General features: G+C 41.3%; 1 protein-coding gene across 1 annotated transcript; it reads right to left on the bottom strand.

The window, feature by feature from the left end:
• Positions 1-67,596: 67,596 nt before the first annotated feature.
• On the bottom strand, positions 67,597-135,611 carry LOC124788053 (probable peptidyl-tRNA hydrolase 2). Its single transcript, XM_047255127.1, has 4 exons — positions 135,103-135,611; positions 126,393-126,566; positions 79,359-79,444; positions 67,597-69,155 (listed from the first exon to the last, which is right to left on the bottom strand). Exons 1-4 carry the CDS (start codon positions 135,181-135,183, stop codon positions 68,951-68,953), a joined length of 546 nt encoding a protein of 181 aa, XP_047111083.1. The 5' UTR covers positions 135,184-135,611; the 3' UTR covers positions 67,597-68,950.
• Between the last annotated feature and the right edge of the window lie 8,568 nt (positions 135,612-144,179).

Below are 144,179 nucleotides of genomic sequence, written 5' to 3'. Positions count from 1 at the left end.
ACAACGTAAGATTGCTGCTCAGATTGTCTCCTAAATAGTTTATATAGATAAGGAACAGCAGAGGGCCAGTAACACTACCCGGGGGAACGCAAGAAATCACTTTTTTGTTTTTTGGATTATGGTTTTAGGGCGCGAAACAGCTATGGTCATAAGCGCCCATTCTGTGGCTTAGTGAAGGGTAAAAACAGTAATTTAAATCAGCAGCAATGGGAGTGAAACTCAAGAAAGAGAGAACTAAAAACGGAAGGAAATCTTACAAAAGTGCTATTGAAGGGGGTTGTTTTCCCTGAAAACTTCGAATGACCGATGTCATCTCACTAACACTTATAAACTCAAGGACACGATCGGCTGAACGTGCCTCATCTGCTAAAAGGGAAGATATATCAGGCGACAGTTGTAAAGTCCGAAGTCTAGTTAAACTTATCTCCTCCCGACGACGAGGCCGGGAGGAAGAGGTCCAAGCACAGGGAAGAGGTTTTATGTCCCGTAATTTATCATCCTGAAGTGCAGACCACTGTGTGTTCCATAAAAGAGCACCACGACGACATAAAACGCTCTGTAGATTGGCAAAGGGACCCATGCGAATAACGGGCCGAGGAAGAGAGACAGCAGCCTTTGCCGTTATATCGGCAGCCTCGTTTCCGCGTATACCAACATGCCCTGGGATCCAGAGGAATGCAACAGTGATGTCCCCAAGTGGAGCATGTGGAGGCAGTCCTGAATCCGGTGGACCAGAGGGTGGACGGGATTAAGAGCTTAGAGGTTGAGAAGAGCGCTGAGCGAATTCGAGCATGTAATATACTGTAACCGCTGATGGCGACGGATGTAATGGACAGCCTGGAGAACAGCATAAAGCTCCGCAGTAAAAACCGAGCACTGATCGGGAAGACGAAATTTAATAGGGGTGTCGTCAATAATATAGACACTCCCGACACCAAAGGTGGTCTTGGAGCCGCCAGCGTAAATAAACGTGGCATCCTCCATTTGTGTTCAAATAGCAGCAAATGTCCGACGATAAGCTATAGGGGGGGAGGGGGGTACTATCCTTGGGAAGCTGACGAAGATCACGGAGAACGTAGGTCCGGGGGTGAAGGCAAGGTGTCATCGTGCCCCAGTTGTCAAGAAAATTTTAGGAAAGTGAAATGAAAGGTACTGTAGCAGCTGACGGTAGCGGACTCCCAGTAGTAGTAGAGAGAGAGGGCTGCCTGCATACCCTAAATCCAAGGAGGCGTCAAAAAAGGGCATGGGTCGGGTAAGCAGGTATGGAAGACATGTTTAGCTTAACGACTCAAGGACAGCTCGCCGATTGGACAGCGGAGGTTCAGCAGTCTCAGTGTACAGGCTCTCCACATGGCTAATGTGTAAGTAAAAAGCTCCAGACGCTAAACGCAATCCACAGTGGTGGACAGAGTCTAGACGCCGAAAAATAGATGGACATGCAGAGGAGTAAGGAACGCTTCCGTAGTCCAATTTCAAGCACACTAAGGCGCGATAAAAGCGGAAAACGACCACTCAGTCCGCTCTCCAGGAGGTACCACTCAGAACACGGGGGGTGTTGAGGGATCGCAGACAGCGGGCCGAAAGATATTAAACATGGGAAGGCCAGCACAGTCTTCTGTCGAACCCAAATCCCAAGAATTTGGCGACGTCCGCGAACGGAAGGTCAACAGGGTCTAGATGTAGGGAAGACGGATAAAATTACTTACAACGCCAAAAATTTACACAGACGGTCTCACTGGGAGAAAAGTGGAAACCGGTTTCAATGATCCATGAGTGGAGGCCATCGAGACAACCTTGAATACGCCATTCAAGAAGGCTGGCCCGTTGAGAGCTGTAGTAGACTGCATAATCGTCGACAAAGAGGGAACGCGAGACATCGGGAAGGAGACAACCCATAACTGGATTTATGGCGATGGTAAATAATACAATGTTTAGCACGAAGCCCTGGGGCATCCCGTTTTCTTGGATGAAAGTACGGGATAGACTTGTTTCACCCGCACATTAAATGTGCACGCTGTCAAGTTCACGGATGAAAAGGGGCAGCCGACCTCAAAAGCCCCAAGAGAACAATGTGTGGACGGTGCTTGTCTTCCAACGGGTGTCGTATGCCCTCTCCAGATCAAAAAAAAAAAAATATATATAGCTACCGATTGGTGTTTCCTGAGAAAATTTTTCACGATACAAGTGAAGAGAGCAACAAGATGGTCAAGTGTCGAACGATGCTTTCAGAAACAGCATTGGGCAGTTGTTAAAAGGTTACAGGAATCCAGCCACCAGCCTGAACTGCAATTTACCATACGCTCCACGACCTTACAATCACTAATCGTGAGAGATATTGGGCGATAGCTAGAGGGGAGATGTTCGTCCTTTTCAGGTTTCGGAACAGGAATGACAATAGCTTCCCTCCTCTTCTGGGAAAGTACTGTCGACCCAAACTTGATTATGAAGGCGAAGGATGTAGCACAGACTAGGGTATGACAGATGCAGCAACATTTGGACGTGGATACCATCTGGCCCCAGAGCCCAACAGCGAGAGGAGAAGAGTGCGTGTTGGCGTGGAGGCAGACAAAAATGTAGATTTCCCAGTGTTGAGGCAAACAAGATCCGCTTGGTGGAACATATCAGTCAATAGGGAGCCTCTCGGAAAAGGGCACGAAGATCCCCATAGCGGGTGATGGGCGCTGAAGTCCGCAACCAGCAAATAGGGGGGAGGGGGGTGAGAGCTGACCAAGGAGATTAAGGAGATCTGCTCTTGCCATTGGTGTGGGCGATGGAATGTATATCGTACAAAGAGAGAAGGTGAATCCAGAAAGCGAAAGACGTACAGTGACAGCTTGGAAGGAAATGTCTAAGAGAAATTTTGTGAGAATGGATAGTATCATGGAGAATAATCGTAAGTCCCCCATGAGCCGTAACGCCAGCAACAGAAGGGAGATGGAACAGGACTGATTGGAAATGAGGGAAGACAAAGCGATCATGTGGCTGTAGCTTTGTTTCCTGAAGACAGAAGATGTCTGGGGAGTAGGCTCGTACGAGGATCGACAGTTTATCCCGATTGGAGTGAATTCCGCGGTTATTCCAATGAATAATTGACATAGTGTGGACGAAAAATGGAAAAACATCACCACAGTTGCCGTTAGCTCAGCAACCGCTGAGAGCCGGTGGCCGATGCCGTGGAATGGCGTTCAGCCAGCAGCAGAAGGTCCTGATCCATAGGTTGTTCGGAGGCAGCTCCTGCCGCCAGTGATCGGCTGGTCGATCGGCCGCCAGCATTACGTCTTTGTGACACGGAAGATAGCCGAGGACGGCTACTGCTGGGTGGCGCTGTAGAAGAGACATGCAGCGGCGGAGAAGACGACGAACTGTTTTTCTTATGAGCCTTCTTGGAAGCGGAACGTTGAGATGGAGGAGGAGTTGATGGCTGTGATGTCTGGGTGCGTAAAAAACCTCCACGAGTAGGCTCTTTTTTTGGAAGTCTGGGTGTCCAATTTTAGGGCCTGTGACTTAGCAAGAGCTTATGAAAGTTGAGCCTTAGAGTGAGCGGGTGATAGCGGGGAGGTTGAACAGGCGATCTTTGGGCTGGCCGATCTGACAATCGTGACGCTGAAGATGAGATCCCAAGTCTATGGCTATCTGCTTAGTAGGTCGAGGACAGGCGAGGACAGTGATGTATTTACCTGCTGGAAGCACAGTAGGCTTTCTACTGGCGAATAACTTACAAGCAACAAAGGTAGACGGACACCCTTTTACTTCACTCGTATTTCCTGAATAATTCGTCCATCTTTAAAAATAGGGCAATCTCTACAGGGAGCAGCGTGGTCGCCCATACAGTTGATGCAAAGAGGGAATAGGAGTGGACAATCCCCCCTCATGTGCATTCCTGCCACAGGTAACGCATTTGGCCATATTGGAACACGACTAGCTGGTATGATTAAAACTCCGACACATAGCAACGCGTACGGTTGGGGATGTAACGGCGAAATGAAATCATCTCATAGCCCGCTTTAATGTTCGATGGAAGTTGAATTCTTTCAAATGTCGAGAGAGAGAGAGAGAGAGAGAGAGAGAGAGAGAGAGAGAGAGAGAGTCAGTACCAATTCTTTTTCAACCCTTTTCATTACTCTACGTACGGCCGTTACACCCTTGTCGACAGGTGATTTTTAATATCCTTATTAGATAATGTGTAGAGTGATCTTTTATAAACCACCCCGCGCGATGAGTGAAGTACGATGCGCTTTCACCTGGACAGGGAAGGTGTGTAGCATTGTAGTTCGAAGGAATTTTGTGCCCAGAGGGCACTGTTTCTAACAACAAGGTTCCATTTAGTAATCGGGAACAATACTTTACAGGACCCGCAAATGCGTCAACATCTTTCTGAATAATGAAAGGGTTTACTGTTGATAAGTCTAGACCTTCGTCAGACCGAGAAACAACTAGGAACTTGGGCACAAATGGAAGAATTTTCTGTGGCTGAGACTCCCCTAGCTTTCTCTTGTGGGCAGAAGTGGTAGAAGTAGAAGAAACATTGCGAAAGTATCCCCCACCATTACCGGCGTCTCCGATGGCGCGCTCCTCTCTAGCGGGGGCTTTCTCTGAGGACACTCCCAACTTAGGTGATTGTTCACATCTCAGGTCACACCTCCTGAGAAACGGACAGATGGCACAATCTGAGTGTTCCGAAGGTACCAGCTCGGTTAATCAACCCTCCCTGGGCCTAGGCTTTACAGGGGGGCCCGTACGTGCCCTTCTTGTCTACCAGGGGCGAGGAATTACGCGTTACCCCGTCACAGACTACGCGTGGGTCGTCAGCTTTCAGACACGCACAGGGAGGAGATTGGTTGGTTTAAAAGAGGGGGGAGGGACAAAACTAATAGGTCATCGGTCCCTCGTTCCGATTAAAATAATTCCTCAAGGGTGGGAGTAAAATAATCGAGACATAAAAAACAGCTAGAAGAAAGGAGATAATCATAAGAGTGACGGAAGGGCAACAAACACTAAAATGGACAAAATCGCACAAGAAAATCACAGACACACATGAAACATGTTTCAAAGATCAAAACAAGACAGCAGATTACCATGGCTGGCTGACCATGAGAATACAAAGGAGAAGTCAGCCACTCTGCAACACATTAAAATCTCCACCCTAAAAGCACTAGGCTGGAGAACACACAGGGACAAAGGAGATGCGCTAAAACTTAGATCAAATTATATAACCCACCCTCACGAATAAAACTTAAAACTAAAGCTGCTGTCGAGGCATTGTCGCCCAACACCGAAGGTAGGATGCTGGGAAAGTTAGAAGTCCGCTGCAGAGCAGCTAAAAGTGGCCAGTCCAGCAAGAGGTGGACAAGAGTCAGTCGTGAGCCACAGCGACACCGAGCTGGGTCCTCGCAACGGAGTAGGTGACAATACGTTAGCCATGTATGGCCAATGCAGGGCCAGCAGAGGACAAGTGATTCCCTGCGAGAGGACTGCATGGAAGACTTCCACACATTCGTAGTCTCCTTAAGACACGCAGATTGTTGTGCATACTGTTATGCCATTCTGTCTCCCGAAGCCGAAAAACCCTGCGGCGGGAGACAGAACTTATGTCAGTTTCAGAGATGCTAATCTCCAGAAGCGGTTTCTGCGTAGCCTGTTTGGCCAGCCTGTCGGCAAGCTCGTTGCCTGGGATTCCAAAGTGTCCTGGGGTCCACATGAACACCACTGAACGACGGGACCATTCCAGGGCATAGATGGACTCCTGTATGGACACTAGGAAAGGATGGCAACGGTAGCACTGGCCGATAGCTTGTAGGCTGCTCAAGGAGTCACTGCACAGGAGAATGACTCGCCAGGGCATGAGTCGATGTGCTCAAGAGCCCAAGATGTGGCCGCCAGCTCTGTAGCGGAAACACTGCTGCCATCTGGCATGAAGTGCTGTCCTCCATGAAGATACGCAAAGCCTATGTGACCATCAGCCATCGAGCTGTCGGTGTAAACCACTTCATGGCTCTAGTACATGTCGAGAATCGAGAAGAAGTGATAGCGGAGAGCCGCAGGGTTAACAGAGTCCTTAGGGCCGTTCGAAAGGTCTAAAAGAATCTGCGGCCTAGCTGTACACCATGGAGGTGTACGTTAATGGACCTGGAGGAGAGGTGGTAACGGGAAGGACTTCAGTTCAGACAGAAGACACTGGACGTAAATCGCTATCCTAAATCCTGACCTGGGATGCCAATGCGGGAGATGAACTGCCATGGTTGGGAAAAAGGAGACCTAATTCGGATACGCAGAAGAACAACAAACATGTGCAACGTAACTGGCGAGCAGCACCCCAGTTGGTGTTGCTCAGGTAGCAGAGGACATTGAGGTGCTGCCAGGACTTCCGCTTAAGCTGACGAAGGTGAGGTAGCCAAGTCAATCAGGCATCGAAAACCAGTCCTAAGAATCGATATGTCTCCACTACAGTGAGTGGATCATCATTAAGGTGAAGCTCTGGTTCTGGATGAACGGTACGACGCCGACAGAAGTGCATGACACAGGACTTTGCAGCTGAAAAATTGGAAGCCGTGGGCTAGGACCCATGATTGTACCTTGTGAATGGCTCCCTGTAGGCGCTTCTCATTGACACCATAATGGAGGAGCAGTACGAAATCCAGAAGTCATCCTCATACAGAGACGGCGAGATCGACGGCCCTACAGCTGCTACTGGAGTATTTATGGCCACTTCAGAATACCTTCTCCTGAATACAGGGGAACTATGGGAGGCATCAATGGGAAAGAATGGAGTGACAGGAAGTTTTGGATAAAAATCGGGACTGGGCCCTGGAGACCCCACTGATACAATGTGGAAAGGATGTGGTGTTGCCAGGTCGTGTCATATGCTTTACGTAAGTCAAAAAAGATGGGAATCAGATATTGGCGTCTGGAAAAGGCTGTTTGGATAGCACACTCGAGGGACACAAGATTATCAGAGGTAGAGTGACCCTGGCGGAAGCCGCCCTGACATGGCGCCAGCAGGCCACATTATTCCAAAACCCAACCAAACCGCCGACACACCATACATTCAAGCAGCTTACAAAAAAAAGTTGCTGAGGCTGATGTGCTGATAGCTACCAACATCAAGCGGTTTTTGACAGGATTTGAGCACCAGAATGATGGTGCTCTCCCGCCATTGCGATGGAAAGACGCCATTGCACCAGATCCGGTTGAAGATCGCGAGGAGATGTCGCTTGTAGTCAGACGACAGGTGTTTAATCATCCGACTGGATCCCACCTGGCCCAGGAGCTGTATCAGGGCAATGTGCTAGGGCGCTGAGGAGCTCAAACTCTGTAAATGGGGCGATATAGGGTTCACTGTGGCGTGTAGTGAACGAGAGGGCTTTCCTTTCCATCCACCGTTTGAGGGTGCGAAAGGCTGGGGGGTAATTCTCTGACACAAAGGCTCGAGCGCAGTGCTCGGCAATCGCGTTTGCGTCGGTAGATAACACGCCATTTATTTTAATGCCAGGGGCATCTGTTGGGGTTGGTATCCAGAAATACAGCTGATCTTCGTCCATACTTGGGAAGCTGACGTACCTATACCACCAAACCTTTTTTTGTCGTTTTATAACGAACGCGGACACAGAGCCGCTTAAAGGCTATCAGATGCTCTAGGGAAGGGTGTCGCTAATGTCGCTGTAGAGCTCGCCCACGCTCAGTAATTGCCTCAGCGACTTCTGGCGACCACCAACGGACTGTCGCCGGGGGCACCCTAAAGAGCGAGGATCGCCTTTTCTGCCGCAGGAACGATTGTGCTAGTCACCTGCTCAACCTGCTCAACCTGCTCGTCATGTGCTCTCCAGTGGATAGATGGGAGAAGTCCTGGGCTGCAACTTGATAAATCAATGGTCTAGTAACTACCTCGAGCGACAATGAAATGCGAGGCAGCCCCAATATTTAAGAGGCAGAGGTTGAACTGAGACAGTTAAGTTTCGACATATTTGCCTTGGCCAGTAAGCACAGTGTCACCCCACAAGGGGTTATTGGAGTTAAAATCTCCCAAAAATAGGAAATGTTTAGGGATTTGATCAATCAGTGCAGCTAATACATTCAGGGGTTCTGCACCATCTGGAGGAAGATATATATTGCAGGGAGTTATTTCTTCTGTCGTCCTTATTCTGACAGCCACAGCTTCAAGAGGGGTTTGAAGGCGCACTGGTTCGCTACAAACTGAATTCAGGACATAGACGCGAACTTCAACTGACACTATTATAGTCTCTACAGTTCCTGTAATATCCCTTATAGCCATGGACGGAAGGGGTCCGCATTGCCAGGAACTAGGTTTCCTGGAGAGCAATGCAGAAAACAGGTGTAAAGCTTAACAGTTTCCGCAGCTCCGCCAGGCGGTGGAAAAAACCGTCGCAATTCCACTGGAGGATGACACCATCGTGAGACTGGGAAGGCATGGAACATTCAATGAGGCAGTTTAGCCTCAGGGTCACCTGCTGCCACCGACTTTTTGCCTGAGCAGTTTATATCCATTGTGTGAGAGTCTGGCGAGATCCAGGTCCTCATGGACGCCAGAATCTCCATCCCATCCTCAGACGCAGAGCTTACAGGTAGTGGTTGTGAGGATGTCACCCCTCGTTTCTTATTCTTAGGGGGTCTTCTTTTTCGATTTCTCGCGCTGTTCCTTGGGTTTCTCTGGCTGGGAAGACTTCACTGAATTAGTCTCCGGGACTGAGGATGAGCGTGAAGCCCTACAATCAGTTGCTTTTGGACTCTTCAGCCACTGGCGGGTGCCATCTTTCCCACTATCAGAAACCAGCAAAGGGAGTGACACAAGGGACCCCTGGACCATATTTAAGCTCTTATGAGGTGTGATGGTGACAGAAACATCCCCCAACTAGCCCCAAGTGAGTAATGCCCCTGACTGGGCAGATGTTGCTGGTTTTATCGAAACTGACCCAAACTTGTCCTAAAAAAACTAAGATTTCATGGACATGAAAGATTCCCCGTCAACTCTCGTACATAGGAGGTACCAGGACGAATAAGCTTCACTGCCATTCTTAGTCTGGCGTTCCTTCCATGGTGTGGCCACAGAGGGGAACAGCTTGGGTTCATATTCCTTGGCATTAAAGTTAAACCTTGCCAGTTTAGAGACTGCTGGCGGTGGACCACCTGCAAGAGATGACGTACTACACTTCATGGCATGTCATCTGCCTTGATGCCACCCACTCTGACCAAGGGCCCTCCACACGGGCGCCACCCAGCCACAGCAAACGCCACCTGGTATCCACTCCTTGGTATATGTGGGGAGTTAGCGGTGCAGGCATCAGCAGAGCGATCTGTGTGTGGTCAGGGGGCTACAACCAACAGGGTACATGGCGGCTGCACCGCAACGGACTGGTTACCACGCTGGATATGAGGTACAAGGAAGTCCATGGTCATCTGCGCAGAAAGTGACACTGCGTAGTTCGTGGTGGAAAACGCACCCAGGTATGTGTCCTCGCCCAAGAGATGGAGAATAGGTGGGACTGTAATGCGACGACGACAAATTGAGCTAAAGATCTCAATGCACAATGGACACGATGCACCATGTAAGGCGCCCTTACCGAATTGGCCCGCTCTTCGGGAAAATTTTGAAAAATGCAGGTCAAACCCTACAGGGGACTATCACATAAAGGCCGAAACATGTGAAACTCCTTTTAGTCGCCTCTTACGACAGGCAGGAATACCTCGGGCCTAATCCCGAGACCCACAGGGGGTACGCACAGAGAGGAAAGAATGAAGGAGGACCAAAGAAAAGGAAGGGAGAGAAGAGTTCTCGAACACCGTAGTGAATAAGAAGGTAAAGAGAAGAATCAAGGAATGATAAGGACAAAGGACAGATAATTTACATTGTAGAGATAAAAGAGAAACCACTTCACTCTTTAATAAATGTCCGTATCCGGACGTAGGCACAAAACATACCCCCAAAGAGAGGGAGAAGGGAAAGGGAAGGGGGACGGGGGGTAGGGATCGGGGACAGGGAGGGATGTGGAAAGGGAAAGTATGCAGCGCGGAAAGGGAAGAGCTGCACGAATTCCGGGTCCCATGTTCGCCACACACATATCCACGAAAGAGTTGTGGGGCCCCCTGGAAGGGCGGGGAGGGGGGGGGGGCGGCAGGGGAAAGGAATCACTTCTGTCTTATTCGACGACTTTCCGTCAGTTACTCAGTTATTACGAACTGTGTCCTCTGACAGGAAATCACGAATCCAGTCGCATAACAGACAGTATTCCATAAGCTCACAGTTTGATTACAAGCCACTTGTGAATGTATGGTGTCAAAAGCATTCTGATAATCTGAAACATGAAATCAATCTGAGGCCTTTGTCGATAACACTCGAAACTTCGTGAGTGTAAAGAGCTAGCTGTGTTTCACAAGAACGATGTTTTCTAAATCCATGCTGACCGTGTGTCACCAGACCGTTCTCTTCGAACACGCTGTACGTTCCAAAATCCTGCTGCATATCGACGTTAATGATACGAGTCTGTAATTTAGTGGATTGCTCCTACTGCAACTGTGGAACTTTGCGTCTTACTCGGAAGGCCGGCTACAAATTGCTGCTACAGGTGGCTGGCACGAGCAGCTTTGCAGCCAGCGTTTAGTCATCGCAGTTGCGTTGGCGAGGTACGAGGCAGTCTTGTGGGTCATCTATGTAGCCACAGCTTTCTCATGCAGGTGGGTAGGTAGTTGAGAGATTCCTGGAAATTACATTCAGACATCATCCAGTAAAAGGAGTAGACGATACATGCGGGATGTAGTCTTGGAGTTTTAGCTATCACCTCGAAAAAAAAAAATGAAGTTATCTAATTAATGATTTTGCTTATTTGCGGGTACACGTTTACAGTTTGGTACACAATGATATCCCCACGCCACCGTACTTTATCAGGCCATAACAAACAAAATGCCGCAGTCCATCGATAAGGTGGATTACCATGCGGTAATTTGTTCACTGCAGCGTCAGGACAATCCAGTCGGCTCTTGCGGCATGATACAGTACCGTGAATATATATACGTGTGTGTGTGTGTTTTATATTTATATATATATATATATATATATATATATATATATATATATATATATATATATATATATATATTTCGAGGTGGCTGTTAGAACTTCATGACTGTTGTTCCGATGTGACAACTGTAATTTCATACAACATACACGATTTACATATAAATTATGTGGAGCGAGTGTCGTGGAGATATACTTTTGAGTGATTAAACTAGGTTCCAAGTACCTTTATCAGCGTCTTTCGCGGGCTAACTAAATACGATGTGCATTCGTTTGTCCACTTGCAGTAAGCCTCTATATTCAGAAAGCCAAGACTCCATACAATTGTTTCCAGATTTTATCAGAATAATTTCAGTAATACTTCGAGGGCACGGGGGCCTTTGTTCGATCGCCCCCTCCCGCCGGTGTCACCAAGACCAGCTGGCGTAAGATGTGCATTACCTATGAGGAATAGCACCTAACGAGATGCGTGCGCCTTGGAGTTATGGGCGCTATTTTACTGGCCATGGGTCACTATGGCTTCCAAGGGTCTCCTATTCCTCGTCGAATCCGTAAAATGAATCGTCACCATCACCAGGGCAAAAGAGGCGCCTACACACTACTCGATACGTATGTCTAAACCAATGCTTCACTGCTAACGTGCTCCGCAAGCACACGGTGAGCCGAGTGCTGCGAACAACAAGTGCTGTACGCTTCTACCGCCAAAGGAGAATTTTAGGTCTGCACAGTTTTCGCCATATGAACATCGCGCGCGATGATCGTGGTCTGAGCACCTAGATTTTTACTTCTGTTTTAGAGAGTAAATCACGCAGTCACATAGAGAAGATGTGGAACGAAGCGGAAAGTGGGGATTGTCCATTATAAAGGAGTTTCCACCAGTTGTTTGCTGCTGTAAATGCTGCCCTATCATACGCCGACATTTTTGTTGACAGACATTTAATGATCCATGCAGTGAAAGTACATTGCAGGTAGGCTATTTGTTAATGGAGCTTTGCATTGGAATCGCTTCTGTGGCTAAGCCTCTAGCTGAAGGTTTACTTCGAGGAAAGATACTGAATCCGGTTTCAAAAGCTAACGTTTATGTTCGACAAACAGACATGCTGACCACATGCCCCTTGAACACCGTCATACAGAGACACCCTTATCCAGTCAAAGATAACACACGGAAGAAACGACGACTGTCAGAAACGCATGCGGATTGTGTAAGTACTATGCTAAAAAGACTGTTGCGACTTTACGATTTAAATGCCAGATATCTTAAGATTGTGAAAGTCTTGACACTCGCACACTCTTTCGGGCACAGGATGGCACGTGTCTGGGAACGTATACTCCTTCCCTAGATCTTTTATTTTGTTTGTTTTCGCAGACGCAATGCAGTACTAAAAACCTTTTACAATTTGATATCGCAGAACAGACTGTTTTATGTTCTTCCATTTTTTAAATTTCTTTTCCTTGTAACCAAGAAAAATTGAACAGACGTGTTTCCCTATGTTTTTCTTTACAAAACAGTGAGATACTTAAAGATAACAAAGGGATGGATCCTCAGAGGAAATCAAGTTGAGGCACAGTAGGTAACCAACTGCTAGCAGTATCTTCTGTAGCGCTAACCTGAGTCATTGTGAAAACTGGTGTAAGAAGTATTCACATTACCGCAGCTAGCGTACCACCTTCAGTCGGTTTCACTAGTTTTTCCATCAAAATACACGATGTGCTTCGGTGGCGGTACATGCAATTTATGGATATGTAACACAGGTCTGAGGATGACTAAGTCGGATCATATAAGCGACAACGACAAAATTTCAAATTTTCCAGTGGTCTGTAGACGATGATAAAATGAGTGTAGATATTTTTGCAATCGCTTTATATGCGCAACTTGCATACTGTGCTGCACACACACACACACACCCCAACCGTTCCTATGCTGACATGACATCACAAAAATTTATTCAGTCCAGTTCGAACAGTGTCACATGCACCGAGAATTCTTGCTAGAATATCCACTTCACTCTCGACAATTTTTTATGACAAAAACCTTTTCATACTATCTCACAAGAAAAAAATCAAGGGTGTAAGATCATTTGAATTAATTGCCCACAAAAATTAACCTCCGTTTCCTATCCACCTCCCGGCCTATGTAAACTACAGATGTTTACGAACAAAATGCGCAAAATGAGTTAGGGCGTCATCTTGGAACCACATGCGCAAACGAAGATCAATTGTAAAGCGACGGAGCGAAGCATTGCTTTTGACAGGAAAGAAGCGCAGGTCATTCCCGTTGTCAGGAAGAGACGTCAAACAGACTGACAAAACCACAGGCGTATATCGCTGACGTCATTAGGTTTTAGAATTTTGGAACATTTTTTACGCTCGTGGATCTTGATATTTCTGAAGACCGAAAACCACGTCTGTCAGAATCAACGTGGATTCCGCTAACAACCCTCGCATGAAACCCGGCTCACTCTGTTCGTTCACGAAACCCAGAAAACAGTGGATGCCAACAGCCAGGTTTCCGTCGCGTTCCGTAACTTCCAGATGGCGCATTATGCAGTTCCGCACTACTGCGTAATGAACAAACTACGAGGGTACATTATATCAGAACAAATGTGTAAGCATATTGAAGAGTTCTTGTTAAACAGAACACAGGATGTCCTTCTCAACTTAGAAAATTCTTCAAGAGTAAAGGTAACTCCGGGTACAGCCAAGTGAATGTTATACGACCGTTACTTTCCACACTGTACACTGCTGGCAAGAAAGTTAAGCACCCAAAGCGGAGGAGGAAGCGAAACCAAACTCCACTGTTTGAGAGGGTATACGATTTTTTTTACTGAATAAAAATCTGCCTGCTCAGCAGAGTGGTAACGTGTTTGCCTACCATGCAGCGGGCCCTGGTTCGATTCCCGGCCGGGTTGGAGACTTTCACCGCTTGTGGACTGGGCGTTGTGTTTTCACCACCACCACCACCACCACCACCACCACCACCACCACCACCACCACCACCACCGCGCTAGTCGTCCAATGTGGCCTTACCTAAAATAAGACTTGCACTCGGCGGCCGAACTTCCCCGGAAGGGGACTCCCAGCCATCAATGCCACACGATCATTTCATTTTTTTATCCATCACAAAATGAGAACAAATGCACAAAGAAGTTGGCTGTATAAGCTCTTATCAGTATGACGTTGCAACCCCTCTGGCCAAGATGCATGCAATGATTCGGTTAGGAAAGGTGTCACTTGGCTGTTGTGCTCTATTGAGGCAAGCTGTCCCGCAACTATCGTAACTGGTCCTTGAAAACCTGGATATTTACACTAGGAGGAAGTTTACGTCCTAACTGGTCCCACACGACTTCTATTAGGCACATATCTGGGGAGCTTGTTGGCCATGGAAGTAAATCGACATCACGCAGACAGTTCATGGAGCCACGTTCATTACGCAGATGAGCATTGTCCTGTGGAAAAATGGCGCCACTTGACTGTCGCATGGGAGGGAACACATGAGGACGCACAAACTCCGTGACGTACTACTGCGCCTTCAGAGTTCCCTACTAGAAGTGACTAAGTCATACACGAAGCCAGGAGTAACACTTCTGTGCCTTTCCAATACGTTGGAAGAAAATGGGACCTATCGCCAGGTCGCCATGATGCTCGCCGACAATGGACGTCCGAGATAGTGCAGAATCGTGATTCATTACTGAAACAATGCGACACCACTCGTCAGCAGTCCATGCTTGCCGGTCGCGGCACCACTCTGAACGAGCCGTTTGTGTTGTGTTAACTGCCGGCTACACGCGCGACGTTAATTTCCTAGTCTGGTTGCTGCTGCTAACGCTGTCTCAGAGGAGTATGCCGTATCTCCGTGTCCTTCACAATGATCGCTCATCATCTGACGCCGTTCATGTCCCTGTTGTATGCTACCAAACCCGGTAACAACACTAAACACGAACGATATTAATGCATTCTGGTGACCGTTCTACCAGTCTCAGAACATTTTGACTCCAATCATTTACATACCTGCAGATGGTGAGTTCGTGTATGAAGTTACAATGACATTCTTTCGTTCGTGCCTTCTGAATGTTTCACTTTTTTGCCACGCCATTTATGTAAGTGACCTAGTGGTAGCGTGATGTTCCACGCAGGTTTTCGCGGATGATTTTGTTATTGTTTAAAGTTGCAACGTTGGGAAACTGTAGCGAACTACAGGAAAATCGCAGAGGATCGACGATTGGTGCAACGAATGGCAGATGATCGTCTGCATACGCATAGACGGGAAAAATCATTACTTGAAGCAATAACATCAAATATTCATCGAAATGAATACGAAGCAATTTTAAGTGAAACTACCACATGAAACTGAGCGCAGTTAACACAGATGCCACATTCATTACAAAAATCCTCAAGAACTGTAATCCATTCGAAAAGGAGGTAGTTTACAAAATACTCGTTCGAGCAATACTGAATATTGCTCATCAGTCAGAGATCCGTGCCAGATAGGAATGAGGAAGGAAATACAGAAGCTCGAAAGAAGGAGGCCCTACAGCGTGTTTCGTTACAGATTTAATTTAGTATGCGCAAAAGCGTCACGAAGATTCTCAGCGAGCTGCAGTGGCGGACGCTACGAGAGAGGCGTTCTGCATCGCCGTGTAGTTTACTGTTAAAATTTCGAGGGCGTGCGTTCCTAGAAGAGTCATCCATTGCATTGGTCCCTCCTACGTAAATTTCGCGATAAGGACATGAAAGTAAAATTAAACAGGGTCGAGCTCAGATGCAGGCTTACCAACAGTTATTCTCCCTATGGATCATTTGCAATTGGAGCACGAATACGGTAAGTGACAGTGGTACACGAAGTACCCTCCACCACACATAATACGCTATCTAATCTGAAGTGTCCGGACACCTGTTAGTGGCTATGAATATGTGGTGTGTCCGCCCTTCGCCTTTTTGACAACTTGAAGTCTGCTGGGGACACTTTCAATGATGGGTTAATGTATGTGGAGGAATTACATCCCATTCTTACTCACGAGCCGAAAAGAGAAGGTGGCGATGTTAGACGTTTTACTTGTCCCAAAAGTGTTCGTCTGTGTTCAAGTCGGCACTCTGGGCAGGCCAGTCTATTTCAGGAACATCACTGTCCACAGAGCATTGCCTCACAGATTTTGCTTTATACACGGTGCATCGTCTGAACTGTTCCTCCACCGCATGCAATACACAATGCTGTAAACTACGTTCATATTCATCGGTAGTTGGTGTTTTATTAAGCAGACCACACCTTAACTACGAAGATCACCTTCACACCGTAACGCCACTCCTCAGACTGTCATGTTGGCAATACACGTGATAACTGACGTTCTTCAGGCATTCGTCAACCCAACCTCTCCACTGGAATTCAGTAGGTTGTATCTTGATTCATCACTCCACATTACTCTTTTCCAGTCATCCACCATCCATTGCTATCGCTTAGCACTGACTACAGAAATGTGTAGCTCCTGAGAAGCTGCTTGACTGTTGTATCCCATTCCTGTTAACACTCTACGCACAGTCACTGTGCTAGCTGGCCTGCTGCTACCACTTTGGAACTCACGCGATTCCTTCCGCTAATTTCATGCCATCTCTTACCACTACCCTCCGCGATGTTCTACAGTCCCTATCTGTCGGTGCGTGAGTTCTGTTGTCTGGTCTTTGTTTAGCTACTGCTGTTCCTTCCCGTTTCCATTTCACGATCACATCGCAAGGATTCGATTTAGAAGGGTTGAAATGTCCCTGAAAGATCTTTTTAGTCAGGTAACATCCGAAGACTAACTCACGTTCGGAGTCCTAGAGCTTTCACAACAGAATACCCCCGCCTCCTTTTATACTAGCGTGTCCGCCTTTCATGGCGTCTAGTGTTCAGTTCCGCATTACACAGTTATGTCCGGATACTTTCATCAAATAGTGTATTTCACAGGCGGTATTGGCAACTAGATGAATGTTGTAGATTTCGAAATTCGTGAGAATTTAGTCATTCCTAATTAAGTATCACATCGGACGGCCCCGATGTCGGCAAAAAATTTTGATGTCTATTTCTCCGTAAGACTGGTCATTTGACTTTCTTCTAGTGCCTTTTTCCCGCATCCGCGTAGGGTCAGCATTGTTATTAACAGATTTGGTGTAGTTGGATTAAGGGTTGGCCGGAAGTCCGTCCTGCCACCACCACACCACACCACCAACACCCCCCCCCCCCCCACCCCCCAAGGACGAAATACGTGTCACTTAACTGTCTGCGTGTAGTGTTATTCATGTGAAAGTGAGCGATTGTTATTTAACTGTGTGCCCGTCGTGTAACTAAGGAACTAGGGTGGGACTTGATACCATACCGGTATTCACTAGTGAGACTAGGGAAACCGCCTAAAATCCACATCAAGACTGGCCAGCACATCAGCCCTTGTCGGTAACACGCCAAGCGGATTCGATCCTGCGTCGGCGCACATCCCCGTCTCAGAAGCGGCGCTTTAACACACACGACTGTCAGGGCAGGAAAGACGGATCATTTGTGGTTCCTTTTTCTTGATGCGGTTGCCAAGGGCTGTTCTAGTTATGTCATGTATCATCCTATTCAAAAGCTGTTTTGTTGCTGACACGGTTATTCACACGAATCTTAATTCAAGAGATTACTTTGGACTGCGCGGATATGCAGGGGGAAAACATGCGAAATGGACAGGGGCCCTTGAGAATTGGTTCCGTACTGGCTATTACATTTGGAAGAAGACGGGGACTTGGTCGTTGAATTTCCTTTCTCGATCGATTAAACAAGAGCATCGCTTATTAATGACTAAGACAGGCGTGAACGGGGCAACAAAGCGAGGGAGGCAACCTGAGTGCACTGAAACTTAAATTAAAAACGTGCCCTCGAAGTATGAACCAGCCACGGATACTGGAACTAGCTAAACGTACGCTGAATGTTTGCCGCCAAAGGCTAAGGCACAGGAAGAATTTGTGCAGATTAATACATCTTGCTGACAATCGAAATCCGGGTGGTTTGAATTTTCTGGAGTAAATTCAGTTATTTCGCTAAGTGCAGATGCAACGTAGCTCTGATTTTGTTTAGATGACTACTCCACTTCCGGTAATTATATGTTCAGGACTTGTCTTCCAGTGTATTCCGTAAGCCTAATGCAATTTCTGGCACTGACCTCAATTCACTCCACCGAGTAGAAGTAAGGTTGTATTTCTCCTATTCAGTTCCGTTCCCTACGCCCTCACGTAGATATTCACTTCTCCTTCCAGATAAAGTGAATCTTGGGAGACGATACAGCAAAAGATAAACCATCAACAGATACTGTGCGACAAATCCTTGTATCCAGTACCGATTTGCCTTGCGTTCAGAGTTCTGTAAGACGCAACAGTAGCTCAACAGTTATGGAGTTGGGCCCATGGAAAGTGTCCAGACCTTGGCCAATCCAAAATGATAAAGATTTTGTCACGTGTCCATTAACTGAAATTCCGGAGGATGCTCCTGTTCTAAGACCACGAACAATAGTAGCGAGGTGGTCCCCGTATCTCAAACTTGAGCACTCCTATCACAACCTCGTGGCTGATGAGATCGAATGCATTTGAAAATTCTAGGAATACCAGTGCTCGTATCGTGCCAGGTGCTACTGAGGAACAGACTATTTCGGCAAGGAACAGCACTGTATTGTTAAGTTCCCACTGTCTTTTCCAGGACGGTTTCCGAACACTTTTTAGTTGCTCGCGTAACTATTTAACATCTGTATTGAGCAGCATGACGGAACCTTCTTTGAGAGAACTGTGACGTCATCTTTCAACGTGTTGGGAGCTGTAGCACCTCGCTGTATATCATTAGCAGAAGCATGCAAGGCATCTTAAAGAATGTTCCAGTACAACTGATAAAATTTTGCCCCACCCCCAACCAAGCCCTGGCGATTTCCCTCTAGCTACACGGAAAGGGCGTCGCAAATTTCTTGTACGTCTTCTAGGACGTCCCTGTCCGCATCCTGCAAACGACCTTGCAGAGTGCCGAAGAATGTGTTACAGTCCTGACCGTTCATGTCGTGACAGGCATGTAGATCGCTACAGTGGGCATAGTCGTGGTTGCGGTCCAGAATCTCTCGCTGGGAGTTCGTTCGCTGACCGGTAGCGCTCAAGATTTCAGTGATTTGCTGTCCTTTGCGATGATGCGTGAGGTGCATCGCATGGAGACGGAACGCACGTTCTTCTGTTGTTAAGTCTTTGGGCTGGGACCGCGGGGGGATTTCACAGAGGTGTTGTCACCAGAGCTCAGCAAATCTGACCTTGAAAAAAATTTAATTTTTGATTACGCGACAGCACCGATGAAAGTAGCCTTTCGGTTTAAGTCTTTGATATTTTGATGGTAAAATTAAATGCTGTGCTTGAGTCAGAATCATTTCTGTCAGGCATGCCGTTTGACAACAGATTGAAGCCTGGGTTTTGAGTAACTTAGCCACCAAGTCAAGACGCCAGTGCGAAAGTATTTGCTCCCATCCGTGCGTTATTTCCGTTTTGAGCTGAGAGTCCTCTGGCAGACTGGTGTTTAGTTTGCAGTAGCCGAAGCCGCTGGAAACTGACAGATTGTGCGTTGGTCGAACATAAACACAATGATCGGAGAAATTGACAGAGCCTATGTCATCTTTCAATATGTGTGGCTGAAGAACAGCGTGCTGGCCGCGCAGTGAGAGAAGTAGGTGAATTGGACGCTGTTACCATGTAGGATTACCCAGCTATTAAGCAGTCGAAGACCCGTGACGTGGGTTTCAAGCTCATGACCTATACCAGATGTGAAAGCCGTTGATATACAACGCGCGGGTGACCAGTGGTCCGACGGACATCACTAGCCCTCTGATGGCGACGAAGAAGGGTAAGCCAGTGTGTTAATGATGAACGAAGGTCTGGAGGGTCCTCGAAAGCCCCAGTCAGGGAGGCTAAGTAAAATGTGATGATTAGAAGCAGTTTAGTACGCCTTATGAAGGTCAAAAATACTGCAATGAGCTGCTGGCGTCTGAAAAAGCCTGAGCGATTGCCGATTCCTATGTAGCCAGATAGTCGATTGTGGAGGGTCCCTCCCAGAAACAACACTGATAGGGGGACAAAAAACATACCGATTCGAGTGCTCATAATAATCGTCCGGTTACCATCATTTCCAGCAGTTCGCAGATCACTTTGGTGTGGCCAATCGGTTGGTAGCTCTCGAGTTTTTCTCTGGTTTATGGACTGAGACGATGATATTGTGAAGGAAAAACAGCCTCTAGGCAAACACAGTTGAAGACGCTGAGAAGATGGAGTTTTTCAGTAGCTTCAGACGTTGGATCATCTGAGTATGAATCTAATCAAGGCTTTGGTGTTCTTGTCGTAAGAGACAAATTTAACCATTATTACTATAAAATAATAAAAAAAGATTTACTAGGAAGTTTAAGCTAAAATCGCAATGCCAACGAAGTAAGCAGCAACACTAATGTTTCCAGGAATCGCCATCAGGTTTCCATACTGCAGAATGTGTCCAACGAGGCGCGGAGCGATATCAACAGGTAGTGGGAGCACTACAGGTATTACCGACGAGCCGTTAACCCAAGTTCTGCTGGTGGCTTTCAGGACCAGACGGCCACCGTGCACACTTCCAGGACTTCTAGCTCTCCGAACAACGGTTTTCACCGCACTGGTTTGTCGTTTAACATCTGCACAATTTCCTCTTTAATCATTCGTGATTTTGTTTCAATTTACACTTGGAGAGAAACAAGCGGCGAAAGAGAAGTATAGCCAGAGATGCACTACTAACACAGTTGAATGGTAGAATGAATACATAGAAGGAAAGATTCTGCATTCGTCCGAGGTCTTAAGACCATGATAGAGGAAGACTTCAAGCCAGGATGGCGGACGGTATCGTGATAACGAAGTAAAAGCTCAATTCGTTATTGGCAATGAAAAGCAGATTCTATACGCTACATCACTGTACCACTCTTATTTACCGTCATCACTTCAATACCCTCCGACACTACCACAATACCATCAGAAGACTATTTTTTACTTTTTGCTGTATGGGATAACGCCCACTGCGAACTTATGCGACTTGGCCACGTACTCAGTTCAACTACTACTCCCATCAACCAGAAACTATTAAGAATTATAGAGCTTCTGTTTTTATAGTACAGCCGTCTTTTTGTTTACGGTGTTTCTACGGTTAGTCTATCAAAGCTGGAAAAGCATCAACAGTTGGTTAGAAAACACTAATGAATCTTCATGTTCTCCGCGCGTTATGTAGTCGAAACAGACGTTCCATTCGTTAAATAATCATCGGTGTAGGACAGTGCATAGGTCAGCACCATGTTGATTTAATGCATTGGTTTACCTGCCACTGATATCTGTAACAATGGAGTCCCCTGCCTGCCACAATGGTTGACATTAGCTGCTGTAGTTGAATAGGACACCTCCGACTTTCCAAGGAAATGTTTTCGTAATGATGATCAGTGTTTTAAATAAGTGTCAAATGGGATGTGACCAGCGATCTTTACTTCTACTGAAATATAATTCCAGTATTAATTTCATCCTGTGTAACCCAGTACTTTAACGAATTATCTATTCGAAGTGAATTATCAACTATCAACCAGAATATCCTAAAGGATAGTCCGGGGGAGGGGGGGGGGGGGGGAGACACACACACACACACACACACACACACACACACACACACACACCCTGTCATATCCCTCGCGCCCCTTGTGCTGTTACGAACAGCAACCAGCAGCATTCGCTACACAGAACTGACAGCACGGAAGTACGAACTTCGGCCGTAATGGAGACAAAATCTGCTTGCTTCTTTCATTTCTGTGTACCGCACAAATAAACTGAGCGGTATTTTGATTTTCCAGTCCTCACGGTAGCTAGACAGCTACATAGTATATTTATTAACAGTATCCCCGAGACGTACGATAATTTGATTTCCAGCTCTCGCGTGAAGAAATATGAACAAAGAAAAGCAGTTCTTTCGACGAGACTTCACAATTGAGATTCGAACACTGCGACGCCTCAGTATTTCGATGCCCAGAGAGAGTTGTCTTCTACGTCAAACCAGTGTAACGTCAGTCTTCGTGATTCTTCATTACGTATGTACACAGGTCAGCCAGAACATTGTGACCACCTATCTAATAGCCAGTATATCCATTTTTGGCACGGGTAACAGCGACTACGCCTCGTGGCATGGAAGCAACGAGGCCTTGTTACGTCGCTGAAGGGATTTGGCATCACATCTGCACACGCAGGTCACCTAATTCCCGTAAATTCCAGGGAGGTGGGCGATGAGCTCTGACGCCACGTCCACTCACATACCAGACGTGTTCGATTGGGTTCAGATCTGGCGAGTTGGGGGACAGCACATCATAATTTTTTGAACTGGCCACCGTGTTCCTCGAACCACTCACACTCCTGGCCTAGTAACATAGCGCGTTATCTTGTTGAAAAATGCCACTGCCGTCGGGAAACATGATCGTCATGATGGCGTGTGCGTGGTCTGCAACCAGTGTACGATACTCCCTTGGCCGTCATGGTGCCTTGCACGATCTCCACTGAACCCCTGGATGCTCACGTTAACACTCCCCAGAGCATACTGGAGTCGTCGTCAGCTTGTATCCATCCCGCAGTACGGGTGTCAAGGAGCTGTTCCACTGGAAGACGACGGATTCGCGCCCTCCCATCGGCATGATGGAGAAGGTATCGGGATTCATCAGACTATGCAACGTTTTGCCACTGCGCCAATATTCAGTGCCGATGGTCACGTGCCCATTTCAGTCGTAGTTGCCGATGTCGTCGTGTTGACATTGGCACATGCATCGGTCTTCGTCTGCGGAGGCCCATCGTTGGGAGTGTTCGGTGCACTGTGTCTTCAGACATATGTGCGCTCTGCCCAGCATTAAAATCTGATGTTAGTTCCGCACAGCACGCTGCCTGTGCTGTTTTATCAGTGTGCCCAGCCTACGACGTCTGGTCGTGGTGTCACCTTGGTTTCGCCACGTGCTGAAGTCACCCCAACACTCCTGGAACACGAAATGCTCGTACCGAGCCCCCGGGGCCATCACAATCTGCCCTCGTTCAAACTCAGTGACTAACAGTCATTCCTCTCCACGTCACGCTGCTATCGCCTATACGAGTTTATATCAATTGTAGGTCGCTGGTCATGATGTTCTGGCTAATTAGTGTATACACAGCGCACATGAAATGTTACGAGACAATTTTCTACACTGAAGTGTGTTCAATGGGCTATGCTCAGCTTCCTCACACCGAAAATCAAACGCATGATGTGTAGGGTTTTTCTCAACTGGTATGTCCCAACACATGCATGCGAAACAGTCCGGTAGTTATGGATAGTAGTAACGAAATCTGACTTCTTGGTCTTCAGTGTATCTAGAATATCAGATACCCTGAAACTTTACACTAAGAAATGTACGCATTGCGCTCCATGGTTTCCGGACTAACACAAAAAGGAAGATGACAGAGAGAGAGGGGGGGGGGGGTTGAGTTATGACTGCTTATTTACTCAAACTGACAGTTTTATCAGGCGATACACTGCTAAAAACGAGGTTTCAATCTCTTCATAAAATCTACAATGTCTTCTTTCAAAACCGTCGCGAGTTTTCCGAGGCAGCCTTCTGAATTTCCTCAGTTGATTCGATCTTTAAGCTTCAAAATGCATTTTCAGTTTTTGCGAGAGCATATAATGCTGAGGTGATAAATGTAGTGATCAAGAATGGTCCAACTTTAAGACATGCTTTATCATCGAGCAATGATTCACCGCTTCCGAATGACCTGTGACATTCTCAGACAATATGAATAAAGACAATATGAATAAAGTCCGGCCGACATCATCTGATTCTTTCTAGCAAGCGTCTCAGAATTAAAAAAAGAGAAGAACCCTTACTCTTCTACCAGGAGGGGAAAAGTTTTAATAACAGATACCTTGCTATCAAAAATCACTTTACACATCGTCTCCATCCTTAATTTTTTTAAGGAGGAGTTTACTTTGTCTTGGAGATTTTCATCGAACCAGTCGGAAACCTGACATTCTGTTTTAACATCTCAGGGAAAACAGTGAGCCTTATCAACGGTAACAGTTTTCGCCAAAAATATTTCGTCACAAATCATCATGCTTTCAGAGGACTTAGTTCGATCGTGCCTTCTTCAAATCTCATAGAAGATCGGCAGTACTATTGGTTTTGGTTTTAGTGTTTCTTCTATCGCCAGAGAAGTTACTTCACGGCCCTCTTTCATCATTTAAACGAAACCTACCAAGTTTTCGTTTGCCCAAGTACCAATCGCCCAACCACTACTTTCGTCGTCCATCACTGTCTTCTGGACTTCACGGAAACAGTTCGTGCTACTCAACAACTATTGTCCAGTTCAATGATAACTCACGTACGTTAAACCATCCCCATCAGTTAAAAGTCTTTGTCACTGAAAAATTGCTACAGTTGAACCTCGTGTTACTCTCCTCCCGAATCTGAAACGCGAACTCTTCATGTTATATCAGGCGTCCACAAAATTAAACAACAGGATACTTCTTACGATGTTCGACATGGTTCATTTCAAGTAATTCAACTGTCATTCTACATACATGTTGAATCAGAACATCACCGGGAAACTTTCTGAGGCTGTTCAGTACTGAAAATGCAGAGATAAAATGCAAGATAAAATAGAAGCCGCATCACGAAGGAATTCTCAGAATGGGGCGGAAATCGGTAGGGACAGGGTGACAATTCTTTAACTATATGAAAAGAAACTTAAAGTAGTTACAAACCTTGGCGCGCGCACACACACTTTATTCAACATGTAAACGTCATTACCGATATTCGGATTTAGGTTATAGCATGTTAGATGTGTGTGCCATCGTTGGCGATAATGTGACACAGACGAATAGCGAAATTCTGCATGAGCCGCTGAACTGTCGGAACGTCGATAGCCTCCTGAATGGCTGTTTGAAGCTCAGCATCGGTTTTGGGGTTATTGCTGTACGCCTTCTCTTTAATACAGCTCCACAAAAAGTGGCCGCATGTGTTCAGATCCGGAGAATATGGTGGCCAATGCCAGTGGCCTCTGGGTACCCCAGAGCCAGAACGCGGTCTCCAAAGTGCTCCTCTAGGACATCAAACACTCTCCTGCTTCTATGGGGTCGAGCTCAGTCTTACATGAACCACTTCCTGTCGAAATTAGGGTCATTTTGGATAATGAGGATGACATCTTCCAAAACCTTCACGTATTGCTCGCTAGTCAATGTGCCATCAAGGAATATCGCATCGATTATTCCACGACCGGACATTGTACACCACACAGTCACCCGTTGAGGGTGAAGAGACTTCTCGATTGCGAAATGTGGGTTCTCAGTCCCCCAAATGCGCCAATTTTGCTTATTGACTAACACATCCAAGTGAAAGTGGGCTTTGTAACTAAACCGAATCACACTAATTCCTGTCATGTCCCGCCGTCAGCAGTGCAGTGAGTCACTGAAGACCACTAGTCCTCGTACCAAAGTGGTCAGAAAATATTCTGAACAAACTCCGAAATTTTATCGGTGCAATTCTGATTCACCCAGTTTACGGTAAATAGTAAGCCTGGGAAAGATGAAAGCAGAAATCGAAAATAATATCTTTTTAATGTATGTTTCTGAACATTGACAGCTTTTTTCATTTTTCCTGCACGACGTAACTGTTCTTTCTGACCTGAAAGTTTCAAGCTGATTGACTGATTGACAGGGGTTATGGGACCAAACGGCGAGGTCATTAGTCCCGCGATTCCAAAGTTAGTCACAGAAGAGTGTCCGCTAAAAGTGGGCGGATCTAGTCAGGGGAGTTTAAAAATGGTTCAAATGGCTCTGAGCACTATGGGACTTAACATCTGAGGTCATTAGACCCCTAGAACTTAGAACTACTTAAACCTAACTAACCTAAGGACGTCACACACATCCATGCCCGAGGCAGGATTCGAACCTGCGACCGTAGCAGCAGCGCGGGTCCGGACTGAAGCACCTAGAACCGCTAGGCCACAGCGGCTGGCAGGGGAGTCAAATTATAAAATAATGAACATGAAACACATAAAGTAAAGGCATAGAAGGTGAGACCAAATCCAAAAACTGGAAAAGAAGGAGGGGGTCGCGGGGTCACAGACCAAGAAGACTGTAAAAGAAGTCCCAACCACGATCAACCTACCCCTGCTCCAAGACTGAAGTAGAATCTTATACCTGGAAATAAAAACCACTTTCACCGAGGAAACTGAGGACCAGTTCAACCATCCGTGGATCGTCTGCTAATATTGAATTTAAGGAATGGGGAAGACCCTACTTAACACGAAGGGGCGAAAGAAGGGGACATTCCACCAATGTGTAGGATTGGAACATTCACAGTTACTTGGATGCTTGTGTGGCATGAGTAAACACCCATGTCAGCTTCTAGTATAAAATCTCTGCAGTATCAGTTTTGATAAAGCGAAGCGTGTAGTTTACGATCCAGAAAAGGGGGCTCTGACCACTGAAATGCTTTTATTTCTGCCTTCTGTTTCCAGTCCATGTCATGTCACCCACTAAAACATACACGAAAGAACAAAGTCAATGTTCCCTTCATATTAACTTAATCGGTCTGATGGCGATATTATTTTCTGAAGCGCATAGCAGAAACATACAGTAAAAGTGACTGGTTACAAACATTTACGTATCTCGAAACACAAGTAATTAAACGCACGAAGAGGTAACATACTTCGCAATATTAGCAGACAGATGTAGACGCAATATTATTCCCCTGTAATTACGACGATTATGTAGGAATAAGAAAACACAAGAGAGTTGACAACTATCAAGTACCAATCGCGTAAAGCGAGATTACGCAAGAATAAGAAAAGTGGCGAAGGGGAGGTAGACCATGTAAACCTGAGAGTTTCTCGAGGCGAATCAAAAGCAGCGTACCAACGACGCTCAAATGCCATTCTAACTTACAGCTTAATTCACAATTTAAAAAAAAAATTTCTATCGTTCACAGTGATCAAATAGTGTCTTCTTTGTCACGCCATGTTTCACTAACTTAACGTAGCGACGAGCCATACATGAGGAGCCACTCGAACCAAATCTCAGCAAAACAACTAACCAAAACAGGCTGGCAAAAAATACCTGTCTATTGCTAATAACCATCGACACGAAACAAGCTGACGGGCCATTCTGTGACCAGAGACCTGGCACACGGCGCACTTGCTGTCAGAGTAGGCGCACGTACACCACTGAACGCTGCGAATAAATCACCAGCCGGCTCGAGATGCACGCCTCCGCTCCGTTCATCCGCCTTCCCGTAATTAGCCAAGTAGATCACCGAGCGCAGCTTGCAATTAAGCCGGCCAGAGCCTAATACTTCGGCCCAGGATTGTGGCGCGCACTGGCAGACCTCAACTCTCAGGTGGGTGTTCCTGCACAATCGTTACGTACAATTGCTAGATACCAACATTTCAGTTTATGTTATTTTCAGTTACGACTCACCCTGATTAAAGAAATAACTGAAGTAATTGTTACTCAAGAAAACATACTCGGGAAGTTTCTAACACAGTCTTATTTGAAACTTCCACGTAGGTTTCTAATCTGCCGAAGAAATTCAAAGCAATGCGCAAACAGTTTTGCAGTGAAAGCCTCATTCTACTTTTTTTTTCTACACTTAATATATCTATTCATCCTGTGAAATCGCTCAAGGAAGATTTTTCCCTCCCTTGTCATCAGTAGAGCCACTATTCGCAAAGCGGTATGACCAAAACACTAAGTTTCTTCGCGTTAATATGGAACTGCAGGATGTTATGAATCGAATTTACAGGTTGCCTAGAATGATTATGCTACATGGCCGTGTGAGGCACATCTACCTTCGTCCTTCGATATCCGCACTGCTGCAACATTCATGTCAGAGGCTGTGAAGAACGTAGATCTGGGAGCGAAGCGTCCTAGAGCCTTGTTCGCGATCCCTGTGTGTATAAGGGAATGTTATTTGTTCAGGCATCTTCAAGCACAAGAAATATTTCCGATATTAGTGATCCAAAACACCTGTGCTGCACCACTTATTCCACGCAATCGCTCTACGTTTAAGATGGGTAACAGCAATGAAAAACTGATGAATCGAGCTCCAACTACTGCCTACAGTACACATATGGAACTTTGAGGAATCTCGACACAGTAAGAATTTCGAAACAATATTGATGTTCCATTAAAGTATTCTCCCCTCTGTTCATCACTTTCACCAGTTTGTCCACGTAACGTAGTAGTCTGTGCTATTACTTGACTAAACTGTTTTTGGCTTATAAATTCTCTACACCTTTAATCTTCGACTGTAAGGTAATGTTATATTTATTTGTTCAGAACTACTTCCTGAGTTACATTATGGCTCCGCTTTTGTGTCAATGCATAGTCGTAAAATGTATCTTTGAAAAGCAATCTGTACATCTACGAATTCCTATTGATGTTGAATGGACTATCTGTTTAGTATTAAGTTATCTGACGATGGCCTAGGAAGGCGAAAGCTGGTTTATAATGAACTATTAAATAAATATTACTGTGGAACACCAATACTGTGGATTCAAGTTTTTAATTAGCATATGGAATTGTTTAAGTAGCAACAGAATCTTGTTGTCCGTTTGGAGTTTTCACGCTGAATAACTTTCCTACTAGTCACAGTACTTATTTATTGTGCCTAGTGTATTTTTGAACAGCTATACTTTAAGTTATTATCTGATGTTATATCTCTGTTGTTCTTGTCCTTATGATCTATGCAAGATCCACGTCTTATCCAAGAAAATCTCCTTTGAGTGTTTTGAAGCGATATTCTGTCAAAAATCTTCTCGTAGGACCTTATGATAAAAAGCACCATATGCATACGGATGGCTGACAAGTGAGCAGGGGCTATTTCTTCTCCATTCTTTGCGCAATTCGAACTAGTGTTCCGTTGCCTAGTGACCTCGATCTTGATTGGACACAAAAATTAATTTTCCGATTGCTTATCTTGCACACACGTTATTTTATCAATCAGGTCAATGTTTCTTCTTCAATTTAGTTCGAAGTGTGTACGTATTATACAGTGACACATTGATTTTTTTTTAGAAGTTTCGGCTTGACACTGCTCAAGCTCTCCATCAATCATACTAACATTGTAATTTGCTCATCCTTGAAGACACTCTCCTTATAAATATTGCGCTTGCTTATTATTACTATCATCATCATCAAGCTCATTTTAAGGTATCAGCCTTAACTCAGACGCTGCTCGAATCCGTAACCTCCGCTTTAAAAGATCAGGAACGCCGGCGAATTGAAACCTTAAGCGCCGATCTGCAGGCTTTCGTACGACTGGGTAAACGTTAGAAAAGAGCATCTGGTGAATGGAAATATTGCCTTTGAAAGTAACTAATGCTGTGGAAGAGACTACAGCAAAGATTATGCGCACGTTCACAATCCACTGCACTGATGGACTTTTAGTTGTTCGATTGAGATAGGCTTAGGTGGAGAGCAAGCGAAGCGGTATCTCTTAGTACGACATCTGTTAATTCTCACTGCATAGTCTGAAGTCCAGATTCGGTACCGTCCTGCTAACCCATTATCATCATTTCGATATTTTATGTTTATCCTATCTTAGAGATTTCCAAATATCTCCTCATTGCAGTAATACCTATTATTACATTGTTTAGTCATTCTTCAAACCAGCTTCCATCCTTCCAGGCATTCAAATGTTCATTTCCAAGATCAAAATCAGTTCGTCCTGGAAACATGTATCTTACAATGCAATCAACATTCAAGTGCATTCTTAATATTATTAAGTCAAGAAGGCATTAGGTCACTAACCATAATAATAACTGCGAAACCCTAGATATATCATTATCTGTCAGTAACAGATACTGGCACACGCGGAGCAAACTTCGAATGAAGACGAATCTACGCATTGCCACTATGCTCAGTGTTACTCAGCCCGTGTACAAATATTGTTTGCCAGCAAAACCAGTTTACACGTTCTAGGTACGACAGAAAGATTTGACTCTAGTTACAGACAGCAATATTTTCCATCCATCTCAACTTGATTGAGTAATCAGTACATATTTGTACAGCAAACGTCTTACATATGGAAGATTCACAGTTATGGTAGCTGAACAGAGAGATCTTCCTACTAAAGAAACCACATTCGCCCTCATGATAGTAGCGATACGTAGTGGCATAGATTCCACGAGAAACCAAAAGCTTGGGGAGCCAACGTCCTCAATTCACGGAGACTGGCCGAAGCGGGTCCAAGTGGCGTTCATTTCCCTCGACGGCTTTCCAGATGGACTCAATAAGGTTGAGGTCTAGCGACCTTGGGAAGGGAGCAGAGGATGCATGTAAGCCCTATCGTGTCCGTGGAGCATTCCTCAAACCATTCGGGAGTCATGGGGTGGCGCATCGTCTTGCTGTAATTACACTTCGCTTGAGAGGTGAAGTTAAAGAACAAACTGATGTCCATGATGACAATAGGTTCCTGTGTCGGTGCCCTGTGAGAAACGATGAAAGACGTAAATTGGACCTCATTTCACCCCATATAAACATACCTCCAGAACTTGCTGTGTTGGCACGTGGGATGCAATGCCTCACATTGTTTTTGTGGTTACGACTCCAGACATCAGAATGTACCAACGTACCACGACTCATCTATCCAGGTAATTTTTCTCCCTGTTTCTATATCGAGCGTGATGGCGCTATCATAGCAACACTGTACTTACATTTTGGTGAGGTTCAAACTACTGCCCAGCCATCAAATTTAGGTTTTCCTAAATCGCTTACGGCATATTCCAGGGCGGTTACTTTGGAAAACTACAAGAGCGCTTACCTCCTCCTTACCTACCAAAACCATAGCTGTGACTCATCTCCAATTACATGTCGTCGACGGTGCGTTAAATCCTAAGCTTCCTCTTTGCTTCTTTCCTTCCTTCACTATCTCAGTGTTGTTTCTGCGCTCGTGTTGAACATGCGATGAACACAGCCACAGATGTCGTACATTGGCCTCTACCCCACATTAAGGATGTGATAGTTCTGGATGGTACATTAGAACTTCATTTGTAGACCACCATTGATCTGATGAATGGTTTATCGTAGTGTAGCGCTTCTATCCGCTTTTACTATCGGCGAAAGTTGGCGATGATGAACAGTGTCGCCAGGCTGTTGCCGACAACATTTGTTCTGGTTCCCCATGAGTTCAGGTCTCACAGCACGTTCCTGACTCCAAGGCGCATCCGCACGACCCATACCTGGTAGCGATGAAATGTGCTGATGTCGCGCGTCTTGTCCTTCCTGTCACGTATTCGGCCAGTACAAAGGCTGAAACCTCAACTGTGCAACACCTTGAATTATTCCATTCGCCGTGGCGGGATAGCTGTTTCTCCGTTATAGCAACTATTTGTAGTTCAATTGCTCATGAGCTTAATAAACCTTACAGAAAGAACTGTGAACTACAGCTTGTTATACGCTCCTCGGAAAGTGCAAAGGAAATTCTCAGATGATTTGGTATAACCATTGTATGATTACATAATCATGTAACGTATTTTCAATGTGGGTGTGCGAGGCGTCTGAAACGTCTCATTTCGAAAGTTGTTCCGATTGTAAACGTTCTTTAAGCAACGGCGTCAGGAGTCTACCAAATGTGCATACCTAATGCATCATCTCCGGCTAGTGCAAGGATCTATCACATGTGATTAGTCACCATGATCCCAATGTTAGTGAATAGAAACCCAAGAGCGAAGAACCAAGTTACTTACACTTTCCAGTCACATTAATGTGACCATCTGTCAAAAGCCTGACTAACCACATTTTGCAGCGCGAACCGCAGCCAGACGTGCAGGAGTCAGTGACCTCCTGGAACGTACCGACATTCGAAGCCATGACTCCAGTGCCGTGCCACATGCACTAGGGTTCTCGGTTGAGGATCCACGGCGCAAGCAGCCCGATCGAGATGGCACCGCAGACTCTCGATTGGTTTCATCCGGAGAGTTTGGTGGCCAGGGGAGTACGGTCAACTCGTTTTTTTCTGATGCTTTTCGAAAACGCGCATACACTGCGCAGACGCCATCGTGCCGAGGAAATGCAAACTGCACGTAGCGGTGCTGATGGCCCCCAGGGATAGCTGCATACTTGCGTTGGTGTACTGTGCCTTCCAGAATGACGAGATCACCCAGGAATGCCACGAGAACATTTCCCAGACGATAACGCTTCCTCCTTGCTTGCTTTCAATAGTCTCACGAGTGCACGCCAATGGCCATCTGTCCGATAGAGCATAAAATGTGATTATATAGAAAGGCCACTTGTCATTCAGACAAATTCCAGTTGCGGTATTGGCGTTCAAATTCCGCCTTCGTCGCCGATGAACAGCGGTCTGCATGGTTCCGTGAACCAGGCGTCTGCTGCCGAGGCTCGTACGCAACAACTATTGGTAGCCCCTCGTTCATTTGGGCTGTCAGCTGCTCGACAGGTGCACCTGTATTTGCCCGTACCCACATCCCCAAACGTCGTTCACCCCTGTTATCTACGCCAGCTGCCTCGTTGCCGGTTTGGGATAGCGCCATTTTACCACGCGCGGTGAACTTTGACCACGGAGGCATGCGAACAATTTACAAACTTAGCCATTTCGGATATACTTTCATCCTTAGCCCGAAAGCAATGATCATGCCCTTCTGGACGTCAGACAAATCACTCCGTTGCCGGATTATGACAACGACTGCACTGTTGTCCGCCTCCGCCTCCCCCCCCCCCCCCCCCCCCCAAACAGGATTTATGTTACCCTCCACTGCTTGTGCTGCTACCTGGCGTCTGCGAGTGGTTATTGCACGTTGGCGTCGAACATAGGCTGTCACATTAATGTGATTGGTCTGTGTATCTTCAAATAAGTTGAGCGACGTATGAAGGATCTGTCGGCGTCATTAGCAGACATACATCTGACTAAAATGGAATTTTACATTTAGGATCCCACACTGAAACGGAATAACAGTGATTTTAATGTATAGATAGAAGGGACGGCACGAATGATTACAGATTTGACTCACGGGAGAGCGTCCCGGAAATGTCGAAAAACCTTAACTGGCTATCACTTAAAGATAGCCGCAGATAATCCCACGAAAACCTACCACCAAGTTCCAACAACCAGTTATGAGTTATGGATCGAGATATATTTGAAACCCCTTGCCTGTCGCTTCCGTAGCGACCTCTAAGACGATTGAACTATACTCACGTTCAGAGAGGAGGAAAAAAAGAGAGAGAGAGAGAGAGAGAGAGAGAGAGAGAGAGAGAGAGAGGGAGAGTTTAACGACTAGACACATGACGTATGTCCTGCAGAAATGATAAGCATTTGAACCATGTCGGCTAGCGGGTTCGAGGTCAACATCAATCAACATCTACATCCATACTCCGCAAGCCACCTGACGGTGTGTGGCGGAGGGTACCTTGAGTACTTCTATCGGTTCTCCCTTCTATTCCAGTCTCGTATTGTTCATGGAAAGAAGGATTGTCGGTATGCTTCTGTGTGGGCTCTAATCTCTGATTTTATCCTCATGGTCTCTTCGCGAGATATACGTAGGAGGGAGCAATATACTGCTTGACTCTTCGGTGAAGTTATGTTCTCGAAACTTTAACAAAAGCCCGTATCGAGCTACTGAGCGTCTCTACTGCAGTCTTCCACTGGAGTTTATCTATCATCTCCGTAGCGCTTTCGCGTTTACTAAATGATCCTGTAACGAAGCGCGCTGCTCTCCGTTGGATCTTCTCTATCTCTTCGATCAACCCTATCTGGTACGGATCCCACACTGCTGAGCAGTATTCAAGCAGTGGGCGAACAAGCGTACTGTAACCTACTTCCTTTGTTTTCGGATTACATTTCCTTAGGATTCTTCTAATGAATCTCAGTCTGGCATCTGCTTTACCAACGATCAACTTTATATGATCATTCCATTTTAAATCACTCCTAATGCGTACTCCCAGATAATTTATGGAATTAACTGCTTCCAGTTGCTGACCTGCAATTTTGTAGCTAAATGATAAGGGCTCTATCTTTCTATGTATTCGCAGCACATTACACTTGTCTACATTGAGATTCAATTGCCATTCCCTGCACCATGCCTCAATTCGTTGCAGATCCTCCTGCATTTCAGTACAATTTTCCATTGTTACAACCTCTCGATATACCACAGCATCATCCGCAAAATGCCTCAGTGAACTGCCGAGGTCATCCACAAGGTCATTTATGTATATTGTGAATAGCAACGGTCCTACGACACTCCCCTGCGGCACTCCTGAAGTCAGTCTTACTTCGGAAGACTTCTCTCCATTGAGAATGACATGCTGCGTTCTGTTATCTAGGAACTCTTCAATCCAATCACACAATTGGTCTGATAGTCCATATGCTCTTACTTTGTTCATTGAACGACTGCGGGGGACTGTATCGAACGCCTTGCGGAAGTGAAGAAACACGGCATCTACCTGGAAACCCGTGTCTATGCGTGTCTATGGCCCTCTGAGTCTCGTGGACGAATAGCGCGAGTTGGGTTTCACACGACCGTCTTTTTCGAAACCCATGCTGATTCCTGCAGAGTAGATTTCTAGTATCCAGAAAAGTCATTATACTGGAGCATAATACGTGTTCCAAAATTCTACAACTGATCGACGTTAGAGATATAGGTCTACAGTTCTGCACATTGTTCGACGTCCCCTCTTGAAAACGGGGATGACCTGTGCCCTTTTCCAATCCTTTGGAAAGCTACGCTCTTCTAGAGACCTACGGTACACCGCTGCTAGAAGGGGGGCAAGTTCCTTCGCGTACTCTGTGTAAAATCGAACTGGTATCCCATCAGGCCCAGCGGCCTTTCCTCTTATGAGTGATTTTAATTGCTTTTCTATCCCTCTGTCATCTATTTCGATATCTACCATTTTGTCATCTATGCGACAATCTAGAGAAGGAACTACAGTGCAGTCTTCCTCAGTGAAACAGCTTTGGAAAAAGACATTTGGTATTTCGGCCTTTGTCTGTCATCCTCTGTTTCAGTACCATTTTGGTCACAGAGTGTCTGGACATTTTGTTTTGATCCGCCTACCGCTTTGACATAAGACCAAAATTTCTTAGGATTTTCTGCCAAGTCAGTACATAGAACTTTACTTTCGAATTCATTGAACGCCTCTCGCATAGCCCTCCTCACACTACATTTCGCTTCGCGTAATTTTTGTTTGTCTGCAGGGCTTTGACTACGTTCATGTTTGCTGTGAAGTTTCCTTTGCTTCCGCAGCAGTTTTCTAACTCGGTTGTTGTACCACGGTGGCTCTTTTCCATCTCTTACGATCTTGCTTGGCACATACTCATCTAACGCATATTGTACGATGGTTTTGAAGTTTGTCCACTGATCCTCAACACTACCTGTACTTGAGACAAAACTGTTGAGCCGTCAGGTACTCTGTAATCTGCTTTTTGTCACTTTTGCTGAACAGAAAAATCTTCCTACCTTTTTTAATATTTCTATTTACGGCTGAAATCATCGATGCAGTAACCGCTTTATGATCGCTGATTCCCTGTTCTGCGTTAATATCACGGCGCAACACCACCTACCAGTAAAATGTGCTTGCGTCTCTCGTTGTCGCTATAAGCCGAATGTAATGGATCAGTGTGACTTGAACAGACGTGCAGGATGCCTCGCAGACGTATGCGCGAACCGTACCGTAAAATCATGGAGTCTTAAACATGGCGCATTATTGGCATTGGAGAAGGTGATTCATCCAGCCGGGAAATTGAAGCTCGTGCGGGACGAAGTGTTTCGGCAGTGCAACGTTTGTGTGCAGAATGGCTCATGGGAGGCCGTAGAACACGACGGGATGGGTCAGGTCGCACCACCCAGACCAACCCTCCGAGAAGATCGACACCTCACCCGAATGGCATTGCAGGACATATGTGCTTTCTCCTCGACTGTGGTGTGACAAGTCCGTCGCAGTTTATTAGGGCATTGGTTACGTGCGCGTCCTCCGCCTACTTTTGACGAGTGAGCGGAAACATGCTAGACGGCTGTTGTGTATGTAACGATGTTACTGGGGACAGGAAAGACATCAGATAGTGTTTTTGGACGAATCCAGGTTCTGTTTGTTTGAAAATGATGGCCGACTTTCGATCGCCGCAGGCAAGGGGAGCGTCATCACAGTGACTGCATTCGCACAGAAGATATACAGCGCCAACATAAGGCCTTATGGTGTGGGGTGCTATTTGGTATAACCGTGGATCACAGTTGATGCGTGTCTATGGCACTCTGACCTACGTGAACGAGATCCTGCAAACCGTAGTCATACCCTTTCTGCACAACATCCCATACACCATTTTTCAGGAAGACAATGCACCATCACATGTTGCTGCACGAACACGTGCCTTGTTCAGTTGATCGATGTTCATTTTACTACATGGACGAGGGACTTCAGCTGATATATATGAAAAGAAGAACCGCCACACCTGTATTTGACAATATCTTTATTGTATCATACGCCTAGTTTCGGCGGCACGTTACCGCCATCCTCAGTCCCGACCACTGTCTGAAGAGTTATTTCCTTGGGGCATTACCTTGGGATCCTTTCATCAGCCGTCTATCATCGACATCGTGTTGTTTGCAATTGGGGAGAATAAAGACATTCTCAAGATAAAGCTGTGGTTGTACTTTTTCTCATGGTACTTGCCTTGTTGGTGTCACAGGATGTCAGCCTTTTGCCCTGGCCCGCCAGATCACAAGCCTTTCACCAATCGAAAAATGCATACGATATGGTGAAACGACGGATCCAGCGCTGTGACCCAGTAGCAACCACCACAGATAAACTTTGAAACCAGGTGAATGCAGCATGGATGGCCATACTGCGAACGCCATTCACGCCAAACGCATCGATCCCATCACGTATGGAACAATTTAACAGGGCCCATGAAGGACCTTGTGCCTAACAGACAACAGGACACATTCTGAACCGCGGCGACTGAAATGCTAACTTTTCTGCAAAACAATGTACATGTCCTATGAATATTAACGGCCTGTCTCTAGTATTCAAGGTGTTCCGTCTTTTTTTCTGAACATGAGTGTATTTACACCGCATACAAAGGCATTTAAGCACCATACACGATTTGAAAGAGACGAAACTGTAAAATCTGGTGCTAAGTACCCTCTGCCATGCACTTCACAGGTCTTCACAGAATCTACAGGGTGTTTCAAAAATGACCGGTATATTTGAAATGGCAATAAAAACTAAATGAGCAGCGATAGAAATACACCGTTTGTTGCAATATGCTTGGGACAACAGTACATTTTCAGGCGGACAAACTTTCGAAATTACAGTAGTTACAATTTTCAACAACAGATGGCGCTGCAAGTGATGTGAAAGATATAGAAGACAACGCAGTCTGTGGGTGCGCCATTCTGTACGTCGTCTTTCTGCTGTAAGCGTGTGCTGTTCACAACGTGCAAGTGTGCTGTAGACAACATGGTTTATTCCTTAGAACAGAGGATTTTTCTGGTGTTGGAATTCCACCGCCTAGAACACAGTGTTATTGCAACAAGACGAAGTTTTCAACGGAGGTTTAATGTAACCAAAGGACCGAAAAGCGATACAATAAAGGATCTGTTTGAAAAATTTCAACGGACTGGGAACGTGACGGATGAACGTGCTGGAAAGGTAGGGCGACCGCGTACGGCAACCACAGAGGGCAACGCGCAGCTAGTGCAGCAGGTGATCCAACAGCGGCCTCGGGTTTCCGTTCGCCGTGTTGCAGCTGCGGTCCAAATGACGCCAACGTCCACGTATCGTCTCATGCGCCAGAGTTTACACCTCTATCCATACAAAATTCAAACGCGGCAACCCCTCAGCGCCGCTACCATTGCTGCACGAGAGACATTCGCTAACGATATAGTGCACAGGATTGATGACGGCGATATGCATGTGGGCAGCATTTGGTTTACTGACGAAGCTTATTTTTACCTGGACGGCTTCGTCAATAAACAGAACTGGCGCATATAGGGGAACCGAAAAGCCCCATGATGCAGTCCCATCGTCCCTGCATCCTCAAAAAGTACTGGTCTGGGCCGCCACTTCTTCCAAAGGAATCATTGGCCCATTTTTCAGATCCGAAACGATTATTGCATCACGCTATCTGGACATTCTTCGTGAATTTGTGGCGGTACAAACTGCCTTAGACGACACTGCGAACACCTCGTGGTTTATGCAAGATGGTGCCCGGCCACATCGCACGGCCAACGTCTTTAATTTCCTGAATGAATATTTCGATGATCGTGTGATTGCTTTGGGCTATCCGAAACATACAGGAGGCGGCGTGGATTGGCCTCCCTATTCGCCAGACATGAACCCCTGTGACTTCTTTCTGTGGGGACACTTGAAAGACCAGGTGTACCGCCAGAATCCAGAAACAATTGAACAGCTGAAGCAGTACATCTCATCTGCATGTGAAGCCATTCCGCCAGACACGTTGTCAAAGGTTTCGGGTAATTTCATTCAGAGACTACGCCATATTATTGCTACGCATGGTGGATATGTGGAAAATATCGTACTATAGAGTTTCCCAGACCGCAGCGCCACCTGTTGTTGAAAATTGTAACTACTGTAATTTCGAAAGTTTGTCCGCCTGAAAATGTACTGTTGTCCCTAGCATATTGCAACAAACGGTGTATTTCTATCGCTGCTCGTTTAGTTTTTATTGCCGTTTCAAATATACCGGTCATTTTTGAAACACCCTGTATGTACTCATAGATGTAGATTACGACGAGAGAACTCATGCTAAAAGCAGAACTACTGGTAGCCCAAGGTATCAGATGGATGTGTATCTCTTTCTGATTTACTCACTCTTACACTTTCAATTTGGACGTAGTGTAAACAGTTATTCTTGGCTTCTGCCTGACAGTGGCATCACATTTCACACTATTTTGAAACTTATATCAACGGCAAGCTGAACAATGAGCCTGAACGGGTCATGAAGTATAAACAAGACCACCGAACTGAATAACATATTAATTTCAAAATAAATATGTTAAGAAGCCAATCTGAGGAATCCTGTCCTTAGTTAAAATGATGAAGCATAAACGATTCGTGTAGCTTCGGACGAATAAGTACTATTAAGAATAAATTCTAAGATTATAATATATGTTTTGTGCCAACCGCCGTGAAATTATTGAACGATGCCCAACTTTAAAACTCTGGCCTAATGTAGGCCTGTGAAACTACTGTGAGAAGTAGGATTAAATTTACGGAGATAATCCCAAAAGTAATGTCTCCTATTTTTTTATAAGTACATTAACCTGTTTATTTCTACAATTGTTTACATCAGTTTACAGCTTTACCATTTAGCTATTTTTCGACAATCATTTCAGTCGATGCATTTTTGTAGACGCTGTGGCAATTTTTGTATGCCCATGTCATACCAGCTCGCCGCCATGCTGTTCAGAAAGTTATGAACCTCTTCTATCACCTCGTCGTCGGAGCTGAATCGCAGGGACCACAATCAACGCTGACAGGTACTGTGAGACTCTGAAAAAAAAAAAAAACTCGAACGGACAATTCAGAACCGGAGAAGAGGAATGTTGAGCAAGGGCGTACACATTCTCCATGACAACGCTCGCCCAAACATCGCTCGGCGAACCGTTGCTCTCCTGCAACAGTTTCAGTGGAACATAATCACCCACCCTATAGTCCTGACTTGGCGCAGAGTTCCCTAGATTAAAATAACATTTGGCCGGAAAGCGATTCAGCTCCGACGATGTTCATAACTTTCTGGACAGCATGTCGGCGAACCGGGGTGACATGGGCATACAAAAACTGTCACAGCGTCTACAAAAATGCATCGACAGAAATGGTGATTATGTCGAAGAATAGCTAAATGTTCAAGCTGTAAACTCACGTAAACCACTGTAGAAATAAACAGGTTTATGTACTTAAAAATAGGAAACCTTACTTTTGGACTTACCCTCGTATTCTTTGCTAAATTTTCAATGGCAGTGATCAACTATCGCCGTAACTGTTCTCTAAACGATGTGCTGCTCCTACATAAATTACGAAACATTTTTCTGGGCTGAGGTACAGTACTTTTATACGTACCTTGTGCGTCGTCCGATTTAATCGTAAGTTGCAAGATAGGGAAAAATCAGATTGATTCTAAAGCTGTTTCCATAATGTGAAGATAGTAACTGTTCTCGAAAGAACAGATACCATTGATGAGCGTGCAGCTTCTCTGGAATAAATGATAATTAATTGAAACCCTCAGATGCCGACAGGTGGTGGCGATATACCTCGATAGGGACAGCTGAAGATGTGGGCCCCGACCGAGACTCGAACCCGGGATGTCCTGCTTACATGGTAGACGCTCTATCTTCATATATAGTTAAAGGCTACCCGGCCACTGACCTTCGTCTGTGCGAATGCGCACAGGTTGCCCGAACTCTTACGGGAATCATCACCTTAATGTGCGCGACTAATGAGTGGATGGGCAGAATATCTATTAGGAACATTACGTATGTAGATTGTCGACAGCTGGGAACGTGGGTCTTCCGGGAGGCGTGCAAGGGTTAAGTCCCTGCTGTCGCGCTATTCCATCTGTGTTCTCGGTGACTCAGATGGTTCGCCGGCACGGTAGCTCAGCGTGTTCGGTCAGAGAGCCGGTTGGCCTCTGCAATAAAAAAAAGAAACTGAGTGGAAGGATCAACAAACGAACTTGAACGGTTGTCGTCGTGACGTCAGCAACGACCAAACAACAATCAACAACGAACAAAATGAAAAAAGGATTAAAAACGGCTAGAGTGTCTGCCAGGTAAGCAGGAGATCCCGGATTAGAGTCCCGGTCGGGGCACACATTTTCAGCTGTCCCCATCGAGGTATATCAACAACACCTGTCGGCAGCTGAGGGTTTCAATTAATTATAGTTTCCATAATGTCATAAAACTAAAAGTTGGAAAATGTCAAGAGCACATGGAGCTATACAAACATATCGATAAGTCTTATTTTGCAGCATATTTATTCTCATATTCTGCAGTTCGCAACAAGAACATGGTATTACATATTCCAATGTAATTAAACATCGCTACAAGTAATACCCATTAACAGTACTTTCAGCCTCCGAAATAGAGAAACAGATCCCATGTTTGATCTTATAGTTCCGAAGTGTGGCAGAAAGTTTAATTTCAAAGACATGTCTAGAATAAAAAATGGGGAACAATCCAATAGGAAAGCGTACGATTATGCGGCACTGTAAGTTTGTTCGTTCGTACAACCCAAAACTTTCGCTCTAACGGCCGGCCGCGGTGGTCTCGCGGTTAAGGCGCTCAGTCCGGAACCGCGCGACTGCTACGGTCGCAGGTTCGAATCCTGCCTCGGGCATGGATGTGTGTGATGTCCTTAGGTTAGTTAGGTTTAAGTAGTTCTAAGTTCTAGGGGACTGATGACCACAGAAGTTCAGTCCCATAGTGCTCAGAGCCATTTTTTTCGCTCTAACGGCTCTTTTATGCTCACCGCAAGGTTCACTCTTGGCTGTGCAGGTTCCTCTGGTCATTTCACCTATTTCTTTGCTGTTCATTGCGAAAGGGGGGGAAAGACAACGCACATCAGTGCGCAATGCGCTGAATGTCATTCTAGGCGAATACGCTGTTCACGTGGAAGTCTGCAGCGGCGCCTCTCCTTTTAAGCGACTCCGCGTGAAGCCAATAATTAGCGAACTGAGACTACGAAGAATGCAACATTATCTGCGCTCTTAGTTGCGTACCATCGACTCATTTAATGTCAGTACTAATAATGTCTGACATATGACAGTCGCCGACTTGTTTTGTCATATATGTAAGGTTTCTAACAATATATTTCAATACGTGAAAAACTCATGATATACAGTGTGCTCAGAGGTTCCTGTTACAAAATTCTGAGACTTGTAGAGGAGATTGAGTACATCATATTTTGAACATGAACCTATGCCCAGAAACGTCATCCAACGATGCTTGAAGAGCATCGAATTTTTGCGCCGGCGCCTGTAAATTTATATATATACAGGGTAATTCCGTGATGATTGTCACAAACCATCAAGGATGATAGGATGATATATATTAATATTAATTTGAGGTAAGTGTCCCGGTACCGGGAAGGAACGATCGAAAGTTATAAGCGAAAACTGTTCTGATACCTGTGACAGTCGAATGCATGTTGTTGCTAAGATTGTATTATAGGCAACTTTCAGAGGTGGTAGTGTGGACGTAAACAAGAAAAAATGTCCAGTGAACATGGACTCTAAAATGCATAGTTGAAAAGGGATGAGCACTTGTTCAAAAGAGATGTGTTTCACACTAGCGAAGATAAACAAGTGCTCATAGCTTCTCAGGTATGCATTTTAGAGCCCATGTTTAGTGGACACTTTCTTTTTATGGTCGATACTACCACCTCAAAGTTGCATAGTCAACATTTATGGCAACAACAGTACCGGTACATATATTCAACTGTCAGAGGTATCCATCATTATCGCTGGTTATTTTCAGTTTGGTCGTTTCCGAACCAGGGAATCTTCTACAATCTATTTGGAAATTTTACTTTGCTATCTGTCAGACATTTTATACCTCTGTGTATCTGATTTAAAAATTTTGTTGAGTGGATGATCATCAATTCCGTTGTAGAAAATACAGTATTGCAACCAGCAACAAGTTTTTTTAATAAAATCGTTTAAAAGAAACTAGCTGCTGGTTGCAGGATTTCGTACAGTGTAATTTCTGTAACAGCTGCGGTGTTTTCCAACGACAATGAATAAAATAAAACCAATTCTCTGAGATATATGTTTTTTGAGACATCTGTACCATTTAATTCTCGTGACATGTCTCTAAATTGCACAACTCATTTATATACAGAAAAAGGCAATTTTAAGAGTCTTGCCTCAGCCCCCCCTCTGGATAAATTTCTGACGACGCCCATGTTCATCACTACTGAAACCTGGCATATCGACAGGTTTTACTTCCTACAAATTTTGGACAGACAGACGTGACAGTGTGATGTGTCTTGCAAATGAACTGTTTGTTGTCAGTTCGTCTATCTTTCACTAAGGAGTCACGTTGTACTGAAGGACTTTTCTACACAACAACGAGCTTTGAGCAATCTGAAAATCACGGCGTGTTTGTAGCTTTTTGCGCTTATGTAGCAGGGTCGTTTGTAAACAAATTATTATTATTTCTTTCTTGTCTCAGACGTTTGTCTGGTTAAAAATGGAAGGTGACGCGGACCTTGATGAAGCGTGACTTCCTTTTAACTGTACGACATATGTTACATTGCATTTAGGAACTTTCGGGTAATTGAACAAGTGTCAATAATTACAGATTTCTGTAGTTATATATATAAGTTTGGATGTAGCTGTATTGCATTGATGTACTGGTGGATATTGTGTGGAATGACTCCTGTAGTTGATAGTATAATTGGTATAATGTCAACTTTATCTTGATGCCACATGTCCTTGACTTCCTCAGCCAGTTGGATGTATTTTTCAATCTTTTCTCCTGTTTTCTTCTGTATATTTGTTGTATTGGGTATGGATATTTCGATTAGTTGTGTTAATTTCTTCTTTTTATTGGTGAGTATGATGTCAGGTATGTTATGTGGTGGTGTTTTATCTGTTATAATGGTTCTCTTCCAGTATAATTTGTATTCATCGTTCTCCAGTACATTTTGTGGTGCATACTTGTATGTGGGAACATGTTTTATAAGTTTATTTTGTAAGGCAAGCTGTTGATGTATTATTTTTGCTACATTGTCATGTCTTCTGGGGTATTCTGTATTTGCTAGTATTGTGCATCCGCTTATGATGTGATCTACTGTTTCTATTTGTTGTTTGCAAAGTCTGCATTTATCTGTTGTGGTATTTGGATCTTTAATAATATGCTTGCTGTAATATCTGGTGTTTATTGTTTGATCCTGTATTGCAATCATGAATCCTTCCGTCTCACTGTATATATTGCATTTTCTTAGCCATGTGTTGGATGCGTCTTGATCGATGTGTGGCTGTGTTAGATGATACGGGTGCTTTCCATGTAGTGTTTTCTTTTTCCGATTTACTTTCTTCGTATCTGTTGATGTTATGTGATCTAAAGGGTTGTAGAAGTGGTTATGAAATTGCAGTGGTGTAGCCGATGTATTTATATGAGTGATTGCTTTGTGTATTTTGCTTGTTTCTGCTCGTTCTAGAAAGAATTTTCTTAAATTGTCTACCTGTCCATAATGTAGGTTTTTTATGTCGATAAATCCCCTTCCTCCTTGCTTTCTGCTTAATGTGAATCTTTCAGTTGCTGAATGTATGTGATGTATTCTATATTTGTGGCATTGTGATCGTGTAAGTGTATTGAGTGCTTCTAGGTCTGTGTTACTCCATTTCACTACTCCAAATGAGTAGGTCAATATTCGTATAGAATTAGTATTTATAGCTTTTGTCTTGTTTCTTGCTGTCAATTCTGTTTTCAGTATTTTTGTTAGTCTTTGTCTATATTTTTCTTTTAGTTCTTCTTTAATATTTGTATTATCTATTCCTATTTTTTGTCTGTATCCTAGATATTTATAGGCATCTGTTTTTTCCATCGCTTCTATGCAGTCGCTGTGGTTATCCAATGTGTAGTCTTCTTGTTTAGTGTGTTTTCCCGTGACTATGCTATTTTTCTTACATTGTCTGTTCCAAAAGCCATATTTATATCATTGCTGAATACTTCTGTTATCTTTAGTAATTGGTTGAGTTGTTGATTTGTTGCTGCCAGTAGTTTTAGATAATCCATGTATAGCACATGTGTGATTTTGTGTGGGTATGTTCCAGTAATATTGTATCCATAATTTGTATTATTTAGCATATTGGATAGTGGGTTCAGAGCAAGGCAGAACCAGAAAGGGCTTAATTAGTCTCCTTGGTATATTCCACGCTTAATCTGTATTGGCTGTGATGTGATTTATTATTATTATTATTATTATTATTATTATTATTATTATTATTATTATTATTATTATTATTAATGACAAAATCGGTAACACGGCATGCGCACCTTTTATTATTCTGATTAGTCCGCCGTCTTTACGCTCTGTTGGTAGCGGCAAGAAAGACTGGCTTTTATTGTCACGATGATTATTCTCTTAAATCAGTCTTTTAATCTGGTACATGGTAATCGTAAGCTGTCATTACACGCTGACGGACAAAATGTTTACACAAAATGCTTTATCGTTATTTTAGCTTGTCTCATAATCCTCTCCACTCTATAAAAACTATTCTTCGTGAGAGGCACAGCGGAACGTACTGAATTTTTCTTTTATTTCTGAAGACATCCTTATTGCAGGTGTTCCATGTCCCGCCAACAAGACCGCTACAAAAACTTTTTGGAATACAGGTAATGTGAATGAATGCGGTTTGGGCTTTGACAAGGAGCCATCTCAGCACCGGTCTGAAACAATTTACGGATGCTATAGTGACAGTGAACTGTGGTAAATGGACGACAGCCTGGTCTCTGCCCCTCGCGAATACTAATTTCGCTTTCCCCTCCGCCTGCGACACCTCTGTGTTAGCGTGGTAAATTTGCTGACGCAGAACGTGGGGTTACACTCCGTTTCTCGCAAGTGAGGAAGTGAGTCAGACCTGGATCGAATCCGCCCATCACGTTAATGACCGCCTGTCTGCCGCAGCGATCTCATGCACTTCGGGTTTAGGCTGTTTTTCAGCGGTTTCGGATAGATACGTAATCGCTTTGATAAGTATTCCTGCCTGAATTTCACTTTCCAACATCTAAAACAAAGCTCTACGCACATGAGAGAGAGTCAGATGGGAGGCATGTCCACAGTGCATTCATAACAAACCAGTTGGACAGAAATGAATTAAATCTGCTGTGGTCTTTCTAAGCCGGTTTAGGGAATTCGTGGTAGCAAATCACAGTGGCAGGATGAAGAGTCAAGCATTACTTCTCCCGCACACCGAGTCTAGAGCGTTACCTCTCCCTACCTTCTCACTGTGTGATTAACGGTTTACGTCGGTTTCAAGGAGAACGGTCCGGGACACTAGAAAACTAAGTACAAGCATTACAAGAGAAACCACGAGGATCTAAATGTACAACCCCTATGTCTTACCCATAATCATTCACAGATATGAGATAACTTACGAAAAGCGCAACGTGTAAAATGTTGATATTCAAAAATAAAATGACATTAAGATTTGTTTTTGGCACTTAAGGGACTAAATAGAACGGTAATCAGTCCCTAGATGAAGCAGACTATACCCAAGTCCTTAATGCCTGAAAACTAACAATATTGCAGAAAAGATATAATCCGATAGAATCTTAAGCACAACAATTTACGATTTTACAACATTAACTGATTTCAATATGGAATAATACATATATACAAACATATGTGCGACGTGTTCATTGGAGAGTTTGAAAGGACGAGATTATTAGAGGCCGGGGGGGGGGGGGGGGGCGGTGTGTGTCTGCTCTTGCTCGTATCAGGGGGGACGCACGGGGAAAAACCTGTCGTATCCTTTCTAAAGGACAGCCACCCTGGCATTTGTCACAATAGCGAGAAGCAAAGCACAGAAAACTGGATGGACGGGGATATTAACAGCCTGACGTACACGTCCCCAGTGGGACTACGTACGGAAAACACGTGTCCTATGATCAGGGTCATTTGTATAACGAACGTTAGGTTTCTTCCCATTTCAACATTTACATTACGAGAATACCACTATCTGCGCAGAAGGAATCTTATATCATGTGTGATTTTCGACTGGTATGTCCTAACACATGTTGCGACTCATCAGCCTAGCGAGGATGTTCCTTCATCTGCACGCCTACTCATCTCCATGTCATGCGATGGGCAATTTGGAGCTGAACTTCCGTGGGAAGATGGCTTTGGTGCCCTCGAGTGAGGAAATGGTTCTTTAGTTATAGGGCGGTCATCGTTTAGCATTGAATTCGCTAATTACCTCTCCATCCTAGGTCACAATCCAAACTAGTCTTCTGCGACCAGAGTTATGCACAATGGCCGAGCCTGGAGACACCAGTTTTACCCTATTTAGTTACGGTAGACGGTGGATTCTGTAAAGCCTAAGCTTGTACGACTTTTTGTTTCTATAAAACCCCATGTCATTTCAAATGTGTGTCGATATTTACCTCCCTACCTACAGTATTCCGTAAAGTACTGATTTTTCAAATGTTAACGAACTTTTGGGTCACCCTGTAGATAACTGCGTTATCTGCGAAATGCCTGGTGTTAGCTACTATTGTCTACACGAACTTTAATACACAACATGAACAGCAAACGTCCAACACATTTTACTAGAGGCGCTCCTGAAGTTACTTCCACTTTCGTCAGTAACTTGATCCAGGACAACATGCTGCGTTCTCCCTAACAAGAACTTTTCAGCACAGTTACGAATTTCTTTCGATACCCCATATACTTGTGGTTTCGTTAACAAGCTTTGGTGTAGTGAATCAGATGCTTTCGACTCTCAAGAAATGCTGCCTCTACTTAATTCATGACTTTCCGGATTTCATGTGAGGAAAGCGCGAATTGGATTTAGTGTAACTGATGTTTTAGAAATATATGTTGGTTGGCATGGGGATCATTCTGTTCGACCTCTCATTATCTTTGATTTCAGAATATGTTTTAAGATTCTCTGACAGCAAGTGTGATGATATTGCACTGGAAATAGGCCTAATTGATTTGTGGAGATATGTATACAGTACAATATGGTTAACAGAGGTTTGAAAATTCTGTATAGAATCAAATACGAACACCATCTGCATGTAGGGTTCGTAGTAGCTATTGCTGATTTCATTGTCCATCAGTGTAAACATAGGGCACAAGCCTGAATAAGGCAGAACGATATCACCACAAAAATAAGAAACTAGAAGAGAATGTGAACTACTGCCTTACTCCCTCCCCTTTTTTTTCTGAGAGAAACTTTAGAATTAATTTTTAACCTCTATACACAATTAACGTTGGAAATAAATATGACTATGAATGGCCGAACAGAAAATAGTATAATCATGCTGTGTGAAACCACATAAAGTGAGTCCAAAAAGTATTCGTCTATCTGCATATCTTTTAGAAAAAAGTCTGTAACATTAAAAGAAATGTACACATAATCTAAGGAGCCAGTCATGTAAGAAGTACCTCAGTAAGTCATTTTTGTTGAAAAGCAAGGAAAGAAATACATCCATATCAACAGCAAGGTTAACGAAATAGAAAATGTAATACAAGAGCTAGTTCATAAAATATTCGACCACCATCTGAACATGCCGAAATTTCGCTCGCAGTGATTGAAGTATAACTCTGATCCGCGGCACACACTTGAGTCAACTGTGCGCGGCCCCACTCTATCGCCTGTTGTGGTTCGGAACGGCGCCGATACAGCGCAATTAGCGCCATGGGCTGGAAGTGTAGTGAGACGTCGCTGATCGAAAGGAAACGTATTCTGCTCTTACATAAAGAGTGCAGATCATCTTACGAGATTGCTAAAGTAGTCGGTAGACCTCGATCGACGGTGCAGTCGATAATAGATCGATTTTGCGCAACAAAATCATTAAGAAACCAACCACGTACCGGACGCCCTCACACTTTGATGCAGACGTGAGATTTATCATGAGGGATAATGATGAAGAAACCTAGAGTCAGCGCTCCTAAGTTGGTTGGGGAGTTAAGAGAGTCCAGGGTATGTGCCAACACAATCAAAAATACCTTCAAAACACATGGGTACCACGGCCAGGTAGCGCTCAAGAAATTTTGGGTCAGTGAACAGAATCGAAAGAAGCTTCTTCATTTTGCAACGGAACATAGATTCAAAAAGGAAGACTTCTGGAATAAATATTTTCTGATGAGAGTAAATATAACTATCCGGGTCGGATGGCAGGCAAATGGTGTGGCGTAAGAAGAATGCGGAGACGTTGCCACGCAATCTTGTGCCAACGGTTAAACACAGTGGTGGCTCCCTGACGGTGTGGGGCTGTATGAGTGCTGCAAGTGTTGGAAAATTACATTTCATAGAAGGTACAATGGATCCACCGTATGTATATCAACATTTTAAACGACAATCTGAATCCTAGCGCCGAAAAATTAGGTCTGCAAAGAAATTACATTTTTCAACAAGATAACGACCCAAAGCATGCGGCTCTAAATACAAGGCTTTCGCTCCTGTACAATAGCCCGAAACAACACCCCTCCTCAGAGCCCAGACAATCCTATTGAACACCTTTGCAAAATACTGGAAGATAGCATCAGGAGGAGACATTTCTAACATGAGAGACCTAAAAGAAGTACTTAAATACGAATGGGACAAAATTCCAGCCCCTCTGACGGCAAACTTGAAGTCCACGCCCAGACGACTACAAACAGTAATAATAGCTGCAAAGGGAAACCCCCACTAAATATTTTTTGTAACTGCAATATTTTCAGCTCATAAATTAAAAAATATGAGTGGACGAATACTTCTTGAAGTAGCCCTTGAATAAATTCTCAATTTTGTCAAATTTGTTATCGCTTTGGAGGTATTTATTTGCTTGTCCATCAATAAAAATGAATTACCAAGGTTCGCTGCATATGACTGGATGTTCACATTTTATGTTCCCTTCCTTTCACGTTACACGTAGCCTACTTAGTTTTTTTAAAAAAATTACAACTAGACGAATACTTTTTGGACTCCCTGTAGTTAGCAGCAAAAATGGTCCTTCCTATTGTGTTTGAATGTTCACGGAAATATTGGAGGACTATCTAATTATACAGATACTTTATGATGTAAATATCGAGTTCTTATCAAACACAGGTTTTGCTACACACACACACACACACACACACACACACACAAGAAACGTGCTGTTTTTCAAAAGAAATTACTAATTTTAATATCAGTTTCCTTCAGTGGCACGCCTTGTAGATCTCAACAAGCGTTTGAACAGTATGAAAAATTAAAAACCAAATAAGAAAAAAAATCAGTTGAATTAGACGTAATACCTCCAACCGAATTTTCTCAATGTTTGATGTCTACGGTACGTAACAGTAACTTATCTAATGCTCATAACACAGACCTTTCCAGTCAACAATTCTGTAAAAATATTCACAAATTTTACGAAAATTTTAAGCTGGCGGAATGCACAGTATGGGTAGGACCTAGTAATTATAAGCATTATGTAATTACAAGCATTATGAAATCTCAAAGTGCAAAAGGAACTAAAGTCTGTCAATGAAGACGACCGAGCTGGAACTATCAACCTGTTGTCGCCCGGCGACCAAGCCAAACTAATTAGGGACCTTTTAGTTGAATTCGAAGAGTACGAACCAGCAACCATGAATTATGTTAATGAAAAAGGCGTTTACAACCGGAACACCGTAGGTCTACTAAACGACTTTTGAAAGACCTGTTCAGTGTTACAAGAACTGAAGACCCAACCCCCTCAGTCTTTCAGCCAGATGCCCATGTAGTAGTAGTAGTCACAGGTGCCATAGAGCCGTCAGATAGCGCAAGTATCATGTTATTACCTCAGCTAATTTCTGTAAAATCTGGTAAACCGTATTAGTGCTGGGCCATGTGTAGCTCCAAACGGAATTAAAATCCGTGGTTTGAGGAACTCATGTTTGCCACAGTATCAAGGCGTTTAAGAATTTACTCTCTACAAGAGATCTTACGCTCATTAACTATTTCGGGACTAAGTCTCAGAGGTTCCTCATTGCATATTTCCTGAGAGTTATCTTCGCGGACCTTAGAAAACCATTGTTCTGTCAGCAAGCAGCAGATCATGGACCGATTTCTTGACTTCACACTTCGCCCTCCCACTTGGGTCACTATAACTCACGGTTACGCGAAATATATGTCGTCTTCAAGTACAGTCATTCGGGTTGCAAACACGGATGCTCCATGCAACACAAGTAACGACCATGTATCTATTGCCTTCTTCACGTTATGTTGAAAACATTTATTCCTAATCATTTGTAAACATATCTATCGCTAGCGGGCGGCAAATGGTCACGACTTTGGGGACGTCAAACGCGCGGGTAAATGTTTAAATAGCAGATTATAGCCCACATTCTAAGAACTATAGAGCTGAAAAAAAGCCGTGCCCCGTAACGGTTTCATAGCCTGTGAACTAGCACAAGCACGAATTTGTGTTTTATAGTTGGCTACACTGTCTGTCACGTCCATTTAAACGCCATCCTCAGCATACAGTATAAACAAGAAGAAAGACTGCTTATTCTGCCCTATGTTGCGCAACTACTCAGACTAAGAAAGATGCACGTGAATTTATGTTACTGATTATTTTAATGTAATAGTTTTGTATCACTCAGACGCAAATTTATCGCTCTTAAAGAAAGTCGGAGAACATGGTAGGGCAGAGCACCACTTCTCAAAAAATCGTATCTTCGTTCTTCTCGATCGTTGTCACAGCAAAAAATGTATGCACTATGACACCTAAGATGGTTACGACCGATGATTAGATAAGGAGTCTGGCAAATTCTGACACAGAATTTCGGCGTAGTACTTACTTTCCAATGATCTCGCACAACTCATAGACATCGTCGAAGAGTACTTCGTCATCTGCCATATTCGATGAGTACTATCTTCTGTGTTATTAAAGCTGCTTCTCCTGTAACAAGCCGTAGCTGTTTGATGACTAGCAACGCCCAACAGCAAGCACTGCAGGTCGCCGGCCGGAACTGCACACACAGATCACTGCTATCACAGAACACACGCGACACGGAAAAAAACCACGCACGAACGCCGGTGTTTCGATGTCGAATTTCAGCAACGGGGCGTGTCTTATTTTCCACTCACGCGCTAAACGAGCATCCCTCACAACTTCACTTTCGCTCGCGTAGCTTCGCTTACCGTCCCGATTACAGCCATAAAATGGCCACACACGCGAAAATAGTACCGGTTTTAACGTCCGACGGCGTCTACCGAAGTCACGACGCGAATCCTACATCGAGTCAAACTCTTGTCAACCACGAACGCGTCAGTCACAGCGAAGCGATCGAAACGGAACGAATGCGCAAACCTAACCTATAAAAACCGCAACAAAATGCGATTTCTACGACACTGACGTTTAATCACGAGATCAGTCACTAGCACGTGAAATACGATCGTTATTGTACCTCCCAGATTTATAGCAACTCGTTACAACATCCGAAGACGTACTGAGCCAAAGCACACGCTTGCGCAGCAGAAAGCATACCAGCAGCGAGCTTCTATTGACAAGTGACTCGCGCTTTTCATGGCCTGTAGAACTACCAAAGGGTGCGGCCTAAACCCCAACACGATTCAAAAAAAGCAAGTAATATGTTACACTTTGATTGTCACTAATCAAACAAATTATACTCCGTGGCCGGTAAAACAGTCTCCACTTTTTTCCCAACATTTATGAAGTCTTTCAGATGCGCAGCCTATATGTTGCAGTTGTTTTTGATATCACAGGTTGTTGTAACCAGTTAGAAATTACCAAATTATTCCTTTATTTCAAAATAAATGCACTGTAGTGGGTACGTTATATATTTCCAATTTTTTACAAGAGGGACAAAAATCTAATAGTATGTAGGGAGGTATTGGTGTAGAATACTAAATATTTTTCTAGTGGTTTTTCATACCTTAAAAGTAAATATCACTTCATGTTTTAATGCAGAGTGAACAATATGGTCGATATATGTGAATGACTTTACAAGTTATCAGGTTTTGTTGCACATGTGAGGATCTGTTTACCAAGTTTGAAATGAAGGCAGACTATTAAACATATCTGTACAATTTTTAAATCAGTGTGCTTGGCACTTTATGAAAAAATTAGTTTATAGCCTTTTTGATAGTGATAGAACTGAATCAGTATAAATAAATAGCTTGTTATGTCAATCAAAAACACATTGTGGTATGTTCTTAATCTTCTTTCCTTATTTAAGTTTCACTCAATCATCATGTGAGTTTGCAAACAATATTCTTGTGATGCTGATGAACTACATGATACTGCCAATCACAGTTTAAAATGTTAACATTCACAAATTTCGCTATAGACAACACACTTTTAACACTGAGTGTGTAGAGGTGTAAAAAAAAAAAAAAAAAAAAAAAAAAAAAAAAAAAAAAAAAAAAAAAAAAAAACAACCACTGCAACATGTCATGTCACTTTGCTACACGGTGCTAAGTCAACTGTTTTTGACACAATTTTCTTTCTCAGGGTCGATTTTGCAGCCAGCAGGAATCAGTGTTGGGTTAATATAAAGCAACGATATAAACTTCTTAGTTACAAAAAGAGGAGTTCCTGCATCAGTGTTATAATTCAGCTCTCCTTTGACAAGAATATTTTTTTCTAATTTTTGACTAACCTTTGAAAATTAAGCTTTTGGATGATTTTTCTACTACTCATGCTTCTTCTCTCCAGTTATATGCAACCCACCTCAAAATTGTTTCTTTAGTGTGGATTTCTAGCTCATTCTCTCCCATGGTTGCACTCCATTGTGTTAAATTAGTAACACTGAATATGACAAAAAATATGTCTTCCAACAGAAAAGATTTTGGCATATTGGATGTGCCGCTGCATTATGGTAATGCCAGAGAGGCATTTCTGTCAACTTATTGGCTGCTACCAGCGTTGTCCGAATATGAAGCAGAGCTGCAATGGAGTTGTCCAAATTTTGTACTGGAGATTGTGATTCACATTAATTTTAAACGCTTTTCAGTCCATTTTTGAAGCTTGAGAAAATAATAGTTATATTCAACTTGAAAGTACTACTGCAGTTACTTAATATCCAAATTTTGTGAAAATTGTTGTCAGCACCTGAACTTTTCTTCACCAATCTTAATGTGTATTGCACATATTCACCAATATGTGGTAATATGGCATTTACACACACAGTCAATACAGGCAGTTCCAATTTTTGCTATTAGGACAGAAAAAAAATGTAGTTCACACCTTATAAAAAGTTCATTAACTTCTAACATGAAAACCTCAATCCCCCTTTCTTCAATTAGTAAACGTATAGAGTTACAAGAAGTGGCCAAATATTTCACAGAGTTAACCTGCCACAAGTGAAGGTTGTTTTCAACATATGGGTGTCTTACTAAGGTGTCATGCCCTTGCCTGCCTTGGATTTGTGAACAGATGAAGACAGGAGTGCTGATGGTCCTGTATTTGAACATGATATGTTAACCACGGAACAACTTCACTTTTTCCATGAGTTGAGTATTAAGTATTTCGGAAATTTGCAATTTTTTTGAGTATTCGAGCATAAGATGGCTTATATCTATGAAAAGAAAATTGGTATGTGTGTGTTTTTTGGGGCTTCCGGGCGCTCAACATCGAGGTCATCAGCGCCCTGATACACGTTAAGAGAAACGAATGTGGACAAATTTAGTAAAATGGAAGCATACACACAAAGAAAGTGGGAAAAGATGCAAAGTGCTGTATAAGAAAGTAAAACTTAAGGAAAACGAGAAAGGAGCAAGGATGCCACAGGAAATTTGTCACTGGCTGGCCATTTAAAAATACAACTATAGATAAATATACCTGAGAACAACTCGTTTACGCTGTAGTATGTTCACAATCATTGTCAGTAACTGTAATTTCCATAAAACATTTTTACAGATTGGGTGCCGTTTCTGCTAAGCATTGTTTTGTTTCTTATTTGCTCAAACATATGCTTTGGCAACGTTAGTAGGTTATTCACTCTTTTACAGAACATCAATGCAGTGTTGACACAAACTATTAAATCATTAACATGCCACTAGAGTGTGAAATGTTTTCTACTTTGGATGTATCATATTGGCTCCAAGTATGGAAGAGTTTGTGTTGCTTATACAGCTTCATACCGTGATGATGATACAAACTTTCAGGAATGATACAGAAGGGTAAATGATACAATCTGATGTGTGGGACCCTGGTCTGGAAACAAACAAGTCAAAAGTTATAAGCAAACATCATGGGGGGTAAAAATTGCAGAGGAGACCTCTTCAATTGCAAGCCTTTGCTTTCCATATTTCTGGAGGAGATAATATGGACCAAAACAAGAAGAAGGTATCCAGAAAACATGTGCTCTAAAATGTATATCTTAGGAGCTAATGCCAGTGTGAAATATATTTCTCCTACTGAAAAAGTGCTCATACCTCTTAAGGTACGCATTTTAAAGCTCATGTTTACTACACAATATTTTCTTGTTTTGTTCTGTATTATCTCCTCCCAAAATGTGGAAAGCAAAGAGCTTGCAGTAAAAGATGTCAATTGTAGAGGTATCACAATGACTTTTGCTTGTACCTTTCAACTTTGTTGTCTTTAGACCACAGTCCCTCACCACGAATTGATACATTTGCCCTTCTCCGCCATCCCTGAACGTCGTCATCGTCGTCATGATCATCGAATCGGCCTGTATATTTCAAAATTAAAAACCTCTTTCTTTTTCTCAAGTGTATGGATGTTCCTGAGGCCTACAAGTTATATATACCACAAACATGCACACAGAAGATTTTCATAAGTACTTTTCAAGTTTAGTATCAAAGAGAAGCTACACCTTGTGTTCAGAGAAGCTACACCTCTTGTTCCCAAACCTAAAGCGAAGAAACAACTGCAAGTGCATGCTGTGTCTTAATTTTCAAGATACCCACACTACATAATGATGAAAGGTAATAAATAGAGCAAAAACCACTAACAGATAGCAGTGTAGAGATCAAATCTTCCAACAAATACAATATCTTACATTTCTGTATTGCATCATTACCATGTGTTTCTGCAGTGTGTTAGTTGTATATGTTATTTCCCAGTTGCTAGGAAATTATCTAGTCTGCCAAAAAAACAAAATTTAAGAAAATTATTCCAAATTAAAGCCAATTTCACATTTTCAGTGACATTTAGTAATTCCAACATGTTTGCATCATTTAAATTTCTTACATCCGGGCTTTCATACTTCCAAAAAAACCAGGCATCCAAGTTGCTGACAATAACAACATACATAAGCCGGAGAAGGAAAATTTTGAGGATCTGTTACATGAGGATCACCTCAGCTTTAGGAAATTAAAGGTACCAGGGAAGTAGTTCTGACATTGCGTGTGTAATGTAGCAAGATACCTCCATAGGGTTGTAGATCTAGAAAAAGCCTTCAACTAGGTGAAATGCTACAAGACGTTTGAAATTCTTGGGAAAATAGGTGTAAGCTATAGGGAAAGACAGGTAACATGCAGTATGTACAAGAATCACTACTGACTTAGTAAGAATGAGATTAAGAATGAAGAGCTAGGATTAAAAAGGCTGTAAGATATGGATGTAGTCTTTCACTCCTGTGCTCAGTCTATAGATTGAAGAAGCAATTAAGCAATTATGAAAATAAAAGAAAGGTTCAGGAGTGGAACTGAAATTCAGGGAGAAAGGATATCAATTATAAGATCTGTTGATGATATTGCTATCTTCAGTTAAAGTGATGAAGAATTAAAGGAACTGTTGAATAAAATGAACAGTCTAGTTGGCACTCACTGTGAACTGAGAGTAAATAAAAACATTAATGATGAGATTAGTGAGAAACTTAACATCGAGAACCACAAAATAGCTGAAGTAAAGGAACTGTGTTACCTTGGAAGCAAAATAACACATGCTGAATCTTCTAATCATAAGAAATCTGCTATTATCAAAGAATGACCTTAATTTGAGGAAGAAATTTCAGAGATTGATTGTCCGGAGCACAATATTGAATCATGGACTGCGGGAAAAACGGAAAAGAAGAGAATCAAGCCGTTTGAGATGTGATGCTATAGAAATATGTTGAAAATTAGGTGGACTGATAAGATACGAAATGAGAAGGTTCTCTACAGAATTGATGAGGAGAGAAACATGGAAAACATTGACAAGAAGAAAGGAGATAATGATAGGACGTGTGATAAAGCACCATCAAGGAATAACTTCTATGGTACTAGAGGGATCTGTGGATGGTAAAAACTGCAGGGAAAAACAACGCTTGGAATATATGCAGCAAATAATTGAGGAAGTTAGATGCAGGTGCTACTCCAAGATGAAGGGATTGGCATAAGAGAGGAGTCTGTAATGGGTCACAGCAAGCTAAACTGACAGTTAATGGTAAAGTATTTTTTAAAAATATTATACACAGAAGTGTGTTTTTTCAGTTAACGCCACTGGACTAAACATGAGTTGTATCTAAATAGAGAAAAACCAGTTACAAACCAAAGGAAATATGAAGCTTAGTAATCCAACATTTGAAGAGCTGAGATGGAAAATGTTCTAATTGACAAATCTGATATTCGTGAGGAGGGTGAAGAAACAGTGGATATCTGTTTGTACATAGCTGTTCTAGATAAAAAAGAATTGAGAAGGTACTCTGATACTACAGAATTATGTTGCTAACATCATCACAAAAATTAACGAGCGTCTTAAAAGCCATACTTGGAAGCTGACTGTTTCTAAGTGCCAATAGGAAAGTTTTTGCTAGTTCATTCTTGCAAAGATGAAAACAGCTAGCAGTAACTGTTAATAATGGCATTTATTTACACAAATAGTGCTGTCACCGGTTTCGAACTGGCACGTTCATATTCAGATGGTTGTTCATGTTTCCATTACATTTGTTGGCTGCTGTTTTCTTCTTTGCATGAATGAACTTGTGCTTTGTAAAGCACAGTCTCAAAAACATCAGTTTTTGACAAAATAAAAGTTTCAGGTGCCATTAATACAGAGGCATTACAGTTTATCTGTGATAATATAAGGATGAAATGCAGCATTAGGCTCTTAACTAGTAGAATTGTATGTAGTCAACAAAAATTACTTCTCATAGCTTTTAAATTTTGGAACTCCAGCGGAAGCACAGCTTGGCATGAAGACCTTGTACTATCTACGTTTGAAAGACTTTGACCCCTCAAAGTCTAGGGACATGCAACAGAGTACGAAGAACACAGTGGCACTGAAAACACATTTTGTGAAAAATCACAGATTGTTGTCCATTTGCACTCTTAATTTTGTGAAAGATAAAGGCTGCTGGTTGAGAATGTGGTAAGATTTTTGTTTTCAGGGATCTTATAGAGCATACAGTAGACAGTAGTGTAGTACGGAAAGTCCTGTGCTTGACAGAGTTTTGAAACCTGCATACTTATCCCCCCAATCCTTTAACAAATTGAACTTTCTTAGTTTCTTTTTGTTCTCTTAGAGATAAAAATATGATTTTGTTGAAGAGGAGTTAAGGACACACACGTCAGCCAAGCAGGTAGTGCACACATGCAAATGAGAAATAATGCATTTGTTGGTTTTCGCGGGATAACAGAAATCTCATTATCTTTTCCACTAGCAAAACACATGAACTACTTAATAATGTGATGCACTGATCACTTGCCAGGAATATAAATTTGTAATATAGCTAACAGATATGAGGGTGCAGTTAATCTATAAAGTGCTGTGTAAAGCAACAGATGCCTAATGGGCATTTTTAATTGAGAGAAAGAGAGAGAGAGAGAGAGAGAGAGAGAGAGAGAGAGAGAGAGAGAGAGAGAGAGAGAGAGAGAGAAGAGGGGGGGGGGGGGGGGAGGGGAGATAAAAGGAATTCATTCAAACCGAAATGAATACATTCAGAATGCACCTGATAGTTCGATTTTTAATTAAGATTTAAAATTGCAAGGTGCATAATTGACGACACGATAAATTTCTGCATTGATCTGGGAATTTCTTATCATTCTACACTTTTTTTGTAGCTACCAAAAATAAGTTAACGTTTTCTTAATGTCTAGTTCGTCAAGCAAGACTTCAGTACAGAAAATACAAAGTTATTCTATTGTACACTTGAAGTAACGTGGCCAGTGAATCATTATATTACAAGTTCTAAAAATTATGATGGACTTCTTGAAACTTTTTTGTATGCTTTTAACAAATTATATCCTCAATAGTCTGCCATAAAATATGACAAGCAAACAAATGTATAACAGCTGCTACAAAAGTGTGAAGTGCTGAAGAGAGACGGTTCACAACAATCTGAACGTAATACAAACACAGATTTCCTGAATTATATAAAGTGATAAAAACTGTATTTAATAGCTTAGTAAAGGCAGTAAAAGAAATGGCACACAATAAATACATTCTGAACCATACAGGTAAGTGAAAGATAATGTGGTCAGTCATAAAATCTGAACTTCGTGTTATAGCTGAATCTTCAAAGTCAACTTAGGTCAGCTTATGTCAGTGGTTACCTACATAATGTCGATCCTTTCACTTTCCATCAGAATAACAAGGAAGTTCCACCAAAATCTGAAAGACTTATGAGAGTAAGAAAGTAGTTTTGTCCTCAAAGAATAAAAATTTGGCTGGATGGACTGAAACGCCCATTAGAAAGTTAAAACATTTTCTGGTGCACTATTAGGGCCCCTATTTTTAATAAATAATCAGTCGCAAGAAGAAGGCTGCTTCCCGGATGCTCAGTATGGAGCAGTAAACCATCCATTCAAGGAAGACTCAAAGGGAGATGTGGGGAATTACTGACCAGTATATCTCCCCGCCACCCCCCCCCAAAAAAAAAAAAAAAAAAAAAAAAAAAAAAAAAAAAAAAAAAAAAAAAAAAAAAACACTGTTGCAACTCAGATCCAAAATTTAAGAGTTAAATCCAACAACACCACATCAAAATAGTTTGGCTTCCAAAAACACAACAGGGCAACAAATGGCATCAACAAATTTGCTTATTTTTGGACAGGCCTTAAACGGTCACAGGAATTTTCCATGATCTTATAAAGCCTTTTGACGATGAATACTGCTGCTCCCTAAATAAGAAAGATGTGAATCACAAGTAATGCTCTGAAATGGCTCAACTCAATACTGGATAGTTGCAATGTCAGGTACAGGATTTTGCTTCTCAGACTGGAAAAGTATTTCACAAATTTACTGCAAGGTTCTCTGCTGCTCCCAAAATAAGAAAGATGTGAATCACAAGTAATGCTCTGAAATGGCTCAACTCAATACTGGATAGTTGCAATGTCAGGTACAGGATTTTGCTTCTCAGACTGGAAAAGTATTTCACAAATTTACTGCAAGGTTCTCTTTTTGGCCCAAATCTGCTTTTTTATTTATGTTTTTTTATATAAATGATTTACCTCCAAATCAACATCCCACTCAAATTTTATTTTCAAACAACACACGTTTTCATTCGAAGTGAGACCACAGAACATATTTCCCAAACAGTTTGGAACACTGGTTTCATTGGAATGGATAAAATGAAACATAAGACTGAATTAACATATTAACAGTGTGCTTCACCAACTAACACAGTTTAAAACTAAACAATCCACATCAAATTACACAAAAAAATTAGGAACTTAGGAAAGAAGATTCTGTCAGTTTCATAGGGATATTTCTAGAAAATAATTTATCATGGTCTTCTCACGTAAGTTACTTGACAAACCAGTTAGAAGTCATGGATTTGCAATAACAATACTGTCCTAACAAATCGACATGGATACTTTTTTTTTTTTTTTTTAAGGTGGGTGGGGAAGCAGGTTGTAAACACAAATGTACAAAAAGCTATTATTAGAAATATTTGTAATATTAAGCTTAGGGATCACAGCGACCACTATTTAAGGTTCTATTAACATTCTGTTTCATGTATTTATATTTCCACTCACTGAATAACAGAAGTATTGAGTGATTGACAGGCACACACAAAAGAGAAAGAAAACTTTCTAACTTTTGGAATAATTCCTTGGTTGACCATGCGAGTGCCCCCCCCCCCCCCCTCCACCTCCCTCTCTCTCTCTCTCTCTCTCTCTCTCTCTCTTCTACGAACATAACTGCATATTACCATCTCACAAATTAAAACTCTACTCCAAAACTCCTCACTACATGGCTGTGAACATGTATAGTAAATTACAGGAGAAAAACTTAGTGTGTAGCAGTAGGATTGGTGAAGAGAAGCTTACATTCTGTCATTTTCCAAAATGTTATTAACAGTCATGGCATTATGAATGATGTACAATAATGTAATAAACTTGTACTGTTGGTTGTAAATTAAGATTAGTTTTACATGTGTTTCTAAAATATATTAGCAATATTGACAAGCCTCCTACACATTAAATCAATAATTAATATATGTAATATAATCTATAATAATAACAACAAATTTGTAAAACTGCTTGGCTGTCTCTCTGAATATACTTCTCCAAAACTACTAGGCCAATTTAAATGGAGTTTTAGCAGGCAACTCAAGCTTAGCTTGGGGCACCGTATAGACCATACTTCCTCAAAATTGGATCAGAGAGGAAGAAAAGATATGATAATTTAAAGTTTTAGCCATACTAATGTAACAAATGTGAAATTATCTGTGTCTGTTATGTTTTCATGACTAACTTGCTGAAGTGATTTCAATGAAATCTGAAGCCCGAGGAAGAACACAGACTACTTTAGGAAATGGATAGTACAAAGTACTTATTGATTTGAAGAATATGACATGAAGACTTTTGATCTTTATCATATTTGTAAAAATGCTTTTTTTAGGTGATATGCACTATATGATACAATTACAAGTACTGAATACAACACTTATACAATCTTCAATGACTTTAATCCACACTTCAACACTATTTGTTTCATACTTTACACATTGTGCAATGAGCAGTTACTTCAACAGCACGATGCATAGATGCACCCTCCTGCACATGCCCCTTCATATACACCGCTCGGCAGCACTGCCACACACATCGACGCATCATGTGTTGGGACAGCTTGGGACTGGGGAGAGCGGGGTGTACTTCACTAGCTGTGCTTACCTGACCAGGCAGACACCTGAGGGCAGCTGATATTATTGTACATACCGTAGTTTACTTACTCACCATTACTCATCAGAACAAAACTACTGATATGTGAGCATAGCTGTGGGTAACAACTAGCGAGATAGTAAAATTCTGATTCTAGGAAAGCTGAACAAACTGTAACACTCTACACTGGCTCTTTGAATGAAAAAAAAAATCCATTGTACCTATTTCTGTATTGTAACACTATTTTCAGCAGTCTTGGAGGAATTTTTTGATCATTAAATTGGAAAATTGAAGGAACAAATTTGAAGTTAACATACCATGAACCATCACTGTTCAATGTCGCCATCCACACAAGTGCAGGAAAGCCTATGCTGATGTTGTTCTTTGACCAGTATGGCCCCCTTCTGATTCACTTCCTGCAGCACGGGACAACAGTGAATGCCCAGTGTTGCAAACCTTGACGACCCTTCCTCACCAAGCAATCAAAATGACCAGGCAATCTGACCCATTGGGTCATTCTGCTCCATGACAATGCAAAGCCTCATACAGCCAACACAGTCACAGAACTCCTGCAGAAATTCAAATGGGAGGTTCTTGGCCACCCTCCACACAGTCCAGACCTCTCTCCCTCAGATTACGCCACTTTTGGTCCCCTTAAAATGGCTCTGAGGGGCAAACAATTAAACTCTGACGACGACGTCCAGCTGTACGTGCAGAACTCATTAATATTGCAGTCCCAGGAATTTTATGAGACAGCCATTCACCACTGTGACACAGTGAGGTAATTATCTCAACAGCCAGTGTCAATGCTTCCAACATACAGGTACCGGTTTCTGTAATTACGCCTCCAGCTTGTTTCTTTTTGAACGCCCCTTATATTACCTTATGGCTACACACAGATGTAAGATACAGTTATGTCTCATTTCCAATATGGAAATTAAGAAAGTAACTGTGGAACGCAATGTTCAGAAAAAGACTCGAATGCAATGTTGAGGGAGAGGAGGGGTGCGGGGGGGGGGGGGGGGGGGGGGGGAGGGGGGGGGGGGGGGAGAGAAGAAAAGAAAAACTGTAACTGCTGCAAGGTGTTTTAACCACAGGTGACAAGTGCACCTCCGACCTGCTAACCAGAAGATGCCAAAGTAGGTATACTGAGTCTGACAGAACCATTCCACTTACGTAAAACAGAGGCAGACACTCAGAAATCCACTACGCAACAATTCATTTCAAATTCCACTTAAGGACGGAAGAAAGAAAGCAGTGTAGTAACAATGGCAGCAGTAAATAGTAACAATGAATAAGTTTTTGGTGTCAACTTTACTGAAGGTCTGTTGCTGCTGTTTGTCATTCAAACTGTAACAAAACTAAGCACCTATCTATAAAAAGAACTAAATGGCTATATGGTTAAGGATACCAGTCAGTCCTGTAACTCAAAGCTACACTAAGAAAATGAGCAAAGTGCTCTTAATTTTGGAAGAAGTTCCCACATAACCATCACAGACTTTGTTGCAATTTTGTGTGAACATTCAGACACATTCCCAATGAACATTGGTAAAGTTTTACTTTCACCATTTTGGTACTTGCAGGAATATAGTCATTTGTTTGACCTCATAGTAAAACTATCTACAATGCACCCCTGAATATTCAGCAACTTTGAGACAAATCTCTGGCAATATTTTCCTCAAAGAAACAAAACTATGCCATCTTGTACAACTTTTTGGGGTAAGTCAGTCAAAAACAGACGCTTGGAAAAAAAGTAAAGTTCAGCTTTTTATATCTCTGGAAGTAATTGTGGAATAAACCTCAAACTCTGTATGCAATAACTCACCGACACAAGGTCTTAAAACATAACACTTCATGCTCCTACTCCTTTACAATGGTTTACAAACTGAGGGCTTTGATGATTTTTGTAAACACACCAAAAATGGACATTTTTAGCCCACTTTTACAAGAAAGTATTTCCTGCCAACTCTTTTAAACTGTTTTAATTACAAAACCATGTTCCATACCGCCTAAAAAACTGAATTTGGCTTTAAAATGGAAGTGAATAAGGCCCTGACAAAATAATGACAAGATGGAGGTGCATTGAAAATATACCCATACTCTGCTGGTACTCAGATTAAATCTAACATATTTTGTTTTACAGTAGTCAAATAGTGTGTGAGGAAGTTAACATCAGAAGTCTACGACATGACTATTGAATGCGCTTGAGTCACAAAAGCCGCAAAAATAGTTTTTTAACCTTGCTAAAGCATTTAGCTCTACAATATTCTTTTTATAAATAACAAAAGGGAATAAAGAATTCAATAAAAAGAATAGTGTTCCACCCTACCAAAAATTCTTTCCAATCAGCCCTGTTGTGTTGAATCGTGCTTTGCATGATAAAAATGTTTATAATCAATATTGGACACTATTTAATTCTCTCTAAAATGTGTACTCATGGGTTTTTTTTTTTTTTTTTTGGGTGACATTAGTCTGTTGAATAACTATTGGTTTAGAAGTAAGTTTGTATTTCAGCACTTTGTATAAATATACTACCCATAAATATTTAAGCAACAAATTTCACATGAAAAATACCACATGGTACACTTTAGAAAATGTCATATCAGCAATAACTCAAACAATCAGCTCTACTTCTGTTTGTTTTGTTCTTGTGAAGCCTTGTTCAAACTATCTGCATTTTATTCCTGTGTTTGCAGCGTACTGAGTGGGTTCTTTTGGCTGAGTGTAGTTTTTATATGCTTCATAATACCATGCAACATTCATGATCTGATCTATATTTGTAACAATACTGCTTCTGATTATTTTTTGTGCAGTTACATAATTTTGTTGAATTTTTTACAATGATTTCATTCAACTGCAATCTGAACCAATGAGATTCGCCAGTAATACTTTTGTGGTTTGAGTAGAAAAGGACAGAGAAGGGAACCCAATTGGGCAGGGAGCTGGAGCTTCCAATTGTCATGTAATTTTCTATGCAAGAACAGCTGCTTAAAATGGTTTGCCAATTTTAGAGAATGCGAATGTGCGTTGCTAGTCCAATGCCCTGAAGCAACACTGTACAATACATATCAAGTCTGCACCATTAAGCTCTGTTGCTGACTCGGTGCTAGAGTTAAAAAAAATCGAGAATCCTTACCATTTTTACCTATAATCAACACTGATACTGGTAAGGTATCTATCACAGGGATTCCCAGATTTTTGCGAAGGTTTTACTTTTAGTTCGATTTCCGATAACAAATGAAAAAAAATAATTTTTTCACGTGGTATCATTATAAATTAACAATTTTCAGAATTTTTCATTTAACTGTACTGTGGCCAAATTTCATGATTGTAGGTCAATGGAAAGTAGCCTATAGGTTTTGATGATTGAGTTTGCGAGTATCAAAATATGTGACATAAATGGCTATATCTTCTGACCGCATTGACACAGAAGCTTCAATTTTTTACACTGCCAAGGGACCAAGACCACAGTGACATAAATTTCAACTTCATATGGCTACACATTTTGGAGAAAAAGGATTTTTAACAGTCAGACAGACAGACAACAAAGTGATCCTAGAAGGGTTCCATTTTTACCAATTGAGGTACCATAAAAATTACATATACATGGTCTAATTCCATAATGTGAAGACAGGAATTCAGGAAGCTGATACTGAAGAGCAGATAAGGCTTGTGCTCTGAAGAAGAAGAAGAAGAAGCCTGGTCGTAATATACAGCAAAGTCCGAAAATCTGTCCATCTTGCAAGACTGCACTAAATAAATATCTGGAAGAAGTTATATCAGCCTCATCACCACAGTCAGATGAGGACCTCACACCAAGCGAAGAGTTACACACAAGCTTGTCATCAATTGGTATTTCACCCATGAAACAACAGTAAGCACCAGAGAAAAGGATCAGTATGTGAAGCAAAAAATTCAAATGGCACATCATGTTATTGAAAATCAAACTGTAAATGCTATAAGTGTAAATCGGCAAACTGAAAAAGTCAGTAAAAGTAAACAATGTGGAAAACTTTTGCAGCTGGAATCTAAAGAATGCATGCTACATAGCTGTGAAAAATGTACTGGGCCAGAAGCTGTAGCATTTGCAGTTGCCAGCTATTTCATAGAGCATGATGCACAGGAAATTATTGTGCATAAGCAATGGATCCATACTGATTCGGACATTCGTGACATGAAGCAAATGACAGTAGATGAATTTACTGAAGAAGTAGCAACAAAATTTTTGAGCCTATCATCGTCAAACATCAATGTGACATCTTAAAGGAACACAAGCTTATTATCCTACTGGATTTTGCTGAAAATTACTCATTCACTATTCATGACTCAGTACAAGGTTAGCACTGAGAAAATTAGTCAAGCAACAATCCATCCATTTGTTGTTTATTTTCTCTGAAATCAGAAGATGGAGTCAATGAATTTTTGCATTGTCAGTGACTGTCTGCGACATGACAAGTACTGTGCATGTTTTTACTAAGAAGTTGATTATGTATGTAAAAACACAGTTTGCTCAGGTATCCCACACCCCTTGTTTCAGTGATGTCTGCAGTACACAATACAAAAATTTTCTCATTTTGTGCTGTCACAAAAGAAACTTCTGAATGATGGCAGAATGGATTTATTTATTTATTTAATTTTTTTGGGTTAAAAGTCATGCAGAGTCACTTTGCGATGGAAGTGGAGGTAAAGCAAAGCGATTAGCAATGAGAACGTGCTTGCAACAGCAAAGTAATAGGCAGATTCAGCTGGCTAGGTATGTGTTTTGCTGCTGCACTGAGAGCATTAATGGCATTAAATATGTTTTCACTCGCAAAGAAGAAATTGAATAAGTCTCGAAAAAAATTAAAAAATATAAAAAATTAAACCCACTTTTGTTATAGTTTTTGAATTCGTCTGTCTCAACCTCCCTTCCTACTCACAAGCACTTTTCATTACCTTCCCCAATGAGTACTAAATAACTGTAGAACATAATAATAATATGTCAGATTTAGTTTGACTACCTGCAGAATATGAGCATATTGTCAAAGCACCTTCACAATATGTCATTGTTTTTAGAGCCTTACATACTCTTGTGCTGCAAAACCAAATCTACTTTTCTTGGTGGTTCATATGGTGGGTCTTTAGAATTAAAACGTTTAAAAGCGCTTGGGGAGGGGGAGGGAGTTTTTACAAAAACTGTCAACTTCGAATTGAATGGAATTATATATTCAAAGAACTTGTATCGGTAATTTATGACATGCGAAGTTTGAAGTTTATCCCACAATTACTTCCACAGATATAAAAATCTAAACTTGACATTTTTCTCAAGCATCTATTTTTTCACCCAACTTTGCCTCAAATTATCCCTATTGAAACTGCTTATGAAATCTTATTATTTCAATTAAGAGAATGCAAAACGTTGTGCAAGATGGCGGAGTTGTTTTTGAGGAAAATGTAGCCGGAGATGATACGCCTCAAAGTCGCCGAATACTCAGCAGGTGCACTCACTTCCGACGGCTGCGCTATGGGATTAAACAAATGACAGTATCTTCAAGTACCAGAATAGATGATTTTGACACTTTATCAATGTTTACTGGGAACATGAGTGAATGTTCGCATACACTTTTATCAAAATCCATGAGAGTTATGTGGGAATCTGTGGACCACTTCACAGGGAATGACATAATACTCACACAAGTATACAGAGGAAACAATACACGTATGCATAACTTTTGCCTTTCCAGTCCGCATCATTTTAAGTAGCAGATAAGAAATGAGTAAAACTATAGGCACAGATTTATTCTCTGTGTGGATTTATACTGGATATGAACAATAAGCTACATATTTATTTTGTGTTATTCTAATTTTTATTGAATGTCATTCTCAATCTACAACAGAAATTACCAGTGACACGAAGTAGTAAAAATCACCCAATTTTCTGTATGTTTGTGAGTCCACTAGTAACACTTACATTCTTGCATGACAGGAGAGACAGAGTATAAAAACTCAAAATTCTGCTAAAGAAGTAGGTGTTTATTGTTAATTAATGTAATTAACTCCTACACATCTGTGCAAAGAGTTTACTGAGGTACAAAGTCAGCATGCTAATGCTTTATAAGACTTGCCTAAACAACATAAAACAACAGTAAAACCTTGTAAAAATAAAACTGTTCAAATGTCATGATCAAAACTGTAGTATCCATTAACTTCACTAAATGAGGGAAAACCTTTTATACATAAATATGACCATCTCACATCACTGATACAGGTTTCATAAAATATGGCTAATGTCTTCTTGCTTTAACAACAGAGTACTACATGATATGCTTGTGCTGCCTTTTATATCACTCTGTTACTGTATCACTGGCATTAAATACTTAACAATCAACACTATCTGATAGCACCTTGGCAGCATCTTTTTCATATACAATTCAGTATAGACAAATACAAATAACAGTGAGGATCTGTTTTTGCTTATTCTTGAATTCATAGTGTAACAAACACAAACCACTCAACATCAGTCATGGAAAACTACCTCTATAAGCACAAATAAGATGACAAAGCAACTGAAGTCCTCGCATTTAACTTTTAGCTTTTGTTTTTCCTCCCTGTGCTTCATTTCTTTGTCTTGTAATCACAGAGCTTAACACATAACATAGTCTTTGTAGAACCAACATTATGGATTAAATATTAAGTTACAAGTTTATATACAAGTATTAAACAGCTACTTCAACCAAATTCTCTCAGGTCTGTATGGACAATGATATTTGGCAGTTCAATATCAAAATATAAATATTGCACAAGTAATAGGTTACGCCTATACTTCATTTGGTCATGCTGAAATGCTTATCAACTGAAGCAACCTGACAACAGTTCAAGAGAAACAATGTACATTTTAAACACTTGAGTGTGCATAAAATCTTGTCACTGAAACAATTTGAAACAAATACGCAAAATCAAAAACTGTTTTGCAATAAATCTACAGTATGTTGTAACTACTCACTGCAATAAGCAATTTCGTTGTGCATTTCTTGGCATGTATTACACTATCTGTAAAACAAGCAGAGAGAAAAAAGATCTCATTTTTTTAAAAAAATTGTTAGTACATAATTTATGTATACAATTTCTATGGACACAAGCACTGCAATAACAAAGCTGGTTTAAAGTGTTTTTCGCCAATATGGTAGCATTTTTTCCCCTATTGCAACAGGGCTAGTTCTCCGGTAACATTATTAACTTGAGTTTCTTTGCCAAAAATTGCTAATACAGTTGTTGAACCAGACTGTACTTCAGTAAGACCAGCATCTGTAATACAGTGTGCTGGAAGTTTGTTCACCTCAGCCTCTTTTTCTAGCAACTTCAGGTGCTGGTAGTTAAGACCCTTAAGGACGACCATTTTTCCACTGGAAAAAGATAGAAAGGTAAAACAGAGACTGTGATATAACGCTGTAAGCGTGAAACAAAAAGACTATTTATAGAACTATGCTTAAAACAAAATCTGCAGACAACTAGTATTAAGTGTGAAGAGCTTCTCATCGCATTGGAGTAAGCTTCACCTGCAAAGTACTTAAACACAATTTTAAAAACACACCAATATTAAGTGCATGAAGCATCAGTTGTCTTAGCAGACGTAGGCTTGGCCTGCCAGGGACACAGTGACCATTGTAAATAACATACAGGTAAAACAAGCTTAAGTCACACAAAATTTGATTTTACAACCAGTTTCGTCTGTCACACACTACCACCATCAGAAAATCATTACCTTAGTAGGCGATTGAAAGTACCATTCATTACTACAGTCAAAGCCAAAGTAGTTTAACACTACACATCTAAATCTACATGACTACTCTGCAATTCACATTTAACTGCTTGGCAGAGGGTTCATTGAACCACAATCATACTATCTCTCTACCATTCCACTCCCGAACAGCACGCGGGAAAAACGAACACCTAAACCTTTCTGTTCGAGCTCTGATTTCTCTTATTTTATTTTGATGATCATTCCTACCTATGTAGGTTGGGCTCAACAAAATATTGTCGCATTCGGAAGAGAAAGCTGGTGACTGAAATTTCGTAAATAGATCTCGCCGGGACGAAAAACGTCTTTGCTTTAATGACTTCCACCCCAACTCGCGTATCATATCTGCCACACTCTCTCCCCTATTACGTGATAATAAAAAACGAGCTGCCTTTTTTGCACCCTTTCGATGTCCTTCGTCAATCCCACCTGGTAAGGATCCCACACCGTGCAGCAATATTCTAACAGAGGACGAACGAGTGTAGTGTAAGCTGTCTCTTTAGTGGACTTGTTACATCTTCTAAGTGTCCTTCCAATGAAACGCAACCTTTGGCTCGCCTTCCCCACAATATTATCTATGTGGTCTTTCCAACTGAAGTTGTTCGAAATTTTAACACAAAGGTACTTAGTTGAATTGATAGCCTTGAGAATTGTACTATTTATCGAGTATCGAATTCCAACGGATTTCTTTTGGAACTCATGTGGATCACCTCACACTTCTCGTTATTTAGCGTCAACTGCCACCTGCCACACCATACAGCAATCTTTTCTAAATCGCTTTGCAACTGATCCTGGTCTTCGGTTGACCTTACTAGACGGTAAATTACAGCATCATCTGCGAACAACCTAAGATAACTGCTCAGATTGTCACCCAGGTCATTTATATAGATCAGGAACAGCAGATGTCTCAGAACGCTTCCCTGGGAAACACCTGATATCACTTCAGTTTTACTCGATGATTTGCCATCTATTACTACGAACTGCGACCTTCCTGACAGAAAATCACGAATCCAGTCGCACAACTGAGATGATACCCCATAGGCCCGCAGCTTGATTAGAAGTCGCTTGTGAGGAACGGTGTCAAAAGCTTTCCGAAAATCTAGAAATACAGAATCAACTTGAGATCCCCTGTCGATAGCGGCCATTACTTCGTGCGAATAAAGAGCTAGCTGCGTTGCACAAGAACGATGTTTTCTGAAACCATGCTGATCACGTATCAATAGATCGTTCCCTTCGAGGTGATTCATAATGTTTCAATACAGTATATGCTCCAAAACCTACTGCAAACCGACGTCAATGATATAGGTCTGTAGTTCGCTGGATTACTCCTACTACCCTTCTTAAACACTGGTGTGACCTGCGCAATTTTCCAATCTGTAGGTACAGATCTATCGGTGAGCGAGTGGTTGTATATGATTGCTAAGTAGGGAGCTATTGTATCAGCGTAATCTGAAAGGAACCTAATCGGTATACAATCTGGACCTGAAGACTTGCCCGTATCAAGCGATTTGAGTTGCTTCGCAACCCCTAAGGTATCTACTTCTAAGAAATTCATGCCAGCAGCTGTTCGTGTTTCAAATTCTGTAATATTCCATTCGTCTTCCCTGGTGAAGGAATTTCGGAAAACTGCGTTCAATAACTCCGCTTTAGCGGCACAGTCGTCGGCACTGCGCAGCAAAGGTATTGACTGCGTCTTGCCGCTTGTGTACTTTACATATGACCAGAATTTGTTCGGAGTTTCTACCAAAATTCGAGACAATGTTTTGTTGTGGAACCTATTAAAGGCATCTCGCTTCGAAGTCCGTGCCAAATTTTGCACATCTGTAAATTTTAGCCAATCTTCGGGATTTCGCGTTCTTCTGAACTTCGCATGCTTTTTCCGTTGCCTCTGCAACAGCGTTCGGACCTGTTTTGTGTACCATGGGGGATCAGTTCCATCTCTTACCAATTTATGAGGTATGAATCATTCAATTGCTGTTGCTACTATATCTTTGAATTTGAGCCACATCTCGTCTACATTTGCATAGCCAGTTCGGAAGGAATGGAGATTGTCTCTTAGGAAGGCTTCTAGTGACACTTTATCCGCTTTTCTAAATAAAATTATTTTGCCTTTGTTTCTGGTGGATTTGGAAGAAATGGTATTGAGCCTAGCTACAACGACCTTGTGATCACTAATCCCTGTATCAGTCATGATGCTCTCTATCAGCTCTGGATTGTTTGTGGCTAAGAGGTCAAGTGTGTTTTCGCAACCATTTACAATTCACGTGGGTTCGTGGACTAACTGCTCGAAATAATTTTCGGAGAAAGCATTTAGGACAATCTCGGAAGATGTTTTCTGCCTACCACCGGTTTTGAACAAGTATTTTTGCCAACATATAGAGGGAAGGTTGAAGTCCCCACCAACTATAACTGTGTGAGTGGGGTATTTATTTGTTACGAGACTCAAATTTTCTCTGAACTGTTCAGCAACTATATCATCGGAGCCTGGGGGTCGGTAGAAGGAGCCAATTATTAACTTAGTTCGGCTGTTAAGTATAACCTCCACCCATACCAATTCGCACGGAGTATCTACTTTGACTTCACTACAAGATAAACCACTACTGACAGACACAAACACTCCGCCACCAATTCTGCCTAATCTATCTTTCCTGAACACCGTCTGACACTTCGTAAAAATTTCTGCAGAACTTATTTCAGGCTTTAGCCAGCTTTCTGTACCTATAACGATTTCAGCTTCTGTGCTTTCTATTAGTGCTTGAAGCTCAGGGATTTTCCCAGCACAACTACAACAATTTACAACTACAATTCCGACTGTTCCTTGATCCAAGCACGTCCTGTATTTGCCATGCACCCTTTGAGATTGCAGCCCATCCCATACTTTCCCGAGGCCTTCTAACCTAAAAAACCACCCAGTCCACGTCACACAGCCTCCGCTACCCGTGTAGCCGCCAGCTGAGTATAGTGAACTCCTGACCTATTCAGCGGAACCCGAAACCCCACCACCCTATGGCGCAAGTCAAGGAATCTGCAGCCAACATGGTCGCAAAACCGTCTGAGCCTCTGATTCAGACCCTCCACCAGGCTCTGCACCAAAGGTCCGCAGTCGGTTCTGTCAATGATGCTGCAGATGGTGAGCTCTGCCTTCATCTCGTAAGCAAGACCAGCAGCCTTCACCAAATCAGACAGCCGCTGGAATCCAGAGAGAATTTTCTCAGATCCAAAGCGACACACGTCATTGGTGCCGACATGTGCCACCACCTGCAGCTGGCTGTACCCTGTGCTCTTCATGGCTTCCAGAAGGACCCTTTCCACATCACGAATGACTCCACCCAGAATGCACACAGAGTGCACATTGGATTTCTTCCCCTCCTTAGCCGCCATATCCCCAAGGGGCCCCATTACGTGCCTAACATTGGAGCTCCCAACTACCAATAAGCCCACCCTCTGTGATTGCCTAGACCTTGAACGCTTAGAATCATCCTCTGAAACAGGCAGGCAGCTGCCTCTGGCTCAGCCAGAGACAGTGCCCAAAACCTGTTTGTCAGACGCACCGGGGAGGCTTTCTGATCAGCCTCTGGAGACGTCTTTCGCTGCCTGCCATGCCTTGGAATGACCTCCCAATCAATCACAGGCAAGGGCTCAGCCCCACTGCGGGCAGCAACCGGGGCAACCACAGCGGCAGACCGATCTGGGGACAGACAGGACGAGGTTGACATCCCCGTGATACCCAAGTCCGGCTCCCCACAGTGGTGCCCATTGGCAACAGACTCAAGCTGCGCGACCATAGTCAGCGCCGCTTGCAGCTGTGAGCAAAGGGATGCCAACTCAGCCCTCATCCGAACACAGCAATCACAGTCCCTGTCCATTCTAATCGATGTTGAACAACAGTTACTGAAACACGAGTCCATGCCTAGATAACAGAAGGGAAACACGCAAAGAATGTATTAACTAACCTGTACAAATGCCTAACGACTGTGCTACAATCTGCCTGAATTTACGATTACAGTAGCTAAAACTCGAAATTACACCTCCTATACGAAACTCACACGCAATTTAAGTAAGAATCTACGAAGTAAACACTAAAGCGCGATGCTACAACTCTCAAATACTATAATACGCCTGAAATTTATGACTTAAACAATGCAAGTACCCAAAAACACGCAAAGAAATTAAGAATTAAACTATGTAACAAATAAGTAAGCTAGGGGTATACGACTTGCTGCTGCAGCTGCTTATCCAACGGCGGCAGGGAGCACACAACTTGGATGTAAGAGAGTGTGTGTTATGCCAAGCAAACTGCTATATATTTTTGGAATGAGGAAGAGAGAAGAAACCAAAAGGGTTAATAAAAACAAAGTAATCTGGTAAGTTCTCAATTTTTAGCCTTTGTCTTCTACAATAAATAATTACATCTGACAATGTTACAATACAATTATGATTCCTCACTACTCTGTGTTTGACTGTGAAAATGGGCAGTACATTTAAGACCCTAACATGCTATCCCCAGGGCAACGATCATCTGGTAACACTTGCACCTGAGGGTGCAACCAGTCATAGAACTGAACTGTGTGTAAGTTGTGTTATTTGTATAGCAGTCATTAACTAATATGCAGGTACCTCACCTTCCTGAGCTTGAATAAAGGAAACATTTAAGCTTCAACCACTTTAACTCAAGTTAAACTATTTTAAGAAAAAAATCCATGTCTCGACTTGTACTGAAAAACTGAATGTGTCTTCAATCTTATTTCCCATAACTTTTTTTTCCATTTAATAAACATAAGGGTTAAATACACTCTGTTTGAGAACTCTCTAGTAGTATTACAGAAATAAATGTTTCTAGGGAAACTGGAAAAAGTATATTACTACTACTACTACTGATAATAATAATAATAGCTATCTGCATGCGTTTGATACCTGGTAAAATGCTGTAAGAGGTAAACAGAAATAAAATATCTAACATAATAATCAACTATGTAGAAAAAGATACATTGCTACTTCACACGAAGAAGGCACGTTTAAGTTGTGAAGAGACACACTTCAAAGCCACAGCCTTCATCAGCAAAAGAGAAACACACACCATTCATATACACAGGCAAGCACGCCTCATGCACACATGACTGTCAACTCTGGTAACTCGGGCCAGAATGCAACTGTGATGTGGGATGGAAGCGGCAATCTGGAGGGGGTGGGAAAGGGATAGTAGTGTACAGGTGGAGGGAGAGAGAGGAACGCTGTCTGATTGAGTGCGCAGGAACTAGAATGACAACAGGTGCAGCGTCAGAAGGTTGTGGGGCAAGGTGGTGGAGAAAAATGGAGCAAAAAAGGAGAGGAGCGGGGAAAGACGGGTGGGTGTATTGGCAGAGGGCAACCAACAAAGAGATTGGGAGACAAGAATGGCAAGATGATAGGACAGATAGGGTGGAAACTGTTGGGTGAAGGGTGTGTGGATGGTATGGTACCAAAGGTCGAGCTGGATAATTACAGGAGTGGAGAATGTATTGTAAAGATAACTCCCACCTGTGCAGTTCAGAAAAGCCAGTGGTGGAAGGGTGGATCCACATGGCATGAGTAGAGATGCAGCCACTGAAATCAAGTATGTTATGTTCGGCTGTGTGATGTGCCACAGGGTGGTCTACTTTGCTCTTGGCCATAGTTTCACAGTGGCCGTTAATTCTGGTGGACAGCTGGTTGGTAGTCATACAGTCATACCAACATAAACAACTGTGCAATGATTGCAGCAGAGCTGGTAAATGTTATGGCTGCTTTCACAGGTGGCCTGATTCCTGATGGGGTAGGATAAACCTGTGACAGGACTACAATAGGAAGTGTTGGGTGGGTGGATTGGACAAGTCTTGCACCTGGATCTTCCACAGGGACATGAGCCTTGTGGCAAGGGTCCTGGTCTGGTTCAGGTTCATTGATGATTTTCATCATCTGGACTCAGGACCAAGACACCCTATCTTAATTCCTTCACAACCTCAACACCATCTCTCCCATCTGCTTCATCTGGTCCTCCTCAACTCAGCTTGCCACCTTCCAAGATGTTGACCACCTTCTATCTGATGGCTCCGTCTACACCTGTGTCCACATTGAACCCACCAACCATCAACAGTTCCTGCATTATGACAGTTTCATTCTACCCCATTAGGAGTCAGGCCGCCTGTAAAATCAGCCGTAACATTTACCAGCTCTGCTGCAATCACTGCACAGCTGTTTATATCGGCATGACTACCAACCAGCTGCCCAACAGAATTAACGGCCACTGCCAAACTATGGAAAAGAGCGAAGTAGACCACCCTGTGGCACATCACACAGCTGAACATAACATACTTGATTTCAGTAGCTGCCTAACTACCCAAGCCATGTGGATCCTCCCTTCCACCTCCGGCTTTTCTGAACTGTGCAGATGGGAGCTATCTTTACTATGCATTTTCCACTCCTGTAATTATCCAGTATGGTAACATGCTGTCTGCACACCCTTCACCCAACAATTTCCACCCTCTGTCCTATCATCTCCTCTCCATTGCCACATTGTCAGCTATCTCACTCTTTATCTGCCATCCTCTGCCAATGCAGCTGTCCATCTTTCCCCACTTCTCTCCCCCCCCCCCCCCCCCATAACCTCTGGACGCTGCACCTGTTGCCATTCTAGTCCCTGCACACACTGCCAAAAAGTGTCCCTCTCTTGCCCTTCCCCCCTCCACCCACCCATACACTACTATCCCATTCTCTTCTCCGCCCCCTCCAGATTGCTGCTTACATCCCATGTGATAAATGCATTCTGACCCGAGCTGCCAGAATGGCTGTCAAAGGTGTGTTAGGTGTGAGTGCTTACATGTATGAATTATGTGTTTCTATTTTGCTGTTGAAGGCTGTGGATGACAACTTTGTGCAAGCATCTTTTAATGGTGCCCATCTGCAACTTAATGCGTCTTGTTTATGGTAAGTAGCAATATATCTTTTCCTACATTGTTGGTATTCGAATGTGGAGTTTCCATTGCTTGATATAATAATCACTGATTTAAGGAAAAAATATGAGTGTGATTATGTAAAAAGAGGAGAGGAAGGATCCAATAATGAAGAAAATAACATATCAACTAATCCAATCACAGGAGCGCGAAAGGCAGAGATGCGGAATCCACGGATATTACATAAAATATTATATCTTATTGACAAAAGAATGCAATGGAAAGCTTACAGAACAGATTTTAATGCCATACTAAGTGTTAATGACATGTTACTGTTTAAAAAAATGAGAAAAGGTTCTTCTGAAACTACTGTTAAGTGGTAGTGGTCTCTGAAAAACCTTTTCACAAAAGAGAAATGAAATCTACCTTTAAATTGGCCCAACACTATCGGGGATTGAAGGATTTTAGTTACGACAAATCAGCAATTTTACATAAAATATCTCTATAATTATCAAAATCTACGAAACAGAAGATATATCACCAGCTTTCTAGCACCATGTTGCCATAATACCACTAATGAAGAAATGAGACACTAAGTGAATGATCAGTAGGACTCTGCGAGAATAATATGCAGAGGAACAAAAAATCTGAGGAGATACTAGAGAAACATTAGCCTTCAAACACAAAGGTACCAGTGTAGAAATTTTGACCCTATGCTTAGTGATGGAGGCAAGAATAAAGAACTGGAATACCCTCACGCCATCCTTTGGGGAAGTCTTCTACGATGTGCATTATGAAGTTCAGAACTCTGAGAACAATTCAGATAAAGAAGTGAAACAAATGGGTGACAATATCTACCAATCTATTAAATACAAGGAAAAAAATCATGACAGACATATCAATATTTAAAATGATTTAAAGTAGGATGGCAGCTTATAAGATGGGTAGCTCAATTGCCGTATTAATCTATGTTTGCCTTGAGCACAAGTGTCTTGTCTTTCTCTCTCTCTCTCTCTCTCTCTCTCTCTCTCTCTCTCTCTCTCTCTCTCTCACACACACACACACACACACACACACACACACACACACACTCACTTTTAACAAAAACCATGTAATGAAACTGATGGAAACCATACATAAACTCATTAATACTATGTTATCTTTTCAGTGATACTTGCAGATTAATGATGAGGTGAGTTTCAAGGCAGACCATTTTCTGATCAGCCAAAATGCAGATTTATCCAGCCAAGGTCACTGCCAAGTCTTCTCTGATCAGCCAAAATGCGGATTTATACAGCCAAGGTCACTGCCAAGTCATCTATCACTGGGGAAAATGTGTTGTACTGTAGGGTGAAAATGTTGAGAAGATCTAACAGCATCACCAAGCTTCATGGCGGCAGCTTGATTTTGTTTCAAGTGATAATTAAAACTATACACCAAGTTCTCATACCATAAAGTCTTAGTGAAACTGTACTCTTATTAGCAGTGTTTACTGACATGGCCACATGCACAAGTAGCAGAAGTACTGTAATGAGCCGAGACTACCATTTGATGCAGACTTGCAGCTGAGCAGAGTTAGATGACAAGAAAAGTGTGGAAAGATGAAAAGAGGATGATAAACAACTTCTACTGACTATGGAAAGCATAGGGGGCAACAACACAAACAGCAATAGCTACTCAAAATTCTGGATAGTGCGGGAATATTAACAATAACATAAATTCATACACAACAGACAATTAGTTAGTGAAAAACAGCTACAAGTAGTAGTATGACAAAGAGAAAAAGAAGCACCACACATGTGGGTAAGGTGACAACATTGACATTTTGTGTCTTCACTGGTTTCAACATGTTGTCGTCGTGGTCTTCAGTCCAGAGACTGGTTTGATGCAGCTCTATATGCTACTCAATAAATCTCATTTTCTGGGACTAGATATCAGTCTGAACATACTGATTTAGATTCTCTCCCGTGTTGGGATGTTTTTTTAAAAATATGTGGTACGCAGTTCTTCAATTTTAATTTACTTTGCTACTGTGGGATAGTTAAATGTAACTGCAAGAGTCATAATTGGGAGACAGGCACGTGAGTGGGTGCACAGCGATGCATTATAAAAAAAAAAAAAAAAAAAAAAAAAAAAAAAAAAAAAAAAAAAAAAAAAAAGAGAGAGAGAGAGAGAGAGAGAAAATTAGGGAAAAAATTTGATTTGTATGACATCAACGACTGAGAGGTATGATGAATAGAATATTATTTGCTTCAATTGTGATAATGATTTATCCATCTGCAGCCAGTTTTGGGATGTTAAATCCCATTTTCAGGTATATAAAAGATTTTTGTATTTGTTCATGCATAACATACAGCCAGGCCTGTCAGTGCAAAGGTTCCATGTCGCTGCAGCTTAGGCACAAACTATCTACTGTTGGGCAGCCGCATGCTATTGACACCAGCAAGGACAAGAGTCCTTGTTGGTGTCCATAGCATGTGCAGCTGCCAGACAGTGGGCAGTTTCCACCTAAGATGCAGTGACTTGGAGCCTTTGCACTGACTGGACTGAATGTATGTTTGCATGACCATATACAAAATTTTTTTTGTTCTTCTGAAGATTGAATTTTAACGTCCCGAAACTGGCATGGATTGAATAAATCATTATCACAACTGAAACGTATGTTATTCTATTAATTTGAAAATAAATAAATAAATAAAAAAAAATAGATACATCACTTCCACTTCAAAATGAACATTGATAGTTTTTAATAAATTATATATAGCATTTTTTTAACTGGCTGATAACCATTTGTCAATAAAATGAAATAGCACCAAAATGCAACAACTACTTGACTGTCAAGTATTACAAGTGTAATGACATAAACTAATACCACTTATGAACAAGCCAAATGACATTACCCGTTATCTTCCCAATTAATCAAATCTTCAGCATACTGTGGTGAAGCTGTTAATTTCTGGTAAAGGCCCAATGTTGCATGCCCAACCTGCAACAAACATCAACATTGTCAATAATTACATAGTTTACTTCCAAATTGAACAATGGAAACAGTTGTTAGATTATCTGACAATAGAAACAAGCGAACTGAAGACTAGGTATAACATATGAAGAATTTTTTTTATTCTCAGGAGTCTCAATCAGCAGTGAACTGGTAAAGCATATTTCACACATCCGTAACTTGTGCAAATGATTTTGCCTTGGCCTTCAATATTTCTTAAAACCTAGGAACGAGTACTCATTTAAAAATATGGAACCTAGACGGGGAAGTTATAGTACAGCTTTCACAACTACAGAAGTTATCAGTAAATCTACACCATTTACTTCACTGATTGGACAAATAACACAGGAAGTACCAAATTCAGTGTACAACCCTTTGAAAACAATGTGTCAGCAAACATTTCTGGTCAGGACGTATGTAATAATGTACGCTCATACCATTTGATAATAAATGCAACTACATAGAGCAACTACAGGAGTTACTTTATTAATAACCAGTAGCCAAATAAATGGATGATGGAGACAATCACTGATAGCTAATGGTTGCTGACTGTAGTAAACAGTCATTTGATGGGAATATAAGGAGTGCCTGGAGAAAGTATTATAATTTAAGTGGAAGCTTGCTAGTATAAAGCTACGATCCTACGTGGTGTGTAGGGCAGATAAATTTCTGTTTCCTGCATTGCCCTAAAAGTTTTAGACTGTGTTCTGGTCTCTGCTACATACACAAGAACAAGAACAAGAACAACAACAACAACAACAACAACAAACTAAAACTACTTGCTTGTCATGAATTTCTGAATCCTTCGTAATTATTACACAGTGTACTGAAATTTGAATTAAAATATTAATGTAAATAATTGCTATATGAAGGATAAGGTGAGCTTTACTGCAGATAGAGAGTAGGTACTTGTGTGCTTATCACCATCATGGCTTGTTGGTACACCAAGTCAGGTGTAGTTCTATAAATGACTGCCAGCTAACCGTATTGAGCGAAAGTCCTTGATTCATTATATTTCTCAGATTCGAAACTCTCTGGCAGAGGGTTTTGACTGCATGTTCCCAAAATTGTGTATTTCCTGTAGATTTTTTGTTCACTCTTTCCAAATACTCCTGTATTCAAACTTGTTTGTTCGTATGAACACAATATTGTGGTCTTTAGAGTTACATTTTTGTGGTATGGAACGCTGTTTGTACTCGTCAATTTTTATTTTTACCATAACAATTTTTTCTGAAGGCAAGTGTGTGTGTGTGTGTGTGTGTGTGTGTGTGTGGGATGAAAGAACCCCCTATTCATTTTGGCTGGTTCGACCTTCATTACTGTTTCTAACCCACAAATCAATAATATCTGAGCAAAGTATTCACTGTACAGAGCTTGTTCTGAAGGCCAACGAAAAACTCTGTCCTAATTTAAATGAAAATCAGAGAAACATATGTGGGAAAACAATATGTACTTTACGGCCAAGTTCTGAATTTATACAGCTGTCTTCTTCAAAACATGGGCTCTTCTGGTATTTCCTTAAATCTTACATATATTACAAATTGATGTGCACTGGTAGCTGCAACAGGCAGAAGTCTTGCTTTGTTGGTACTGTACATTTTCATGATTTTGACTGAGATAAACTCATGCTGCAGTGTAAGAGGAGGAGGAGATTAGTGTTTAACGTCCCGTCGACAACGAGGTCATTAGAGACGGAGCACAAGCTCGGGTGAGGGAAGGATGGGGAAGGAAATCGGCCGTGCCCTTTCAAAGGAACCATCCCGGCATTTGCCTGAAGCGATTTAGGGAAATCACGGAAAACCTAAATCAGGATGGCCGGAGACGGGATTGAACCGTCGTCCTCCCAAATGCGAGTCCAGTGTGCTAACCACTGCGCCACCTCGCTCGGTCGCAGTGTAAGAGTTGACACAGAAATAGCTAAGTAAAAAAAATCCATGCACTTCACACGTTTATTTACACATAACAGTCATCTTCCGAAATGTTCCTTTATGTCAAGACCAAGTTTGTAAGATTCACATATTTTACTACTTCTGTTGCTTCTGCATCACCTTTCATTGATTGTATCAATTCCTGTTTGTATTGTGATGTACTGCGAAATTTTGAACATTTGTGCATGCTGCAATAAACTCATGCTGTTATCATTGACTGAAGGCTTAAACTTACTTGTGCTCATCTAAAATTTTTGAGAACGGTAGTCCTATCCTCATTCAAAGACATCATTCTTTAATTTCATTGTATAATTACTTGAGAAAAAGATTTTTAAGAATTTTTGAATGCTTATTATTTTTGCAAGTTAACGATGCATGTATTTTGGATAACTTATTTAGATGCAAATCAGCATTTGTGAATCACTGAATCACTGTTACTGCCAAAGAATAAATCACCCCAAATTTCATTGTATATCAACGAGAATAAATATGCATTTTAGAGAATTTTCGAAAGTTACCTTTGTCCTGTGCACAATATAATTTCGTAGTAAATTAATGTTTGGAATTTAGTTACTGCAGCAGATATTATAACTAACATATTGTGTTACATCTAATTTTCCCCTATAGAAGAGTATGGAGAATATATTTGCATTTACTGTAGATTAACTGCAAAAAGTTTTAAGAAACTAGATTGTGTTACATCTAATTTTCCCCTATAGAAGAGTATGGAGAATATATTTGCATTTACTGTAGATTAACTGCAAAAAGTTTTAAGAAACTAGTAATTTTTACCAAAAGTTTTCCTACTGCCTTAATAGCAATCTCGTTATGTGTATTTGCTTGAAATCTTATAGGGAATTAGTAATTTTTTACCTCAAAAGATTAAAAGATATTCAGCAGGCTTAGTTTAAAGTTATTTGCCCACTGCCCTGTAATAGTCTAGTAACGGGGTACTTTTTGCTTGCAAAAAACGAGGTAGAAGATTTTACTTTTTTTCTCGTACATACAATTGGGACAGGGTGTATACGTGGCAGAGGAAAAAAAATTCCCGGATTTCCTGGTTAAAAATACACTTTCTCCCGGATGAAAATACATTTTTTCCGTGTTAAGTAACAGTATACTTTTCCTCGGAACTGTTAAACTTATCAGTCCTTTCAATGGTAGTGGTTTTATACATCGGCGTAGAATTTCTTGGCACTTTAAAAAACGAAACTCAGGGGAAAAATACGTTTTGGAAAGATGTCTGATGTGCAGCAACATGTACACTGCATGTTTTCGTATTACAAAAGTATAAATTCGAATTCCACGAAACACCGCATGTTACTTTCCGAAGCATTGAAATGGACATTGCGATGCGCTTTTGTAGGCCAATCGTAGCTCATGTCAAGCGATCTCGCCAGCCGATGACAGCGAATATTCAGAGCACAGGACATGTGATGTAGTCAGCCAATAGCAACATCACTGTTAAGAACCACGAACACACAAATAGGAAAAGGTCATCATCATCATCTTGGACAGTTTCCAGCCACTGGCTGGGTCTGTCGGGAACACAAGCCTCTCCATCGTGTTCTGTCTTTCCACCATTCCCCCTCTTCCACCTTCGTCCAGTTCTCTCCTCTTCTCATCACACATTCCTTCACTCCCTTCACCCATCTATCTCTTGGTCTTCCTCTGGGCCTCTTCCCCTCCAGTTGCAGATCAAACATCCTCTTTGGAATTCTTCCCTCATCCATTCTCTTCATGTGTCCATACCACTGCAGTCTTGATTTTTCTATCCTGTCCTGTACTGGTTCCTCCTTTAGTCTTTCCCTCACATACAAATTTCGCAATCTGTCTCGTCTTGTTACACCCAACCTGCTCCTCTGGAACTTCATTTCACTAGCTTGTATTCTACTTTTGTCGCTTTTGTGCATTACCCATGTCTCACTTCCGTATGTCAATATGGGGACAAAGTAGGTTCGGTATATAATTCCCTTGGATTTCTGTGGCACCTCCTTGCTCCAAATAAGCCCCCTAATACATTTGTAGAACTGCCCTGCTTTTCTGCACCTTTCATTTATTTCCATTGCGTTTCCCCCCTTACTTTCAATCACGCTTCCCAGGTACTTGAAGTTCTCTACCACTTGTAGTTTTTCCCCTCCACAAGTTATATCCACATTTGGCCTATTCTTCTTCCTTGTTGTGACGATTATTTCACTTTTCTTTGCAGAGAAATGCATTCCATATTGTGCTGCCGTTGCCTCCCATGCATCTAACTGCTCTTGCACCTCCTTCACGCAATTTCCCCATAACATCAGGTCATCGGCAAAAAGCACTGCTTTCATTTTATGATCTCCAATTGCATCTGATACTTGCTGTAGGATTTCATCCATAACAATAATAAACAATAAAGGCGAAAGTGCACTTCCCTGTCGCAGCCCATTTTCCAGCTTGAACCATGCAGTACGTTCCCTCCCCACTTTCACACAACTCTCACTTCCCTCATACATTTTTCTGACTTTTCGTGTAATCTCTTCATCTATCCCTTTTGCGTTCAGCACATCCCAGAGCTTGTCCCTACAGATACTGTCATACGCCTTCTCAATATCCAAAAAGGCCATGATTAAGTCCTTCCCGTACTCATAGTGCCTTTCCTGCAGTTGCCTTACCGCAAATATGAGGTCCGTTGTTGATCTTCCCGGTCTGAAACCGTACTGCTCCTCTTGCAGTCTACTTTCAATACTGCTTCTTATTCTCTTCTCCAGCATCTTTTCATAGATTTTTCCACAGTGGCATAGCAGGGTGATTCCTCTGTAGTTCTCACATCTCCTTTTATCCCCTTTCTTGAAGATCGGGACTATAATTCCTTTCTTCCAATCCTCAGGAATTCTGTTCTCCTTCCACACCACCCTCAGCACTCTGTATAGCCACTGGGTTCCTACTTCTCCTGCTGCTCGTATCATATCCACTGTTACTTCGTCCCAACCTGGTGCCTTGCCCCCTTTCATCCTCTTTATGGCTTCTTCCACTTCATTCCAAGTTAGATCATCAATTTCCCCACTATTATAATCGTCTGCTGCCTTAGGCTCTCCATCGCTGTTAGTTACCTGCTTGGCAGCATTCAACAGATCTTCAAAGTACTCCTTCCAAATCTTTTTGAGCTCATGCATTTCCTCCACAACTCTTCCATTATTATCCATGATCCTCAGGCACTCGCTTCTGTCGTTCCTCTTATTTCTTACCATGGTGTAAAGTACTTTTTTGTTCCCTTCACTGTCCTCTTCTAACATTCTTGTCCATTTTTCCATCCACTTCTTCTTCTCCGCCCTTACTATGGTCTGTGCCGCTTTCTTGCTTTCCTTATATTTTACCCTAGCTTCCTCTGTTCGGGTCTGGAACCATTCTCTGAAGGCTTTGTTCTTTCGAAGTACTGCCTCTTTACATATGTTGTTCCACCATGGGGTTTCCCTACTTCTCCTCTTTGTGCTAGTTCTTCCGCACAGTTTCAGCTGCCTCAACTAGAGCCCTCTTAAAATCGCCCCATTCTTCTTCCACTGTTCTCTGATCTTCCTTTGGCAGCTTCTTCCTGATCAGTGTCTGGTACTGGGTCCTCCGTTCATCCTCTTTCAGCATCCATGTCTTCAGCCTTTTCTCCTGTATATCTGTTGCCCTCCTATCTTTTTTCTCTCTCAGGGTGGCTACCAACAGCCGATGGTCGCTGTCTAAGGCCTCAGATGGTATGACCTTAACATCTGTGAGGCTGCTCATCATCTGCCTATCCACTAGTACATAGTCTACTACTGAAGTTTGGGACCAGTCCCCACTGTACCAAGTTATTTTGTGACTACTCCTCTTCTTGTACCACGAATTTGCGATCGCCAGCCCATTCCTCTTGCAGAATTCCAGCAACAATTTTCCTTCTCTATTTCGGTTCCCCCAGCCCTCTGGTCCCATTATCTCCTCGAATCCTTTCCTGTCTGTGCCAACATGTTGGCACAAATAGGAAAAGGTAATGGTTTAAATTAATATACATAGCGTTGCTACTAGAAAAGAAAAGCTTTCACGTATAATATTGGTCTCTAACATTAATAAGCTGCAAGAGAAGCTATGCTGTCACACAAAGTTGATCTTTTTTGCGCGAGTTACACCTTAAGATGGATCACACAAATGTGCCAGTAAAATTTTTAACAATGACATAAACGTCTGATCTTTTGGGCTCGAAAATATTCTAAATGGTCATCCTCAAAGATCTGATTTTTGAATGAGAGTCAATCGCTCTGTGATTTTAGAAATTCATCGGACATTTGAGCACAGAGTTCATCTTGCGAAATAGGAAATTTACTTTGAAAGTAACGCTCTTCAAACAACTATTCGGAATATTTTCCCGCGACCTGTTAGAAATCGATTCGTTTCAGCAGCTAACAGAGAGCGCCAGATAACAGGCGTCGCCGCGCTTGCGCAGCTACGATGATGCAGGAAGTCCGTACATTCGTACGTATAAAACATTAAAAGATCTTACATTATGTCATAAAATAAACAAGACATGGGAATTTTGTGAACCATACTAAAATGCATAATTCGGCTTAAAGCGCACATTCGTATGTCCTGATTCAGATGTAAATTTTCTTGGAGTACCAGTACTGGATTATCTCATGTTTGGTTCTTTATTATGGCATAACGCCATACGTGCTAGAAGATGAAAAGGTGAACTTGAAATGCAGTGAACAGTTGAAACTAGCCAATAGTGCTGAATTAAACACTTCGTTTCAAATAAATTGATTGCCTCAGCAGGAAAGATTAATAAAAGTCAAATTTCTTTAACAAACCGACAAAAGTAACTTCACTGTTCTGCAAGGCGATTAACGCTTGACTGTCAGAAAGGTGGAAACAGAATATGATCTGAAACTAATAACATATTTTACCCTTCCGTAATTATGTGAATGTATTTTAATTCACTTGATAGCTCCCACCCACAGAAATCCGTTTTGTTTTCACTTGATCTGACAGCAATAAACGAAGAGGAAACAGCAAAATCACTTAACGTAAACACGGGTCATGTGGAGACTACCACCTCCCCCCTACAACTCAGATTGCTCTGTGCATCAGGTCCATACCTACAATATTTTCGAACTGCGGCAATATTAGATAGTGGCACTCCCCTCCCTCGAGCGTTTGAGGTAGGAAGCCAGAAATTTAAAAAAATCAACTTTTCAAAAATATCTTCATTTTGTAGCTCACATCTTTCTGAAGAGTCTGATACATAAAACATATATGTTCGAGGGAACATAATTCATATTATTTGGTCTTAAGTGTGCCGAAGTGCAGTGCCACACCTCTTCACACAGCGTTCTTCCATCGCACGTCTCTGTATTTCGCTCTGTGGAATTCAAACGTGCAAAATTTTGTAAAGGGGCCATCAAACTATATTCAGGCAAGTGGAAATTTAAATGTCCTGTGGTGCCTCTCCTGCTCCCAGTCGGCCGGTTTGACATCCTGCCCCTCTTAAAAAAAATCTCGCAATTAATACTGGATTGTATTATTTGTAACTGGAAGAACAAGATCTCTTCAGAAAATTTGCAGTCTTTGCTGCCTGTTAGCTAACAATTTGCTGTTTTGTGACATAAAATTAAATATAGGATACATAAAACGAGTAAAAACAAGAGACAAGCAAGACAGTACACATTTCTTCAATCCTTAAGTCCCAGCATTTTTTTTTCTCTCTAATCTTGCCACAGCTTTATATGGCGTACTTTCGTTTCTGGGAAAGAATCTATTACCTCATCAAAGTTTGTCAACATTTTGCTACATGGAAAAACGACATGTCATTGTCTAATACTAGAAACTCTGTTAATACAAATAGTACCCAAGACTGGTGTGGTTTCTCGATCTGATTACATGTATTTGGCACTGTCTGCTAGATAAAACGAAATAGGCCTGGCTAATATTGCAGCAATTGTTTCACACACCAAATAAACAAGACTGTTTTGGCATAAATGGTCATTTTTATAACATGACAGAATATAATTCACGAAGTACAAATATCAAATGCCTATTAGACATACTACAAGCAAAAAGTTTTACGTTAGGAAACAGTTTCACACTTTATTCATACTCTCTAGCTTCTGAAGCATGAGATCGAAAAGTAGTAGTACGAAATCTTTATATACATTTTGAATCGTCATATTCTTCTGTAATTTGTGGGAGTCCCCTTTTCTTCTCCTTCCATATTTTAACAAACAATCTTGTCATCACTAATTCTGTAACTATTCCCGCCAGTGTCAAAACTTATTCTCTGGTTAACTTCACTAACCCTGCCACAATTACCGGTTTAGTTACCCCGCATTTATTCTCCGGTTAGGCATTATTACGTGTTTGTACAACGCGTTTTCCGCACGACTCCCAGAATAGAGCTTTAGCGGCTGCTAGCTGAGGAATGTATAACTGGCCCTTAGTAGTGTAGTGGTCTGGCCAAAAATTTTCTGTCAAAATTTCATTTCCTTGGATACTCGGAGAAGACAATACATAATCTTTGTAGCCGGTTATTCCTGTCAGTCATTTATTTCCACTCTGGTAGTCTGAATCTAGGGAATTTGTTAGTAATTATAACAATGGTGGTCATTTGTAAACCCACTGAACCACATCAACAGTGATTGGCATTCACCCGTTCGGCTCTATTCGCTCAGCTCGTATAGCCCCATCCTCTTGTCTGCAGGAAAGTTTATTCCTAGATGCGGCGGGGATTCCCCCGGCAGAGACATCACGTACACTGTGCACGCATTCAAAAATCAACTTACGATTCATTCAGAAATCAACTTAAAATTTGATCAAAAATGTTAAAAAAACGAACAGGGATGTGTTGAAAATCATATGAGTAATCGATAGACCAATGTGCGCTGGATGCTAGGAGCTTTGTGAAACAAGGTCTTTTTCCTCAATAAAATATGACTCAATAATATGAATTTGCCCCCCCCCCCCCCCCTTGAAACTGTCGCCCGGGGTAGATACCCGGTTTGTCCCCGCTCCCTAGCCCTAGTTCCAGGCCTGTTGCGCATACGTGAATCTGGCAGCTTAGGTGCACCAGTAATATTTTTGCGGATAGCATCTGACTGCTTGCTGCTATTGCTTATACAGCTAACTGTCACAGTTCTGCAGCCAGAAGCGGGAGAAAGTACTACTCATACGCGACTCAACTGCACATGTGCGTAAGCTCGCTCGCAACAGCTTAAACGAATCAAGGGAACAGTTGTGACGTCACGCTCATTGGAGACAATTTGTTGTTATGAAAAATTGCATAGTCTTCCTAAATCCTTTGACACATCTTGCTGTTGGCACACCCTTGTATGAGGACTGTGTTTTGTTGTTGTACATGGTGCATTTTCTTTGCAACTTTAGCTTTATATCCCCCCCCCCCCCTCGTTCATGTTTTATTGCTGCAGTATTATTCTGAGGTAGGGATATACAGTACTATTCTTCGTTAGAGTATTTGTTCTTATCAGTCAAAGTTACAAAAATATAACACAGAACTAAAACAATGAAAACTTCCCGGAATTCTAAAAAATTCCCGGGTTTTTCCCGGTTTTCTCCCGGATGAAAAAATTCCCGGGTTTTTCCCGGATCTCCCGGGTCGTATACACCCTGTGGGAGTACATTGAATCCACATTTCAACTTCCAAAACCCTCTGGTTGACTTTCTGAAGCCAAAAACCACAAAATGTTGGCAATTTTTTCAGATTTCCACCTATTACTCAGAAACTTCGCACGCTGCTGAAGATTTTGCCATTAGCAATATGAAAGAGCATTAAATCTTGCGTCAAATGATCTACTTAAAAGTCAGAATTGGTGCAGCTGTTTGGCCGCAATCAGTTGTGAAAGCTCGTTCATTTTTACCAACTTGGCCAAAATGTTGGCTCCAACGTCTATGACTCAAAAAGAAGTTACTCCAAATGAAAAATGTCAAGTTATCAGAGTTGTAGTGCATGAAATTTCAAAGTTACAAAAGCATCTAGTTTTTCAGTTTTAGGCACTATACAATTTTTAGGCACTATACAATTGAAAGCCAAAGTAATTCCATTTTGTTGTAAGCCAAAGTTATTCAATGAAATGAAGTCTCAAATAGGGAGACATAAATCTGTCCAACCTTCCAGTGTAGAGGTATCTTACAGATCTCTCTTGACTGACATGTCGTAATCAGTCGGGTCAGCCATACCCACCAGTCCTTCAATGTTGTTTCCACTGTTGGCCATGCCCAGTTTACCTGTGTTGTGCGAAGGATGCAGCAACAGAAATATGTAAGCACAGCCAACAGGGGCGAGATATCACCCCAGTGAAGATAGGAGCTGCATTTGGGGAAATCCACTGAGATAAGCAACTTTGGCAAAGGGCAGATTATTATTACACAGAGCCTATGAAGGAGCATTTCAAAAACAGTGAAGCTTGTCAAATGTTCATATGCTATGGAAAGAGGTAGAAGTCCGAGTGAAACTATCACTAGGTGCTACATGGTTGGACGGCCACAGCTTTTCACCGAACATGGGGATCGGAGGCTTGTCTACTCTGTATAGGAGGACAGATGATGATCTGTGGCACATCTGCCGAACAAGTACAAGTGTTTCAGAGCACGCCGTTCATAGTACATTGTTGAACATTGAACTCTGCAGCAGACGACCCCTATGTGTTCACATGTTGACACAATGACGTCATCAATTATGATTGCAGTGGGCACGGGACCATTGGTATTCGATCGTCGATCATTAAAAACGTGTCAGTTCTTTGGGTAAATCATATTTTTGCTACACTAGGTTGATGTTCATCTCCACAAATGCTGTAATCTAGGTGAAAGGCGGCTAGAAACATGCAGTACGCTATGGATGCAGGCTGGTGGGAGCAGTATCATGCTATGGGAGTCATTCTCCTGCGCTTGCACGGGACCTGTGGTAGTAATCGAAGACACGCTGACAGCTGCGAACTATCTGTATCTCTTAACGCTCGATGTCTTCCCTGACGATGATGTCATCTTTCAGCAGTATAATTGCTCATGTCTCGGAAGCAGAAGCATACTACAGTGGTTTGAGGAGCATTACGGTGAACTCAAGTTGATTTTTCAGTGACCAAATTCATCTGATGTAAATCCTATGGAACCCATGTAGGTCACTATCAGGCGCCATCCTTGCACACACAAATCAGTGGCCCATTATTTACGCAAATTAAATGACTTGTGCATACACATCTAATACCACGCACCTACCAACAAATTTTTGGATCTCTGATATGCAGAGTCAATTACGTATTTCATTCCAAATATGGACAAACTAGCTATTAAACAGGCGGTCACCTGCTCTATAAAGTTGTTTTGGCACATCAAAGAAAAGTTTGGAGCCATCTGTATCAAACATGAAACCCATTTCAGAAAGCACTACGTATCCCAAATTACAGTTATATTCGACGGTTGCCCAAGTGATGATTCCAAAGGGGGAACTAAATTATCTGAACGATCTTGTAATTTAAAGACACCTGGTTCTTTATCAGGTATCATTTTCGATGAAGATACAAATGCTGCAGTCGCATAGAAGTTTCTTGCAAATGAGAGCAACAAGAACTGCTTGATTTTGATGCTCGTGCAGAAATTTGAGGATGGAGGTATTCAAATGCAACAGGCAGAAGAAGATGTGGTTTCATTAATTGTGCAACCAGTTATTTCCCAAGTTGTTCAGCCTGACAGTGCGGCAATTGTAAGCAAGGACACTGACAGCTCCTAACCGGTCAAGGAAACAACTTGTACTTCCATAAACCGGTAACAGAGAAATGAGCAAGAGTGTGGTACTCCAGTAATTCTCTCAATTTCAATCCTGAAATGCCCTTTACAACCATGCCTCCACAGGATGTGATACATCATCATCTTGTTTTGGTCAAGGAAAAGGGAAATTACTAAACCTTATGAAAAACAGCCACATCTCAAAGTGCAAGCTGTGAATTTGTTAAACCCTCAGCCTCTTGAGACGTTAAGAGCACAGGTCAGAAAAAGTTGCACGACTTCAGACGAGCTCAGGTACGAGCTTTTTGTGAAGTCTGCCCTGAAAATCTTTCAGACTTGAAACGCTACCGCCAACATCAGGTGTAGTGGTCCTATCATCAAGTGCGATCTTGACAGAGGGAAGAAAACTGATCCATGCCTGTGAGGCTGGAAGAAAAACTTCTTATGTTTGTTTCCCTTGATGATGACAAAAGATGCAGCACCACACACATTACTGAAGATGGTTTCCTGCTCTTGCAAAACAGGATGTACAGCAGTATGTGGATGTTGCAAACCTGGACTGAACTGCTCCTCCACATGCAAACACTGTTGTGGCTTATCTTGCAAGAATGCCCCGGAAATTGAGCTCAAAGAGGAGGAGGAAGATATCGAATGTATGTTCCAGGATGAGAAAGATGGTGGAGGTGCCGCAACGGATCCTGAAGATCAGATGCTGGACTAGGACCTGCCGCAGTCTCCCAAATTACCTCGATGGAATTGAAATTTGATAAAATGTCAATCTCTGATACTTAAATTGTGTTTTTTAGTACTGTCATGCCCCTTCATTTGTTCATTTGCACAAATTTTTATATTACTCATACGCAGGCGCGGCTCGTGGTTTCTATACGGGGGAAGGCTGTGGCATTTATTGATCAGAGCCAACATAGACCTCGGGTTACGCTACAGATTAGTCTGACGTAAACAACTAAGAATTCAGGGGGAGGGGGTGGGCAGATCATGCTCTACCCATAATTTTACGTACTGTATCTTCTATAATCAGGTATTAAATATCATTAGAAGCTAACTTCGTGTTAAAATCTTTGGTTACTGTTTTTATACGTCATTATTGCATTTTCTGACACTTTGCAGCAAATCATATGAAAAGACGCGTTTCGGAGAGATCTTTAATGCGGGTCTGGAAGCACCAAGTTCTTTCACTTTCATCCTATGGCCGTGTTCCAAGTTTTTACCTATTAATTTGCACACTGAATTCATATTGCGCTTGTTTCACACTCGCGGTATGTTGCAGGTATTCACCAGCAAGTAAAACTCACTAAAATCCTGCAAAATATACTCCGAAAAAGAAACTTGCTAATATCACACGGTATCAACAAAAGCAGTCAGCGTCAGCAAGCAAGGAAGGTACAGTAACGGGACAAATTTCGCGCGTTTTGTCCTCTAACCACTTATGAAACTCTCGCTAGATGGCAGTACTGGTACGTTACTGTAGTGTAGTGCACTCTGGCGGGATATTTGCAAACTTATTCTAAATGTGGATAAAATAGCCAATAGCAGAAACAAAACAACTATGTAAAACATTATCAAAACAATAATACTAAATGTCGATTAATGACGCATCGAAGCGTAGTAGAGATATGCAGAGACAGAGATTGGATAGCGAAGTTTCGGCCACTCTACATTCCTTTATTACATAGATAGTGGAACCTGAAAAATATGTGGTGGTTGGTACGACACCCTTAGGCTGCAAGCCCTGAGCCTTCGGGTCACCCATAAAGAGCAGTACTTTGTAGAAGCCACGCCCCCAAACCGCTACTACATGCAGCTTACGGACGTTTCAAGGCGCAGCCTAAACACTACTAACCATTCGGAAAACATCTATCGATACAAACAGTTCCAAAAATGTTGACCGTCGTTATTTTAATCGGAACGGGAAATATGCGAAATTCGTCCTGATAATTTAAATTATGTAATACGTTCTTGCGAAATTTACTTTAACATATATTTTGGGGCGGCTCCGCCTCAGAGCCTTTAATTACGAGCCGCGCCTGCTCATACGTAAATATACATGTACTTGGTTTTCATTTTAGCAACCCACTCTTACCATCTAAGCATGGATAAAAATGAATAAAAATACATGAGTGAGAATATTAAAATGACATATGTAGGAAACACGTATGTGCTCATTAGAGTACAGTCTTCTCACTGAAAATTCCATTTCACTGAATAACTTTGACTTACAATAAATAAATAAGTAAATTTGGAATTCTCTGGCTTTCAAGTGTATGAACGCTTAATAGTGCCTAAAGCTGAAGAACTAGATGCTTTTGTAACAAGAATTTTCATGCTCTAGAACTTTGATAACTTGACATTTTTCTTTTGTAGTCGTTTTTGAGTTACAGGCACTGGTGCCGAAGTTTTAGCCAAATTAGTAAAAATGAATGAACTTTGACAACTGATTGCAGCCAAAAGGCTGCACCAATTTTCACATTTAAGTAGGCCATTTGCCACAAAATTTAATACTCTTTTGTTTTGGTAATAGTGGTTTTTTGGCACAAAAAGTTGTCCCGATCATTTTGAAGGTCGAGAACCTGGATTCGAAGTACTCTCAACTATATACGCACAAGGTTAAAAAAAAAAATTCCACAATCTTCTATCTCATTTTTTTGCAAGCAAAAGGCTTTTTCTGTGACACCATTGTTGTATTGTAGTATGGAACCAGGGACCTAGAAACAACGGAGAGGCTTCGTCCCTGCCATAGCCTGCAGTTGTACACAACCCCACAACAGGCTACAGCAGTTCACTCACCCCAACACCGCACCACACTGAACCCAGGTTTATTGTGCAGTTCGGCCCCCAAATGGACACCCCAGGAACATCTCACACCAGATACGTGTAACCCCAATGTTTGTGTGGTACAGTAATTATGGTGTAAGCGTACGTGGAGAAAGAGTTTGCGCAGCAATCGCCGACATAGTGTAACTGAGGCGGAATAAGGGGAACCAGCCTACATTCGCCAAGGCAAATGGAAAACTTTATTTTACAGGTCCGTCTTAATCACATACTATGGAAAACTGCCTTAAAAACCATCCACAGACTGGCCGGCACACCGGACCTCAACACTAATCCGCTGGGCAGATTCATGCCATTGACTGGCACGCCTTCCCGCCCAGAAAGCAGTGCATTAGACTGCACAGCTAACTGGGCACGATTCGGTGACACCATTACTGGACTATAATATATTGCGCCTGCCAAAATGCAGCCCCACTGTCAATGCTGTTCTTGAACACGAGAGAGTTGGTTGACCTTTGTAAGCAAGTGGAAATCACCCTTACTACTGTCAAATGATTATCAGCTATTGCAAATTGGAATGTTGGAAGAGTTTCCGAAATTCGTGAACATGTGATACCACTATCAGAGGTATCTTAAATACTACCCTCTTCTATGGATCCTATTTCCTCTGCGGAAGCATGGGATTGTCATTACTTGTCCACTTGACTGCAAGTGGCGTTTTAATGGTAGATCTGGGCGCCCTGTAGAAGGTGGATGGTTGCGTTTGTTTCAATGTACGGCGAATGACGGTAACCCTTAGGGAAATGGGAGCAAGAGACAGGAAAGGACACCCAGTTAACTCAATGTGTATGCCTGGTAGCCTCATTCAACATGTTGAATAGGCTATTTTGAAAGTCGTTGAGGGGACAGGTTGCAACCAACAGCAGATTGTGGCACGTGTTGGAAAAAATGAGGCCTGTCGTCTGGGCTGTGAGGTCATACTTGGATCATTCCAGTGACTGTCAGAAAGGGTTGAGAAGAGCAACCTTGCACTTGGTGTTTCAAAAAAGCTCACAATCTACAACATTGTCCCCATAACTGACTGTGGCTGCTCCCCTTGGTTCTCAGTCAAGTGGAAGGACTGAACCATAGATGTCAAAAGTTCCGTGACAAGCTACGTTGTGACTTCCTGGACTTGCGCCATAGGGTTGAGAACTGTAGGGTCCCCCTAAACGGGTCAGTTGTGCACTACGCATCAGAAGCTACTACCAAGGTATCTGACTGTGCATGTGGCACACAAAAGGTTTTCTTTTTGTTTTGTTTTGTTGCTCTCTGTCCAATACAGATAAGAATACTGTAGGAAAACCCGAAGTGTCAGTGTAAGGTCAAAAGAAATGCCTCCCACAGGTGAGAGTATTAAATTCCTAATGGTTAACTGCCAAAGCATTTGCAATGAAGTCCCAGAGTTAAAAATGCTATTGAAAACCAGTGAAGCTCGGATAATACTAGGTACAGAACGCTGGTTGAAACCTGAAATTGATAGCAGTGAGATTTTTGGGGAACATTTAAGCGCGTCTCTAAAGACAGGCAAATGGGAAATGGAGGTGTTATCTTTGTCGCAGCAGACAAGAAACTTAAATCCACCAAGATAAAAATTGGAACTGCATGTGATATTGTTTGGGTAAGACCCAGTATCAAGGGTAAGCATAAAATGGTAACTGGATGCCTCTATCATCCATCAAACTCATCTCTGATGTAACCGAAAACCCTAGAGAAAACCTCAGTTCGCTTTTATTGAAGTTCCTCAATCATACTCTAATCATCAGCAGAAATGTTACATCATTTAACAATCAATTGGGAAAATTACAGTTTTGTTAGTGGTCGACATGACAAGAGAGCCTGTGAAACAGTACTAAATGCCTTCTCTGAAAACTACCTCTAACAGATATTTTGGAACCCCTCTTACTGTGATGGAAATATTTGGATGATCTAATGCAGCAAGTAGACTTGATCTCTTTGAGGATGCTAAAATCCTAATAAACTGATATCGGTAACAATGACGCAGTTACGGCAACAATGATTACCAAAGTATACAGGACAACTAAAGGAAACAAAATGATATACATGTTCAGTAAACTAGATAAAAATCAGCAGTGTCATACTTCAACAATGAGGAACTTGCAACTTTGAGCACAGGAGAGGAGTATGTATAGAAACTATGGCTCAAGTTTAAAAGAATAATTGACCATGCACTGGACAGGTACATACCCAGCAGAACGGTTCATAATGGAAAGGAGTCTCCATGGTATACAGTCACCATAAAGAAATTTTGAAAGAAACAAGAGATTACTGCATAATAGCTGTAAAACAAAGCATAGGATTATAGACAGACAGAAGTTGAATGAAACATGTTTGGCTGTTTCCCTTGTGTGAAAATCAGCTTGTCCTTTTCTCATATGATACATTGAGAACTATGGATGATGAGCAACAGTTGGATTACATATGAAAGCATTTGACACAATGCTCCACTGCAGGCTGTTAACGAAGGTTTGAGCATATATGGAATGAGTACACTGAGAAGTGAATGGTTTGAAGAGGATTTAAATAATAGAACCCAGTATGTTGTCCTCAACAGGTATCGTCAGGTGTGCCCCAAGGAAGTGATATGGTATAACTGTTGTTCTCTATATACATAAATGATTTGACGCACATGCGGGCAGCAAACTGCAGTTGTTTGCTGATGATGCCATGGTGTAGCTTAGGTGTCAAAGTTGAGTGACTGTAGAGAGATACAAGACGACTTGCTCAAAATTTCCAGTTGATGTGATGAATGGTAGCTAGCCCTAATTGTGGAAAAATGTGTTAATGCTGGTGAGTAGAAAGACCAAACCTGTAATGTTCGGATACATTATTACTTAGTGTCCTGCTTGACACAGTCAAGTTATTTAGATATCTGGGGATTACATTGCAAAGTGATATGGGGTGGAATGAGCATGCTAGAACCGGTAGGGAAGGCGAATGGTCAAGTTCGGTTCATAGGGAGAATTTTAGAAAGAAGTGGTTCACCTGTATAGGAGATCGCATATAGGACGCTGGTGCGATCTATTCTTGAGTACTGCTTGAGTGTTTGGGATCCATACCAGGTCGGACAATTCAGGCGGGCTACTAGATGATTTGTTACTGGTAGGTTCAAACAACACGTTACAGAGATGCTTTGGTAACTCAAATGGGAATCCCTGGAGGGAAGGAGACCTTTTTTTTTTTTTGATAAACACTACTTAGAAAAATTAGAGAATCAGCATTTGAAGCTGACTGCCAAACAATTTTACTGCCACCAACACACATTGCGTGCAAGGACCACAAAGATAAGATATGAAAAATTAGGGATCATACAGACAGTTGTTTTTCCTTCACTTTATTTGCAAGTGGAACGGGAAAGGAAATGACAGGGTACCCTCTGACACACACTGTATGGTGTCTTGCAGAGTATTGATGTAAATGTAGATGTAGAAAGAGCAACACGTCAGGCATTCAGTGAGTGATGTAGCAGGATATTGTGAAATGATCTTATCCTAAACCTAAAGAAATTCTGGTCGTATGTAAAGGCTGTAAATGACACCACAGTTAGTGTCCAGTCGCTAGCGAACAAGACAGGAAATGAAATTGAAGGTTAGCAAAGTAAAAGCTGAAATGCTTAACTCCATTTTCAAATGTTTCCTTTACAAAGGAAAATCCAGGAGAATTGCTCCAATTTAATAGTTGTACAAGTGAATTCAGTATTAGTGTCAGTGGTGCTGAGAAACAGCTGAAATCATTAAAACAGAACAAATTTCCATGGCTCGATCAAATCTCTATCAGATTCTATAGTTGAATTTGCAACTGTGTTAGACCCTCTTCTAATTATAAACTGTCGTATATTCATCAAACAAAAAACCATGCCTAATAGTTGGAAGAAAGCAAAAGTCACACCCATCTACAAGAGTAGTACAAATGATCCACAAAACTACCATCCAATATCCCTGACATCTATTTGTTGTAAAAACTTAGGACATATTCTGAGTTCAAACATAAGAAGGTTATCTTGAACAGAATGACCACCTCTGGTCAACCATCATGGATTCTGGAAACAGATCATGTGACACACAACTCATACTTTTCTCATGACATACTGAAAGCTTTTGATCAAGGCAGTTAGGTAGATGCAGTATTTCTTGGTTTCCACAAAGCATTTGACTCAATACCACACCTACACTTAATGTCAAAAGCATGATCATATGGGGTATGAATTGGAATTTTTGACTAGCTTAAGGATTTTTTGGTGGGGAAGACACAGCATATTATCTTGGATGGAGAGTCATCGTCAGACGATAAGTAACTTTGGGTGTGCCACAGGGAAGTGTGTCGGGACCATTGCTGTTTATGTCGTATATTAATGACCTTGTGAACAACATTAACGGTAACCTCAAACATTTTGCGGATGATGCAGTTATCAATATTGAAATACTGCCTGTAAGAAGTTGCATAAATATTCAGTCAGACCTTGGTAAGGAAATATTTCCGATTATACAGTCTGGATTACTGGTACAATACTGAGGAAGTGCAATCAGTCTACGAAGGAGATTGCTAACAAAAATCACTTGCACTACCTAGAATAATACACAAGTGTGCAGCACCTGTATCAAACTGGCCTAACAGTTATATTTAACTTGTACAGGGAAGGGCAGCATTTATGGTCACAAATTTGTTTGGCCCATGGGAGAGTGTCGCAGAGGTGCTGAAGACACTGAACTGGCAGAAACTATTTGGAGAAAGTCTGCTAAAAAAGTTTCAAGAACTGGCTTCGAAAGATGACTAAAACCCCCTATCTATTGCTCACGTAGGGATTGGAGGACCAGATTACAATAACTATAGTACGCAAGACTCATTCAAACAATCATTCTTTCTGTACTCCATAAGTGAATGGAATGGCAAGAAACCCTAACAACTGGTACAATGGGACATACCTTTTGCCATGTACTTCATGGTGATTTACAGAGTGTTGATGTAGATGTAGATTCTGTGTATGCTTGTTTGTAACATGATTACATCTTCTAAATGTACAAGAACATGGCAATTACAGTTTATTTTCTCTGCTGACACTCGCTAATCAGCTTTCTCCTCTGAAAACCATGTCTAAACCTACTAGCTTTCAAAACTCAAAAGTTGGGAGGTTCAATTTTAAAAATCAGGAGGTACAAATGATCAAAATCTGCAACTCATTTTCAATACAATCCTGAGACAACTGATGTGAGCTTTTCCTTATGATATCACAAAGCTATATAGTGGCTATAACAATGAAACCACTAGGCCTACCCAAAACATTGATTCCATACCCTTTATCTGTACTGTATCCCTGGTAATTGGTACTAGCTTGGGATGTTCTTTGTTTTTAAATAAAAATGTATGATTGTCATAAACGTGCCTGCAATACTGTCTTGTGATAAACAAATGAGAAGACTCGCCAACTGCTCTTGGGCATATTCTAAAATTCTATCAAACCCGCTTCTTCAGTGGTGCTATTTATTTCTCCTCATAAGATTTCAGCATGTTCAAAGTTAGCTGGTATTACCTATTTTCATGGAAACTGTCATTAAAGAAATTTGTAAAACTCTCATAATATTTAACTCTAGCCGTGTACCCTATAGAGTAACAATGGACCAGCCATAAGAATATGAACAGTACCTTTCTTGGTTGGTTGACTGATGATTATGGGTTTAAAGGAACTAAACTACTGGGTCATCAGTCCATCCATTTCATGAGAGAAACATATAAGAAGCTAAAAAGTGAAAAAAAGTGGGCACTTGGCTGCTCCAACTATGTAAGCAAATCAAAGAGTTTAAAAAGGAAATGACAGTAGTTGTAACACAATGCTTAAAACGAAATTGAGATAACCCAGGCACCACCATGCACAAGAGTTTCTCACGGCACAAGGCGAAGGGGGGAAGAAAGTAACCTGGGGTCGCATGGGGTAACTGCCACATGGGAAGGCTCTCCCTCCACAACCACCTTTAACACTGAAAGTAGGGGAGTCTTATAGTTTAGTGTAAAATCTGCTCTCTCTCTCTCTCTCTCTCTCTCAGGAAATGCAACATTTTGGTAGTGGCTGTCTCGTCATCTGTAAGCATTTGAGTTAGTGAGGTAGGCAAGCTGAGAGCATGCTGCAGATCGGCCAGTGGGGAGCACTCAACTAGAACATGCACTATAGTCAGTAGACTATCGCAGCTGCCGTGACTCCTCTCAATGCAGAAGGAAATCGTGGGCGAGTCTTATGTGGCCAAATCATAGTCAGGACAACACAAAGGCATCTTTCCAAGTGGCCTGGAAAGATGTATGCCAAACCTTAGTGGACCCCTTAATCACTCTTAATTTGTTCTGGGCCATAGCAGCCTGCCATTCCAATTCCCAGAGCCTCAAAATAATGCGTCGAAGTTGCAATTGTAAGCCTGTGGCTGGTATTCTGATATCAAGATGATCTCTCATAATTGCATCTTTGGCTATACAGTTGGCGAGTTCATTTCCTGGAATGCCTATGTGGTTCGGTGTCCAGATGTAGGTCACTGTCTTTCCAGAGCAGCAGAAGTCAACCAGTAAATCCTGGACGTTGGCGACCAAAAGATTTTGGGACAACACAGGGATTGGCCTTTTAAACAAACCAGGGAATCGCTACATATCAGAAAGTTTGTCGTGGCGAGGGATCCGATGTAGTGCAATGCCTGAGATATGGCAACCAACTCTACAGTGTATAAGCTACAGGCACTTGGCAGAGTGTGCTGCTCGTGTCCTCTTGCATATGCAAAACCCGTAACCAACACTGTCACTGACTTTTGATCCATCCGTGTAGATGCATACCAAATTAGAATGATCTTAGAGGATCGAGCAAAATAGGTGTTTGAGATGGGTAGGATCAGCATCCTTCTCGGGGCCTCAAGACAGATCCAATTGTATCATAGGAAGGGTACAGACCATGAACAGGGGGTGGCGGGGGGTCGAGAGGGAGCCCTAGGAATGCAAATTAAAGGAGGTTGTTGGAGGTCCTATAGGAGAGTATCAAGTTGGATCCCAGCAGGTATCCCCAGTTTTGGGCAGTGCCAAAGAGTCTAAATTGTTGGTTATGTAACAGAGTTGAGTGATATTGTTGAGTAGGCATCTGACAGATTGTGACTGCGTAATTAACCAGAAGCTGCTGTCGTCTAAAACGCAGTGGTGGGACACCGCCTTCCACCAGGAGGTTGTCAACAGGGTTCATACGGGCGTCGTCGTTGCCAACTGCACACCAGTATGGTGATCAGGGTCCATCAAGCTCAGGACGGACAGGAGCTGCCACCCCAGAGGCAACACATCCATAGTCCATTTAGCTTCTTCATGCATGTTACACTGAGCTTGTCGTCAAATAAAATACCAAATAAATGAAAAGTTTCAATGACTTCAAGTAACTGGTCACAGCCCGGGTGCACAGCCCGGGTGCACAGCCCGGAGTCGGCAAAAAGGCACAACTTGTTATTTCGCAGCAGAAAATTAATAGCCGTGATTCAGGGCCCAATAATGTAGAGCATTTCAGACAGCAAATGCAGAATATCATTAGTAATTTTCCTGATCATGCCATTGTAATAGGAGATGACTTCAACTTACCAGGAATAGACTGGAACTGTTACGCCATCAAAACTGGTGGCGGAGACAGGGATTCGTGTGGCAATGTTCTGAATGTCTTGTCCAAAAATTGCCTTGAGTAGATAGTAAGACAAACAACTCAAGAGGGTAATGTCTTAGACCTGCTGGCAACAAACAGGAAGGTATCAGTGATCAAAAGGCTGTGACAGCATCTATGATGATGGATCCTACAAAGAATGTTAACAAAGATAGGAAAATATATTTGCTCAGCAAGGGTGACAGGACACAAATTTCAGAATACCTCAGCAGTCGGCATCAAATATTTGGTGATGAGGGCAAAGATGTGGAGAACAAATGGAAAAAATTCAAAGGCATCGTTCAATATGCCCTAGGCAAGTATGTTCTGAGTAAGGTTTTAAGTGATGGGGAAGATCCACCATGGTTAAAGAGCCACGTCAGGAAAGCGCTACATAAACAACAAGCACTTCATCTCAGGTTCAAGACAGGTAAAAACCCAGCTGACAAACAAAAGCTGAATGAAGTGAAAATGAGCATAAGGAGAGCAATGAGAGAAGGATTCAACAATTTTGAAAGCCAACCGACCTGAGTAAAAACACTAAGAGATTTTGGTCATATGTAAAATCAGTAAGTGGGTCAAAAACATATATTCATTCTCTCAGTGACCACACCAGCACCAAAATGGAAGATAACAGAGAAAAGGCCAAAATACTGAATTCGGTCTTCCGAAGTTGTTTCACCATGGAAGATCGTAACACTGTCCTTCCCTTCAAGGCGTATGTCGAAATGGCAGATATTGAGATAACCGATCACAGAATTGAAAAGCAGTTACAATTGCTTAGCAATCTAAAGATGTCAGGACCAGATGAGATACCTGTAAGATTCCAGAATGAGATTTTCACTCTGCAGTGGAATCTGTGCTGATATGAAACTTCCTGGCAGATTAAAACTGTGTGCCGGACCGAGACTCGAACTCGGGACCTTTGCCTCGCGGGAAAGTCAAACTTCAGATGGTATAGCACTTGCTCACGAAAGGCAAAGGTCTCGAGTTCGAGTCTCAGTCTGGCACACAGTTTTAATCTGCCAGGAAGTTTCATCTATAAAATTATGCGAAAGAACTTGATCCCCTTCTAGCAGTAATTTATTGTAGATTGCTTGAACAAAGAAAGGTACCTAACAACTGGAAAAAAGTGCAGGTCATTCTCGTTTTTAAGATAGGCCATAGGACAGATCCTGACAATTGCAGACCTATAATATCACTGACGTCAAACTGTTGTAGAATTGTGAAACATGTTTTATGCTCAAGAATTATGACTTTTTTGGAAAATGAAGATCTCCTCTATAAAAATCAAAATGGACTTCGCAAACAGAGATCCTGCGAAACTCAGTTCACTCTGTTCCTCCACGAAATCCACAGCACAGTGGACAACGGCACTCAGGTTGATGCCTTGTTCCTTGATTTCAGTACGGCATTTGACACCGTCCCATACTGCCGTTTAATGAAAAAAATACGAGATTATGGAGTATCGGAGCAGACTTGCGATTGGATTCAAGACTTTCTTGCAGATAGAAATCAACATGTCGCTCTTAATGGAACAAAATTAACAGATTTAAAGGTAATATCTGGAGTACCATATGGAAGTGTGATATGACCGTTGCTGTTTACAATATATATAAATGATCTAGTAGAAAGCGTCAGAGGTTCTTTACAGATGATGCAGTTGTCTATACCAAAGTAGCAATGCCAGAAGATAATAAGAATTTGCAGAACAACCTGCAGAGAATTGATGATGGGTGCGAGCTCTGGCAGTTGACCCTGAATGTAAAAAAATGTAACATATTGCACATACATAGGAAAAGAAATCCGCTACTGCACAGCTACGCTATTGATGACAAACAGCTGGAGACAGTGTTTGCCATATAATATCTGGGCCTAACCATCCAGGGCGACCTTAAGTGCAATGACCATATAAAACAGACAGTGGGGAAAGTAGGCACCAGACTCAGATTCATTGGAAGAATCTTAAGGAAATGAAACTCATTCACAAAAGAAGTGGCTTGTAAGACGCTTACTTGACCGATTCTTGAGTACTGTTCCTATATCTGGGATCCCTATCAGGTTGGACCGATAGAGCAAATAGAAAAGATCCAACGAAGAGCAGTGTGTTTCGTCACGGGATCATTTAGCTGGCGAGAGAGCATTACAGAAACAAACTCCACTGGCAGACGTTACAAGAGAGGTGTTGTGCATCATGGAGAGAGTTAATATTGAAATTTTGGGACAGCACGTTTCAGAGGACAGTACTTTTCAGGAGGAGTCGGACGACATATTACTTCCTCCCCACATACATCTTGCGTATTGACCACGAGGAGAAAATTCGAGAAATTAGAGTTAATACAGGGGCTTACTGACAATCCTTCTTCCCACGCACTATCGCGAATGGAACAGGATTGGAGGATCAAACAGTGGTACCGAAAGTACCCTCCGCCACACACCATTAGGTGGCTTGCGGAGTATGATGTAAATGTGGATGTAGATACTCTCCAGACAGCCCCCTGAAGTTGGTACTCAGTGGTTGGCAGTGATGCAGAGGCATAGTACCGGCAAAAATCATTCATATACAGTGACGCAGAGACTGTGGGGTATACTGCATTTACGATACCATTGATGGGGATGGTGAACTGCATTACACTCTGAACCGTCTCTGAGGGACTCCAGTTTCCTGTATATATTGGTTACTGAGAGTTGAACCTATTTGGACCCAAAAAGCCAGAGATAGAAAATTCTGTATAAAAATGGGTAAACTGCCCTGTAAACCCCACTCATGAGTGTACATAGTACGTGATGTTGCCAGGTGGTATTGTATGTCTTCTGCAGATCAAAGAACACAACAATCAGATATTGGTGATGCACGAAAGTATTGCACACTGCAGATTCCAGACGAACCACATAGTCTGTGGTGCCTCCAGCTTCAAGGTACCAACATAAAAGGTGACTGACCATATAGCTTACACAGCCCATTTGTCAAAGAATTGCTTAAAATGAGCCCAAGAAGGTTTTTGTTGCTACGGCAACATGAATGATAGTATCAACAGTATCCTGTACCTGTTTGTTGACATCCGTCGCACGACCGGCAGCTAAAATGGTCGTGGAGGAGGAAGCCTGCCCGTCAGCTTTCCTAAGTGACTAATGTGGATCGTGTTCCAGACGTCCATGAGTGGAGAGGAGGAAACAATAGGAAAATGGTCACTGTCCAGAGATTGTGATGGACACATCACTGGATCATGGGTAAGATACTTGGGCTGCAAACTGTGAGATCAATAGTTGACTATGTTCCGTGGGCTGCACTGAAATGTGTTGCAGCTCTTGCTGAGTAGGCAGTAAACGGCCTTTTCGAGACATAGTGTCGCGGCCCCACAGAAGATTATGGGCATTAAAGACCTCCAGTACCAGGAAGGGGGAAGACAGCTGTTCCACTGACTCTACAGCTCGCGATAATGGAAAGGTCCATCAGGTGGGAGATAAACATTACAGGTTGTTGCCCGAACTGACAGGTAGACACTAACCAGGATAAAAGCTCCAGTATACACTCTTTTATCTTTGGGTCCCTTCTGGATGCGGCAAGCAAAATGGACTCCATGTCGCACCAGATTAGTATGCAGCTTCCATTTCTTCTTACGTGGCCCTTGTCTTGAGACCTGGACAAGGACAGAAATGCCGCAGGATTGTAAACCTCTGCATTAAAGTCACTGTTCTTAAAGTCTGATCCATTTCACTGGGGAACATCTGGCCCGATGCCACTCTGAATGGAGGCTCTCCCTACGGGCACCACTCCACCAAGGCAAATGCCACTTGGCACAGTAGCCATTGCCTCGAGTCATGGTACTCCGAAGTTGACAGGCACCTACTTCTTGGCTGACACAGGAGGGTTACTGCCCAGGCATCGACAGAGCAATCCCTGCATTGTCAGGGGGCGAGAGGGTACATGACAAATCCATCACAACGGACTGGTTGCCACAATGGGTTTTGGGTGCAGACGTAGATCCACTTGATTGGTAGGTGGGAAAGATAACAGCACATAGTGGAAAATTAATGTACCACAGTATGGCGTCCCTTCCCCATATGACCCGCACTTCTGCAAAATTTGGCAAGTGGAGGTCAAACTCAAAATGGGGACCATAATTTCAAAAGCCAAAAAAGGTGCTCTTCACAGGAGAGCTTCTGTAAAGTTTGGAAGGTAGGAGACGAGGTACTGGCAGAAGTAAAGCTGTGAGGACGGGGCGTGAGTCGTGCTTGGGTGGCTCAGTTGATAGAGCACTTGCCCACCAAAGGCAAAGGTCCCGAGTTCGAGTCTCGGTCCGGCACACAGTTTTAATCTGCCAGGAAGTTTCATATCAGCGCACACTCCGCTGCAGAGTGAAAATCTCATTCTGGAAACAATCTCTTTGTCGTGCTAAGGCCACTAGTCAGGTATGTTACTAATATCTGATGTTTCAACCATTTTCACCTCAAAAATACCCCGAACATTTGACTGTAGAAAAAGTTCTGTATACTCTTTAAGAATGATACAGTCCCCCCCCCCTCTCGTCCATGCTGAAGTCCCCATCAAAAGGTAGATATAACAACTAAAATAATCAAAAACCTATGACATTCCTCCTACTCACATTAATCAATTTTATACTCACCAATAACTACTTCACCTCTGAGGAGGGGGCAGACTTACAAACAGATCAGGGGTACAGCCATAGGAACTGGGATGGCTCCTTCCTCTGCCAACCTTCTCATGGGTCACTTGGCACTTACATTTTGACTGTTGTCATCCTTTCCATGTCAAACATTCCCTCCCAGACAGCATTGGAAATCAAGCAAACTTATCTGCTCAGATGCTGACTTTTTACAGCAGCACACCACCAACCTCACCTTAGCCTTCACTGGTGGTAATTACTCCACTGGCCTAGTTCAAAAGCAAATTTCCTGGGAAATCACATCCAATCCTGGTACTGTTGGTCCCAAAATACAACTTCCGAGTATACCACTTGTCACTCAGCATTATCCTGGTTTCGAATGCATTAATCAGCTATTTCGACAAGGCTATGACTTCCTAAAATCATGCCCTGAAGTGAGATCCGTTCTGTCTGAGATTTTGCCCACCACACCTAGAATAGCTATTTGTTGCCCTCCCAACCTTCACAATATCCTTGTCATGCTCTATACTCCTCATGCACCCTTCTATCTAAGACATGGCTCCAACCTCTGTGACCATCCCTCCTGCACAACTTGCCCTATGTACAAGACTTGCCCTATGTACCCTCCTACCACCACCTATACCAGCCCTGTAACTGGCGAAACATATATTATCAAAAGGAGAGACACCTGTGAAACGACGTATCATATACCAGTTGCTGTGTAAACACTGTTTGGTCTTTTACATCGGCATGACTACCACCAAGTTATCAGTTAGGATGAATGGCCACAGACAGAGGGTGTGTACTGTCAACACATGAGTTCCTGTTGCAGAGCATGCTCTACAACATGGCAGTTGTGACCTCAGTGGCTGTTTCACTACGCACACTATCTGGATTCTTCCCCCAGACAACAGTTTCTCTCAACTCCTGGCCTTAATTTACGTTAACTTCTTCTGTCTCAGTATTTCTTCACAGTAATTACTCTGCGTTTGCTCTGTTTTAGTTTTCTACGTCTTTCATTTTCTGACCTGTCTGTTTTTTCCCATCCCCCTCCCACCTCTGATATATACACTGCAGTTAGCTTTTCATTCTTATTTACTCATGCACAATGTTTTATCAGTACTCTCTGTCTTGCATATTACATACCTGCCAACTTTCGAAAAGGGGTATCAGTAAAACTCAAGTGCAACAAAAAATCGAATGTTTTCCAAAATACCACGGCTTCATGAAAGTAGTAATACTTCTGGGCTACAAAATAACAATAATCCATGCTCTACACAGGATACTCCCAGAAATAATATAATATACATTGCAAAAATGGTTCAAATGGCTCTGAGCACTATGGGACTTAACTTCTGAGGTCATCAGTCCCCTAGAACTTAGAACTACTTAAACCTAACTAACCTAAGGACATCACACACATCCATGCCAGAGGCAGGATTCGAACCTGCGACCGTAGCGGTCGCGCGGTTCCAAACTGTAGCGCCTAGAACCGCTCGGCCGCTCCGGCCGGCTATACATTGCAAATCACATGCTAGTTAGACTTTAAAGTCATAGTTTTGGCCGCTTGGCTTCCTACAAAAAGTCTTTAGAAAATGTTCTATCATAACACGGACCAGAACTCCTGATTTTTAAAATAAAAATAGAATCCAGAGATTCATTCAACATCGATGATCTGAACTCTGTTCTATTTTTCTTCACAAGACTGAAAACACATTCACATTCTGCACCGCTGTCGGGTATGGTGAGGACAGAGAGCATTACTCTAGAAATTCAGTTATGGTTTAGAGGTCCATTGGCTCCGCAAATTCTTGATATCTGTGCCCAACTGAAATCACTTGCAGCATCTCGATTAGCAGCCAAAGTGTCATCTACCTGAAGAGCTGTGAACTGCCTCTGAATCTCATTCACCACCTCGGCTGTAGGTTCATTCTCTTCCTAGCATAACATGATAGCCCAAGAAACAACAAACAGAAGAAACCTTTGCATCTTCAATTTTGTCTACCCTAGCAACTTGAGCGTGCTTTACCATATCATCCTTGAATGGAAACTTGATGATGTAGTCACAGGCAGTAAAATATAGTTTCTCACTGATGAAAAGAAAAGGGATTTATCTGTATCCTGAAAATCATTCACTATGTCTGAAGTCTGAATGCCAATAATTAACTTGTCACCACTTCTTAGATTCTGAATCAAGCTGTACACAGTTTCAAGCAATGAGGAACTTTAGATAATTGCTTTAGCAAATCCATTAAAAGTTCTAATAAAAACAGAACTTATGGGCAAGAAGACTGAAGGGCAACATCCAATTTGTGAAATACAAGAATAGTCACATGAAGATGAAGGGAAGTGCAAAAGGCCTTGTTCAAGGATATGAACATAAACAATTTTTCCTCATATTTTGTAGCAGAAGTCTTACTTTTTAGGATGGGTTGGTCACATTTGGAAGAATATGCTATGCTTTTACTGGCATGTGTAGTAGCAGAATCAAGAATTCTCCTCTTCTAATGCTCACTGGATCCACTTTGTTCAACTCTAGGCATTCTCAAAGGTGGCAAGCTCATGGAAATGTTTTGGGTACATAATATTACTTCCTCCTTGAAGAGAGAGTGAAGCAGATCCCACTAGTCCAGTAGCCTATCCAAACATCTACTAAAAGATAACCATCCAGTACATACATGCTTCATAATTTTCTTTGCCTCTTTATTGTGCTACTTCAGAAATTTCTGATGGCATTCTTTTCTTTTGACACTCTTCTCTCAGAAATAAAATATATCAACAAGGATATGATCCACTTTAAGTGGTAATCTTGCAGCATGTTTTTCAGCTGCTAGATTAATCAGGTGACTAATGCAACCTCCGACGACGGTATCTGGTTGAACTTCTTTCAGAACTGCTGAAACTCCATTTTTGTGCTCTGTCATTGACAGGAGCATTGTCAGAGCAGAAAGCCACACAGGTGGCTAATGCAACCTATGACGACGATATCTGGTTGAACTTCCTTCAGAACTGCTGAAACTCCATTTTTGTGTCCTGTAATTAACAGGAGCATTGTCAGAACAGAAAGCCACACAGTTTTCAACTGGTATGTAATGAGAATTCAGCTGTTATAACGTCATGTTACCTATGTTTCGCCCTATTGAGCATCCATCTAAAGCTGGTATGGATAGCACAGTGTTCACTACTTTTTCCTGTGAAATATCATAGAATGTAACAACAGGATACAATTTAGCATTTGTGTCATTTCTTCCATCCATTGCCAAAGAAAATGGTCCATTCTGAAGGTACTAACTACTTCAGATAATTCATTTTTTGCTATTTTATTTACAATGTATGTCATTTTCGTGCAGCCACAGCTATATAGCCCTAATTATGTCACTGTCAATATTTCCAGGTTTGGCAAAAAAAAAAAAAAAAAAAACTGCACTTCACATGATTACTTAAATTGTTTCTTCCACTATGCACAATATTAATATCACACCCGCATAGCATGCAAAAGGCAATTTTTTTTTTTTCCTTTCTTGATTTTAGTGTGCACGGATGTCTCGATATGTACTGAAACATTGAAAGGAACCTGGGTCACTGAACATCATGTTTAACATAAACACCTCAAGGCAGTCAAATACTTCACTGAAACATGTAAAAACACACACAGTCTTAATTCATTAAATGAACACAACACCACCTTGTGAACAAAGAACATGCACATGGTAAAAAACACACACACGTGGAACGAACGTAATTAGTCCATATGTGGTCACAGAACATGGGTTCAATCACTACAAGTGAACGAGGTGGAACAAAGAATTTGCAGAGCAAAGCCTGTTGACACTTAAGATTCACACGGAAGAACTGTTACCCTGGCTTTAAATTCAATTCCATTGACAACACAAACATCACACTGTTATAGTACCAATCATATCAAAGAATGAGTTATGACTATCAAGCCTACAATATCAGACCCTCCTTCTCAGTCATCTGGTTAGTCTCCCTGATGCGGGGTTCTGGATTACTTTTCTGAACTCTAATCCATTTCCTAAACCTCTCCTGTCCTTTTCTTTCATCCCTGTTCCTCCCCCTTCAACCATTCTGCTGGAAGAAGGAGCCACTGGCTCCGAAAGCTTGCATATGTAAAACCATTTTGATAAGTGTGTTCTCCTGCTGCTGCTGCTGCTTGATCAGTAGATTTTGTTATCTATCCCATTACATTATACTATCAAACAGTAGGTATGAATAGCCCCTAACTGGGAAACAATGCGTTACTGTTTCACATCCCTTTTCATCCACCAACGTAAGACACGAACAGGACTGTGGATTTTGTTCTATCTACCACACCCACCTGGGAAGACATACAGAAGTTTCATTTTGTGGCTGGCTTTCTCCTCAATATAATCAAGAAGAAATTAGCAAACCTCATTAGATCCTTTCTTTGCAGTACCTTTGCGGTAAAGGTAGAATCTGGCAATGTCAATTTTGAGGCAACTGATTATAAACATTCACTGTCAGTTGGCATAGACAGAAGGTTTCTTGCACTGGGGTTACAGGAAACATTACATTCTACATGAATTCAAACATTAACCCAGCTACAGACTACTGGAAAATAACAGGTGAAAGGAATTTTGTAGTCCACAACCTTATGCTACTGAACTACTGGGTATCAAGTTTCACATTCAGCACGCATTTACTCTATGAGTCAAGAATGCGAAGCTTACATTTTTTTGTGCCGCAATTTTTGCACCCAACTTGATTCAAATTGTTTGCCTGCATTGAATAATTCAATACACCTTTTCTTGCGGTTAAACGCATGGTCTCTCTAATGAGCCCAGATTGGAAAATTTTATAGGACAAAGATTTTTGCAAAACCAGGTCGAAAATATTGCATTTTTATCCTTTTTACAAAAGCTTCAACTTTTCACTTAATTTCTTCAATAATGGAAAGTGGGAAATAAAGATGAGAACTCATGTTGTTAGGGTACTACATGCTCAGTTTTATGTTTGTTGTACCTTTAATCCCCAATATGTAAGGAAGCAGCTAAAGAGTGTCACGTATCGCAACAATTACACAAAAACCTCGCAAGAGTAAACGAAGTTAAACATAATCCAGAGATTAACATAATAGTTTGTGCATATAAATTACAAGCAGCACTTCCACACCTAAGTTTTCTATTACAATAGTGAACACTCTACTAAATCTGACAATATTTGACTACAAAACGAAGTAAGAAACTTGTTACACGTGCCACGAGGAAAATGGAAGCAAAGGAGCCGTCAAAATCGCCTCACATGTGTACTAATAAAATCACAATTGTGATTGTACGAGGGCATGCCGGAAAATAATGCCTCCAAATTTTATATACGAAAACTCTTAAAGCTTTTCAAACAAAACACATGTTATTAACATTCTACATCTTTATTCCTCATGTTTACTTACTTGCAGCCCTCTGCCGCTAGAGGACTCCCAATTGTAGCGTGTAACATGGCTGTGTGTAATGTAACTATGTTGGTGCATGACAAACAGCATGCTGTAATCGAGTTTTGAATTCGAAGAGTTCGTCCACAGATGCAGTGCCCTCTCCTTCAGCAAGACAATGCCAGACCACACACGAGGGCTGCGACATCTGCAACAATCCGATGTGTTGGGTTCACTGTCATCGATCATCCTCCATATGGTCTCAACTTGGACCCATCTGTTTTCAAAACTTAAAGAACATCAAGGACTTCATTTTGATAGTAATGATGTGGTGCAAGCAGAGGTCAGGTTGTGGTTCCGCCAACAAAGACAAGCATTCTAAAGTGATGGTGTCAACAAAGTGGTCTCTCATTGGGAGAAATGTGTTCATTGCCAGGGTGACTATGTTGAGAAACAAATATGTAAACATGAAGAATAAAGATGTAGAATGTTAATAACGTTTTTTTTTTTTTATTCACAGTTATTACTTATCAGTAGGCCCTTGTATATTGCAAAGACAACTACTACCTAAGTATATGGAAAAAATAATTATTTCAATACGTCACTGCATAACAAGTTTAAAAAGCTGCAACTCATAACGAGTTTCCTGATAGGTAACAGAGCAATGTGATAACTTCAAATTGTTTTCATTATAAAAGACATTATGTCTTTTATCCATGGAAATGGCAGCCAAGTCCTAAGAATTAATACCAAGGGAAAGCATCACAAGCACAATGAACAAATAGTTACAAGGCAGGCAGAGCACCAGAACATGACAACAGGCTTACGTAAAATGTCAGATGCTTCAAGTCACCACAAGGAAATCTCTTCAGCCGGTGGTGCCATAGACACATCAGCTGTGTTTAAGAAATAACACTGTCAGCCATAAATATCATTTCAGAGCCATTGTAAGAGACAGATCAGGGAGAGTCTCTGGAAGAGACATATATATGTCATGAAGAACCTATAGCAAGCCCAGAATATGAATTTACAACAGTCGCCTGCCTCCCTCCAGTCTGCTTCTGAAAAATAGTACGTAATTAGTCAGTGAGATGGCGAGGGCTCTTCAATACTACAACAAGTCAGGGACTGGTAAGGGGGATGGGGGAATTGATTAAAACTCTGATGAAAACATTCTGAAGGGAGAGTCACGGCAGTTGAAGCAGATAGGAGTAACGGACAGATAGGTGTGGGATAGAAAAACAAGAGGACACGCAGCATTTGGGCAACACTATCACAGGGTGAGCTGCAAGGAGCAGTGCATCAAGCAAAATCAGTGGTGGCCTGAAGCATGGCCACATCCTGCTCCAAGAGGAATTAGACCGTTCCACTGAGCAGAGCCACAAGATCAGTGCAAACGCCACCGATTCATAGCTGAGCATCAAGAGAATTTGATCACCAGTAAACAGCAAAGTAACTCCTAAGGAATTGTGTATGTTAGGGAAATCTTTTGGCGGTAACAAAGGAGACCTGAGGGAATTCACTGAAAAATTTTTATTCAGCATTTTCCAGTTAAGGCAAGGCCATTGGGAACCAATTTCTTCTAGGCCAATGGACCACCAAAATAGAGAAGTTTTATGGAAGCCATGACTAGGGTCACAAGTTGAGAAAACAAAAAAGGTGCCATAGAGGTGGCAGACATTTTAGGTAGAGAATGCTTTATACAAGGGCTAAGTAATGATTAAATACAAATAAAAGTCAGAAGTTGAGTTGAAACTGGATTAGCTCCTGTAGTAGAATTAGTATTACAGGAAGAAAAGTGCTCCGTTGTCAATGAAAGAACACAGAACAGCCCTGCAAATAAGGAATGAGCGTGCACATGGAGCATTTAAGTCAAATAGGAGTTAAGATTTCTTATGTGTAGTTTACAAGAGTACATAGCAAGTAAGTGTAGTAAAAATGATAGAAAGAAGGATTTGCACTATGCACGGACAAAAATTCACAAATTTCAGCTATGATTGTGATAAACCAGGTCACACAGGCCCATGCATGGCATGCGTAAGGAAAATGATGAAAACAGACCACAGCATGTTTAAAGGAAATTGCAGAAAAGTTAACAGATTGCATTCATTGTGAGAAAGGGGAGGCCAACTGTGTAATCTGTCAGGAACTGTGGTGTACCATGCATCAGGATACAAGACATTAAGTGTCAATGACCAGGTCAGTACACTAATGACTATCATGAAGGGCCTTGGCACGCATGGAGAAAAAAAGAAGAGTTACAGTGTCAAGCAAAACAGGGAAAGTAGTTTAAGAAAACTAAAGGGTGAGCATTATCACAGTAAACAAGCCAATAGTTAGAAAATGATGTGTTAGTGTTATATTGTGTAGAGTTAATGAAGAAATTAAAACTGTTAACAAATACAGGTGCATGGCTATGTTTGTTAAAGAGAAGAGGTATCCCCGTAGACTGTACAGTCAGAATACAGAAGCAGACAGGCTTCGATTAAAGGGTGTTACCAGCGAAGCAGTAAGTGCATTATGAGCAGTGTGAAAGGTGTTAGAGATGTTGAGCACACATTTCATGTGTAGAATTCGGGGTTAGACATCCCATATGACGGACTGATGGGCAGGGATTTTCTAGCACAGCAGGAAGTTAAATTAGACTATGCGGGAAAAGTTTACAAGGGAAAGGCGTACCCTTAATAGTGGAAAAGGAATCGAAAGGATGTAAGTTCCAGTCCGATCAGGAGTCCAAGAAGAAATTGGGTGACATGTGGAAAAGATATTGTGGTTGAAAGCAGATGGCAAGGTGCCGGGTGATAAGAGGAAAGAAATCCCCAGCAGGAAATTTCAAATGTAGTGTATGTTCAGGAATCACTAGTGAAAGTGCGAAACAATAGGTGCATAGTAAGTGCAATAAATCTGTCAGAAGGCATAGTACAATTAAAGAACATCAAGTAGGTGACAGAATAATTAGCATAACAAAGGTACGGAAAGTAAAAAGAAGTGAGGAAGCATAGGGAAAACAGGAAATCGTGGTAGCATTTTGCAGAAACAATGGAGAGCGGATCATTTAAATGCCAAAGAAAGGAAGGGCATTAGAGTATGTAGATGTATTCCATCTACCAGGTGACAATTTGTCACATTCCTCCACAGTGATGCACATAATCCCAAAATGACCATAACATGCAGGGAAGTGATAAATGCTAGACCATACAGAATACCCGACACACAGAAAGAGGTTTTGAAAGAGCAGAGAGGTTAGATGTCAAATGATGATATAATTGTCTAAAACAAGAGTGCCTGGAACACACCTTTATTGTTAGTCAGTGGTAAACAGAAGTGGACAATTGTAGTGGACTACTTGCAACTGAATAACATTACTGTAGGTGACGCATTTCCGCTAACCAAATATCTTCAGTATCTTGGACCGATTAGAGTAAGCAAACTGCTTCTCAACACTTGACCTTGTAAAGAGATACCATCACATATTGACGGGTGAAAAGGACAGAGAGTAGACTACATTCAAATGAAACCATCAACATTATGAGTAAAAATGAATAACAGTGAGACTGATAGGAGCCCCAGAATGTCTCCAGTGATAAATGAACACAGTTTTGGCAGGTCTGCCAAGTATTAAATGTTTCATGTATCTAGACGATACCATGTGTTATGGAAGAAACCTGCAGAAGCATATAAGTAGCTCTGTTCAATCTTTGACAGGTTGTGATTTAAATCTGCAACCAGGTGAGTGTGAGTTTTTTTTTAGAAAAGAAGTTATTTTCTTGCGTCTTTGTATCACAGATAAGAGGATCACAGTGAACATGGCAAAGGCGAAAAAGTGTTGGGTACTACCATCAGTTTCTTGCAAATTATAGCAGAATTGCGAATCCTCTAGACATACTGCTAAAGAAAGATGTAAAACAGGAAAGGGGTGAAAGACAAACCAATGCTTTTGAATAACTAAACCAGAAATTGGTTAACCCACCACTACTTCAGTACCCAGATTTCACAAAACCGTTTATATGGCAGTGAGCAATTAAGCTATAGGAGGCAGTCTTCTCATATAGAAGAAGAAGAAGAAGAAGAAGGAGGAGGAGGAGGAGGAGGAGGAGGTGGTGGTATGGTGCACTGAACAAGGCAGAATTAAATTATAGTACGACAGAGAAGGAACTGTTGGTATTTGCAGCAAAGCAATTACAACCATACATACATGGACAACAGTTAACAATAATAACAAACCATAAGTATTTGTAGCAAAGTGATTCCAACCATATATACATGGACGACAGTTTATAATAATAATGGCATCCGTCCATCCTTGAGGGACGAATGTTGTAACATGCTTAGTTCAGAGTCTGCAGCGTCTGCTGTGGCTAAAAAGTCCCACTCGAGAGTGGCAGTCCCTACTGCAGTTTGGACATGTGAAATTTGAGGGACTTCGAACAGAAGCCGCTCTGTCTCTTCGCTTTGTCCTCTTCCTGATTTGCTCCTGTGTGCATTCGTCCTCTGAGAGCTTGACACCGTTGCGCACAGTTACTCGCCACTTGACACGGTCATCTGCAATGCTTTCCCAGCAACTTGGATTGATTCTGGTCTTGGTCAGGTCTCTCTTGCAGACATCCTTGAAACGAAGATGCGGTCGTCCCATCATTGAAACGAAGATGCAGTCGTCCCACTGGCCTCACACTCTCCTGAAGTTCTCCGTACAGCAGTTGTTTTGGTATCCGTTCAGTATCCATGTGCCCGACATGTCCCAACCATCTTAGACGTCAATGACTCCAGAGTGCAAAGATGCTGGTTGTGCTTGCACGATGAAAGACTTCGGTGTTGGGTACTCTTTATCTCTCCAAGAGATCTGAAGGATCTTCCGGAGACAGCGGAGATGGAAGCTGTTGAGTCGAGATTCGTGCCTAGAAAGAGTTGTCCATGTCTCACAGCTATAGAGGAGGGTGCTTATAACACAAGCGTTGTAGACATTAAATGGTAAGCAGTCCGTTGTTCCATACTCTGTTTTTCAACCTAGCCATGACAGATGATGCCTTTGCAATTCTGTTAGTAATTTCAGTGTCCATGGACAAGTTGCTACATATTGTGGATCCCAAGTAGGTAAAGTCATCAACTACCTGGAGAGGATTGCCATCAATGCTGATGGATGGAAGGCTGGTAGTGCTCTGCGACATGATCTTAGTCTTTTGAAGGCTGATGAGTAGGCCAAATTTGTTGATTATAAACTGCAGCTCATCTTCTGTGTTTGCTACTAGAGCTGCATCATCCGCATATAACAACTCACGGATAACAACTGTATTTACTTTGGTCTTGGCCTTGGCCTTGAGGTGAGCAATGTTGAAAAGATTTCCATCAGACCTCGTATGTAGATACACTCCCTCCTCACAGTCTTCAAAGGCAAATCTGAGCAGAAGGGAAAAGAAAATCCTAAATAATGTAGGAGCTAACACACACCCGTTTCACACCACTATTAACAGGAAATGCTTCTGATGTTTTACCATTTAAGCAGATTGTTGCTTGTGTTTTCTCATGGAAAGATACAATTATCTGTAGTAGTTTAGGTGGGCATCCAATCTTCTGCAACAGTTTGAAAAGCCCATTTCTGCTCACTAAATCAAACGATTTAACAAGGTCAATGAAAGCAATATAAAGTGGCCTCTGCTGCTCACGACATTTCTCTTGTAGCTGTCTTAAGTAGAAGATCATATCTACGGTTGATCGGCCACACTGAGATTCTGGAAGCTAAGATTTGTAATCGCATTAGGATGACTCTTGCATGAGCTTTCCCGGCTACACTTAGTAATGAGATGCCTCGGTAATTGTTACAGTCACTTCTGTTCCCTTTCTGTTTATATAGAGTAACTATCCTCGAATTCTGCATACTGATCGGAACGTAACCTTCTTCCCAGCTGGTTGTGATAAATGAATATAAATGTTTCAGAAGAACAGACTTGTTATATTTAATAACCTCTGCAGGGATCCCATCTTCAACTGGGGCCTTTCTGTTAGCAAGAGAATCTATTTCTCTACTAAGTTCTTCCATAGTAGGCATTGTATCTAGTTCTTCCATAACTGGCATTTGTTTGATGGCGTCACATGCAACCTCGCTAACTTCATTCTCGGCTGCATAAAACTCGTGGTAGTGTTCAACCAAGCGTTCCATTTGTTTGCTTTCATCAGTAATGACTTCACCCGTCTTGGACATCAGAGGTAATAACACATACGTCATTAACATGGATATTCAGTGTAAAGAATCCTAGCACAAAACTCCTAAAGTGGAGGCTTAAACTTTAGGATAATGCCTATGAAGTAATTTACAAATGGGTAGGCTGAATGTGGATGCTCTTAGAAGAATACAGCCCAGTATGAGTATCTGTAATGAATGAGGTCAGCTGGAAGGAAAGAACAAGGGTAATCAGGTGAACATGCAACAAACCCAAGCAAGCACTGAAATAGCATTTTCATAAATGAGAAAGGTTAGCCCTCAGTTTAAATAAAAAGCACCAGATCTAATTTTGTGCTTAGTTTATGTATGTTATTGATTATCTAATTTATTTTGACTACTCCTGGTTAATACTTTCATTGTAGGGTGAAATCAGTGATTGTTTTGTAACTTAAAAGTCTGTTGTTGACGTATAAACAAATATAAATTCTGTACGGATTATAAACATTTGGAGGAACAACTAATACTATTCTTAAAGGATCTATTTGGCTCTATTTGAAAATATGCTAGCAAAGCCAGCTCTTTATTAATTCCACAGTAATTAACAGTTTTGTCACAAGTACGGTTTGCGTAACTATATTTGTTAATTTTATGATTCAAACAAATAATACGGCTTAACTCTTGTAGTAGAAGAAACTGTTAAAAAGGCACAAATTTACAATGTCACAGTTAATTGAAGGAGTTAAGTTTTAATTGTAATTTCTGTAAATTAAACATTGAACAATGTGTAGTTTCAGTGCCTATTATTGTGAGGATATATAAGGGCCCGATTTTTGGCCCCGACACAGTCAGTCAATGGTCAAGTTTCAGACAAGAAACCTGTGTTGGTTAGAACAACAACAATGCATCAATTTACCTGTGAAATAAGTGTTACACCAACAGGCTGTGTGTTAAAGCAATGACAGTGTCTGTTCAATTTATACGAAAGACTGTGAAATGTGTGGTTAGGTTTTTACTGCTCGTAGATGTTCAACGGTGAACTACTGTAGCAATGTGTGGATATTTGGCTGCAAACTATTAACGAGGCCTATCGAAAGTTAAACAATAGTGCACTGGCCATATAACTGTGTATTATTGGGTGGTTGTGAACAGTGAAATGCAACTGTGCACCTGTTGGATACATCATTTAAAGAAGTCAGTTTTGAACTTCACCCCCCCCCCCCTCCTCCCCATTTTTTAGCCAGTATCACAACACAGTACATCGACACCAAGGTTATTCAATGACAAAATAAAGCAGATGAACGTCACACAGGCAAGGACAAAAATGCTGCTAGAAATAACGGATGTGGTAGAGAAGTGTATTTGAAAGTTTTCAATGGACACTGTAGGTCACTTAAATGCGTGAAGCACAGCTAAGAGATACATGTTGACATTCCAAGACAAGTAAGTTTACATTAGTCATAATAACAGAATGTCAAGACACTGAGATAGTGGCAGAAGTGTTTGCAGGACACACAATTTTAAGATATGACATTTTGTCAGTGCTTCTATTTAAGCGATCTTCAAGAGTGTTTGTAAATTGTTGCATATTAGTAAGATGCTGCTAAGGCTTACAACCCAGAGTCAAACGGTGCATTGGAGAGGAGTCGCCATACATTGCTAACATATCTGAGACACTTTGTGACAAGAGAGCAAAATACATGGGTCAAGTGGGTCTCATATGCAATTTTCATATACAACAACACCACATAGCTGTACAGACTGCACGACATTTGGACTGGGATATGGCAGAAAGGTAAATATCCCACGAACATTGCAACAAGAATGCGCAAATATAAGTTACGAATTTGAGCCATATATGAGTAGGCAAAGCTAGAGTAGACAATAAATAATACACAATAAAAGGGCTAAGAAGAAACAGTATGATAGTTAACAAAACCTAAAAGAATTCAAGGTAGGTGATAAAGCGTTGCTGTACGATGAAACAGTTAGAGGCGGAAGACATACAACACTAGATTCAGTTGCGAGGACAATATGAAGTAGTTGGAACAGACACGCCGAATGTCACAAAATTAAGAAGAAATAAAGAAACCAAGGTGTGTAACCAGATTAAAACAATACTTGCAATTTCAGGTATGACACAACAAGCAGGAATAATACTACTACTACAAGCAAAAAACATGCAAAAAACTGGTGATTTCTCAAACTGGTGAACAATCAAGAATGGAGTGCCGCAAGGTTCGGTCTTGGGTCCTCTGCTGTTCTTAATATATATTAATGACTTGCCATTCTATATTCACGAAGATGCAAAGCTGGTACTTCTTGCTGATGATACAAGTATAGCTATCACAGCCAACAGTCAAGAATTAACTGGTGAAATTGTAAATGATGTTTTTCAGAAAATCATTAAGTGGTTCTCTGCAAATGGGCTATCATTAAACTTTGACAAAACACAGTATATACAGTTCCACACAGTAAATGGAATGACACCATTAATAAATATAGACTTCGGGTCAACAGAAGCGTCCGATCTTACCCGTCGGCTTTGACCCGTGACGTAAGCGTGTTGTGGTGTGTGACGTTATTACGGCGCGGAGTTTGATTTGCGATTGTGGCGTGTTTGTAGATGTCTTGTTTTTGTTTGTCGTGCTCTCTGGTGGTGTGTTCATGGTTTTCGTTTGTTTCGTGTGGTGGGGTCAGTTTTCTGTTGCTCAGGTGTTGGATTTGAAGCGGAATTTCTATTAGTGAGTTAAAATATTGATTTGACACTAATGAACATGTATACGTAATATGAAGCAATTTGATGAACATATTGATCTGTAGCGTAGCCCACTTGAGGTTAGGTTGGGAGTTTTTTTTTTGGAATGCGGCCGCGGCAGCGGCCGCCTATGATTCGAAAATATTGATTTGACACTAATGAACATGTATACGTAATATGAAGCAATTTGATGAACATATTGATCTGTAGCGTAGCCCACTTGAGGTTAGGTTGGGAGTTTTTTTTTGGAATGCGGCCGCGGCAGCGGCCGCCTATGATTCGAAAATATTGATTTGACACTAATGAAGCCTGTGGGGGGATGGGGGGGGCACTGCAGACTCCCCCCACCGCATAACGACACATGATGATCAAATTTTGAAAAAAAAATGAAAAATTTTTTCCGTACCTGCTAAACTGCATAACTGCCGATGTATGTAGGTGTAAGGGAAGCTTTCGTTTCTTAGTTTTCTATTGGGGGATGTGATCGGTAGGTTCTGTTGAGCTATATAGGTTAAGGGAAGTGTCCGATTATGGATAGGAATGTGTTTTTTGGTATTTGGTCAGTTTTGTGATGTTGATTTATTTCGTTGTTTTGCGTGGTTTTGAATGGCGGTCGGTGGCTACATTTCTGTATATTTAGTTTCTCCGCACCCAAAAACCCCTAATTTCCCACGCTTGTCCCGTTACAGTCATTAGGCTTTTTGTGAAACTTGTGTATTTCAGTGTTTACAATACGTATGCGATGTTTTTATATCCGCCATATTGGAATTGTTTATAGTCGTTTCCGCGGTATTTGTGACGTCATGGGTCAAAGCCGACGGGTAAGATCGGACGCTTCTGTATTTCCTAGACTTCAATCAGAAATCGGTAGCTAAGGTAGAATATTCAAAATTTCTAGGTGTATGCATTGATGAGGGGTTGAACTGGAAAAAACACATTGAGGATCTGCTGAAACGTTTGAGTTCAGCTACTTATGCTATTAGGGTCATTGCAAATTTTAGCGCTATACATCTGAGTAAATTAGCTTACCACGCCTATTTTAATTCTCTGCTTTCATATGGCATCATATTCTGGGGTAACTCATCATTGAGTAAAAGAGTGTTCATTGCACAAAAGCGTGTAATCAGAATAATTGCTGGAGCTCATCCAAGATCATCCTGCAGACACTTATTTAAAGAGCTAGAAATCTTAGCTGTAGCCTCACAATATATATATTCACTTATGAAATTTGTTGTTAACAATCCAAACGAATTCAACAGTAATAGCAGTGTACATGGCTACAACACTAGGAGAAAGGATGATCTTCACTACTCAAGGTTAAATCTAACTTAAGCTCAGAAGGGGTTAAATCATGCTGCCACAAAAGTCTTTGGTCACTTACCTAATAGCATCAAAAGTCTGACAGATAGCCATATAGCATTTAAAAGGAAATTAAAAGAATTTCTTAATGGCAACTCCTTCTACTCATTAGATGAATTTTTGTATATAGTAAGTGGGTAATTTGCCTACACACAAAAAAACAAAATTAGAGTGTCATGTAATATTTTGTGTAATGTAATATCTTGTATTGTAAGATACATAAATTTAGATGCTATAACTGAACATTTTCAGAAGGCTGAATGATGTGACAGGCTAGCAGTACAGAAATATAGGGACACATCAAAAGAACTCTATGGGGCTTAATAGAATGTTGTTTGCTAGGCCAACAGGTGCACATCCTTGGAATAGATAATAAGAGTTAGGAAGGATGGTGAGTCAGTTAACAAGACATGGCACAAGAAGGAATTTCACTGGTGAGTTAAGCGAAACACAATTTGGGAACACTAGATGAGGCTGATGCTATGTATGACAAGGAAGATGGAGAAGAAGTTCACAGATCTTTTGAGGTTAACTAAAGAACAAGTGGCAGCAGTAAGGGCCACATTATCTGGGATAAACAGAACAGTAAGCAAGATAAAAGAAAACAAGTACACATTAAAATTTGCAATGGAAATATTAGAAAGGTTTATTAAGGTATATGTTAAAGAGGCAGACATAGGATTTAAATGGGTTGCCACGTTTGTAACTGTATGTGAAAGTACTGTAACTAGCAGATGTGTTCAACAATATAGAATCAGAGTATGAACAAATGATAAATGCTATAGTCACTTCACACTGCAGACTCACATCACAAACCCAATACAAATTGTGGAATTCCTCAGTCTAATAAGTGATGAAATGAGAGATGTAAGGTTCCCTGTGTCTCTAGCCCAATCTTTGGGCTACCTCTTATTAAAGTTAATCAGATTATATGACTCATGTCACCTCAGTAGCTAATAACATGTTTACCCTATACAGAATGTTCCCTGTGCCACAAGAAATCCCTCAGTCAGAAAGAAAGTATATTTTCCTTCAGACAGAAAAGGAGTACCTACTCACAGACAAACCTAAAAGGCACCAAATTAATGACAGAGCAATTAGATGGTAAGAATCTAAATAAGAACAGTGAATTTGTAGGCAAACTTTTGCTCTATTATCTAGTTTTGATCACGAATGTGTGTGGGGGGGAAAGTTGCTTCAGCAAACAAGTATAATGTCAGAGGACTGTGAAAAACAGAATTATAGTATTGTAGCAAAGTATCTGGACACCTTTAAATAACAGTTAGTGGTTATACATAGTTGCTTAGGAAGGAGGTCTGATAGTTTTGTGTGGGAAACAAGCACCATGAGATGTAGTACTAAGAGGAGTTGGAAAAACAAGTTTCTACAATAAATGGTGCAAGAGGCTTCATACAGACAAACTGAACAACGTGCATCAACACAACTAAAAACGATGTAACACCACAAATATAATTGGAGCTTGGTTGTTGAATAGTTATTAAGGAAAACACAAACATTTCTTTGCTGAAATTAGAGTTACCTTCAGATCATGTGGTCACACAGCTAAATCAATTACAAATTGCTGGAAAACATCTAAATGATTTACATCATATGATTAATGAACAGCACGAAAGAATGACACACAAAGTATCTGATATACTATTCTGTCACTAAATTTTTGATCGTAACCTTAATTATACTCGTTATATTAACCTGTCGACACTGTAAATGTTGTATAGAACATTTTCGACTTACATGGAATTACTTTGATGACAACAATTGTTGCGGCAAAATATTTTTAAGAACAACTATCATTTGAGGTCTATTAAAAAAATTCTGGAACTTCGTCCACAAATTTTTTACACTTATCTTTTACTTATTGTGCATGGTCTCTTTTGAAATACTCTCCTCCACAATTGATAAATGGCTCCCAAAGCCGTTTCCACTTCTGGAAGCAGTCTTTGGATGTCTCTTGCTGAATCGCATGAAGTGCCATCTGTGAATTTCCTTTTATTTTGTCTATCGTTGCAAATCTTCATCCTTTCAATGGAGTTTTCAACTTTAAAAATAAAGATAAGTCCAAAGGGATCAGGTCTGGAGAGTAGGGAGGATGAGGCAGCATGGTGATTTCTCTTTTTGTGCAATAGTCACTAACCAATAGGGATGAATGTGCAGGTATGTTATCGTGACGCAAGACCCACGAATTGTCTCGCCACATTTCAGGCCGTTTCTTCTCAAAGGCATAGGAACATGTTCCGATAGTACCACTGACTAACAGTTAGCGCCTGTGGCAAGAATACATAATGAACTAATACTCCAAGTCGAAGGAAACTATCAGCATGGCTTTGATATTTGACCTGACCTGACAAGCTTTTTTGGGTCTTCGAGAACCTTTCCCGACCCACTTTGAAGACTGAACCTTGGTCTCAACACCATAACAATAGACCCACACTTCGTCACCAGTTACAATTCTCATAAGGAACATTTCGTTCTCAGTTGTGATATGCAAAAGCTCCTCATAGATTGCGAGGCAGATGTATTTCTGATCTTGACTCAAGCTGTTGGATGAAGCCGGCAGCAACATGATGCATTCCAAGATGCTGTGTCAGGATTTTATTACATGATCAAACTGAAATGTTACAGTCTTCTGCAATCTCTTGGACAGTCAGTCTTCAATTGGCATGCACAATTTTGTTGACGCTACTGACATTAGCGTTATCGGTAGACATCAAAGGGCATCCTGAACGAGGGGCATCTAGCTTCTGTCTGGCCATTTTTAAACTGTGTGAAACATTCATAACACTAAGTATGGCTTAAACCCTCATCACCAAAGGCTTCTGCACCGTTTGGTGTGTCTCTGTAAAGGTTTTTCGAGTTTCACACAAAATTTAATGCAGGCGCGTTGCTCCTCTAACTCTGCTATCTCAAAACTCGCAAACTGTGTGCGGAAAATCCAATGGTATGAAGACCTGTTACTAGTACTCCTCGGAAATAGTAACATAAGAAAAGAATTCCAAATGAGCAAGAAGACAAGGTACATGTCAGAAACAGACAACAAACATAATTGTAAAGTATAAAATGCAGTTATCCTAATCATGAAGTATTTGTTTCAGGAAACGAGAATTTATATTGTGTTATTGTAAATGAAAATAAAATGAAAATTGCTTTTCTAAAAGAATAAATGAGGAGTTAGAATATATCTGACTATGTATGCAAGATATTACTGTAAAAGAAACATTGTAAGGATGAATAGAGGTTTTAATTGATGCTACTCTGAGGCATAATGTCAATTACATTGGGCAGGGGATAAGTCTTGTATCCACAGAAATGACAGCCAAGTCTTAACAGTTAATAACAGGAAAACTTCAACAGCACATCAAGGGAAAAGTTACAAGGCAGGCAAGGCATGAAGGCAGTATTGAGCACCAGATCACAACAGGCTTACATGGAATGTCAGATGCTTCAAGTCATGTAGAAGACAATCTTTTTCTGTAAGTGGTGGCACAGATAATGCCAGCTGCACTTCTGAAATAATGCTGTAAGCCATGAATATCATTTCAGAGTGGGAGTAAGAGAGATATAGAGGAGAGTCTCTGGAAGGGACACATATACATCATTAAGAACCTACAGACGGACAAATTTACATCAGATCCCTCCCTCCTTCCCTCCAATCAGCTTCTGAAAAACAATACATAATCAGAGCCAATGAGATGGCTAAGAACCTTCAACATTATGCCACGTCAGGGACTGGTGGTAGCAATGGGGAAGTTGATTAAAACTTGGATGCTCCAAAGGAAGAGTCACAGCAGTTACAGAAGAATGGAGTAGAGGATAGATAAGACAGGCAGGTCCTAGTGGAAGTGGAGAGATGGCAGTACTGGCAGAAACAGCTGAAGTTTTTGGTGAGCAGGACTGAGCACAGTTATCTGCAGTAGCACAGAACAGTAGATGGAGTTCTAGCTGGGTAGCTGAGGACATCTGCGAGTTGTGCTGTGGGTGCAGATTCTGTTAGTACAGACAGGTTCTTTTAATTGAAGGATCAGTGCTAGTTAGTCAATGTCTCTATGTAATGTCTTGGTCTTTAGTGGATACAACTCATTTAGTGCAAATGTATACTAGGTCGAGAGAATTCTCTGAATAAAGTCACAAGTTGTAAAGCACTCACTGTGTTCACCATTCAGTGCAAATTCCAATCCTTAGCTTTTGTAATAATGGAATTTTATCAACACAGTCAGTTCAAGACTCCCTCTCACTTAATACCAACTGACTATTTCCCTTTCTCCCCGAAACCTGTTGCCCAATCCCAAGCAATACACTCATTTGGTATGTGCATCAATTTTACATAAATAAGTTTTAAAATGATTGTATTCTCAGCAAAAGTTGGGACACACACACACACACACACAACACACACACCACACACACACACACACACACACACACACACACAAATAAAACACATAATGTGAGCCACATACCTGTGCCGCAGTTTTCCCTATGCTCATGCCAAGATCAGTGTTTACAACAAATACCATTTTGCAGCCTTCTGGTATATGGTATACTCTAGACAGAAATGGGTCAATCTTATCTTGCTTTGCAAATGCATAATCAGCAGCAAAAACAACTGATGAGTTTCCAGTGTTCCTCAGTGCCTGCATTAACATAGTTAACACATTATTTTAGAAAAATGCTAATATTAAACAATGACAATCACTTTATATTTTAGTAAGGCCTAAGATTATCCTCATATACTTATTCATTTATTTTCTATAGAAACAGACAACCCTTTTCAAATTTTCTTAAAATGGTTTACAGACCCATCTCATTGAATATCAGTTTCTGAAAAGATTCAAAACGTGAATTTTCGAAAGAGAAATAAAGAACATTAAAACGAGTTATTCAGCCATTAAATCAACACTAGATTTTCACCCAGGAAAATAAGAAAGAGCTATCAATTAAACTACACACAAACATAAGCAGGCATCATTAGGGCCTGTTGTTGTTAATGCTGATGATGTCTTCAGTCCGACAACTGGTTTGAAGCAGCTCTTCACACTACTCTATCCTGTTCAAGCCGTATCAACTGAACCTTTCCGTTAATCAAGTTAATGCCAGAATTTTTTTTTTTTTTTTTCTCCCCAATTCTACTCAATACCTACCCATTAGTTATGTGATCTACCAGTCTAATCTTCAGCTTTCTTCTGTAGCACCACACTTCAAAAGCTTCTATTCTCTTCTTGTCTCAACTGTTTACCATCCATGTTGCATTCCATATAAGGCTACACTTCACACAAATACCTTCAGAAAAGTCTTCCCAACACTTAAATATACGATGAGGTGACAAAAGTCGTGGGATACATCCTAATATTGTGTCAGACCTCCTTTTGGCCAGTGTAGTGCAGCAACTCGACATGGAATGGGTTTAACACGTCACTGGAAGTGCCTTACAGAAATATTGAGCCATACTGCCTCTACAGTTGTCCATAACTGCGTTAAGTGTTGCTGGTGCAGGATTTTGTGTACGAACTGATCTCTAATTTATGTCCAATAAATTTTTGATGGGATTCATGTAAGGTGACCTGGATAGCCAAATCGTTCATTCGAATTGTCCAGAAAGTTGTTCTAACCAACTGCAAACAACTATGGCCTGGTGACATGGTGCACTGCCATCCATAAAAATTCAATCATCCTTGTTTGTGGATGTGAAGTCCATGAATGGCTCCAAATGGTCTCCAAGAAACCGAAAATAACCATTTCCAGTCAGTGATTGGTTCAGTTGGACCAGAAGACCCAGCCAATACCATGTAAACAAAGCCAACATCATTAGGGAGTAACCAGCAGCTTGCACAGTATCAGGTTGACAGTATGGGTCCACTGCTTCATGGGGTCTGCACCATACTCAAACCCTGCTAGCAGTTCTTACCAACTAAAATCACAATTCATCTAACCAGGCCAAAGTTTTCCAGTCGTCTAGGGTCCAACCGATATGGTCACGAGCCCAGGAGAAGCACTGCAGACTCTCGCTGGTCATTTCCTGCCATAGCCCATTAACGCCAAATTTTGCCACACTGTCCCAACAGGTACATTTGTTGTATGTTCAACATTGATTTCTGTGGTTATTTCAGGCTTGTTTGTTAGCACTGACAGTTACCCACAGGCCGCTGCTCTCGGTCGCTAAGCAAACGCCGCCAGCCTGCACTGTCCATGGTGAGAGGTAATGCTTGAAATTGTATTCTCGGCACAGTCTTGATGCTGCGGCTCTTGGATTCCTGAATTCCCCAACGATTTCCAAAATGGAATGTCCCATGCATTTACCTTCAACCACCGTTCCACATTCAAAGTCTGGTAATTCCCGTTGTGCGACCATAATCACTTCGGAAGCCTTTTCACATGAATCATTGAAATACAAATGGCAGCTCCACCAATGCACTGTCCTTTTGTACCTTGTGTATCTGATACTACTGCCATCTGCATTTGTGCATATTGCTATCCCTAGACTTGTTAATTCCCCATTAATAAATTTTTCTTCTTCTGAAAAACTTTCTTGCATTGCCAGTTCACTTTTCACATCCTCTCTACTTCAACCATAATCAGTTACTTTGCTGCCCAAATAGCAAACTCATCTACAACTTGTAGTGTCTCTTTTCTTAATAAAATATCCTCAAGTATCACCTGATTCAGTTTGACTATGTCCTGTTACCCTTGTTTTGCTTTTGTTAATGTCCTCCTTTCAAGACACTGTCAATTCCTTTTAACTGATCTTCCAAGTCCTTCGCTGTCTGTCAGGATTACTATGTCATCAGGAAATCTGAAGGGCTTTATTTCTTCTACCTGAACTTTAATTCCGTCCCCAGATTATTTTTCTTTGGTTCCTTTACTGCTTGCTCAATGTATGGATTGAATGACATCAGGGAAATGCTTCAACCTTGTCTCACTCCCTTCTCAACCACTGCTTTCCTTTCATGCCCACTGACTCATAACTGCCATTTGGTTTCTGTACAAGTTGTAAATAACCTTTTGCTGCCTGTGTTTTATCCCTGCTACCTTCAGAATTTCAAGGAGTGTATTCCAGTCAACACTGTCAAAAGCTTCATCTAAGTCTAACATTTCCACACAAATGATGTATCATATGGTGTTCCCCCTCCCCCTGCCTTCCCCAGACATCAGTTGCTTATCTCTGAGCTCTTGATAAGACCTTAAAAATAAATATAAATCTAGTGACCATGAAAACAGATTGCCTGTTCTCTTAAATTAAGTGCTGCAAAGTAATTCCTCTGTAACAGAAATAAACTTCTAATTATTATTTCAGTGTTAAATATTACAAGAAGAAACAGTTTATCTCCCCTTCATTCCCGTAATCTTTAAAAAGCTTTGACTGTAAGCAGAAAGAACTAGACCTACTGCACTGCCCTAGCTTCAATAAAAATGATGATATAAAATTTCTCTTATTCTATTAGTTTGATAATAGAATTACATAATTAGCAAATTATTCCAATTTAGTTAAAAGAAACACAGGCAGAAATACAAAATAGATAATCTTATCTTCTACTTATGTATTAAACATAAGACACAGTTTACTGTGTAAGTTGTTTCACATGATGAAACCTTATCAGCACGTAATCAAATTAGTAACTGCCCTGAGAGTAGTTGAAAATGGGTAAAGATAGTCAAATTTTTTTGGTATGCAACACAAAAGAGAAATATGCTATTAATATATTTATGTGAGGACAACATATGAAACCTAAATAGTAAAATATATGTGCTGAAATAGCATTTTATTTATTGTTAAGGTAGGTTTTGGGAGACACTTGAATGCAACTGGATGAGGCCTTAATTGAAAAGTTTACATTTCAAGTGCTTTTATATTAACAAGGGCAATATTGATATCCGAGGCAGTGGTGTCTCCCAACATACATAAACAATTATTTGTTTGGTGGAACGTTTTGGCTTCTATTACCGCATACTTTCACCAATGTCAATTTTGCAACTAGTCATGATACATCCAGTATAGTCAAGTTTTGTCACCTCTGGCACCCCAAGCGGCAGATGGGGAGAGGGAGACGGAGGGGAAGGAGGAGATATACAGTGAACACTAGTCAAATTAAATATGCACTAAATCCACAAAATAACTGTGCTTGTACTAATACTGCTTGGAATGGATTCATAATATGATCAATGCATTTCACAAGCTTGGCTCAGTGTAAGTTAAATGACCTATTTAGAATCAATATTGACTTGCTGAGTATTAATGCAGACTTAAGATCACTGCTAAATGTGACATGGAGCCCCAAACTAAGAAAAGGTCAAATGATTTTTATCGTAGGCACACATCAATTGAGCAGTTACTTTAAGCATAGAATAGTACAATTAAAAGTACTGGTAAAAATCTTGTTAGCACTGCCAAAGTGACTGCCTTTCCCTGAGTACTGAAGACATATTTCCAGTAAAATGAGGATCTGAACCACTTTACCACTGGGATATATGGAGGCAGAGCTCCTTAATGCATCATATCCACAAAGGTGAAATGAATACAACTGGTCAACTGTCGGACAAGTTTGGTATGAGACATTCCAGCTTTGTTAGAAGCAGGTTTTGGGCGTTGAAAGAATGCTGCTTTTCAGTTAGTGACAAGGGAGAAGTACGAGGGTAGTATGTATAATTCAGCAACAGGGAGCATTCACCTTTAGCTTTCCTTCCACCAAGGTAATTGCTTTTGTGGGTGCTATAATCCTTCGGCACAAGGTTTCTAAATGTTTGCATTAATGCAATCTATCAGCTTGAAACTGGAGCCTTGTCTGATTCAGGTACAAAGCAATGATATCTATTCAGATGTTTCACACTAATCTTTAGGAGTCAGACCTTAATTTGTAAATTTTAAGTAGCTTTAACACCAATCATCAGAAATTTTTCCTATGTTTTAATTACATTTGTAAGCCAAATTTATATATAACTGCACGGGTGTGGCTCTATGGCTAAGTGTCAGACTAAAAATCTCAAGGATTAGGTTTCAGTTCTGAGTTGGCCCCAGCATGCTGATACCATCTCCAATAGGACCTTACCTAGTAAAGTACTACGGTGTTCAAACCAATTTTTATGCGGAGATCTTTATCTCTGGATTTAAATATTTATGAAAAATTCTTCAACACCATGTAAATATAGCCAACGAAACTGAATGGAAGTATAAATGCTTTATTGGGTTTTGCACAATATACACACATTATTTTGACATTCTGTGTGCAGAACTACTGTCATAACGTGTATGGGATGCGTACGTGTACACACTCTTAGGAAAAGACCATTACTGGAGTTGTGTAGTAACTGGATAGTCCCTTGGGTTTGCTCTTTTTGAAATGTTGTTTCAAAACAGGTATCCCATTATAAGGCTCATTTATCAATTTCTAAGACACAGTAAGTCTTCCAGCCATTGGTAGTTGAATATGGACAAGCTTTCTCTCCAGTTTTCTTTGCATCAGTGACACTTCACACTTATATAAAAGATCATTCAAAGTGCACTCCTTACTGAGTTAATCAAACAACCAAGGTACACAGGTCGACAGAAGCGTCCAACCCCACGCGACGGCTTTGACCCGTGACGTAAGGGTGTTGTCGCGTGTGAGGTCATGATGGCGTGGAGTTTGGTTTGTGAGTGTGGCGTGTTTGTAGATGTTGTGGTTTGTTGTGCTCTCTGGTGGTATTTCAGGGTTTTCGTTTGTGTGGTGTAATGGGCTCAGTTTGCTTTTGCTCATTATCCAGAATTGTTCGAGTGTCTGCTGTGTTTGTAGTGGAATTCGTTTCAGTGAATTAACGATTTTGTGTGAAGGTTAATTTAGTGTTGTTCGTGTGGTAATTTTGGTAAAATTAATCGGTTGTTGTTTTTGTTCAGGAATGGATATGACGGATAAAATCGACAGTGCGCAGATCAAAGGAAGTGTTAGATCTCAATGTGTGGCTGTGTATGTTGATATTGGTATTGGGAGATGTTTTTGAGCTATATAGGCCAAGGGAAGTGTTTGATCCTAATTTATGGGATCGGGAGCTGCTGTTGAGCTATATAGGTCAAGGGAAGTGTCAGATTCCAGATGATATTGTATTTAGTGGTATTTGGGGAGTTTTGTGATGTCTGTTTTTTTTTTCATCATTTTGTGTGGTTTTGTATGGGGTGGGTACCTAAATCTGTTTATATTTAGTTTGCCTCCACCAAAAAACACCCCATTTCCCACACTTGTCCCGTTAGTGTCATTAGGCTTTTTGTGGAAAGTGTGTGTGTTTGTTTTTCGATGTATTTTAGTCCTTATAATGTGTACGTACCGACTTTATGTGCGCCATATTGGAATCATGGTTTATGGTCGTTTCCCCCATATTTGTGACGTCATGGGCCAAAGCAGACGGGCGGGATCGGACGCTTCCATAATTCCAGGTATACAGTAAGGAGACAACATCACATCCAAGCAGATAACAAACGGGCAAGCCAATATGAACAGAGAATAAGTTAGTGATGACAATGGTTCCCCAGTGTTCCTCTTCCTATAGTTCAATAGCCTTGATTTGCAAAACTCACAACCCAGCCCCAAGTAACACAGCAGCAACATGCTACATATAAGTATATATTAATCAGTTCTAGGGATTGTTAGAACAGAAACACAGGAACTGGTGCTGACACGACACACCACCAGTGCACACATTATTTAATTACAGCTGGTTAGTGAGGAATTAGAGCAATTAATATTGCCACAATCATCGCACAAAATATCAGTTTCACTGTTACGTACTGATACCATCGCTATGATATGGGTTGCACAAAAATGCTGTCATCTACACTGTGTGTTGCCATATGGTTTTCAGAATTAATTTGTAAATAATTGACTTTTGAAATTAAACTATGAATCTAACAGTACCATAAGGAGAACTTGGTACCGACTCTAAGGACATTTGTATAGGATAGATTTAACTCAAAGTTGACTACTTTTCAATGTAAAATATCATAGGTCAATGGATTTCTTGTTCAGTTACCCAAGACAGAAAAAAATTGTAATATATTCTTAGACGAGTGTATGGGTGAAGTCTTTTCATTTTATTTATTGTTCATTGTACACTGTCCAGCAGATTTTTTTTTTTTTTTGCATTGAATAAGGCTGACCTTGTAAAAACCAGTAAAAATGGCTGTCAGATCATCATCAATCACCTCACGATTTATTTTCCCTCCAAAACAACTTGGTGTTTGGATTGCTTAACCTGCGATGTTACCATACCGTGAGACATAAAATTTCCCTTTGGATTGCTTAACCTGCGATGTTACCATACCGTGAGACATAAAATTTCCCTTATACACAGCAAAGAGAAGAGCTTTATTATTGTTTAACAAAAGTGAGGTAATTGTCAATGAGCAGAGCACTATAAAGGACTGGAGCTTCAATCTTTTTTCCAAACAGAATGTCAACACTATGTTACATTCCATAGCCCTATCTTCAGTGCCTAACGGCCAACACCTGTAAGTTACATTCTATTCGCAAGCATACTCAATTATTAACTGTGGAATTATTTCTGGTAAAACGTAAACATCACTCACAGATTATGTCTTGGGCTGTTCCCACTGCTGTCTACAAGGCAGTAAAAGGAGCAGTAGTACAATTATGAACAGACATGTCAATCTTGGAAAAGGGCTACAAGAACAATAATCAAACATTGTAGTCAAGCTCAGCTTAAAGATCTGTTCAAAGCCTTTTTATATGTGATTTCAACTAAAACATACTAGCAGACCTACACCAACCAACTAATTACACATATAAAAAGCTTTGGAATCTACTACATCAACAGCTCTGCCCATAAACACTCACCTAAATCTAGACTGAATGGTGTGTACCAAGAAAGAAGAAGCAGAAAACCACATGTGCCATTCTTTACCAAGGAGTAAAACTGCACTATAAATTACCAAAGGGCAATAAAAAATTTATAAATACACTTATTTATAAGCAGTTAAAAATATCTGATGAGTAACACTTTTTGTGCAGTGAAGAATTACTGAGACAACAGTGAGTATGGGTCTGTGGAAAAAATTGTAACAGAAGTAAATAACAATAAAACACACCTATTATTTCACAAAACATCCACAGTAGGGGCCAACCTATAATTTTTCCTGTGTTGCAAAATTTTACATCAAAGTTCTCAAAAGTTTCCAGGAAACTAATGGCAATCTGTTGTAAACAAAATTGAAGCCTACAATCAGGATGGTCTGCATGCCACCCAATATAATGGTCTTATAATAAAAAGGTTTGAAGCCATAATCCTCATGCAGCCGTCCTGAGTGGTGTTTCAATTAGTTTCCCTAAACTGAATCAAGCAAATTCTGGATGGCTTTTCTATAAGCTTATGGTTGATACCAAGTCTTCTTCATGGTAAAGTAGAACTGTATGTAAATGTCTGTATAAAATGAAATACGTTGTTACCATATCCTGGTAAAAGTGATCCTCTAATGAATAAGACAAGACCACAACCACCACTACAACTTATGCTTCTACAACCACTAAAAGTTTCTATTACTTTAAATCTGGTATTAGCAAAGGGTTGAGGTTTAGCGCAACCCAAGCACAAAAAATATTTTACTCGTATTCTTACGATATGTAAACAAAAGTACAAAATGTAAGCTAGCACCATACTGATTGAAAACAAGACTTAATGAGTACATGAAAATGATTAAAACGCAAAATGTGGGAAAACAGTACACAGTGGAACAATATTTTAAGTCACGAAACTGGCTCCACATAATCTTTCGTTTCGATACTTTAGAACTCAGTCATGTCCATGATTATAGCCAACAATACCGTTTTTCTAACACTACGCAAATGAATTCTATGAATAGTATATACAAATTTGACAATTGCAATGAAAATATTACTGAAAATACTGAACGGTGCATAGTTCGGCATATACATACAATTAAATAATTCTGAATACTTTTACTATTGATAAATATGTAGATCTAGATATCAATTCACCGTTCATTAAATTCGACAGGAATAAATTGTCATAAAAAGAGGCGTAGTTAAATGCGCGGCCTGGGAATGCCAACAATGGTTCTTTTTTTTTCAGCACAGCATTAAAATAAATCGAGAATAATGCTAACTGAAAGTGTCACTAAAAGAAGTGAAACTTTATAGAAAACATTCAACAAAAAAATACTGCTGCACATACTTCTTCCGCATCTTCCTTCGATATTCCCATTTCCAACAGTTGTTGCAAGCTCTCTTCATTTGGTTTCCACTCACCATCCATTGATACCAGGTGTTATACGACACAAAAACGCGTACAAATTTCACTTACTGCAGATTATTCAATATTACGCTATTCTTCAAATTACCAGGAAGTTAGACACCACAAACAACAGATTCAAAACTCTGCCAATTTCCCCACTGCTAGTTCTTTCAAAGACATTATTGTAAATAAAACACTCAGAGATACTTTCGTACACGCTATTAGTAAAAACAAAACTACAGTCGTTTTTAAACTTAGTTTTTATTTGACATCATTATGAGTTTGAGAACGAATTTCCGTTTCAGCCATTAACAAACGGCAAACAAAATCCCTTCTCAGACTGCGCACAGACCGCATGGCTAGCGCATGAAAACTAACGTCCCTTTGAGTGTTCACGTTACTTGAGAATGTACACTGTACTCTAACTGTATTGATGTAATAGTTCCATAGCGATTAAAGAGTGCGTACTGAAAAAAAAAACGTAGTTTAAGTAAAGGCCTGTCCATATGCAACGATCTATGTATGCAAATGTCTCTGCACGAAACATCTGCACGACAGATCGTCGCAAGTGGACTGGAGATTCGCACAGATACCAGACGTGCGCAGAACCTGGAAATGGAGGTTTGAATAAAACTGCTCAACTCTGTGGCCACCAACCACATCTGTACACACAAATCGTAGCTTATAAACAGTAGATAGCCTCAAAACCGGCGCGCGAAACGTGTTTGAGTCAGCTTGTTGGTTCAGTCGAGTGTGTGTCTACTGTATGTGCACAGCGAATTTTAAAATGGCAGAAACGCGCCAGTAGTCTAGAGAGTTCATTGCTGAGTTTATTGAAAGGTATAGGAGGCACACATGTTTGTGGAAAATTAAGAGCAATGAAGATAAGAAGGCAACTGCTTATAACTCTTTAATACAGAAATTACAAGCAGTTGACCATTCTGCAAACAGAGAAATGGCAAAAAAGTTACGAATTGTTTACCGCAAATAGCTAAGCAAAGTAACGAAATCTATTCTATCAGACGCTGGGAATGAATGAATGTGTAAGCCAAGTTTGTGGTATTTTAAGCCACTCTGCTTTATAAGTGATTCCAATGAAGTTGAATCGCATGAAATACAGTTTAAGGTTTATGTTATGGATAACAATAAATATTACACGTCTTTCACAACGTCATTTAATTATCTACGCGATAAAAAACAGAGAAGTTACAACTGACGGACATGACTGCAGATATTAACAAAGAGCTGTACCCAGTTCCAAGACGATGCAGGTGGAAACCATTTCGTAACACTGAGGTGACAGTAGCAAGTGGATAACTTAACCAAAATTTGCGGTTCTGCTTGCTTTGAACTTAGAAATCTCTCACATTACGTTGCCGACAAAGGGATTGTTAGCATACGTTTAATCAGTACTGCCTTATGACATAATCTTACATGACAGTGAAGCTTTTAGTGTTAGGCCCTATTTATTCCAAAGGAGGTGTAGGCGGGATATTATATTCAGCTGATAATGATAGATCCTGCAGCAGTGCCTTCAGGGTCATAGGGATTCATACAATTGTTTTTCTTTCTAACATAATACGTTTTTCATAACAAAAGTGAATGGGAGGTGAAGTGTAGAATCCGCTATCACAAAATTAGAAGTAAAACTTTCCAGATAAATTATGAATCCCTGTCTGGAGTTCAGAATAGAGTTTTATACGCTGGCACAAAAGTCTATACTTGTTTGTTGCTAGAGTTCAAAAAACTGAATTGAAAATCGTGACTCAGAAACAAACTAAATTATAGCTCATTAGCCACATCTGTAATTTCTAAGAATATACTAAGATTCGAACACGTCTGACTACCAAAACATTACCTGTAACTTTTCAGAATTGATGTAATACAGAATAGAGATATTTTATTTGCCTTTGTGGAATCCTTCTTCAGGACAGCATAATTAGCATCACTTGTATCATATATGATTTAACTTACGCTTATTTAGAAATTGCGGTAGAGAATTCTACTTCTTCTAGCTTGTTCAGGAATTTTAACGTCAGCATCACCGGCTCATGCAGAGAAACTGATCTCCTCTTGCGTATTATACAAGAGGTTTTATGCATCAAAATATAACTATATGTTTCCAAATCCTTCTGCAAATAATTACACCAATTGACAGGCTCACCATACAACCCGAGAAGTAAATTTATGTGCGAAAACTGCCTTTGCTTAAACTGCCAATGCCTAGTCCATTTTGATCGCTTTTTCTGTTTCTTGCAGTTTCTCGCATTTTTCTTGCTACATAATTTGTGAACACAGACCATGATAGATATTCCTAAATAAATGAAATAAACTTAGATGTTACGAGAGGCTATTCGCATGCCACTGTAATTTATTTTCTATACCGACAGATGATGTGAGAACAAAGACTGGAGCTTGTGCCTTTGAACATGGTACATTTTCAGTGACTTTTTGCAAGTACAGACATTTGCTTAAACAGATCGTTATGTATGGATGGGGCTTAATGAATAATTTCAAAGTGATAACGCGCATTTGTTTTTCAAAATGGTTGGCACAATATGGGATTGTTCTGAATTAAAGCCAAACTTTTTTCATCCTTCAAAGTAGGCTACTCACTGCTCAATAATTTATTTGTATTGCAGTTGTTCCTTAAAAGTTAGTGATGTAATCGAGGAAAATAGTGGATCATTGTTAACATTACAAGGTGCATTCAAGTTCTAAGGCCTCCAATTTTTTTTCTCCGGAGCGGAAAGAGATAGAAACATGCGCATTGTTTTAAAATGAGGCCCCGTTCATTGTCAATACGTCCCAGAGATGGCAGCACTGTACGGCAGAAGGAATTTTACCGCCAGCGGCGATAATGGGAACTGTTTCAAATACTGAAAATGGCGACGTTTTCCTTACTTGAACAGCGTGCAATCATTCGTTTTCTGAATTTGCGTGGTGTGAAACCAATTGAAATTCATCGACAGTTGAAGGATACATGTGGTGATGGAGTTATGGATGTGTCGAAAGTGCGTTCGTGGGTGCGACAGTTTAATGAAGGCAGAACATCGTGTGACAACAAACCGAAACAACCTCGGGCTCGCACAAGCCGGTCTGACGACACGATCGAGAAAGTGGAGAGAATTGTTTTGGGGGATCGCCGAATGACTGTTGAACAGATCGCCTCCAGAGTTGGCATTTCTGTGGGTTATGTGCACACAATCCCGCATGACGACCTGAAAATGCGAAAAGTGTCATCCAGGTGGGTGCCACGAATGCTGACGGACGACCACATGGCTGCCCGTGTGGCATGTTGTCAAGCAATGTTGACGCGCAACGACTGCATGAATGGGACTTTCTTTTTGTCGGTTGTGACAATGGATGAGACGTGGATGCCATTTTTCAATCCAGAAACAAAGTGCCAGTCAGCTCAATGGAAGCACACAGATTCACCACCACCAAAAAAATTTCGGGTAACCTCCAGTGCTGAAAAAATGATGGTGTCCATGCTCTGGGACAGCGAGGGCGTAATCCTTACCCATTGCGTTCCAAAGGGCACTACAGTAACAGGTGCATCCTACGAAAATGTTTTGAAGAACAAATTCCTTCCTGCACTGCAAGAAAAACGTCCGGGAAGGGCTGCGCATGTGCTATTTCATCAAGACAACGCACCCGCACATCGAGCTAACGTTACGCAACAGTTTCTTCGTGATAACAACTTTGAAGTGATTCCTCATGCTCCCTACTCACCTGACCGGGCTCCTAGTGACTTTTGGCTTTTTCCAGCAATGAAAGACACTCTCCGTGGCCGCACATTCACCAGCCGTGCTGCTATTGCCTCAGCGATTTTCCAGTGGTCAAAACAGACTCCTAAAGAAGCCTTCGCCGCTGCCATGGAACCATGGCGTCAGCGTTGTGAAAAATGTGTACGTCTGTAGGGCGATTACGTCGAGAAGTAACGCCAGTTTCATCGATTTCCGGTGAGTAGTTAATTAGAAAAAAAATCGGAGGCCTTAGAACTTGAAAGCACCTCGTACTGTATAATATCGTGATAAATTGCTGATATTCACAAACTTTTGACATTCTGAACACTTCTGAATGAAACACGCAGTCAAACAACTCACGGAACAGCCAGTATATCACTAATGAGAATCGATGGTCCCACATACTGTTGACGCTATTGGTGCAATACCACAAAGAAGTCAATCAACACATTTTGATTACTTAATCAATTTATAACATAAAAAGCTAAATGCGTAGTTCATTACGGAAAGCATTGCAGGTGAAATAATTCCAGTAACATAAGAGAGGATCTGTCAACTGGTTCATAAATTGGTTGTTATATTCTTGTTATGTGACATGTAGCCTAACAGATCTTTGATGGGAGTGTCAGGTGGCAGCAAACCCCATGGCTGCACTGACATTTCGAATGTCATGTGACCAAACCCACACAGCTTCAGAGAACACGTGGCTGCATGTGTTCTACCATTTTGAAAGTAGCTGCTAAGACGTGTACTAACCTTGCTTCCTCCCATATCGCTTGTTTATTCTCATTTCACTTGCTTTCTTTGTTATTTTTTGTTTGTTGTTTTATGTTTGCTGCAGGAATTTACTTATTTTATACACTTTATGCTACTAGAGAGGTGAATACAGCAAGCAAGTTCAAGATGATGTTGGTCGCTGTATTTTTTTGGAGATGAAGAGGCTTGCATGGAATAGAGTAGTATGGGGAACTGCATCAAACCAGTCACGAGCTGAAGATAACGACAATAACAACAACATTGTTATTGTGATGATTGTCACTATTTAAGTAGTCTGCTATTCCATTACATTAGTTTAAAAAAATGAAAGCCTCCATAATGTAAATAAACGTTAAAGGTAGAATACTTAAACTCTTAAACAGGTGCTTGCAGGACTTTCTAGGTTTACATCCTTTGTGATTTTAATCGTCCTTTTCGTATTCTGAAAACTTGCTTAGTTGCTGCCAAATTATCCCATAATATGTCTGCCTGTTTAGCTAGGTGGTAACGTGCTTGCAGTGGGCCCAGGTTCGATTCCCAGCTGGATTGGAGATTTTCTCCGCTCGTGGACTGGGCGTTGTATTGTCATAATCATTTCATCCTCATCACCGGCGCGCAAGTCGCCCAATGTGGCATCGACTGAAATAAGATTTGCACTTGGCGCCCGTAACTCTCCAGCTGTGGCCTTCCGGCCGTCAATGCCATACCCTCATTTCATTTCAAACCATAATATGACTCCATATTTGAGGTGGAAAAGTAAATAATCTTAATTGTGTTTTCGTAGGGAGTCCATATTTTAAATAACACTGAAGCAGATGCTGTTTACATTTTGTATCATAATGGATGGAGTTAATAAGTATGCTCAGTCAGACTACTAGTCATACAACTGTATCTCAGATTGACAGGGTACGCACATACGCAAAAGATATACAGCAAGCTCTTAAAAGTGCTTTCATCCTTCACTAAATAAGGATCACTGTAAGTGAAAAACAGTTGCTTACTTGCTACACTATTTTCTGTTAAAATTTTCTTTTTTGTATTAGTCTCTGTGTAAAGCATACCACACACTAATAGTATCCCTGAGGCAAAAGAAAACGATCACGACTATCGAAGGAATACCGACTATGTGACTCAGTCATATAAGCCACCCTTCTCAGTGATTTATATTAGCTGTATTACAATTGTTCACTAAAAGAATGCCTTATTCTAAACGCAAACAAAAGTTGCGTGAGTATTATCATAAAGACTTGATATACGCACACATTACCCTAAATATGATAGTAATTTAGATTTCGCTTTTAGACAGAATGAATCTTAATAGTTTTAACTTTGTCAGCATGAAGATGTCAATATACTACCCTTACCAGTGATACAGACACCTAGATAAATATGGGAGTTTTGTGTCACACGCCAAACAGACAGAGAAGTGATTAAGAAAGTTGAAGGTTTTTTATTTGGTTTAGAAAAAGTTGTAAGCCATTAAAGAAATTTATGGGCATATAATAGTAGTTACATTTTAAATACCTGTGTAAAGGTATTTAAAGTAATCTGCATAGTGCCATTAGTGTATGGTATGGTCCTTTTGTATTAATTCTGCTAGGAAAAAATGGTTCAAATGGCTCTGAGCACTATGGGACTTAACTTGTGAGGTCATCAGTCCCCTAGAACTTAGAACTACTTAAACCTAACTAACCTAAGGACATCACACACATTCATGCCCAAGGCAGGATTCGAACCTGCAACCATAGCAGTCGCTCAGCTCCAGACTGTAGCGCCTAGAGCCGCACGGTCACTCCGGCGGGCCTGGAGAAAAGCTTCAATACAGTAACACATTTCTCAGTATTTAATGAACAATGATGATTAATTTGACCACATATGTTACAACAAATGTTGACTACTGTTTGTGTCTACGTCTACAAAGGAGTACAATTTGTTACGAAAAAAGCAAGCACACTCTTTCTGTCATGTGAAAGTTCTTAACCACAACTGAAATGTAATTAGAACACCATATTCTTCCCATTATTAACAGTCAGTCATTTGAGTATACTCACTAACTTGTTTATGGAGAAATGAGCGATCAAAATGAGTAAAAGTACAAGAATTTAATAGCTTCGAATATAAATCTTATTCACTTGAACACAGAATTCCGCATCAGCTGTTCATCTGACGTTGCAGCCAGACGGGTTCAGCAGCTAGTCATATGAGGCCAAATTCCGGTCTGAAACGTCAATGCAGCCAATTGTTTTACTGACATGAGACACTCTACAGCTTTGATTATTCCCTCACTATTGATTCTGTGGAAACAATAGTACATTTAATCTCATCGTCGCTATATTTCGATAAGATGATTCTCAAAAATGTTAATTGAGTACCCTATCACTCCTTCAAAGGCTTAGCCAAAGGGGGGAAGGGTGAAAGGGGTCTGGAACTCTCATATCATCTAAATGAAATTACACATGATCTAATTGCTATAAAGTGAAACTGAAAGATAGTTTGATTTTTACTCATAAGACGAAAAAGGGATATGTGCTATCAAGTCAACCATGCCATAGAGAGATTTAAGCTACCGATATGCCAATAACACTATCAGTTATCGCCCATGTGTATTTAAGCCAAGAGCAACTGCTGTGCATTGTTGTTGACCTTACTTGTGCTCAGGTGTTGTTTTGGTAAGCAGGCCAGTTTTTCCTTGCAGTTGAATTTAGTGCAAGTGCCGTCGTTTATTATTTGGTACGATGCACTGTTGTGATAGTTTTTAATTATGGATAAATTTGTAACAAGAAATAAGAGGAAAACCTATTTTGAATCGTCTACTAGCGTTATGGCATGTTAGAAATCTGTATCCACAACTAAGCAACCTAATTACCTATCTAAGAATTTTAATTTTAGTACTGGAGTCGTTATTTGAAGACTGGTAGAATTTTAGGGTTGCAATATTTCAGTATTTCACAAGGCAGCGGAATCTACATCTACATCTACACTTATATTCCGCAAGCCACCCAATGGTGTGTGGCGGAGGGCACTTTATGTGCCATTCATTATCACCCTTTCCTGCTCGAGTCGCGTATGGTTCGCGGTATGAACAACTGCCGGAAAGCCTCCGTGCGCGCTCGAATCTCTCTAATTTTACATTCGTGATCTCCTCGGGAAGTGTAAGTAGGGGGAAGTAATATATTCGATGCCTCATCCAGAAACGTACCCTCTCGAAACCTGGACAGCAAGCTACACCGCGATGCAGAGTGCCTCTCTTGCAGAGTCTGCTACTTGAGTTTGCTAAACATCTTCGTAACGCTATCATGCTTACCAAATAACACTGTGATGAAACGCGCCGCTCTTCTTTGGATCTTCTCTATCTCCTCTGTCAACCCGACCTGATATGGATCGCACACTGATGAGCAATACTCAAGTATAGGTCGAACGAGTGTTTTGTAAGCCACCTCCTTTGTTGATGGACTACATTATCTAAGGACTCTCCCAATGAATCCCAACCTGGTAGCCACCTTACCAACAATTAATTTTTTATGATCATTCCACTTCAAATCGTTCCGTACGAATACTCCCAGATATTTTACAGGAGTAACTGCTACCGGTTTTTGTTCCGCTATCATATAATCATACAATAAAGGATCTTTCTTTTTATATATTCGCAATGCATTACATTTGTCTATGTTAAGGGTCAGTTGCCACTCCCTGCACCAAGTGCCTATCCGCTGCAGATCTTCCTGCATTCCGCTATAATTTTCTAATGCTTCAACTTCTCTGTGTACTACAGCATCACCTGTGAAAAGCCGCATGGAACTTCCGACACTATCTACTAGGTCATTTATATATATTGTGAAAAGCAGTGGTCCCATAACACTCCCCTGTGGCACGCCAGAGGTTACTTTAACATCTGTAGACGTCTCTCCATTGAGAACAACATGCTGTGCTCTGTTTGCTAAAAATCCTTCAATCCAGCCACACAGCTCGTCATATATTCTGTAGGCTCTTACTTTGTTTATCAGGTGAATGGTATACATCATTATCAAAATACTAAAACCAGCGCATAAAAATACACTTGATGCCTCCTATGTGATGCAAAAATCGCATTGATCAATAAAAATACCACCTAAACGGCGACAGTTGCATTTCCTTAAGCAATTTGCTTAAAATTTTCTCATTAGAACCTCAGATGAGAAAATGTCGCCCAAATTGGTCATCCAGGTGGTATGGTAACCAGTTCTGATGTGGAAAGATGGGGAGAGAAGAGGAGGGAGCGTTGTGGAGAGTGGAAAGGTGTATAGTTCTTTAGGTTCTAAAATATTTCTTCTGGGGTTGCTTGAATTCGTGTGAGCCTACTGCACTCTACATCCTACCCACCCACAGTCATTTCCATCCAGAATCTATTTCTGTTGTTGTTACTATGACAATTGCAGTTTTTTAAATGTTCTATGAATACCTTCGAACTGTAATGTTATTTAAGTTGTAAAACAATGACACAAAAATAACTGTTTGCCACTTTTGTAACAGCAT

Source organism: Schistocerca piceifrons, chromosome 1 (genome assembly GCF_021461385.2).
Source record: "Schistocerca piceifrons isolate TAMUIC-IGC-003096 chromosome 1, iqSchPice1.1, whole genome shotgun sequence".
NCBI lineage: Eukaryota > Metazoa > Arthropoda > Insecta > Orthoptera > Acrididae > Schistocerca > Schistocerca piceifrons.
This window is presented reverse-complemented; position numbering and strand designations above follow the sequence as displayed.

Excerpts from the sequence above, each read along its gene's own strand:
- LOC124788053 (XM_047255127.1), bottom strand. The coding sequence starts at position 135,183 with ATGGATGGTGAGTGGAAACCAAATGAAGAGAGCTTGCAACAACTGTTG. Across the intron at positions 126,567-135,102 it reads CGAAGGAAGATGCGGAAGAA|GCACTGAGGAACACTGGAAA; the intron begins GTATGTGCAGCA and ends ATGTTAATGCAG. Across the intron at positions 79,445-126,392 it reads TAGGGAAAACTGCGGCACAG|GTTGGGCATGCAACATTGGG; the intron begins GTATGTGGCTCA and ends TGTTTGTTGCAG.